The 140,217-nt window shown below is 46.0% G+C and overlaps 13 protein-coding genes, 1 long non-coding RNA gene, 1 other non-coding gene and 1 pseudogene across 23 annotated transcripts; 11 read left to right on the top strand and 5 right to left on the bottom strand.

Annotated features, from left to right (window-relative positions):
• Nucleotides 1-33,493: 33,493 nt before the first annotated feature.
• Nucleotides 33,494-39,724, top strand: LOC120697057 (DNA replication licensing factor MCM6). The gene is made up of 18 exons (XM_039980184.1): nucleotides 33,494-33,714; nucleotides 33,825-33,977; nucleotides 34,435-34,575; nucleotides 34,851-35,013; nucleotides 35,098-35,291; nucleotides 35,383-35,575; nucleotides 35,669-35,746; nucleotides 35,900-36,129; nucleotides 36,504-36,618; nucleotides 36,980-37,054; nucleotides 37,138-37,278; nucleotides 37,413-37,616; nucleotides 37,694-37,855; nucleotides 38,059-38,114; nucleotides 38,204-38,328; nucleotides 38,421-38,543; nucleotides 39,006-39,136; nucleotides 39,237-39,724. Exons 1-18 carry the CDS (start codon nucleotides 33,638-33,640, stop codon nucleotides 39,369-39,371), a joined length of 2,496 nt encoding a protein of 831 aa, XP_039836118.1. The 5' UTR covers nucleotides 33,494-33,637; the 3' UTR covers nucleotides 39,372-39,724.
• Nucleotides 39,725-40,070: 346 nt separating this feature from the next.
• LOC120697058 lies at nucleotides 40,071-49,249 on the top strand (annotated as a pseudogene).
• Nucleotides 42,160-47,168, top strand: LOC120697059. 8 transcript variants are annotated; one of them, XR_005684353.1, is made up of 7 exons: nucleotides 42,165-42,987; nucleotides 43,115-43,207; nucleotides 43,301-44,524; nucleotides 45,211-45,307; nucleotides 45,674-45,775; nucleotides 46,749-46,815; nucleotides 46,915-47,168. It is a non-coding gene; the product is annotated as an uncharacterized LOC120697059 (long non-coding RNA). The 8 variants fall into 8 exon arrangements; XR_005684354.1 differs by having other exon boundaries at nucleotides 42,160-42,987; nucleotides 43,301-43,404; nucleotides 44,419-44,524; nucleotides 45,674-47,160; XR_005684355.1 differs by having other exon boundaries at nucleotides 42,162-42,987; nucleotides 43,301-43,404; nucleotides 44,419-44,490; nucleotides 45,674-47,160.
• Nucleotides 49,250-50,430: 1,181 nt separating the features above from the next.
• LOC120697055 (serine/threonine-protein kinase RHS3-like) lies at nucleotides 50,431-52,340 on the top strand. The gene has a single exon (XM_039980181.1). It carries the CDS (start codon nucleotides 50,441-50,443, stop codon nucleotides 52,154-52,156), a length of 1,716 nt encoding a protein of 571 aa, XP_039836115.1. The 5' UTR covers nucleotides 50,431-50,440; the 3' UTR covers nucleotides 52,157-52,340.
• Nucleotides 52,336-56,957, bottom strand: LOC120697056 (mitotic spindle checkpoint protein MAD1-like). The gene is made up of 9 exons (XM_039980182.1): nucleotides 56,696-56,957; nucleotides 55,465-55,694; nucleotides 55,119-55,215; nucleotides 54,784-54,879; nucleotides 54,504-54,695; nucleotides 53,545-53,686; nucleotides 53,352-53,471; nucleotides 52,944-53,119; nucleotides 52,336-52,842 (listed from the first exon to the last, which is right to left on the bottom strand). Exons 1-9 carry the CDS (start codon nucleotides 56,831-56,833, stop codon nucleotides 52,561-52,563), a joined length of 1,473 nt encoding a protein of 490 aa, XP_039836116.1. The 5' UTR covers nucleotides 56,834-56,957; the 3' UTR covers nucleotides 52,336-52,560.
• Nucleotides 56,958-59,433: 2,476 nt separating this feature from the next.
• LOC120700387 lies at nucleotides 59,434-61,239 on the top strand. The gene is made up of 2 exons (XM_039984598.1): nucleotides 59,434-59,638; nucleotides 59,705-61,239. The coding sequence occupies exons 1-2, from the start codon at nucleotides 59,434-59,436 to the stop codon at nucleotides 61,237-61,239; spliced, it is 1,740 nt and encodes a 579-aa protein (XP_039840532.1).
• A 1,517-nt stretch (nucleotides 61,240-62,756) lies between these two features.
• Nucleotides 62,757-65,891, top strand: LOC120697054 (putative receptor protein kinase ZmPK1). The gene has a single exon (XM_039980180.1). It carries the CDS (start codon nucleotides 63,045-63,047, stop codon nucleotides 65,472-65,474), a length of 2,430 nt encoding a protein of 809 aa, XP_039836114.1. The 5' UTR covers nucleotides 62,757-63,044; the 3' UTR covers nucleotides 65,475-65,891.
• Nucleotides 65,892-67,989: 2,098 nt separating this feature from the next.
• LOC120697052 lies at nucleotides 67,990-69,196 on the top strand. Its single transcript, XM_039980179.1, has one exon. It carries the CDS (start codon nucleotides 68,135-68,137, stop codon nucleotides 68,789-68,791), a length of 657 nt encoding a protein of 218 aa, XP_039836113.1. The 5' UTR covers nucleotides 67,990-68,134; the 3' UTR covers nucleotides 68,792-69,196.
• A 3,775-nt stretch (nucleotides 69,197-72,971) lies between these two features.
• Nucleotides 72,972-77,872, bottom strand: LOC120697051 (E3 ubiquitin-protein ligase SINAT5-like). The gene is made up of 3 exons (XM_039980178.1): nucleotides 77,388-77,872; nucleotides 73,678-74,064; nucleotides 72,972-73,549 (listed from the first exon to the last, which is right to left on the bottom strand). Exons 1-3 carry the CDS (start codon nucleotides 77,712-77,714, stop codon nucleotides 73,190-73,192), a joined length of 1,074 nt encoding a protein of 357 aa, XP_039836112.1. The 5' UTR covers nucleotides 77,715-77,872; the 3' UTR covers nucleotides 72,972-73,189.
• Nucleotides 77,873-87,144: 9,272 nt separating this feature from the next.
• On the top strand, nucleotides 87,145-89,221 carry LOC120700969 (lysine histidine transporter 2-like). The gene is made up of 5 exons (XM_039985153.1): nucleotides 87,145-87,460; nucleotides 87,581-88,464; nucleotides 88,583-88,674; nucleotides 88,773-88,841; nucleotides 88,941-89,221. The coding sequence occupies exons 1-5, from the start codon at nucleotides 87,249-87,251 to the stop codon at nucleotides 89,037-89,039; spliced, it is 1,356 nt and encodes a 451-aa protein (XP_039841087.1). The 5' UTR covers nucleotides 87,145-87,248; the 3' UTR covers nucleotides 89,040-89,221.
• A 16,578-nt stretch (nucleotides 89,222-105,799) lies between these two features.
• Nucleotides 105,800-105,871, top strand: TRNAQ-CUG. The gene has a single exon. It is a non-coding gene; the product is annotated as a tRNA-Gln (tRNA).
• Nucleotides 105,872-106,351: 480 nt separating this feature from the next.
• On the bottom strand, nucleotides 106,352-111,262 carry LOC120697050 (WPP domain-interacting tail-anchored protein 1-like). The gene is made up of 5 exons (XM_039980177.1): nucleotides 111,059-111,262; nucleotides 110,291-110,803; nucleotides 109,102-110,222; nucleotides 108,108-108,272; nucleotides 106,352-106,895 (listed from the first exon to the last, which is right to left on the bottom strand). Exons 2-5 carry the CDS (start codon nucleotides 110,784-110,786, stop codon nucleotides 106,671-106,673), a joined length of 2,007 nt encoding a protein of 668 aa, XP_039836111.1. The 5' UTR covers nucleotides 110,787-110,803; nucleotides 111,059-111,262; the 3' UTR covers nucleotides 106,352-106,670.
• A 1,088-nt stretch (nucleotides 111,263-112,350) lies between these two features.
• Nucleotides 112,351-115,953, bottom strand: LOC120697049 (transcription factor MTB1-like). 2 transcript variants are annotated; one of them, XM_039980176.1, is made up of 3 exons: nucleotides 115,732-115,953; nucleotides 114,570-114,652; nucleotides 112,351-114,497 (listed from the first exon to the last, which is right to left on the bottom strand). In XM_039980176.1, the coding sequence occupies exon 3, from the start codon at nucleotides 114,483-114,485 to the stop codon at nucleotides 112,692-112,694; it is 1,794 nt and encodes a 597-aa protein (XP_039836110.1). In that variant the 5' UTR covers nucleotides 114,486-114,497; nucleotides 114,570-114,652; nucleotides 115,732-115,953; the 3' UTR covers nucleotides 112,351-112,691. The 2 variants fall into 2 exon arrangements, with proteins under 2 accessions (XP_039836110.1, XP_039836109.1); XM_039980175.1 differs by lacking the exon at nucleotides 114,570-114,652 and having other exon boundaries at nucleotides 115,732-115,951.
• A 7,920-nt stretch (nucleotides 115,954-123,873) lies between these two features.
• LOC120697047 (F-box protein At2g40910-like) lies at nucleotides 123,874-125,616 on the bottom strand. The gene is made up of 2 exons (XM_039980173.1): nucleotides 125,490-125,616; nucleotides 123,874-125,407 (listed from the first exon to the last, which is right to left on the bottom strand). The coding sequence occupies exon 2, from the start codon at nucleotides 125,401-125,403 to the stop codon at nucleotides 124,138-124,140; it is 1,266 nt and encodes a 421-aa protein (XP_039836107.1). The 5' UTR covers nucleotides 125,404-125,407; nucleotides 125,490-125,616; the 3' UTR covers nucleotides 123,874-124,137.
• A 3,494-nt stretch (nucleotides 125,617-129,110) lies between these two features.
• LOC120697046 (leucine--tRNA ligase, cytoplasmic-like) lies at nucleotides 129,111-132,678 on the top strand. The gene has a single exon (XM_039980171.1). It carries the CDS (start codon nucleotides 129,137-129,139, stop codon nucleotides 132,434-132,436), a length of 3,300 nt encoding a protein of 1,099 aa, XP_039836105.1. The 5' UTR covers nucleotides 129,111-129,136; the 3' UTR covers nucleotides 132,437-132,678.
• A 733-nt stretch (nucleotides 132,679-133,411) lies between these two features.
• Nucleotides 133,412-139,346, top strand: LOC120697048 (triose phosphate/phosphate translocator TPT, chloroplastic-like). Its single transcript, XM_039980174.1, has 12 exons — nucleotides 133,412-133,723; nucleotides 134,779-134,847; nucleotides 134,951-135,016; nucleotides 135,096-135,174; nucleotides 135,715-135,835; nucleotides 135,930-136,025; nucleotides 136,507-136,619; nucleotides 136,719-136,796; nucleotides 137,380-137,496; nucleotides 138,131-138,230; nucleotides 138,351-138,451; nucleotides 138,954-139,346. Exons 1-12 carry the CDS (start codon nucleotides 133,479-133,481, stop codon nucleotides 138,969-138,971), a joined length of 1,203 nt encoding a protein of 400 aa, XP_039836108.1. The 5' UTR covers nucleotides 133,412-133,478; the 3' UTR covers nucleotides 138,972-139,346.
• The last annotated feature ends 871 nt before the right edge of the window (nucleotides 139,347-140,217 follow it).

The raw sequence follows: 140,217 nt of genomic DNA, 5'->3' as shown, positions 1-140,217 counted from the left end.
AGTACTGAATTAGAATATTTAATTAGTTAAAGAGAGCTTGAGATATATAATTATTAGATATATCTAAGTGCCCGCGCGGGAGCATGCACGGGTTGATAGACTATATATAATCTTCAGTCACCGAGAGATGCTGCCAGATACTTGAAACATAATACGTCTATGAAGACTTTCCTAATAGCTTCTCGGCAACGAGGAAATGAGCTGTGGCCGTGGCTAGATCATTTTCTCCCAAATTCCCCATGTATCTCATTCCCCTGCAAATTATTAAAAGTCGCCTGTTGGTGTTGGGTCACCTACTCTGGCGTTTCCACTCAATGTCTTTACCACCATCCAACAAGTAGAAAGTAAAGAGTTGAGCAAAAGGAAGATCCTGGTTTTCAGATGCGAGGCCGACACCTGCGGAATCCGTTTGTCGTGGCAGTGACCTTGCTCGCCATTCTGAAGCTCAAACTAAGCTGTCCTGGTTACGGACCCGCAGCCGTGCACCAGGCTGATTGGTCATGTTCCACTCAAGAGGAACGAGTGATGCATATGTAAGTATAGCATCAAAATTGTAAATTAGGCCAATATCTTGGCCTGCCAAGTGGGTTCCTTCCCGCAGACCTATCTTGGTCTGCCGCTATCTTGCGACAAGTTGCGGCTCAGCGCTTTTGCCCCCTTGATTTGCAAGACGGATCGGTATCTAGCAGGATGGCAGAGCACCCTTCTGAATCCTATGGGCCGGACGGTCCTGGTGAATAGTGTGCTTGATAGCCAACTGATTTACGCAATGTCGTCTCTCCTGTTGCCGCAAGGCACCCTGGACGCGTTGGACAAGAGGCGCCGGGTCTTCATCTGGTCGGGTGAGGATCATGTTTCTGGTGCCCAATGCCTTGTCGCCTGGGAACTCGCATGCCAACCAAAAGAACTGGGCGGACTTGGGGTCAAGGACATTGCCGTTCAGAACAAGTGCCTGTTACTGAAACTGCTGCATCGTTTGCACAATCCTGGGGAGTCTGCTTGGGCAAGTTGGGTGCGCGGCAAGATCGACCTGGTCACTATGCATGGTGAATTGGCCGGGGCACACTGGCATGATCTTGAAGAGCTCTTGCCCATGTACCGCGCGGTCACTGCTTGCAAGGTGGGGAATGGTGAATCGACCAATTTTTGGCAAGATAGATGGCTCTCGCTGGGTCGGCTCATGGACTGCTTCCCGCTGCTTTTCTCTCACGCAACCACGCAGGGTGTCTCGGTGGCCAGTGTCGCCCGCGAAGGCATCGAGATGTTGAAAGGCTCTTGTTTGGTTTTGGTAATTGAGTGACAACTTAGGTGGACTAATAAGTGTTTATGTTGAGATACACAGGAGATTAGTCCACACAAAGACGCTAGTATGAGCAACATGTGCCATGGAGGAGAAATAGCTAAGGAATGATGCTATGCTCATATAGTGTGATCGAGGAGCTCATTGCATATGAGACATGACATGGAGTTATGTGACCAAAGTGGAGAAGATCAAGACAAGGCTTGGTTTGATGGACCGGTTGCAATGGAGAAGGGCAAATCAAGGCTTTCAAGCAAGGGACCGCGAGGCGGTGAAGCTTGGGCAAGATTTGGCGCCGATGGACCGAGGCAACGGTGAAGAGCGAGCAAGGTCAAGATTGATGGGCCAAAGAGGTCATGTGATGATATGGAGTGGATCATATCATTCAAAGAAGATCAAGCCAAGTGTTGACTCATGATGATGATCAAAAGGCTTGATGGAGTTTGGTGCTTGTGTGGCATCAACATTTGGGAAGATGAAATGGAATGCGCAAGGCAAATGTATGACTTGTACGGCATTTCATTTCACCGGTCAAAGGTTGTGTAGAGAAGTGCATGACCGGATTTAGGATAGATGGCCGTACTATCAAGAGGGGCAAACTTGTTTGCATATCGGTCATCTAGTGCCACTTGAGCGATCTAACATTGCGATGTTGCTAGGATCGAGTGGCGTGGTGAGATCAAGTGAAAATCCTTTGAAAATGATTGTGAAATGCTAACACACATGCACATGGTGTTGGCACATTTGCAAAGGAGAAATAGTTGGAGTTGATGTTGATCAACTTTGGGAAGCAAGAAAGGTTTTTCGGTTTTCTCCGGAAATTAGGTGGTCTCTTGGAGTGGAATACTACTTTGATCCATTGTGTTTTGGATCAAGTATTCAGTTGGGTTGTGTAGCCCTCTGAATTAGCTTTTCATAGAGTCCAAGATCACCTAATTTGGACATCGGAGCTAAGAGTTATGGCCGTTTTACCGAGATACATTTCTGCAGCAAATATACCTGCGGACGGTCCGCTCAAGGGGGGCGGACGGTCCGCAGTTATCTCAGATGAGCTCGAACAGAACCGTTTTTGGCTCTGTTGGTGGTCCAAAATGAACTGCGGACCGTCCGGTCCATGGGAGCGGACGGTCCGCCTTTAAAAGCTGAAACGAGCGCAGAAACTTGGTAGTTCTGTCTTGGGTGTCCAAAATGAACTGCGGACCGTCCGGTCCATGGGGGCGGACGGTCCGCCTCCGACTGAAAATTCTGGGATAGAAACACTGCGGTTTCTGTGTGTGCACACGTTTTGAACGGCGGACAGTCCGCCCCTGGGGAGCGGACAGTCCGCCGGTCACTTCCAGATTTAGTTAGAGACGTTTGCAAATCGGTTGGTTCGAAGTTTTGAACCGTGGACAGTCCGCCCCAGGGGTGCGGACAGTCCGCCCGGGGCTCTAACGGTCGACTCTGACACATAATCATTGCAGTTCTAGCCGTTGGTTTTGAATGGCGGACAGTCCGGTTTTTGTGAGGCGGACAGTCCGCGAAAACTCTGTTTTCACGGGATTTGAGTGTAACGGCTAGTTTGGGGCCTCCCTCTATAAATAGAGAGTGTGGCCGGCCATTTGAAGGTGCTGAGCACCTTGGAGATTTGGTGTCCATGTGTGAGAGTGCTTGAGAGCCCTCTACTCACTCTAACTTGATAGTAATCATCCGATCGAGTGAGAGAGCGATTCTAGTGCGATTGCTTTGAGAGATTGCATCGAGTGGCACTAGGTGATCGTGTTGCAAGCCGGTGTTATTGTTACTCTTGGAGGTTGCCACCTCCTAGACGGCTTGGTGGCAAGAGGCTCCGTTGAAGCCCGCAAGAAGATTGTGCGGTGCTCCGGAGAAGAGATTGTGAGGGGTATTGTGCTCACCCCGCGGGAGCCGCGAAGAGCAACTCTAGTTGAGCGAGACGTGAAGAGCAACAAGTGGTTCGGCCGGATCATGTGCTAGAGCTCGGTGTGAGCACTCCACGTGGGAGAGTGTGACTTGAGAGTCACCACTAGCAAGAGGATCGGCGGCAACCTTGGAGCTTGTCTCAACGGGGATTAGCTTGGTGGCAACCAAGTGAACCTCGGGATAAAAATCACCGTGTCAATCTTGTCTACTCTTCTCGGTGGTTTGCATTCTCCAAATCACAAGTCTTGTATTTACATTCATATATATTTTGTGCTTATGTAGTTGCTCTCTAGTGTAACTAGTTAGCTTGTGTAGCTTAATTAGTTGTTCTTACTTAGATTGTGTAGCTAAGTAAGTTGAGCTCTTGGATTTGGATTGAGTATCCTTGTCCTTGAGCATCTAGTGAGCTTAGGTTTGGCTTTGTGATTTTGCTCATTAGAATTGTGTAGGAGCTCCCCCGGTTTGTGAAGTACTAGTGCTTAGGCTTGTGTGACTTGGCATTAGAATTGTTAGGAGAGCTCTTATTAGCTTGGCACTCTATTTGCTTTGTGTAGGATCTTTTTGGAGGTGCCTTAGAGTTATAGTTAGAGGGGTGAAGTCTAGGCTAAGCGAATAGTTTCAATTCCGTATAAGTTTCGGTTAGCCGGCACAATTAGTTTTAAAAAAGATTATTCACCCCCCTCTAGTCCGCCATCTCGACCCTACAGATGTTCCTGACGCCGCGCATAGCTTCTGGCGCTAGAGGTGAGCTGGGTGCTATCAAGAGGCTGCTTGGCCACCTGGAGCTGACCACCGGCGATGATAAGCGCTTCTCTCCTCTCTCTCTCTCTCTCTCTCTAGGAGTGCGAGTTGAAATCAGGCCCGGTCTACCAGCTCACCATGCAGGCGACAGGGGGCCCGAAATGCCCATTTTCAGATTTTGTTTGGAAGAACAGGGCGCCCCCACGAGTCCAATTCTTCGGCTGGCTAATGGTCTTGCAATGTCTGAATTGCCGCGCCAATTTGAAGCACAAACACTTGCTGGATGTGGCCACTTGTGAGCTCTGCGGACATGGCGACGAGGACTGCGATCACCTCTTCCTGTTTTGCCCCTTTGCGGCTCAGGTTTGGAGCAAATTGGGCATGGATGTTCAGAATTGCGAGGTGCAGACAATCTGGACTGTTCCCCACCCAGCAACAATCCCGGCTTGACACTTCGACAGCTTCCTCCTCCTGGTGTGCTGGAATATCTGGAAACACCGCAATGAGGTGGTTTCCAAGAACCTTCCTCCTTCACACGAAAGACTTTGGCGTGCATGCAAAGATGAAGCTCGGGACTGGAGCTATCGATGGAGAGCAGCAGACCTACCTGTAAATGACTCCTGGTGCCTGATCTTTTCTAATATGTAACAACTCATAGATACCCCTTTTTTTCTTCAAATTGCTGAAAACCAATGTACTGACTTTGGCTTGCGACAAAGCCCCTTTAAATGCAAAATTCAGGTGGGGGATGCCGCCCGTGACCGTCAAAAAAAATTGTAAATTAGTGATGTTCGCAAAAAAAATGTGTCTAAGTTGCAGCAAGTAGTCTTTGTACAGTGCAGAAAGACATGATAGTGTTATAAAATTGTGAACTACTAGCAAGCTGCCGACTCTGAAGCTGATAACCAAACTGGCAGCGTGAAGCTGCTTCAAGCTTCGCCGAGGCAGGCTGCAGCGTTCGTCGCCGGCTTCCCTTGACATGTTCAGCGCAGATGGGCGCTCCGTCCTACCATACGAGTCCCGTGGTCGGCACAAGTGTGGAACCGGCGCACACTCTCGTGGATCTCCTGGGCGACACGGTGGCGTCAGATTATGTTCTGCACATTGATCCCGTCCGCGAGCTCGGCTCGCATTCCCCGTGCATCCCGTTCCCAGGCAAAATGTGTAAACCTGCTGCTGCTGCCATTGCAACTTTCTCATGTGCTGCCTGTGCACCTCCTCATCCATATATACTACCAGCGACTTCAATTTCTTAGAGTAGTACTAGTACTGGTTAGATGAAGAATTAAACAACTGATCCATGTGCCTAGCAGCTAACATCAGCCAATCACCAACCACCGAGATATCACAACTTTTTAAGACACCTTGCCGAATCAAGTTTCACTGCTACTAGACGGTTCACAAGGGTAACGACTGTCTGTGCACAGTTCGAGAGACGGGGCCCACATGGGAAACAAGGAAAATCCTACATCGTGTTGTCCACCGCGCCTAGTTCAGAGTGAATCGTCAGATCGTCGGCGTCCAGAAACTCTTCAAGTCTTTGTAGATACTAGAAATGGTCGCGGCATTGCCGCGTATTGCCAGTGTGTAGGCTGTATTTCTACTCAGTATTTCGCAGGGTATGTTTGTAGTTGACGCAGACTTTAGTTCGTGTATATAATATTTATTGTTTCAGATTTTCAGACTGCTCTCATCATTGCTAATCTTTTATTTTTACTGATTGCATGATTTCTGATAGGGCAATTTCAGGTGTTAGAACCATGCTTGGTATATGTAAGAGTATTCAACAGCAAGCATGATTCTCCACGGTGTCATCATTCAGAGTAGACCACAAAATCCGACTTCAAGCAGTGTGATCCAGAAATCTTAACCATATGTATGATGGAATAGATCAAATGATTGAAATAGAGAAATATTATATTTGTGATAGGATTCATTGCATGAAAAAATACTGATATCATATTCGAACATGAGACAAATCAAGCTTTGTAAAGTAATTCCAATTGTAGAAATATCTCCTAAAAGCTTGTATCTTGACAAATATGTCCAAGATATATCTTGGTGACATACGTCCAATATAAATAAGATAAATGGCATGATTTACAGATTATCAATCTGGAACATATATATGATTGACCATTGTTGTTTTTGTGACATATTGTACTTGCATCCATCACCCATCAAGTTCATTGGTGGGTTTCAATTGCTAGAAGGTAGGGTCTGAATAAGTCTCTGAACATCCACAGAAAGTCCAAACATTGCAGGTTAACAACCGGAAATTCCAAACATTTTGTCAGAGCAAAGCATTCGAGTTAGCAGCCAAGGAAGAAAAATACAATGATCTTCGTTGAGATATTGGAAATTAACTTCAACAGTGATGATGCAGCTGTTCAGATGTGATAACACTAACAGGAATAGATTTGTAAGCCGGGAAATTAAAGTACCTCCAGGGAAGTTGTTCAATAACACTTGGTAATAAACAGCGAGAGGAACCAATAAGTCAAACTATTTCACATTGAAATGGTCCATGGGAAGTTATATATATGTGCTTTTATGTATTACCTTCTCATGATCGCAAGTATCTCAACCTGAATGAATATGAAACATATAGCAATCAAAATAATACATCTAGTTACAGTACTTGGTTATTCTGGTAGAGGTCCTGGTTTCAAGTTCCACCTCACACAGCTAGTAGGCTACCATAATTATCTTCAGTGACTAAGCTGAGTAATCTTTTTTTTTGCACCTCTAGACCATATACTACTGCTGTCCTCCTAAGTTGACAGTAATGGAACCAACTTGTGGAAATTGCTCGAAATGCAAAGCAATGAGGTCTGTTACCACATCAAGAGCTCTTCTCCTATATACAGAAGAACTTGAGCTTCAGCTATCGATATGATGGCATCACCTTACACAAAATTGTACAACGGCTTGATTGCCGCCAATATATCAAATTGAACATAATCATATATCATCAATGGGAAACATGAGAAGTATGCTAACACCAGGATATGTTCGAAACACATATTAGTTTAATCTGCGTCAAAAGTTAAATTCATGTCTGATAATTTTTGCGTAGGCAAGGATACTAACTTGAATTTACCTGATTTCTATTTTCTTCTTTCATCAGTGAGATTTCCTTGTCAGCTGCACATATGGAAAATTTCATTCTTGCTTCTGCAGACAATCTAAACATGATTATTTGGTCAGTAATTGAAATAGCTGCATAGGCAAATCATTCGAGCACATGGTGTGCATGGTTCATGAATGTGTGGCATTGGTGCGCAGCAGAAGATGGAATGGGTGAAGGAGCAATTATTATATTCTGTGCTCGACTGCACACGGAGCTCCAGCTTGAACAATTCCATATCGAGGCTGTCATTGTCCCTAGGCAGTGCACCACGGACTCAACCGGCCTGGGGCGGGCGAAGCCACCAAATGGGAATCCCCTGGAGGAACACGGCGAGGCCACGACAGAGGCAGCGCCGCCAGAGGAGTCATCGAGGGAGGAGGAGGCGGCGGCGGCGGCCGCCGCATCGCCTGGGCTTGCCCTCCGCGGCCTCGCTGGCGCCCCCGCATTGTGGACACGCCTAAGCCTGGCCACGCGCGGGCCTGGTGTAGGGAAACGGGTAGGCTACGCTAGCATCACTACCGCATAAACCCAAGATACTTGCGAGTAGAAGATCATAGATCGTTACCACTAGACGCGCAGCGCAGCGGAAGAAGCCGCGCGTCGATGTAGAGGAAGTAGTCGATCACGTCCCACGAACCGAGCTCCTCGTACTTGATCCCAGCAGCCGATCAGCGCAGCAGTCGCAGCAGCGCCTCCACGGAGTCCACACGTACGGGGATGAAACGCCGGGCGTCGGTGTGCTAGCACCGCACGCACGGCAAGGGCGGCGGCCGAGAGAGAGGGAGGGGCGGCGGCTAGGGAGGTGGCGCGGCTCAGGTCCTCGCCCCCCTAGCCCCTCCCTCATATATATAGGGCGTACTAATGGGCTTCTATCTCATAGGCCCATTAGTAACCCTAATTCCTCTTGGATCAATATCCACTTGGGCCTTTAAACCGTATTGTGATGATGGGCTCTTGGGCATATCACCAACAATCTCCCACTTGCACTCGAGACAATCATACATGCAAGCTTTCCAACATTCCAAACCCCTTAAGTGTGTGACCCGTTAGGTTCATGTGTAGGTGGTCGTGATCGGAAATCATTTCCGAATCACAAGTCAATAGCGGCACCTAGCAGGGCATAGTGACTCACAAATACACATAAAGATCATATCGGCCGAACCATAGATATACTCATACACCGATCCCTTTGCCACACGATACCAGTCAAGCTCAAAGCGAGATGCGTGCCACCTTTGTGATAGCTCGACCATTCTCTCGATCTAATAGTTGATTCTATTCATAACTAACCTTTAGTCATCATGATTAACTCTTTAATCACTTTGGCATGGCCATGCACTTTCAAATCCAACTATCTCGAGGGGCCCAGAGATATCTCTCTCGTTATCTAGGAGGGGCAAATTCCATCTTGATCCGCTCACATCCCATTCCATATTTCATGACATACATGTAAGCTGCTTTTGTAACTACCCAGTCACGGAGTAGCGTTTAGCAGCCCCAAGATGCACCACTACACACAGTGAGAAACAATGGCGATCTCAGGTCTAAGGATTCAGTAGGTATAACACTCAAGAACAACTGATGGCACATACAAAATAACAATCCCAACATTGTCTTGGCGTGGGTCAATCCAACACCATGTTCACCAACATGTGTCCACATCATTAATCCGATATCTCCATATCCATGATCCGTGAAACATGATCATCAATTAATGCATGTGCTAGTCTCAACATCGTTGTTGTTCCACACAACGACATAAACTAGGGATAATTTAGAATCATATCATTTTCAACAAAGAGTTTCACGAACAAGTCACATACTTGATAATCAATGTAAAATAATCATCCATGGAACAAATAACAATTATTTATCATTACATAAACATACTCATGACACAAAATCTCCCACGCACACTAGAATCACTGATGTAAGTATCTAATACCCATAGATCTCATGTGTGCCTCATGCTTTGGTTGTGGGAGAGGCTTCGTCAACGGATCAGCAACGTTTGAATCTGTGTGCACCTTGCAAACCTTCACATCACCTCTCTCAACAAAGTTACGGATGAGGTGATACTTTCGCAGTATATGTCTGGACTTCTTAGTTGTTCTAGGCTCCTTTGCTAGTGCAACGGCACCACTATTATCACAATAGAGGTCCACTGGACTGGACGCACTAGGAACAACACCCAAGTCAGAAACAAACTTTCTGATCCAAACAGCTTCTTTTGCAGCTTCGGAAGCTGCAATATACTCGGCCTCTGTCGTCGAATCAGCCACCGTATCTTGCTTGGAACTCTTCCAGCTCACTGCCCCACCATTGAGGCAGAAAACAAAACCGGATTGCGATTTGGAGTCATCTTTGTCTGTTTGAAAACTAGCATCGGTGTAACCCTTTACAAGGAGCTCATCTTCGCCTCCAAATATTAGGAACATATCCTTAGTTCTTCTCAAGTACTTAAGGATACTCTTTACAATTGTCCAGTGAGGTTCACCGAAATCTGACTGATACCTGCTCGTAACACTTAGAGCAAAGGAAACATATGGGCGCGTGCAAAGCATAGCATACATGATCGACCCTATGGCTGAAGCATAAGGAATCGTACTCATCCTCTTTTGCTCATCAGGTGTCGTAGCACACTGACTGTTGCTTAGAGTAATGCTATGTGACATTGGCAAGAAACCTTTCTTGGAATCTTGCATATTGAACCGATTCAATATCTTATCAATGTACGTGTCTTGGCTCAATCCAATTAGCCTTTTTGATCTATCTCTATAGATCCTAATACCCAGAATATAAGCCGCCTCTCCTAAATCCTTCATCGAAAAACTCTTTTTCAATGAGGTTTTAACGGCTTCAAGCATTGGAATATCATTTCCGATCGGTAATATGTCATCCACATATAGGACCAGAAATACAAGTGCGCTCCCACTAGCCTTTTTGTAAACACAAGGCTCATCTTCATTCTTGATGAAGCCAAACCCTTTGACTACTTCATCAAAACGAATATTCCAACTCCGAGATGCTTGCTTCAATCCATAGATTGACCTCTGAAGCTTACATATTTTCCCAGCATTTTTAGGATCGACAAAACCTTCAGGCTGTGTCATATACACATCCTCACTTAGATGTCCATTAAGAAAAGCGGTTTTGACATCCATTTGCCATATCTCATAGTCATAATATGCGGCAATTGCTAGGAGAATCCGAACAGATTTTAGCATTGCGACGGGCGAAAAGGTTTCCTCATAGTCAACACCTTGAATTTGTCGGAAACCTTTCGCCACCAATCGTGCCTTATAGATGTGAACATTTCCATCCATATCTAATTTTTTCTTAAAAATCCACTTACAGTCGACAGGTCTTACACTGTCCATCTGATCGACCAAGTTCCAAACTTGATTATCATGCATGGATTTTAACTCGGATTCCATGGCTTCAAGCCATTTGTCGGAGTCGGGTCCCAGCATTGCTTCTTTGTAGGTCAAGGGCTCATCATTTTCCATCAATAATACATGGAGCTCCTCCGTAATAAGGAGGTTGAGCTTGTCAGTAGCGCGACGTGCCCTTATAGACCTTCGTGGGGCTGGTGCCTCAACTACGGGTTGTGCAACATCTTGCACATCCCGTGGATCTTCAGTGGGTGCTGAAACAGTTTCGGGTGTTTCCTGAATTTCTTCAAGTTGCACCTTGCTCCCACTAAATCCTTTTGAGAGAAACTCCTTTTCTAAGAAAACACCATTGCGAGCGACAAACACTTTGCCTTCCGCCTTATTGTAAAAATAATATCCTTTGGTTTCCCTAGGATACCCCACAAAGAAACATTTGTCTGACTTTGGAGTGAACTTATCTGACATCAAACGTTTAACATAAGCCTCACATCCCCAAACTTTGAGAAAAGATAATCCGGGACGCTTCCCAGTCCATATCTCATATGGTGTCTTCTCAACAGACTTACTTGGAACCCTATTCAGTGTGAACGCAGCAGTTTCAAGAGCATAACCCCAAAATGACAATGGAAGATCAGCTTGGCTCATCATGGACCTAACCATGTCCAACAAGGTTCGGTTTCTCCGTTCGGATACCCCATTCCATTGAGGCGTTCCGGGCGGAGTTAGCTGCGGAATAATTCCACATTGCTTCAAATGATCACCAAATTCAAGGCTCAAATATTCTCCTCCACGATCAGATCGCAGAAATTTAATTGTCTTGCCTAATTGATTTTGTACTTCATTCTGAAATTCTTTGAACTTTTCAAACGATTCAGACTTGTGCCTCATTAAGTAGATATAGCCATATCTACTAAAGTCATCAGTGAAAGTAATGAAGTACTGAAAACCACATCTGGCTATTGAGCTCATTGGTCCACATACATCGGTATGTACAAGTCCCAACAAGTCACTCGCCCTCTCACTCTGACCAGTGAAAGGCGCTTTGGTCATCTTTCCAAGCAAACAAGACTCACATGTGTCAAATGATTCAAAATCAAATGAGCTTAACAATCCATCTTTATGGAGTTGTTCAATGCGCTTCTCATTTATATGACCTAAGCGACAATGCCAAATAAAAGTGGGATTCAAATCATTTGGTCTAAGCCTCTTAGTATTAATGTTACAGACAGATTTATCCTCAAGATCAAGAACATATAATCCATTCACCAATGGACAATGAGCATAAAAAATACCATTGCAAAAGATAGAACAACGTTTGTTCTCAATTACAATCTTAAAATCAACAACTTCTTCCAAACACGAAGAAGAAATAATGTTCTTGCTCAAAGCAGGAATGCAATAACAATTATTTAATTCCAAAACTAATCCGGATGGTAGAGACAAGTGGTAGGTGCCGACCGCCAACACCGCAACCTTTGCGCCATTGCCGACCCGAACGTCCAACTCGCCTCTTGCAAATATTCTAGTCTCACTTAGACCCTGCAACGATTTGCAAGTGTGAATCATCGATCCAGTATCAAATACCCATAATTCACTAGAAGATAATGCAATATTTATTTCTATAACATTTATACCTGAAGTGGAAGTCTCACTTCCCTTCTTCTTCTTCTTTTCTTCCAAGTACTTCTTGCAGTTCCTAGACCAATGTCCCTTTTCATGACAGTGGAAGCATTCATCTTCAGAAGTAGGGCCAGATTTGGCCTTAGGTGCTGGCTTTAGCTTAGAGCCTGAGGACTCACCACCGGAACTCTTTTCCTTGCCTTTACCTTTGGGATTAGGAGGCGTCCAACGCTTCCTCTTTTTGTTCCCCTTCTGAATCATCATCACATGATTGGGATTCTTCTTAATGATCTCCTCTGCTGTTTTTAGCATCACATGCAACTCACTCAATGTTTTATCTAAGCCATTCATCTGAAAGTTCATGATAAAAGGCTCATAGCTCGCCGGGAGCGACTGGAGAATAACATGAGTAGCCAAGTCTTGGTGAAGTTCAGAACCAAGTCTATCCAAAGTCTCAATGTAACCAATCATTTTGATCACATGAGGACTGACTGGGCTACCTTCTGCCAGCTTGCACGCAAACAAGGATTTTGAGATATTGAACCTCTCAGTCCTGGCTTGGTTCTGAAACATCCCACGCAGCCCCTCGATCATGGTATGAGCATCCGCATGCTCATACTGCTTCTGCAGATCAGGGGACATGGTGGCGAGCATCAGACAGCTGACATCAAGTGAGTCATTGCAGTGCTTCTCATAAGCTCTGCGATCAGCAGCAGTTGCATTGTTAGGGAGATCATCAGGATATGGCTGCTCAAGAACATACTCCTTTTTCTCTTGCCTGAGAACAATTCTCAGGTTGCGGTACCAATCAATAAAGTTTGTTCCATTCAACTTTTCTTTCTCAAGAACAGAACGCAAATTGAAAGCGGAATTGTTACTGGCAGACATGATCTACAACATTAAAGTAAAGCAAGATTTCAGCACTAAGTTTATGTAAAGACTTTCATTAACTGATTTAACAAAAGACAACCTACTATATCAAAGTCATCTTCCCTCTAATGACATATAGTGGTTCAAGATCCATAATCACTAAAATTCTAGTGAGCTTTAGCATCACGGCTAGAAAAGTAGTGATACAGGTAAGTAACAAATTACTAATCACATCTCTATGCGACTCTTGTTTGTTGGGTGGCATCCAATGCCCCGGCCCCAACCCTATGCCTTAAAGCCCAAAACTGTTTTGATAGCTTTGCTGAGTAAACCAATACTATGCTTGTGAATGTCCGACATCCACCCTATACAAAAGTGATAGCTGAGGGTACTCTACTTTGGTAAACCTACCACACAACGATCAAAATTTATAGGTGCAGCTATTGGTAAAAGGCATAAAAAACTCAACCTTTTCTGAGGGAACCTATTCTATCATGATTAAAGCATCCACCATATGTAAAAGCATGAAAGAATAGTATGACAGGAAAATAAACATCACAAGCATATAATCATATTATATTGTGAATAGTATGGCCTCTTGCATCACAATGGGCACCATCGCCATGGCTCCAAGGTGACCTCCATTGCCATCCATCCTGTCTTGTGGTGATCATCATCGCCATCATGATTGAAGCCTCCATGAAAAGATACTAAGCTACTACATCTAATAGCTAGTGAAATAATTACATGAGGATTCAAACATCACAAGTCGACACGCAGGTCGTTATACAATAATGGTGCAACCTCAACCCGGTTGTGTTAACTTGCGACACGCAGGCCGCACAAATCATCACATACATCATCACATGACATTGAGGCCATACCATTCACATCACACCCCGCAAAAACAAGTTAGGCGTACGACGTGTTCTACCAAAGTAGCGCTTGAGAAGCCGCTACAGCGAGAAAGCAACGGCGGTCCCGCTGGCCGCTCACGGAATTACACAGATCGCATCTATGGAATCCCTATGAAAATCTCATCAGAGTGATCGCATCACCTCAAATCCGAGCCATTCATAATGCCTCAATTTTCACTAGGTCAATCACCTTGACCGTGCAAACTTTGCACTTGAGAAGACTGCATCTACACATGACATTGATCTGTTGGTTCAATCTGCTGACTATGCACACAGTTAGTCCCGATGGTGATTCCAGCCGGTAGGGACATGTCGTATGCATAACAGAGAAAGAACACAAACTAATCTTTTGTCATATGCCGCGCAATCAACTCGCTCCAGTTTTAACCCCTTATGACCAATTGATCTAATCAAACCGTGCAAAAGTAATAGATCCAATCTACTACAACAACATATCACCTATATGCAAAAGATCCAGACCAAAAACTACGCAAGATGGCTCTGGTACCACTGTAGGGAAACGGGTAGGCTACGCTAGCATCACTACCGCATAAACCCAAGATACTTGCGAGTAGAAGATCATAGATCGTTACCACTAGACGGGCAGCGCAGCGGAAGAAGTCGCGCGTCGATGTAGAGGAAGTAGTCGATCACGTCCCACGAACCGAGCTCCTCGTACTTGATCCCAGCAGCCGATCAGCGCAGCAGTCGCAGCAGCGCCTCCACGGAGTCCACACGTACGGGGATGAAACGCCGGGCGTCGGTGTGCTAGCACCGCACGCACGGCAAGGGCGGCGGCCGAGAGAGAGGGAGGGGCGGCGGCTAGGGAGGTGGCGCGGCTCAGGTCCTCGCCCCCCTAGCCCCTCCCTCATATATATAGGGCGTACTAATGGGCTTCTATCTCATAGGCCCATTAGTAACCCTAATCCCTCTTGGATCAATATCCATTTGGGCCTTTAAACCGTATTGTGATGATGGGCTCTTGGGCATATCACCAACACCTGGGGCCACCGCCTAGCTGTCCGCGCGCGCCCCATGACAGCCTCTGCGCGTTTGGGCGAGCGGACCTCCAGGAGGGAGGCGAAGGGCTGAGATCGGCGGGCAGAGCGGCAAGCGGAGGGCTCCGCCGGCTCGCGGGAGCTGCTGCACCATGGCCTCGGCAAATTTAGACTCGGGGGCGGAGCGGCAGGCGGAGGGCTCCGCCGGCTCGGGGAGCCACCGCGCCGTGGCCTTGGCCTGGCCGCGTGCGGGCCTGGGGCAAACACCTGGCTCGACGCGCGCGCCCCGGTTTCCGCCTTTGCGCACTGCAGCGCCGCGCAGAAGAGGAGCAGAGGGAGCCAGCGGTCCGCTGGGCAAACCGGGAGCGGAAGAAGGCATGCACGTGATAATGTTTCAACCTTTCTTTTGATTGACTGAAAGCAAAGAAGGCACAGGATTACCAAGCCATCGTCACTACATGTATAGATGTGCATGCAGCCCGGAGCCCGACAGCCCGCCCATGAGCCCGGTTTTTTGGCCCAGCCCAAGCCCGGCCCGACCCGACCTGTACCGTGCCCGGGCTAGCCCGGCCCGCAAGCATGGGCCGTGCTTGGGCCGCCCCCTCAGCACGCCGGGCGGCACGGCCCGGCACGCCGGATAAAGGCAGGCCCGGTAAGGGACCGTTATTTTCCAGCCCCATATAAAATGAGAAAGCAAACTGCTAACCCTAGTCACTCCTCACCGTCTCATCCCCACCCGGCCACCACCCACCTCCCCCGAGCGCCGCCGCTTGCCAGTCTCTCGCCCTCCCCAACGCCCGCCTCCCTCTCACCCTCCCTGCGCCGCCCCCATCCTTCTGCGGCGGTGACCGGTTGGCGGCTGCTCCTTCCTCTCCTGACTCCTACACCGCCGCGACGCTCCGGGCTCCCCTCCTCTGCCGCTCCCCCTCCTCTTCTCCACTCCGCTCGCCCTCTCCGCTCCCACTCCACTCGACCGAGCTGGCGAGCTCCTCTACAGATCCGTTCGTGGCGAGCGCCGGCGTGGTGGCGTCGGCTGGCGGGGCCTGCGGGCGTGACTGCCAGGCTCGGCGGGGGGGTCGACAGCGGCACAGCGCCCCCCCCTCCTGTTGCCACCAGGCTCGGCGCCTCGGCGGGCATGGATGGGCAGCAGCAGCGTTGGCCGGCGGGCGTGGCGGCGTCGGCCGGCGGAGGCGTGGCCGGCGGCGCGACAGCGTCGGCAAGCTCGATTCGGGAGTGCGGGCGGCGGACGGCCCGAGCACAGTGAAGGCACCGTGCTTTTTGGGCCGGCACGATCCGAAACAAGCCCGTGAGCTCGTGCTTGGGCCGAGAGCGTGGCACGGCGGGCAGCACGGCCCGGCCCGTTAGCCTATTCGTGCCGGGCCTAGCCCGATCCATTTGTGCCCGAGCCAGCCCGCAACAAACACATGTTCCTGATTTGCAGTTTATTGCATGTAAACCTTTGAGTTCATAAAAGTAGGTGCATATAAACTACGATTTGCGGTGATCCACAACAAACAGATGTTCCTGATTTGCAGACACGAGCTGCCAATTTCCCACGCAATGTTGGTTTGGTTAAAAAGAGGCTCTTTGAAACAACTTTGCTTCTTCGTAACCCTGCATTTTTTTTTCAAAACTGCCAGCAGGAAGTCTGCCAAGCTTGCATTACCAGAGAAGAATAAGGTTCTGTTTAGTTCCCAAAAAAAAATTCTACAGTACCTGTCACATCGAATGTTCGGACACATACATGAAGCATTAAATGCAGTTGAAAAAAGTAACTAATTACACAGTCTAACTGATTAACACGAGATGAATCTTTTAAGCCTAATTAATCCATAGTTGTGTTGCCTGAATTTGTGAAATCAGGTTTTCAGGAACTGTTTCTGTAGTAGTGGCGGCCGCTTCGTTCTACCGTTGGAGTCCTATGCTTAGCACTTAGCAGAAGCAAAAAGCCTGCAACTGGCCCCGTAGATTCAGCGTCTTTAGATCCCAAGGCGCAGCTCCCATTCCCCGTGCATCCCATTCCCAGGCAACTGGCCTTCTTGCTACGCAACTGCCGCCATCTCAACCTTCCCATCTGCTCACCCTCCTGGTCATCAAGCTTTCCAGTTGACAGGTTTATATATATACTGGATATGACAGCAACTTCAATTGATTACAGTACTGGTGGTTAGCTGAAGAAACTTACTGTAGTCACGTGCTACCAATGCAACCATCAAGGACTTCAAGTCTAGCAGCTCTATATAGTCACCGTAACCGAGCAATGCTCTAAGCAAATGACAAATAATGTTGGTGACCAATGAAAGATATATATGGTGAACATTCAGTTTTGTATATCTTCCTCACGCTGATATCTTCAGTTTTGGCCTTTCAGATCTCGGTTTTCCATGTAGCCATCACTGGTACAGCACAGCAGCAAAAATAATTGCAGTCGAATCTGAATAAATTGAAACAAAAAAATTCATTAGCTAATGAGGTTTTTGTACAAAGTCAGCAAAGGTAATGTAGTGATTGCAAGTTAATTTTGTACAGATAATTTCAGAGAAGACTTAGGCAAGATATTGATAGAACTCATGAGGAACGACTGATGCATATGCAAGTATAGCATTAAATTTGTAAATTAGTGATGTTCGCCAAAAAAAAATAATGTACCCAAGTGATTGCATGCAGTAAGTAGTCTTTGTACAGTGCAGAAAGACATGGTAGTGTTATAATTGTGAAGATTATAACTTTTGACGCCAAGCTAATATACTCCCTCCATTCAGTTTTGATTGATATATTTCCATATGGCACAATGACTAAGGGCACCAATTTCTAATGAATGTAGCATAGACTTTTTTGTTGGTCCTCCAATGTTTTAACTGGGAACTCCTCGTTACTAGTGTTATTTATTGCTACAGCTCGTGCAAATAGCAAATATATCATTTTTGAACATTTGAGTTTTTGAAATATAACTATCAAAAGTGAATAGAGGGAGTATTAATTAGGCCTGCCTGTATATTGTCTATCCAAATAGTTGGAATTGGAAACATATAATGACCTTAGAAATCGATCTTGGAATTAAAACCAGTTCAGATGCTAGTATTCCGCTGGGTACTTGGACGAAATGCTTCTCCTATGAACTACTCCAAAGTGCCAGGCAGGTGTGCAAACATGAGGTCAGGCTTCAGGCTTCAAAGGTTATGTGAGAGGATGAAAAAATGTGATGCGTGTGATCAACATTCAGATAGTTTTTGTTTGGATTAGAGTTTCTGTATTTCCTAAAGAATTCTCGTACACAAGGCCTTAAACTTTCAGGTTTGTCTCTGTCAATTACCAGCGTACAACTGACGACGAAGAGAAGATGTTTCTGATTTGCAGTGATGCCGAACGAGCCAATTTCCAACACAACGTTACAGTTCCTTGTTAAAAAAGGCTCATGGAGACAAATTTGCTTCTTCATAAACTCTTTACTTTTTCCCCCCAAAACTACCGGATGAACTTGAAAAGGTTCGCACGTGTTGTTGGCGACATGCATGTTCGGCCCTGCGACGAGACCTGCCATGGCAAACGTGTCCCATTTGCAAGGCCGCCGAAGTTGGCACCGCAGTAGTAGAGTGCGCTGACAGCTCCTGTTGGCAACTGGCGCTAGGGATGCAATTGGCACCTGCGGCCGCTCCGTTCTGCCAAGCCTACAACTCGCACATGAAGAGTGTAGATTCAGAATCATTGGATCTGAAGGCGCAGCTCCCATTCCCCGTGCATCCCATTCCCAGGCAACCGGTCTTCTTGCTATGCAACTGCCGCCATTTCAACCTTCCCATCTGCACACCCTACTGGTCATCCGGCTTCAGTTGACAGGTTTATATATATAGATATGACAGCAACTTCAATTTATTACAGTACTGGTGGTTAGCTGAAGAAACTTACTGTAGTCACGTGCTACCAATGCAGACCATCAGGGACTTCAAGTCTAGCTGCTCTATATAATCACCAGTCACCGAGCAATGCTCTAAGCAAATGACAAATGTTGATGACCAGTATTATATTGTCTATCCAAATAGTTGGAAACATGTAATGACCTTAGAAATCGATCCTGGAACTAAAACAAGTTCAGATGCTTGTATTTCGCTGGCTACTTGGACAAAATGCTTCTCCTATGAAGTACTCGCCAAAGTACCAGGCAGGTGTGCAAACATGAGGTCAGGCTTCAGGCTTCAGAGGTCATGTGTAAAGAGGTTCAGAAGAGGTTCCTCAGATACTCAGAGTTGAGGATATGAGACTGTGAGAGCAGGAAAAAATGTGATGCGTGTGATCAACATTCAGATAGTTCTTGTTTGGATTAGAGATTCTGTATTTCCTAAAGAATTCTCAAACACAAATACCATGCCGAAACTTTCTGGTTTGTCTGTGTCAAATTACCAGAGTACAACTGACGAAGAGAAGATAGCGAATGTATCTTATCAGTCATCACAGCATCAGATGTTTCTGATTTGCAGTGATGCAGAACGGGCCAATTTCTAACACAGATCCTTGTTAAAAAAAGGCACATCAAATTTGCTTCTTCATAAACTCAACAGGGTTTTAAACTACCGCAGGAAGTCGATCTGCCAAGCATCCTCTAAAAAAATCAAGTATGCCAAAATTGTATTAATAGAGATGCATAAATTCTTCAATTGTGTTGTCTCAAACTGTGAGAGCAGCCAGTTTTCAGGAATTGCAAGTTGTTGTGTACCGGGGCTCATTTTTCATTTGTAACTCAATCAGTTGCACCAATCTCTGAGACCAGGTTAACACCAACTGTTCTATCCAAGACTCTGCTTACTCTCACGTTGATGCCCAAGCCCAACTTGTATTTCCTGAAAAAGCTCCCACCATGGGCCCATGGCATGCACAAGTCCTTGGACTTGCAAATTGCAGTGGCAATGGGCTCACGCTTCCCCTGCACTGGCCGACCGGCGTCAGCGAGCACACCGGCCCCAATCCATGGGGCTCACACTGGATCTCGACCACGCGCACACGCCGTGCCATGCACCGCGTGCTCCTCGTCCTACCTCGGTCGTCCATGGTCGGTCACCGCGGCGCATGCAGTTGCAGCTGGCCTACTGCGCGGCGACACTAGCTGCCCCCGGCGCGACCGCGAGCCCCGCGCCGCTCCGCCATCGATGCTCAAGCCGTCGCATCCTAGCCTCCTCGTGGCCTCGTGGGCCGCCTCTGAGGGCCCTGCGTGCCTGCCCCGTAGGGAGATGAGAAAATGAGATGCTGCCCCAAGGCCGACGCGCGTCGAGAACACGCGGCGCCAAGAGACCTTGATGGCGCATTGTAGCTGGTGCAGCTCGAAGAACGGCGAGGCATTTTGAAGCTCAAACTGAGTGATCCTGATGACAGCACCTAACGCAATTGCGATAGACTGCTTTCTCTTGTTTCATCCTTGAATCGGTTGCTAGTATTTCGCTGGGTACCTGGATGAAATCCCTGTCCTATATGGACTACTGGTCTGCTGCCGGTACAAGGCGCTAGTGCGCAAACATGATCAGGGCCCTGTTTGGTTCCCAGCACAACTTGTGCTAGTAAACTTTGACTGTTAATTACTAGTATTAAATAAAGTCAGTTTGCAAAATTAACTCCACAACTCATGCGCTAGGAACTCTGAAGAATCTAATGAGGTTTTTGACCGCGTGTTTAGAGGATGGTACTGTAGCATCAATGTAATCAATCATCAAATAATTAACATCATTAGATTCGCCGCGAAAAGTTACGCTCATTCCTAAAAAAATTTTACAAATAAACTTCATTTAGTATTCCATGTGTGCGAGATTTTTTTTCGAAGAACGTGTGTACTAGGAAGTAGGATGATCCAAACAAGGCCCAAGTCGGGCTTCAGGCTCCAGAGACTTGGAGGTTCTTTTTCAAACGGAGACTCTCAATTAGTTGCAGCAATCTCAATCTCCGTGACCAACCAACAGCAACTATGTTATCTGAAACTACATTTTACTACCACTATGACGCCCAACTTTGTACTTCCAGAGAAAGCTACAGCCACGGCGTGCACCGGATAGTGTGCTGTCTCGCACCCGACCAAGCCTGAAGTCCCACCTCCCGCGAGCCACAACTGACACCCACTGTTCACTCCGGTTGATATCCTGGCCAAGTGGCCATTGGCCGACGTAGTGGCGTTAGATTCAGCAACATTCAATCCAGAGGCTCAACTATCATTCCCCGTGCATCCCGTTCCCAGGCAAAATGTCATCTTGCCATGCAGCTACCGCCATTTCACCTTCCTTTCGGCTTTCCATTTGACAGGTTTATATATATATATATATATATATATATATATATATATATATATATATATATATATATATATATATATATATATATATATATATATACACACACACACACTAGCCAACGACTTCAATTTCTTCCAGTACTGGTGGTTAAATGAAGAAACTTACTATGGTAACGCACTACCAACGCAAACTATCTAGGAATTCAAGTCTATTAATCGCGACTATTAATAGTTAGCGGTATTCATAAATTATCGGATTCTTTTGTAAATATTCGGATCGTGACTATTAATCGCTGTCCAAACCCAAATTAAAGGGTATTTATAAATTGTAGAGGGCGATTTTTAAATATGGTGTTCGACAACATTGCTGCCCTCGGTGAGGTCGCCATGCATCCCCTGTTCGTCCTCAGTCGAATTCACGCTTCAAGCCGTCGCATCCCGATCGACCCCCTCGTGCGCCGTCGCTGTGGGCCCTGCGTGCCTGCCCCGTCGAAAGATGAGAAAATGAGATGCTGCCCATGGCCGACGCGGTGCCTAGAGACCTTGATTGATGGCGCATTGTAGCTGGTGCAGCTCGAAGAAAGGCGGGGCGACGCTCGGGGAACGTGTTGTCACGCGGTGACCTTTGCTCTCCGTTCTGGTGAAGCCCGAACTGAGCGATCTTGATGACAAATCCCTACTGCAACTGGTGCGGCAGACTGGTTTCTCAGGTTTCATCCTTGGATGAGTTGCTACTAATTCGCTTGTACTTGGAAAAACACTTGTATAGTACTACTAATCTATCAACCATATCTAATAATTATCTATCTCACACTCTCTTTAACCAATTAAATATTCTAATTCAGTACTGCAAAGATACATATTTATCATTATATAATTATAATGAATGTGATAGGTTTAGTTACTAACAATTTTCTCACTTTGCATCACACCTCTATATATGTTTGATATGTGTTTAATTGAACACTTTGTTTGAGCTATGTGAACAACATGAAAATTTGTATTCTTATCTCTTCTCTTGTACATGATATATGGTGACAAACACCTTATGGTTAGTAATATACGTTTATATAAATAATAACATAAATAATGTATTAATAATGATAGGAATAATAATTTAGAATTTTATATTGATGTGTTTTAATATTTTATTATAATAACATAATTTTGTTTCAGTTTTGGGGTTGATTTTAACTTTTATTATCTTATCATTGGATAATATATATGAAAATTTAGGGGTTATTTGATATTATTTTATAATGGCATAAGTGGATAATTTACATAAAGATTAGTGGGTTACTTTAAATTATTTTTTATAATGGCAGAGGTGGTTAATTTAGATACATATTTAGGGGGTTATTTTAATCTATTTTCATAATGGAAAAGGTGGGTAATTTATTAAAAAAGATAACAGATCCAATGGCTATTATGATTAGAGTTGCCGAATTGATGGCCGGATGTTTCTGATTTTTATGAGAATTTGTAGAATTTCTCTATTTCTTTAGACTATCCACCTAGGATCCTAGGTGGCTTCATCTGGAGGCTTCAAAAGAAGCCTCCAATTATAATAGTAAGATGCCTTAACTTTCAAGTACAAGAGTACAATGGACTTGGAGAAGATAGCAAATGGTATCCCATCAGTCATCACACATAGCAACAGATGTTCTTAATTTGCAGACTCCAGCCAATTTCCCACACAATGTTACAGATCCTGGTTTGGAAACAACTGCGCTTCTTCATAAACTCTGCATCTCTTTTCCGAAACTGCAGGTACTGCCAAGCTTGTATTAACAGAGAAGGGCAAACTCTGCAAATGTGTGGTTTGAATCTGTAACAGCAGGCAGCTTTTAGGAACTTTTCAGTTGCTATGTGCTTATTCTGGGGCACATTTTTTAGGTGTCTCGATTAGTTGCAGCAATCTCCACTTGTGATACCAGCCTAATAGCGTTATCTGGAACAGCATTTTCCAACGACGTTGACGCCCAACTTTGCAACTCCAGAGCACACGGTTTGCACAAGGACAAGCAATGGCAACGGACGCGCGCATCGCACCCGACCAAGCCTGAAGCCCCTCCTCCCGCACGTCGTAACTGAGAAACGAGAGTACTCTATCCTGCCTGTGATGAGTGAATTGTCAACCGTGCGGTGTGACCGTGCGCTTGGTCTTTGGATTGCAGGTACACGGGCGTCGAGTGTCGACGGTGAGTTGCCGTGGAGGAGCTCGGGCCGGGCGACAGCTGTGGCGTCCACTCCTGGGTCGAGGACACAAGCGGCGAGGGAAGGCGGGTTTCTTGGTTTGCGCCACAAAACCAAGGAGGCGGACGGCAGTTGAAGACGCCAAGTCGTGGAGGCACGGGCATCGGTCTCGGGACTGACGGAGGCGACGGGCATCGACGGCGTCTAGGGCCTCGCTGCGGGCAAGGAGGTGACGGGCGTCGGGCGGCGTCTAAGTCCGTCAGAAGGCCGAGGTGGGAACGGAGTCTAGGGCCACGGCGTGGAGGCGGGAATCTTCCCGCGCGAGGAGTTTTGGCGGTTTTCTCAAAACCGGCCACCTACCCGGGTTTCGCGGACCCTCCAAAACTACGGACCGGAACTTCGTCGACGTGGCGGCATCGCAGCAAAGACTTCGAGTCGAAGAAAGAAACTCCGTCGTCGATCGAGGCTGTACAGCGGGCTGCTGCAGACCCGACCGGTCTGACCGGTCCGGCCGCAGCAGCTGGGTATAAATACCACCACCAGCCCGTGGCTGGGGGAGACTCGGGAGTCTTTTTGTATTCTCTTCGTTTTTCCATCTCCCTCCCCTGCTCTAGGTTAGGGCCAAGGACTCCAATGCAAAAGAGGGTTAGATTATAGCTGATCTCTCCAATCTAGTGGGTGGATGATGGTGTGGTAGGCTCTAGCCTTTGTATAGGTGAATTCCTCCGTGATTTACGAATGAAATTGTTTTGAGATTCACCCATGTGTGCTGAGCTTTTCATCCTCCCCTTCCCTTTGCGTTTTGGACTTGATTTCTCCTCTTTTGAGGTGTTCCGTGTTTGGAGGAGTCAAGTTCTTCGATTCGTGGTTTGATGGACTCGTTGTGACGATTCTAATCTATATAGCCTAGTGCCAAACCCGCAGGAATCGAGAGTTCTCACGAATTGGGATTTTTGGGTTCTTGAGAAAACCCCAATTCTCTTTGATCTTCCCTTAATTTCTCACGATCTGTTAATCTTTTGGGAAAGATCTTTTGGGGATATGTTCACGGGGTAGATACGAAGTTATCCTCTAAGTTTTGTTGGATTTGGACTTTGTTTACTCGAGATTTGCGTTTGAAGCTTTGTTTGCAATCTGTCTGGGTGCAACCGGTCTGACCGGTCTCTGAAACCGGTCTGACCGGTCAGGTTTTTTATCTCCAGCCCGACCGGTTTGACCGGTTGGAGAGAGCGGTCTGACCGGCCCGAGTCTGACAGGTCTGCAGATTTTCTCGTTCGCTTCAGTATTTTCTCTCGCACGTTGTAGGGGTGTTTTGTGTTGGTTTAGCTCTTCCATAGCTATTCCAAACTTCACCTAGAACTCTTGTGGGCTCGTGGTGATTTTGGGATATAGACCGACGGATCAATTTCGAGAGAAATTTTGATCGGCTTTCATTCACCCCCCTCTGGTCGCCAGTTTCGGTCCCTCAGTAACCGACACCCACCGTTCACTGTGGTGGATCTGGTGGCCATTGGCCAACGTAGTAGAGCTAGATCCAGCATTGTTTGCTCTCAAGGCTCAACTATCATTCCCCGTGCATCCCGTTCCCAGGCAAAGTGTTATCTTTGCCATGCAGCTACCGCCATTTCACCTTCCTTTCGGCTTTCCATTTGACAGGTTTATATATATACATACAACTTGGTAGCCAACGACTTCAATTTTTTATAGTACAGGTAGTTAAGTGAAAAAACTTACTATAGTATCCCGCTACCAATGCAAAGCATCTAGGACTTCAAGTCTAGCAGCCAGTACACTACAATCACCAACCACTGAGAGATCATACTGTAGTAAGCTACCAATGCAAGGCGTGGTAGCTACTTGTACTTGCTAGAAGCAAAAGGCCATGACACATGGTTCATAAAAGTAGGCGAATGAACCTTTGAGTTTATTGCATATAAACCTTTGAGTTCATAAAAGTAGGTGCATATAAACTATGATTTGCAGTGATCCACAACAAACAGATGTTCCTGATTTGCAGACACGAGCTGCCAATTTCCCACGCAATGTTGGTTTGGTTAAAAAGAGGCTCTTTGAAACAACTTTGCTTCTTCGTAACCCTGCATTTTTTTTTTCAAAACTGCCAGCAGGAAGTCTGCCAAGCTTGCATTAACAGAGAAGAATAAGGTCCTGTTTAGTTCCCAAAAAAATTTCTACAGTACCTGTCACATCGAATATTCGGACACATACATAGAGCATTAAATACAGTTGAAAAAAGTAACTAATTACACAGTCTAACTGATTAGCACGAGATGAATCTTTTAAGCCTAATTAATCTATAATTAGACATTGTTTATCAAATAACAATGAAATATACTACAGTAACAAAACTCTGCCGTTGTGTTGCCTGAATCTGTGAAATCAGGTTTTCAGGAATTGTTCAGTTGCTTTGTTGTGCTTGTACAGATGTACTGGAGGTCATTTTTCAGATGTCTCTCGATCAGATGCAGCAATCTCAATCTGTGATGCCAGTTCAACTCGTAATTCCTAAAAAGGCTACCACCGCGCTGCTTGTTCGAGGACTTCGCAATGGCATTGGACTCATGGCTTCCCTTCACTGGCCGGCGTCAGCGCGCGCACTGGCTATAATCCATGCGGCTCGCCCTGGAGGCCTGGACCTCGGCCACGCGCCCTCACCACACCGGCGCCATGCGCTGCCCTGCCTCCTACCTCGCTCGCCGCGCGCACCCTTCCTCCTGAGACCTGAGTCCTGGTCACTCGCCACAACCGGCAGCCACTGTTTGTTCATCTACTCTAGCTCAGTAGCTCACAACCGTCCGGCGTCGGCGAGGCACCCAGGGCCGAGTAAAAGCTTGCATGAACGCGAACGCTCCATTATATTACCAATTGAGTAAGTAGCTCTCGTCATCCTAGCACGCGGCTTCGCCGCCGCCGTTCGGCTTAACGTCAGCAGGATTATGAACAGGAGCAAAAGTAAACAGAGAGCTTGCGAAACCAAACCATAGCAGAATGTGTACACTGCAAAGAAATTCATCTCTCTTTTTTTGGTTTTTAGTGCCCGTGTCTGTTCTTGATGGGCAAATCAATCTTGGGTGTTTTGGCGTCATGCGTGCTCTATACTACGATGCTGATGGGCACTTGCTCTGAAGAATTCATGGAACGGAGGCATCAAAGCCTGAAACACATATATACATACATACAGGCATATCTCACACTCTGACTTGAAGTCAGGTGTGCATTTTTTGCTGTCTGTGTCAAATTACTCCACATACTGTCAGATACTGGTTATAAAAAGGCTCTTGGAAACAACTTAGCTTCTTCATAAACTGCAGATATAGAGCCGCAGAAAATGTCCATACGTGTGCATATGAACAAGCTGAATTCACCACGAAACATCAAACCAGAAAGCTAGAAAACAAGGTACACACATGTGCCTTCTTAAAATATTAGTATATTCATTCAAGTGTTCTTGTAGCAAAATGTTCCAAAGCTTTCACTCAATAATAGGTATGAAAGTGGTCACTAGACCAATAAGTTCAAGCATAAACAGGAGGAAACTCACAACATTAACTTTTTTTATGATGTGAGTATGGTTTGAAATTGTTGACAAATGTATGCATCGTTTGTCGAAAAATTCAATAAATAGATAAATTTAAAATACATATGCCATATCTTATTTTTGTTGCATTAATAGTGACAATGCAATGGTTTTTTCTTCATAATGATTACTGAAATTGTTGACAAATGTATGCATCGTTTGTTGAAAAATTCAATAAATAGATAAATTTAAAATACATATGCCATATCTTATTTTTGTTGCATTAATAGTGACAATGCAATGGTTTCTTCTTCATAATGATTACTGAATGGTGAATGCAATAGCTTTTTTTTGAGACAGTGAATGCAATAGCTTGAGCAACTCTAAAATGAGTACAGGGTTTAAGCAGCTCAAACACGACATGGACAACGGCCCATTGGATCGCAGCCCATTTCCATTTTCTCCCGTACCCCCCCACCTCTACAGGCGCGCCCTAGCCCACCACACACCTGCCCCACCACACCAGCGGGTTCGGCCCAAGAACATCGCTTCCTAGACGCTTGTTCCCACTTTGGATGTGACAACAGGAAAAAAAATGATTCAAGTCATCAACATTTAGAAAGTCCTACTTTGGATTAGAGGTCCATGCCTTAACTTTCAGGTACCAGAGTACAATGTACAACTGACTTAGAGAAGATAGCACATGGTATCGCATCAGTCATAGCAACTGATTTGCAGGGATCCAGACTCGAGCCAATTTACCACACAATATTACAGATCCTGGTTAAAGAAAAGGTTCTTGCAAACAACTTTGCTTCTTCATAAACTCTGCATTTCTTTTCCGAAACTGCAGGCACTACCAAACTCTTCAACTGTGTGGTTTGAATCTGTAACTGCCTGTAACAGCAGGCAGTTTTTCAGGTGTCTCTCAATTAGCTGCAGCAACCTCTACTTGTGAGACCAGCCTAATACCGTAATTTGGAACTAAATTTTACTACCACGATGACGCCCAACTTTGTAACTCCAGAGCAAGAGAACACTTTAGCGTGCACAAGGACAAGCAATGGCAACGGACGCGCGCGACATCGCACCCGACCAAGCCTGAAGCCCCTCCTCCCGCTCGCCGTAACCGACACCCACCGTTCACTCTGGTGGATCTGCTGGCCATTGGATGATGTAGTGGCGCTAGATTCAGCAGAATTTTATTTGAAAGCTCGACTATCATTCCCCGTGCATCCCATTCCCAAGCAAAATGTCATCTTGCCATGCAGCAACCGCCATTTCACCTTCTTTCGGCTTTCCATTTGACAGGTTTATATGTACACTAGGTAGCCAGCGACTTCAATTTCTTACAGTACCGGTGGTTAAATGAAGAAACTTAATATAGTATCGGCACACTACCAACGCAAACTATTTAGGAATTCAAGTCTGCCAGTTACAGTCACCAACACTGAAAGATCATATAGTAACGCTACCGATGCAAGGCGTGGTAGCTACTCGTACTTGCTACTAGAGGCCAAAGGGACATGACACATGGTTCATAAAAAGTAGGCGAATGCAAGGCTCGCAGGAACGGCAAGCTCAAATGCTCGATTACCAATTCACTCTGTTCGCTGGGCTGTTGGATCCTCGACGGACGGTTGATATTAACCAAGGGAGGCCCTGTACTGTACACGGGCTGTTGGAATGAGGCCGAGCGCCTCGCCGCCCTGACGTCGTCCCGCTCCCGCGACGCTGCTTTGCCACTGTCTCCGCCGCCGTCCGACGAGTTCGATCCCGGCCGCACTAGATTAAGTTCAGTGCTTAGCTCCCGTCATCGTGCCCCTCTGCTTCGCCGCCAAGGGCCGACTAGAGCTTGCATGAACGCGCACGCTCCATTACCGATGAAGTAGCTCTCGTCATCCTAGCAAGCGCGGCTTCGCCGCCGCCGTTCGGCTTAACGTCAGCAGGGTTATGAACAGGAGCAAAAGGAAACTGAACTTGCGAAACCAAACCATAGCGGAATGTGCACACATACTCACATTGTACACCACAAAGAACTTTTTTTGTTTTTAGTGCTCCGTGTCCTTGATGGGCAAATCAATCTTGGGTGTTTTGGCATCATGCGTGCTCTATACTGCGATGCTGATGGTGGGCACTTCCTCTGAAGTCTGAAGAAGTCATGGAACGGAGGCATCAAAGCCTGAACACATACATGCAGACATATCTCACACTCTGACTTGAACCCAAATGTGCATTTTTTTTTGCTGTCGGTGTCAAATTACTCCACATTGTGTCAGATCCTGGATTCCTGGTTATCAAAAGGCTCTTGGAAATAACTTTGCTTCTTCATAAACTCAGCATAATGGCGATTTGCTCAAAAAAAAACTCGGCATAATGGTGATCAAGCAGCAGAAAATGTCCATACGTGTGCATATGAACTTTATTTGGTACCATTCACACATGCAACAAGCTGAATTCACCACGAAAATCAAATCAGGAAGTTAGAAAACAAGGCATACACATACGCCTTCTTAAAATATTAGTATTCAAGTGTTCTTGTAGCAAAATGTTCCAAAGCTTTTACTCAATAGCAGGTAGGGACGGTGGATATGTATATATGTGTGTGTGTACGAAACTCTAATAACATGTACGAAACTCCGGTCACTATAGACCAATAAGTTCAAGCATATACAGGAGGAACACATTAATTTTTTAAGATGTGAATATGGGTTGAAATTGCTGAAAAATGCGTGCATGATTTGCTGAAAAATGCGTGCATGATTTGTCAAAAAATTCAAAAAATAAATATATCTAAAATGCGTGCAATGGTTTTTCCTTCATAATGAATGCAATAGGTTTTTTTTTAGCAAATGAATGCAATAGGTTGAGCAGCTCTAAAATGACTTCAGGGTTTATAAGGCTTTAAGCAGCTCAAACACAATGTGGCTAACGGCCGACTGGGTCCCAGGCTCGCGCGTCTTTTTTATTTTTGTATTTTTCAAAAAAAAATTTACAAAAATATATTTTTTGTTTTAGTTTTTACAGATCTATACCCCTACCGCCCGGCAGGGGGGCGGCAGGGGGCCTACCGCCCGGCAGGGGTAGGGACCTATATGTAAATAAAAATATTTTTTTTTGCGCAGAGGTCCTTGGCGGGATCCTGCCGCCCCCCTGCCGGGCGGCAGGCCCCTTGCCGCCCCACCAGTTGGCGGCAGGGGGCCTGCCGCCCGGCAGGGGGGCGGCAGGCTCCCACCCCAAATATAAAACTCCGCTCCTTCCCTCTGCGCCCTCATTTTCTTCCCACGAGATCCAGAGAGGGGAGAGGGAGAGAGGAGGGGTGAGGGAGGTAATTCCACCGGCGAAACCCTGCCGGATTTTGGATCCAAACCGCAGGTAACCAATATTTCTCAACTATTATAGACTTGTTTCTAAAAAAATTATGAATCAGAATAGATTTAGTTTTTGGATAGTGAAATATAGAATAGTAAACTTAGAATGACAATACTTTATTATTATTGCAGCATAAGGCAATGGTTGCCTCCAATTCTGTTGGATTTTCATGGACCGAAGAAAAATCTAGTATATTTATTGAGATCATGACACGTCTTATAATCAGTAAGAAGTTGGATCCATTAGCGGATGGTACGATAGAGATGGTGTTGTCCAAATTAGTTGAGTTTAAAGATTTGATATTGTTTCGAGGTATTACAATGCAAGATTTAAAGGAACACATGCTAGAACGTCGGAAGATATATATGGGGGTATGTGAACTAGCGAATCATCCTTATGTTATTGGATTCTTACAAACTACTTGTAAGATATGGATGCGGCCAGAGGTGTATGAGATACACATTAAGGTAACTCTTATTTAGTTCTAATCACGTCCGTTATTTGTAATCCATATTTACAAAATAGTAAAATTTTTGTGTAATTATATGCTAGGATTACCCCGAGGACACGGAGTTGATTAACAAATCGATACCAAATTTACGTAAATTGGTATGTATGTTCGGTGGAATTATGCAGCAAACTAGACAAAGGAGGTGGAAAAGATCTTCATGTGATAGTTCTCGGCCTCCGCAAGAACAGATGACCGGAGTTTCGTCAAGTCATGCTGCATCACCTCGAGCACCTAGTTGTGTTAACTGGGATGACGATATGGATGACTTCATGCCCCCCAAATCATGGCCTCGAACACCTGATGTTCCTCCCCCTGTACATGAACCTAGAACCAGAAAAGAGAGAAAAGGAAAGTCGAGAGGTTCGTCAAGTAATGCTGCACCACCTACAGCACCACCATATGTCAATTGGGATGATGATTTAGATGATTTCATGACATGATCTGTAACATATGATGGACATCAGTTTTAGATTGTGATGTAAATTGTGACGGGACGACTGTACCTTTAATTGCAATACTTATATGTTTGCTATGTTTAATTGTAATGATTATATTTATGATACAATACCACATAAGATACAATGAACGAAATATAAATAGAACGTTAAACAAAATACCACATAACATATTACATTGAAGGTTTCATTCGTTACAACCAAATTCGAGACAAATACATAATATATTTAGTTTCGTACACACAAATACATTGCAAGCTGTTACGAGCACAACTAGATGCGGCGAATTCTTGTAGGTGGAGCCAATCCATCTGTCGGATTCCCAGAAGGTCCAGCCTCGGCAGCAACAGTGGGTACTGAAAGCTGTGGGCACTTCTTGTAAGTGTGACCGTCCGCTCCACACAAGTTGCAACGTTTTTTCTTCTTTCTAGCCTCGGACTCGTCCATTCCGTTCCGGATCCGACGTGTCTACCATCGGCCTATGCCCCGCTTCGTAGCTGCATCAGGGATGAGAATTGGATGGGGATTTTTTTGAGTGAATGGGCCTAGAATGCCGATGCCGTATATCTCATGACACCAAGTCTGTGCTGCGGCTTCTTTTGTGAAATATTGAGAAACATAGGACGCAGCATCTAACCCAGATACAAGTATGTGGTGTAACAATTAAACATTCCCAGTGTGTCTTGAACTTTCCCTTGTATGCATGCACTCGCCATGTACAGTCTCTATCTGCACACCTCACCTCGTATTCTTTGCTGCTAGATTTCAGTACTCTGAATTCCTTCCTTAGAGATACAGCCCAGAGCTTCACAACATCCTTCACATCCTCAATGGTACGATACTTTGCCCCTTGTATGACCTCATTCACTCTGTATTCAAACTCCGGACATCTAATATCTTGTACCACTGGATTACCAAAACCCTCTTTACGCCATTCACCTAGCACTTGGAAGCGCTCATCGTCCTCATCGTCCGATGAGTCCCCACATTGCTCTATTATTTGTGCATCCTTGTCCTCTTTCTCCATGACCTCCACAATTCCAGGTATCCGCTCGCCTTCATCTGCTAAACCTTGTGGTTCTGGTTCTGGTTCTGGAGCTTGCATGTTCTCTTCTTCTTTATCTTCTTCCATCTATTCATTGCAGTCAGACGTTGTGTGTGTTGACCCTTCACCTAAATCACCGGTTTTCTGGTGAATCTGAATTACCATTGCGAGAGGCCACCCACTTTCAAGAGATGTGTGCATGTAATGTTGTTATTCTTCCGTACTACTTATATGCGTCAACTCCCAGAAATCCCCATTAGTTTCCCAGGAAGTCAAGGTATGAACCGTAAGCAAATGGGTCTTTGGATTCACATTGAACATCCTGTGAAGACATTTCTGTATGGACTCAAAACTCCTCTCTAGGGGTTTATCTAGACTGCACTGTCTTCTTTCCAATGCTGATAGATTTACTTCATAGGAATCATGAGTAATTCTATAGAAGTCACCGTAATGAACTTGAAATGCCACTTTGCTCGACATATCTGGCCATGCAAAGACTTCATTTTAATTAATTTAATATCTACAAATATACTATGGCTTCAATTATAACCACTAATCCGAACCCTAAGTGCTTACAATAATAATAAAATACTAATCATAAAATTAAATATACAAAAAAACTGGAATGACAAAGTTGAGAAATATTGGTTACCTGTGGTTTGGATCCAAAATCCGGCAGGGCTTCGCCGATGGAATTACCTCCCTCACCCCTCCAATCTCCTTCTCCCCTCTCTGGATCTCGTGGGCAGAAAATAAGGACGCAGAGGAAAGTGGCGGAGTTTTATATTTGGGGTAAGAGTCTGCCGCCCCCCCTGCCGCCCGGCAAGAGGGCGGCAAGATTTTTTATTTACATATAGAGGCCTACCGCCCCCTGCCGCCCCCCCTGCTAGGCGGTAGGGTATAGAACTGTAGAATCTAAAACCAAAAATATATTTCTGTATTTTTTTAAAAAAATACAAAAATAAAAAAGACGCCCAGCTTGCAGCCCATTCCCCTAGCCCACCACACGCCTGCCCCACCACACCAGCGGGTTAGGCCCAGGAACATCGCTTCCTAGACGCTTGTCAGATCACGGGGCCCACAAGGCAGAGACTGCAACAACCGTCTTCGGTCCACGGACCCGGTGCGCGCGACCCACCCGCTCCGAGCTCCCTTTTGGCGCGAGATTTGGCGCCAAGCCGCCGCCTCCTTCCCGCCAAGACCACCCCCACCCGCCCGGCGGCCTACCCCTTCTTCCGGTTCTTCCTCAGACCCAAAACCCTCACCAGCGCGCCCCCACGCCGCTACGCGAGAGCCAATCGCCCGACCGGAAGTCCCAGTCCAGATCCGGAAGCTTACGGAAGGCAGCGCTACCGTCGGCGATGGAGGCGTTCGGCGGGTTCTTCGTGGACGAGAAGGCCGCGCGGGTGGAGAACATCTTCCTCGAGTTCCTCAAGCGGTAAGTCGACCGCCGCCGCCGCCGCCGCCTGCGGCGCAGCCATTTCTAGGGCTTCTTCTCTTAGGGGGGTCCATCCTGCCCGTCTGACTGACGCGTTGGGGAATCTGCAGGTTCAAGGAGTCGGATGACGCGCCGGAGCAGTTCTACGAGATGGAGATGGAGGCGATGCGGTCGCGGGAGTCCACCACCATGTACGTCGATTTCGCGCACGTCATGCGCTTCAACGACATCCTCCAGAAGGCCATCGCTGAGGAGTACCTCAGGTGGGATTGGAGTTTCTTTTCGATTTTGGTGAGGTCTGTTAGATTTGGGATCTGGGAAAGAAAAAAGCGTCAACTTTGGTTCGCTTACTCGAATTTGGGAGTGAAATTGGTCCTGATTTATGTTTGAATGGATCCCAAGCTGGAGGGGATGGGAGGGATTAGATGAGCCTTCTGGGATTTCTCAGTTAGATTAAAGTCAGGACAGGTTTGGGATGCCCCTCAAAAAGATTAAAGTCAGGACTGTCAACATATTTTGATTGGGATTTTGGAGGAAGAGGTACTAAATTGTTGTCAGCTTTCAGTAACATTCTGTGTATCTAATATTGAATTGTTTTAGTTTCTGAGTATCATCCATTACACCAATTTGTTAAAATTGTGCTAAAGTCTAGTACACACTAATCTGTGCTGTCTGTAGCCTGTCAAAACTTTGCTCTAATGGCCTCATCTATTGTATCAGGTTTGAACCATACTTAAGGAATGCGTGCAAGAGGTTTGTGTTGGAGCACCGGGCCAGTGAGAATCGGGCGCCAATCATCTCAGATGATAGTCCCAACAAGGATATTAATATTGCCTTCTACAACATCCCAATGTTGAAAAGGTAGTGCCTGCTGCCCCACGAGATGTTTTATCCACGAAGCAAGTTCTTTCTTTTTGAAATGGAAACAAAAACATGCTATTGTCTTGTGGTTCAGTATGGTTAATGCATTATTGACATGTATTTGTTCACTAAAATATTTATAAGTGCCACTGTTATACTTTACAAAAGTGAATTAAAGGGAAAGTTCACGGTTATAGTTATACTCTCATAGACTACACATGTGCTAAATTGTAAGATAGTAGGCCAAAGCTTGATTGAAATTACTGCCATTGCAGGCTGAGAGAGCTTGGGACAGCTGAAATTGGTAAGCTTACATCAGTAATGGGTGTTGTGACACGGACGAGTGAGGTGCGGCCTGAACTATTGCAAGGAACCTTCAAGTGCCTCGACTGTGGGAATATTGTGAAGAATGTGGAGCAACAGTTCAAGTACACTGAGGTTGTACCTCTGAACACCATATCCCCCTTTGTGCTTTCTCTAATGCAATGTGTCTAATGATGAGTTCTTGTACCTTCTTTACAGCCGATAATATGCGTCAATGCAACATGCCAGAACCGATCCAAATGGGCCCTTCTCCGCCAGGAGAGCAAATTCACAGATTGGCAGAGGGTGAGAATGCAGGAGACTTCAAAAGAGATACCTGCTGGTTCACTTCCTCGCTCCCTGGATGTCATCTTGCGGCATGAGATTGTTGAGAAGGCTAGAGCTGGGGACACGTAAGGAATCTTTGTTCTATTGAGCTACTTTATTGCTGCACCTTGGAATGAGTTAGTTTAATTGATATTTTTCTGTTTATTACATTTTCAGGGTTATATTTACTGGAACTGTTGTTGCGGTTCCAGATGTAATGGCACTAACTTCACCTGGTGAAAGAGCAGAATGTCGCCGGGAAGCTCCTCAGCGAAAAAATGGAGGTGTTCAGGAAGGTGTAAAGGGCCTGAAGTCCCTTGGAGTTAGGGATCTCTCTTATCGCCTTGCTTTTGTGGCAAATTCAGTGCAGGTATGAACTCTTCTGAGCAAAGAGCTCCATCTGATAATTGTAATTTTTCACTTTTTTTGTCATTACATTATATTTTATTGTAAATGTTATTAGGTGGCAGATGGCAGGAGAGAAGTGGACATCAGGGACCGGGACACAGATGGTGATGACAGTGAAAGACCGAAATTCACAGTAAGTTAAATTTGCAATCTAAAAACTACTGTTCTCTTCCGTAGAGGAAATAGAAGGGTTGTCCTTCCTGAAAACAAAAATCACAGAAATACTCCTAACTTCAATGCAAGCTTTTATCCGTGTCTTGTGATTGAAACCATCTCTCTTTGACAGGAAGAAGAGGAAGATGAGGTTGTTAGGATGAGGAACACTCCTGACTTCTTTAATAAGATAGTTGATAGCATATGTCCTACTGTCTTTGGTCATCAAGAAATTAAGAGGGCAGTCCTCCTTATGCTTTTGGGTGGTGTTCACAAGATAACACATGAAGGGATCAACCTTAGAGGTGACATCAATGTCTGTATTGTTGGTGACCCAAGCTGTGCGAAGTCTCAGTTCCTGAAGTAAGTATTGCTATCATGTGCTGTTCTTGCCATTTCTTTAATGATATTTTCTGAGGCTATGATGAACTTTTTTATACAAACTTAGTGCTTAACACATTTTTCATAAATGATAAGCATGGATTTATGGTGACAAGGAGTGGCAAAGCATGTTCCTTTTAAACGCACTAATGGATTTGTGCTAATGACTATATGTTCGTTTTTTAGTCCTTAAAAGAAGTCCCAGTAAATGATAATATGTAATATTCATGTTGTAATCTTAAAGTATTCTATGTTCCGGTTGTTTTCATTTTTTATTGAACTAGACCTATCTGATTATTTAGTGAGTTCATTCCTTCAATCATAAAATTAAAGTGTGGTTTTCAATCCAATGCCAGATATACCGCTGGTATTGTTCCAAGATCTGTTTACACATCAGGGAAGTCATCATCTGCTGCTGGTCTGACAGCAACTGTTGCTAAAGAACCAGAAACTGGTGAATTTTGTATTGAGGTACTACCAAATTTAAGCAATTATTCAATTTTTCCTCATTACAAATATTGTTAAATGTACAAAGGATGTTGAGAAGTTTGCATATGCTGGTTTGCCTAATTCTAGTAAGGATGGTAATAAGAACTAATAACCACAGTGGAAACCATTGAAAGTTGAATGCATCCTTATAAGCCTTTGGTGGCAGCAGTTCCACTAAAGTATTAGCTTCTATTAAAACATCTAAGCAATGAGCTTTATGTAATAAATGCTTAATTGAGCACCTTTTCTCATAGGAGCTGCAATGTGTATTTTATATTATTGTTTATGTCTCTTCCTGATTCTGATATGTATTATTTAATGCTTCCCCTGTTATTTCTTGCAGGCAGGTGCCCTGATGTTAGCTGATAATGGCATTTGCTGCATAGATGAATTTGATAAGATGGACATTAAGGATCAGGTAGGTTTACCAATACCTGCTATGTTTCTCTTTCTTTTCCTTGCTGAAGCTTAAGCAGTCCCTGTTCCATACATTCATTTCAGGTTGCTATACATGAAGCAATGGAACAGCAAACCATTAGCATAACAAAGGCAGGAATACAGGCCACCTTGAATGCACGAACTTCAATTTTAGCTGCAGCAAATCCGACAGGAGGGCGTTATGACAAGTCGAAACCACTTAAGGTACATTAAGAGTACAAGTTATCTTTCATCTCGTGCTCTTTCAAACTTTTTACGTGCATATCTGAGCATTATGATGTGAAAACTATAGAAGTTATTAAAATCTAATTCTTTTCATTTGTTGCAATATCTTACAGTACAATGTGGCGTTGCCCCCAGCTATTCTTTCGAGATTTGATCTGGTGTACATCATGATTGATGAACCTGATGAAAACACAGACTACCACATTGCTCATCACATTGTAAGAGTCCATCAGAAACGTGAAGAAGCACTGACCCCTGCATTTAGCACTGCAGAACTGAAGCGATATATTGCGTTTGCGAAGTCTTTGAAACCTCAGGTTTGCCTCGTTACTGCTCTTGGAAAATGGACTTTAACTTCTTGTCAGCTTACGGTTATCTCTTTATTTCATTGCAGCTGAGTTCAGAAGCAAAGAAGGTTTTGGTGGAGTCATATGTTACCCTTCGTAGAGGTGACAGTACTCCTGGAACCAGGGTTGCTTACAGGATGACAGTAAGGCAATTGGAAGCATTGATTAGGCTATCAGAAGCTATTGCTCGAAGCCACTTAGAAAGAACTGTAAGTATAATAATTCACTTGCAATTTCTGGGTCATGTTTTCTTTACCACTGCTCTATTTGCTCTGATGGAATAAACTGTAATCATTTGCACTATCATTGACGGTGTGATCAACTTATATTTGGTCAACATGCTCCTTACAGTGTGTTTTGTCCATTTCCATGATTGTGGTGAATAACTTAATTTGGTATTGAAATATTTTAGGTTCTCCCAGCTCATGTCCGACTGGCAGTTAAATTGCTTAAGACGTCCATCATCAGGTGAGTTTGTTGAGTTATTGGCCTTCTTTTATGAAATTGGTATGTGGATAGTGATGTTGCTGGTGCTGAAGCTTATTGATTTTGTGTAGCGTTGAATCAAGTGAAGTTGATCTCTCTGAGTTCCAAGATGCTGAAGACGGAACAAATGTACCTTCTGATAATGAGGCTGGACAGCCAGCTAAAGCAGATGCTACTCCTCAACAAGAGGGCGCAGGTGGGTTCCAAATTTTAAAAAACTTGAGATGAATGTCTTCTGTATTAGTTCGCTTCTAACCATTTTGTTATTTCTCTATATTAAAATTATAGAAAATGACCAAGCAGCAGATAATGGTAAGAAGAAATTGGTAATAACTGAAGAATACTTCCAGAGAGTTACTCAAGCGTTGGTTATGAGACTACGGCAGCATGAAGAGTCCGTCATGAAAGATGGTGCGTCGATTTGGATTACTTGTCATATACATCTTTATTATGACTCAGCCCTGCTCATGTATCTTTATTCTAGCAACATCCTGCCCAAAATTTATCCTTAGTTGCTTAAGATAACAAGTATGACAAACTAATGACCCAGAAACAGAGATGCATCTTCCCTTTTTATTCTGGGATTGCACCCAGTGGAAAAGCAGTTTGAACAAACTAAGTCTCTGGTGGACTCTAGGTAAATTAAACAAATGTTTTGCAACTTGCACACGATAATAATAATAATAATATATTGAGTACCATCCTTTTCTTAGGGACTATAATGATTCGATGACATGAATGTTATTTACAAGTACTGAACACAACCTTCCACATTTTCTCAACTCTTGCTTGTATCAGCATGTTTCTTTGTGCTGCGGGATTCAAGGTATCTGCCATGTTTTGATGTTTGCTTATTCAACCATCGTGATGCAGGAGATGGTCTTGCTGGCATGAAGCAAGGGGATCTTATCATTTGGTATGTTGAGCAGCAGAATGCCAAAGGCGCGTACAGTTCCACTGCAGAGGTGAAGGAAGAAGTGAAATGCATCAAAGCCATTATAGAGGTGAGTCCGGCTGCACTGGAGCAAAACAACACCAAAGCAGCATGAGCATGGCTTTACTGTCTTAGCATGTTGCTGAACCTTTTGATATGTGCATATGCAGAGGCTTATACAGCGGGAAGGCCACCTTATAGTCATAGACGAAGGCACAGCGGCTGCCGCCGAGGACGGTGCTGGTGCGCGAAGAACATCCGAGAGCAGAATATTGGCAGTTAACCCGAATTACGTTATTGATTAGCAGCAGCCTGAAACCATGCCGCTAACACGGGTCACTTGATGTGGTTAACCAATAGTAATGAGCTCCCCGTGCCATGATGCTCTGGCACTGTTGTACCATCTCTGACTGGCTCTTTGCAACGGAGCGCATGTTCTCCGAAACTGCATAATTAGTTTCTTGTTTCTAGGTTTGTTTAGTGAGGTGTGATAACTAGTGTACCTCTGTAATTTTTGACCCGGTGGCCATTGTGGAGACAAAGAGAAGCAGCTTGTAAATCATTGGTTATACTGAAACCACTAATTTGGTTTTCCATGTACGCCCTTTCTGGATTAAGTTAAATTGGAACCGAGTGCTGCTCTGCTTATGAGCATTGATTTCTTCTCAACATATGCCACAGCTGTGCTGATTAGCCAACAACAGTGTCAAAGGAATCCGTCTATTTTGCAAGTATTTTTGCATGTGTTTTATGTTTTGAGTAGGCATATTTGTTGAAATTTAATGAAACATTTTTTTGGCGAAAATTTAATGAAACATAATGCGTAAAGTGGACACTGTTCGCAGTTTATGCTGATCGATTTTACGGGCGTAAACACATGGCGGCCAGCCGTGTTTGTTTAAACTTTAAACAGCTCATTACACAGCTGCTCAGTCGGGCAGCGGCTGGGGATTAAAAAAAAAGGATCCCTAAAAAAAGTATTTGGGCTACGGAAGTGGGACCCACGTGCCAGTGCCGCCGCAACCGCAACCCCGTCTTCCAGTACCGAACCGCGCGGCTGCAGAACTTCCGCGCCGACTCCGCCCGCCGCCGCGATGTCGTGCTGGGCCGCGGGCCGCCGCTCGTCGGCGGAGAACGCCGGCTCGGGGGGCGCCAGTAAGACGGTGGCGGCGCGGGCCGGGAAGCGCCTCGCCCTCGGGGACCTCACCAACGTCTTCCGCGGCCGCGGGTGGTCGTCTGGCTCCGCGCCCGAGGCGGTACGGCTCCTCCTTGCGCGCTGCAAACGATCGGGGCGGCGCGTCCCCCCTAATCGATTTTCGTTCCGGGAGCGGAGCGGGCGGAGCTCGGGTTGTCGATGGTTTGAGTAGAGGGGGTGGCGCGTAGGAATTTACCGCTGGTTCTGGTGCACGCCGCATTTGAAATTGAGCATTTGGGCTAGTTGGTTCGAGCAATTTGGTTCGGCATTTCTAGGGTTTCTGCCATTTTGCTCTGCCCCTCTTCTCGACCGAAACGATACGACTGTCTGATTACTGGTTATCTAATGGCTCGTGTTAATTGCGCGCTTGATCGATCAATTAAACAACATTCGCTGAGAGAGATTGATTTTCCTTTTTTTTTCGCTGGTTCCGTTCCACTGGTCTTATGCAATATCGGGATTTTCTGGTGTCGTCCGAGGTATTTTGCTGCTTCTGGAATTCAGTCGCAATGTGCACTGTTAGGTTTTCTGAAGTTTTTGGCAGGTTGGGGGTTTTACATCGCCGGCATGTTTTTTCATTGTCACGTGCTCAGTTCCCAATCTTCCATTGGTAATGTGTTCCTTTAGGAAAGTTTATGTGCTTATCAGCTTATGTAATATCTGTTTCACCATTTTCATTGTTTCAAGTGAACCTGTTCAACACACGTTTATGTTTCCTCTTACTAGTTTCTACTGCAGAAATCGAGTTCAACCAAACCAGTTGATGTGAAGAATAAGGGATCCTTTGCAAGCCTGCGCAATGTGAACACGGGTCAAGGTTCTATCAGGAAACAGACCTCTGACCAATTTGATTGGACGGTATCACACCATGAGAGTGTCCCTCAGAAGGAGAATGCCTCTTTCCCTTTTGTGCCTAACGTTGTACCAACAGGTAGCAACTCACCTGGCCTTATGGATGATTCAGTCTCCATGGAGGACGCTATGTCAACATGCAACTCAATAGAAAGCTCCAATCCTGAGTTCCTTGATGACGAGGACTCCTCACTGGCAGCTTCTTTGCATTGTCGGGCCGATGATAAGCTTCATATCTCAGATAGTAAGGAAGTTGCAGGTTTGTTCACTTGTAAAAATTGAGGTTGTTCTGGATTGCTTTTTGTGCATTGCGTCAACATTTTAAACTTACATAGTTTGGTTATTGCTTCAGCATTCAACTGGAGGAAACATAGTCCCATCTCTATGAAATCTGAAAATATCTCTGACCTCGACAACAACTATGAGGATCCACAACATTGTGCAACTCTTGCCTATGAAATTTATGAGAACTTGAGAGAGGCTGAGGTGATGGATTCTTGCTGATGCTCTTACTTATGATGTATATGTGTATGCTGAGCCAAGTAACAACTGGACCATGAACATCAAGTAAATCCTGAAAATTGAATAGACACTGTTTTGTGCTCAAGTTGTTAAATTAGTTGGAATGAATGCATGAAAAGAATTCAAGTGGTAGCATTTTTCATGTTCATTGGTTCTGAACGAAAAGCATACAATTCTTAGTGTTCTAGAAAGTGTGAGGAGGTTCTAGGTGGTTAACTGTTAATTTACTCACATCTCTATAAATTTCTGGATTGCCTAATCATTATAGTTTGTGTAACTCCACATTCCATTTAGCAGTTCCTTGACGTAAAAGCTGTGTTGCAGAACATTACAGTGTCTGTACATAATATCACACATTGATGAAGCCTGTGTTTGGTTGCTCCTAGCTGCCCATTGCCCCATTTACTTGCTCCCCACATTTATTCTGTTGTGTTGTGATTTTTTATTTCTTGCAGACTAGGAACATGCCTTCAACAAATTTTGTGGAAACCACTCAGACAGATTTCTATAGATGAAAGTTCGTTCCCACGGCGCAAGGGAAGGCCGTCCACGTCGGTAAAAACGACTTCTACCGTCAGATGGTAAATCAACCACCTGTATTCATCCCACTTGCGATGTTACTGTAGCAGTAAATATCTCCACTTCGAGAGCTTTCTTCGACAGCCTCGTTTTGCTCAGATCCGGCCGCCTCAGTCTCCACCCCACGCGGCCACGCCCGTCGCCTGCTCTGATCCGCCTCCGTTCCGGCCGCCCCCACTCCGCCGCTGTCGCTATCTGCTCTGCGCCCCGTCTCCTCGCTCGCGGCCGGCCAAGCGGCGACCCGCGGCCGTCGCTCCCCTCACGCGGCCATAACAGCGTCGTTGCCACCCGCCCGCGGTCGGTCCGGCAAGGCGGCGCATGCGACCGTCCCGGCGCCAACGCTCTTCGCCCAAGGCCGGTCCGATCCTCCGGCGCCAACGCGGCCTGCCCTGCACTCCATCTCCTCACACACGGCCGGCAAGGCGAGGGCCGTCGCTCCCCGCCTGGGGGCTGACGGGCACCCTCCTCACGCTGGGCGCCAGCATGCCCCCAAGAGCCCTGTCCGCCATGGCCTCTGTCGCGCGGCTCTCCCTGCCGTGCCGCCTCCCTGCACCCCTGCCCCCCCCCGGCCGCTGCGCTTCGCCGCTCACCCTACGCCGCCGCCGCAGCGCCGATGCGCCCCTATGCCCTCCACAGCCGGTGGAGGTCTCACGCCGCCGAGGGCGAGGCGCAGGACCAGGTCTAGCAGCTGCAGAACGATGCTCCCATATTGCAGCATCATCGAGCGCAAGCAGAAGAAGACCATCGACGAGATGGAGCAGGAGTTCCTCCAGGTGCGCCCCAAACCCGCCTCGACCCCTCATTTTTCCCCCTTTTACTTATACCTGGTGGTGAATTAAATTGAATTGAATCGATGTATTTGCTGCTCGTGGCGTTTTGGTGTTCTACTACGACAAGAAGGCCATCATGTCCAACGAGGAGTTGGATAACCTCAAAGAGGAGCTCATGTGGGAAGGCAGCAGCGTTGTCATGCTAAGTAATAACCGCGTTCATGTAAGCCCATCCTAATTTTGTCCGTGTCTGACGCGTGGTAATGATTTGGTCAGGCTAATTTTACTAATCAATATTCCTTTGTTTTTTGGTTAGGCCCGGATGAGCAAAGGCTTTTGCAAGCCACCATGGCAAATATCGCTGGCAACCCCATCATGACGGATACTGCTGAATACGATGCCCTCAAGTTCAGATTAATAGTTAGATCTAGCTGCCCTATTAATCTTTTATTTTAGTAGTACAGTCAAAGTGAGATGTTATTTGAAACACTTTTAATACTATTTTGTCACCACCCGCCAAATCTTTTTGCAAGAACTCGGGCTGTAATAGATTCTAGATGATCTTTGATTTAAGTAAGACTGAGGCTGGCTTGAGCCCTAAACCTCTAAAAAAATGTTTCTGAAAGTGTCAAAATGGTTCACTGTAATTCTTAGCTCGTACCAACCAATATTACTGCTTGACTAAGGATAGTTGGTCTCCATTTCTCAAGTTTATGACTAGAATAGCTACAAAGCAATAGGCAAAAATATTCGATGGAAGAAACTCAATGGAATCCTGAAAACCCCATGTTTGCATGTTTTGAAACATTCTAAATAAAAATATGGTCATGATTTTTCGAAGAGCTAGAGAAGTTGGCTCAGTTGAAGGTATTGGCTGCACTGGCACTCTGAAGTTCTTTTTTTTAAAAAAAAACTTGAACACATATGCATTCCTTATGTTTTTCTTAGTATGTACAACTAAAAAAAAAAGTAATTCTACTATCTTCTAATTCTAGTCAGAGCTAGCTAATTGTAATCAGAGCAGTCCTACAAGGATCCTACTAGCCCCAATATGCACTTCTAGCTAATTATTTCCAGTAAGAGCAATTTTACTGTGATCCTATTAAGGCATGATGAAGTTTTCCTAATTCCTCGATGGAGCCGAGCAGAGGCAGAGCAGCTGAGCAGCGCAGTCGATTTGTTTGGCGTCATCCAATGTTTTATTTTCCTCTTTTTTACTGGTTTCCCATAGTATTCATTCGCAAGGATTTTCCTAACTGAGATTCACATTTGTCTCTTCGTTTTACAGGTTCTACATTTAATTTTGTTTCATCCATTTTCATTTTCATTTTCTGCTTACTTGGGTTACCTGTAGTTCGAATCAAACTATAAGGAAGTGCTACTCACATTAATTTGCCCCTTTTAGTTTTCTTGACTTCTTGATCGACCTTGCAGATCTAAGGAAGTGCTGATAATGGATATGTGCTTGCCAAGCTACTGACAGTTTTGAAGCATCTAAGCAAACAGGTCTCCTACCTGGTCCATTGGATTCTTACTACTGGTAGCCTGTCTGATAAACTGTTGTTGAATATCTCCAAGCTCATGAAGTATTGAACTGAAACTTCAAAATGAAAAATAGTATTCGTATGTCCAAAAATAATCGAATAATCTGTTGCTATGTCCACCTTATATCAGTTATGTAATATACTCACATATACATGTTCCGTTTCCACTTTGTCTTAATGGAACTTTTTTCTATGTCTTATGTTCAACTTAAGTTAAAAGGATTCAGAACCTTAATCAGAGTCTGGGTAACCTTCAATTATCAATGCATGTGGCATTGTGTGGAGTTACTTCGTACAACCATTTTTCTATACAAATTTTGTTATAGGCAAAATGATAGACCTTTTTAAGTCAGGGAACATGACATGGACCTTGACTGGTGAGGTAGCAACTGAAATATCACTGAATGAAAACCACTTTTTAGCAATCCTATTGAAATTTACACACCTGAGTGGATTGTGACCAATTTGAAAATTGTATGACAGAAAAATTCCTTTTGATAAATGCATCTACATGTTGTTGATTGTTGTTCTACCATAGGCTCTAATAGGCTGAAGCAAATTTCATATACGAAAGAAAGGCCCCAGCTCTTACATACACAGTAGTTCCTTATCCAAAGTAGTTCCAAAAGTCTAAAAACAGTAACTCTAGAATGTGGACTCATTATTTCCCATTTTGGTGCAGGTTCACAGCAGATTCTTCATTGATATGGACTATTGGATTATAACTAACAAATGGAATACTGTGAAGTTTGTGCACTTCATCCTTCACATCGCAGATGGTAAAGTAGATAAGTTTCCCCGTCCCATCTTTTCATTACTTTGGAAGCAATAACAGACTATTATTTTTCGTTATATGCTATTTAATTTAGTTTAGAACACAGTTACGCTGGAACAACTTTGAACTGTTTATGAATCACCTTTTAAAAAAAAATTTGCTAACGGTAGTCAAAGCATATACGAGCACGTATACATGCTGTTAATTAGCACTCTCTTGGGCATGTATGGCCTTCTTTATATTTGCAGAACTTGACATCTGTGTACATTGACATCTGTGTACACCTTCGGTTTCTTCATAGCATATTTCTGCTCTACTTTTGTATTAAAGCTGCCTTCAAATCTTTTTAATACTATGTTTGACAATGCAGAATGCTTCCAAGGATTTTTTTTCAGCTAAGGACCTGGACAAGAATGTGGCTCCTCACTTCCAGAAAGCTGACAAATTTTATGATGCCCTTGCCAGACAGCTGGTCAGTCAAGGACGTGCGTTAGATGTTTCCACATATGCTCTTGATCAGATTTGTATGATACATTGTTTAGGAATTTATGCTTGCTCGGTTTTCATACCTTCATTAGTTTTTTATTTGTCATGCAAACAAAGCAAGTAAGGTCACGACACCATCCATCAGGAGCTGGTGATAGCAGGGTTGGTAAGCCGCAAATAAACATCAGCCAAGAACAATTAGCCAAAATAATATTTGCAAATTAGTAGACGTACATGTACAGTTTTCCCCTGCTTAGTCTCCTAATTTTGCCATAGATCCCTATGTTTCTAGGATTATGTTCATGAAGTTACTTTTCGTACAGCCAGTAGCTTATGTTCAGAACTTGAAACATATTTGAGACTACATGCTTGCAAGGGTGCTAGATTTAGACACAGGCACATATACAAATGCTGATTTTGTTTGCGTCTTCAAATGCAGCACATAATAACCAGATTTGTTTAGAGGCAGTAGTTATTTCCATTTGCATTAATTCAAAATAATGTTGCTTCTTCCAACACCCTATTTTTAGTTAGACCCTGCTACTTTTCAATATTAATCCACTGCAACTCTCTGTTACCAAAAGTAACTAGAATATTTTCTCATTGTTACTGTTCAATTCATCCAAAACCTATTGCTAATTTATCGTTTACATGTTGCTGATGATTTTGATAAGAACCACATGTCCACAAATATGGAGGGACAAAATCATCAAACTTAAGTTTGACCGCCACCCAGCCCCTTATCACCCATTGTATATTGAATTGCTAAACCTATACTGCCCTGTGCCAAAAAAAAAACCTATTAATTCTCATCTCTATTACTGTGTTCAACACCTCACAGTTCCATGTTGGAGAAACTTCTGAAGATCGTATTGGAAGTGATAGATCAAAATACTCTGCATCATACATACTTTTATAGGTCGCAGATACTTCAATGCTTTCTTTTCTTGCCATCACAGAGCAAAAGTATCTTGAGGGCATGGTTAATCCTCCTAGAATTGATACGTAATATGTTTACCTCTGCTGGTACGTCATGAAACACTATTTGGATCCGACGTCTCCAAATCCTACCATGTACATTTTTCAAAAAAATACACTAACAACATCCTTTTACATGCTTTCCAGCTGCATAAATATCAAGCTATTTCAGGAACCAAATATGGCACCCATTACAGCCATGTCCTGAGAATATATCAACCCTAGCTGATGACTTGTGCATCTGTGAAGCGCTTATTATTTTGCCAAGAATCAGGTATTACTAAGCAATCTAGCTGCGTGCTGCATGAAACCAACTTAGCGTCCAACAGTGTCCAAGCTCTTACCAATGAACACTACTTTATGATGTAACAGCTAATGTATTTACGTCTCTTATTAACTGCGCCTTTAGAGTGCCTGTTCCAATGACATGCGTGTTGTATCACCCCTTATTACGGTTATGAGATCATCACCGTCTTTTACTCAACTCCGATGTTTACGTAACGTCTTGCACTCTTCTTACTGAGAATTTTAAGCACTTGCGCCTTACTGGTGATCATTGTTCCTACGCCTCCACTTTTTTCCAGGTGATTTACTGCCCTCTCTAAGCCCACACCAGAGAATCAGTTCTCTATACAGAGACCAAAATCCCGATTAATCTCGCCAACCAGTCAAAATTGATGCAGATGTGTTGACACAATATGTGAATACACATGATCCACGAGCGCGCGCGATAGCGCGCGTCATGCACTAGTATGAGCACAACCATGAGGGCAGTGTTAATAGATTGGCTTGTAGAAGTAAGCATTTCCACTTAACAAGGAAAACATATTTCTCAGTTAAATGAACAAATAATTACCCTGTTGTTTTTTGTTACATTCTTGCATTTTATCAATTCAGGTCACAGAAGAATATCGTCTTGTTCCTGAAACCTTATACCTCACTGTCAATTGCATTGACCGTTATCTTTCTGTCAAAGAGATCAATCGGAACAGACTACAATTGCTTGGTGTTGCCTGCTTATAGCTGCGTAAGATACAAATAGTTTATTTTAGCCTATTTCTATTTTATATTTTTATTCTATGCTCTGTTTCTGACACTATGCTGCTAATATGGTGAAATTTCAGGAAGTATGAAGAAATTTGCCCACCCCAAGTAGAAGAGCTCTGCTATATTACTGACGTCTCATACACTAAGGAAGAGGTCCACGGCTCAGTTCATTCCTTTCTTTTTTCTTATTTTTTTCTTAGTTTCATCTTCTAACACATAGTTAAACAGGTTTTGCAAATGGAAGCTTCTGTCCTGAATTACTTGAAGTTTGAGATGACGGTACCTACACCAAAATGTTTTCTAAGGTAGTATCCTTTGTTTGTAATACTTACCAGGCCTGTACTCACTGATACTAAATCTTTTGTTCTTTTTTACTAAAGGAGATTTGTATGTACTGCTCAAGTGTTTGACGAGGTACTTCTATTTCTTCATTGTTTTGCAGTTCCTGCCAATTCTATGTGCTGACTCAACGGTTGAAACCTTTTTCTTTCTGCAGGACTCAACTCTGCATCTTGAGTTCTTAGCCAACTACATCTGTGAGCTGTCACTTCTTGAGTATAGTTTGCTTTGCTATCTACCTTCATTGGTAGCTGCCTCTTCTGTTTTTTTGGCAAGGTTTATCCTTAAACCAACAAAGAACCCTTGGGTATGTGCTGCCAACCTTCTACATCTTATCTTTTACGAATCTTCAGTGGAAAACTGAATGTTTGCGTTAGCTAACATTTGCATCCATGTTTAATCGAAAGCAGAATTCCTCGCTTTCTTACTACACGCGGTACACACCATCTGAGTTGCGTGTTTGTGTAAGGGTACTACACCGGCTCTTCCGTTTTGGCCCTGGAAGAGATCTTCCTGCAATCAGAGGAAAGTACAGTCAACATAAAGTGAGTGTTTCCATCTTAAGGTGGTTACTGATTAGAATTATTTACTCTATTTAATTTCCTACTCTGATGCTAAATGCTCTACCCTCTTTCTGCTCTCAGTACAAATTTGTAGGAAAAAAGTACTGCCCACCATCAATCCCCACTGACTTCTTCCAGAATGCGACCAGTTAGAAGATGATCTCTACTTCTAGTTATTCACTGAAACCTTTATGTGGCTCTTTGTGCGAGTTCGTTCTGTACAGATTGCTGTGCATGCAAGGCATGCGCGTGGCCTTGTGTTTAGCTGATTGATAGGTGTACATAACTGTAGGTGGAACAGGTGCAGCTATGTTCAGTTTCATGTGGCAATGTTGTGGTTTCTTCTGACATCGTCTAGTACTCAAATGATGTGCTCTTCTTTTCCCACTTTGTAGAGTTGTATCCATATTGTACGTTTGCCAAACTTGTATCATATGGTTCTGGACCTTGCTCATAGCAAAGATAGATAGTTTAGCTAAAGATAAAGTGGTACTCGTTGCTATCTTTGGTTATTATGTGGATTGTTTTTCCAACGTTCTGGCCTGGAAGCTCACAAATGTATCATCCAGTTTAGCACAGTAGAGTTCGAATCAATTTTTCATCATGTAAATACTGTAAAAAGAAACCAATCAGCATACGTTCACAAATTATTTAGTTCTGCTTTAATATTTTTTCCTTTTTACTGTTAATTATGTTGATGAAATCTTCATGGTCTTTGAGAGCAAGAATGGAGGAAAAAACATAGTAAAAGAAAATAAATATAAAATGAACCTAGTGGTTCGTAAACTTATCTGCTGGTGTATGTCTCTAAACTCTTAAAAATCCCTGAACTGTTTCAATTTTCAGGGTCTAAATTTTCTAATCAACACATACATACATTCATGGATTTGCACAAGGTTTAGCAACCTAGATCGCTGGTGCATTTTACTCTAGACATGAGTACCTGGAGGTGGTATCTACCAGAATTATGATGTGCTTCGACTCTGCATCTTTCATCTCCCCTTTCTTATGGAAAGAAAGAGAGACCGACCGTGGTGACCACGTGAGAATTACATTGCACCTCTTGCTAAATTTAGCAATGGTTTCTTCATCGTCTAGCTGCCCTCCATCCCACGGATTCCTCTCGCAGCCCCACGAATCCAAGCCCATGTTTGCAAAGCATTTTCCACTCTTTACCTCCCACCAAAGCGATCCTCCCGTTTTGGTGCAGGCCAACTGCTGCAGACTGCATTTTCCTTGGATCATGTCAAAACGCAAAGGTTTCGTTCAGAGAAATGTCAAGGCGCCTGGGACCTTCTTTCGATTTCTTTGATCAGCCCCCGCTTTGTGATCTTTAATTTCCAGGAGTGTCATATGAAGCATTATCTGATTCGTTTGCCGCCAGAAGCATTCGTCAAGATTGGGTTTAATTTGTCAGGTTCGTGTTCCTTGCTCGACTGGTCACCATTTTGTTGCAAATATTCAATTCATGTGTGTTGGATCCTTGTTTTTTTTGTCTGTTTGGAGTTGGGTTGATCAGTGGGTCCTTAGTTTCTGAAAGATCAAGCAAAAATTTTGTTGGGATTCATTCTCATCTGCTAACTGCTATGACATGATTTCCTTCCTACCTGCGTATGAAAGATTCAGCTAAAGGATGAACAGAAGAAGAAGGATTTGTGTCGCGTAAGGCTGTTGATACATACTCTGCCTGCCGTGTGTGTAGTTTCAGATAGATCGAGCACGGCATGGACTTCAGCCCTCAGAAGAAGGGAGCTGAACACGATCACAGCAGCTTCGAACACGACGACGTCTATGATGAGTTCGGAGCTGAATCCACCACGTCGAGGCCGTATCCACACGACAGCAAACCAAAGCCCAAGAACAAGGCAGATCATCAGTTAGATCACAAGGCGAGCCACCTGTCCGGCGCGGCGAATCCAATCCACGGCGGCGCACCCCACGCGACGGCGCCGGTGCCGCCGCACAGCTCGGAACCGGCAGCAGGTAACGCGATCGCTGCGGCGACGGGCAACAATGCTGCTGCTGAAGCCGCCGGCAATGGCGTCGGCGGCAGCTCGGACGGCGGCGGCGGCGGCCCGCGGAGCAACAGCATGGAGAGCAGCAGCACCGCGTCGGCGCACGTCCGGCGGCACACCGGCGGCGACAGCCGGTGGGACGCCATCCAGCTGGCCACGGCGTCCCTGGAGGCGCCGCTGAACCTGTGCCACTTCCGGCTGCTCAAGCGGCTGGGCTACGGCGACATCGGCAGCGTGTACCTGGTGGAGCTCCGCGGCACGCAGGCCTTCTTCGCCATGAAGGTGATGGACAAGGCGTCCATCATCAGCCGCAACAAGATGGCCCGCGCGCAGACGGAGCGCGAGATCCTCGGCCTGCTCGACCACCCCTTCCTCCCCACGCTCTACACTCACTTCGAGACCGACAAGTTCTACTGCCTCGTCATGGAGTACTGCAGCGGCGGCAACCTCCACTCGCTCCGCCAGAAGCAGCCCGGCAAGCACTTCTCCGAGCCCGCCGCCAGGTTCTACGTCGCCGAGGTGCTGCTCGCCATGGAGTACCTGCACATGCTGGGGATCGTGTACAGGGACCTCAAGCCGGAGAACGTGCTGGTCCGGGACGACGGCCACATCATGCTCTCCGACTTCGACCTCTCGCTGCGCTGCAGCGTGTGCCCGACGCTGGTCAAGTCGTCGTCGGTGCACTCCACGGGGAGCGGCGGCGGCGGCAGCGGGAGCGGAGGCGGCGGCAGGGGCGGGGCGGACGCCGCGGACGGCGAGGTCCTCACCGCCAACCAGGGGTGCATCCAGCCGTCGTCCTTCTTCCCGCGCATCCTGCCGCGGCGCAGCCGGAAGCCGTCCCGGAGCGAGCTGGGGCTCGGCGGGCCGCCGGCGGTGGAGTTCAACGCGGAGCCGACGGACGCGCGGTCCATGTCCTTCGTCGGCACGCACGAGTACCTGGCGCCGGAGATCATCCGCGGCGAGGGCCACGGCAGCGCCGTCGACTGGTGGACGCTCGGCATCTTCCTCTACGAGCTGCTGCACGGCTGCACGCCCTTCAAGGGCGCCGGCAACCGCGCCACGCTCTGCAACGTCATCGAGCAGCCGCTCCGGTTCCCCTCCGACGCTGCCGGCGGCGGGCCGCCCACCAGCTCCGTCGCCAAGGACCTCATCCGCGGCCTGCTCGTCAAGGAGCCCCAAAAGCGGATCGCCTTCACCAGGGGCGCCACTGAGATCAAGCAGCACCCCTTCTTCGACGGCGTCAACTGGGCGCTCGTGAGGAGCATGACACCGCCGTCGGTGCCGGAGCCGGTGGACTTCCGGCAGTACGGAGCCAGCAAGGAGAAGAAGCCGGCCGAGGCGGCGGCGTCGGCCGAGACAGCGCCGCCCGGTCACACCGCAAAGTCGAACTCCAGCGACTCTTACACGGATTTTGAGTACTTCTAGCCTAGGACGTACTGATGGTCGACATGCATATTCTGATGACTTATGTACAAGGTTAGATTATCTTGATTGATCGAGGGATCTTTTAACAAAATGCTTTGATCATGTATTGATCTTGTAATACAATACTTTCATGTACCATTTGACTGCAAATTAAATTAAGTCATATCATGACGGTATAATGGTAGTGAATGCTGACAAAGTGCAATTGAGTACCACATGTCTTGCTGCATGATATATGCACCCACCATTAAAATTACGTTTAGAGGAACAAGTGCCTCAGGTAAACACTGCCAGATGAGATAGGATACTGCTGCTTTGGTACTTCATGCTGATCTAGTTACACTGGTTAAGTCCTAGCAATGTTAACTGCACTAAATGGACGGCCAAAAACACTTGGCTTGCACTTATCTCGCACACACCAAGTGGCGTACCGCATGGAACACATGGATGGACAGCTTAAGAACACCATCAGAAATCCTGAAGTGAAAGGCACATATGTCACCAACTTTAATATCCTTAGCTGCAACCACGTTTTCCCAGCCCATTGTGAGACTCGCACGGCCATCTGCATTAAGCTGCACTCTAACAGTACCACGATCTTGCCCATCTACTTCAAAATGAGCAAAGCCCACCCCTTTATTCAGGCAAGAAAGCAATGGCCTAGAGATGTACTTTGCAGAGAGCCGCTGCCACAAAAAAAATGCATACAGTTAGCAATAAATCATAGTTCTCATATAATAGGAAGCAAATAATCAGAGAAGTCAAAATAAGAATGATTAGAGCTAACCATCCTTCCCTTTCTCTTCACGTTTGATTTATTCATTTGGTATACATAAAATGGGATCTCTGGTGGGGCATAACCACAGAGCTCTCTCAGGTGTTTCTTCATTCCAGAAGAGAGCATTAGTTTATTTCCACGGAAAAAACATTCATCATTCCCCGTACAATCCCATAATTCAGACCCTGCCACACACAAAGATGGTCATATACAATACTTATGCAATTCATGCACCATAGAATCAACAAAAATGTCTGATATCGTGTTAGGCAATGCATCAAAAATGCATCTAACTTAGCATCAAATATTCAATTTATTGTTTTTATTACTCAAGAACCTTCTAAAATTATTCTCATGTAAGATGTAAATACCAATGTCAAAATCTTTCCTATACTTGCTCAAGACATGAAAACATACCTGGTTCTCCACTGCCAGAGTCATTTGGTATGAGAGAAGATTTCACATCATCATCGCACCACAGGCATGTATCCTCCTCATCACGTATTTCAATGCAAATAGGTTGTTTCTTTGCACCACCTGTTATTACAGGAAATTTGAACATCCAAAAGGTGTGTGGATTATGATTAGTACAAATAATAGGACTACTCACCAGCTTGTCCTTTTAATTCTTTAACTGCCCACAACCTATCTTCTTTTTCGCTTAGCTTGGTCTTCGCTTCACTATCCACTGAAAGAGTATCTATTGCACATGGTACTTTTGTGCTTGAGGCAGAGTCTTCCCCATGATCTAACTGCCAAATATGGAAAGAATTGTCAAACTACTAGAAGGACAGAATTCAAAAAAGAATACTAAATATTAAATTAGCATTCTTCAAGGCATAGTCATTGATACTAGCATACTCAATTAATTTTATTGTTGATAGCAAGATGTTATGTCTATTTATCTGATGACATGAAACCAGATATCACAACTCATTTCACATATCAACGTAATGGCATATTCAGTGTAAAACTATTCATCAAGTTATTCATATGAAGCTCAACTTCTGTACTAAGTATAACATTTCATAACCATTATGCTTCAACATATAGGCAGGACAGTGAGAGCAGAAGCCCCCATATGTCAGGAGAAGGCATGTGACATGGTTGGGCTTGAATGATCTACACTGAAAGTCGATAAATCTACAATAATATAGCACTATAGCAGGCACGGACAAGAATGTGCTCTACATGTGCATAGGGTGAAAGACAAACAACTCATTTTTAATTGGCCGCTTGCCTACTAACTAAACTGCGCTCATTGGTACCTCTACTCTGTTTCTCCTTTGTTTTCTCAAACATGCAGGAGAACTACATGCACAAAAACCTTATCTTTCTCCTTTTCATGTACATAACCTTCTCTATATATTCTTCAGAAATCCACACTACTTATCTCATATTAAGAAAAGAGGTGGACATAGAGGTTTTGGACGACATGTCCATGTATAGATAAATCCAATTTTGAGAACTATGGATAGCATGTGTTAGGCTGCCTTACTTCTGAAACTGCAACGGATAAGAGGTGCCACATATAGGAACAATTCAAAATGTTCTAACAGATGTCCTTACCTTCGACTGCAGTAGGGCCACCTGTGAACGTAGCTGATCTATCTCTTGCTCTAAAGACTTCACTTTGCTTCTTTCGATGCTTAACCTTTCATTGAAAATACGAACATCTTGCTGACGACTAATCATTTCGTCCATAGTTCTCTCCAGTGTTACAAATATTTTGTCCATTCCATTTAAACCAGACAACATATCCTGCAGTATTGCATCATTAGAAATTTTCTTCAAAGAGGAGATAGGAACAAAAGCCACCAACATAACAAATGTATTCAAATTGACCAACCTTCAACGATGTATCATCAGCATTTCTTGTTTCTTGTTTATTCAGCATAGATTGGTCCTTTATCGGTTTATCTCTTTCTTCACTAACTGCAGCAAGCTGCCAGAAAGAAACAAACAAAAGGCATCAAAGCAATGTATTCTTAGCTCAAGAAAGATGGATTCCAACATACCTATGAATTCTACAAAGGATGAGTTAGTATCACATGAGTTCATCTTGAGACAACTTAGGCAGGAGAAGACAATAAGTGCTATTGGAGATAAGTGGACTATTGGCTCAACATTGCATCTTGAATAAAAACTGAAAACAGATGTACATCAGGTGATGCGTGATGATACCGGATGTTCAAGCCAGCTGACCTCCCCAGTTCCACTTTCAGCACTATCCTTAGCAACGGTAGCTTCACCAATTTCATTCAAATTTGTTAATGCTTGCCTGCCAACAATTTAGATGACTACATGAATTTTAACTGAATCAAAGACAACTGGAGAATTGAATTTGACTAAATTATCAATCTTCTGCGCAAGTTCTCGGCAAAAGAAGCCAACAATTTTTCACTTCATACTAGTGTTGCGTCTATAATCATATTACAATGTAATAATTCTATTTTTAGTGTTAAAATTGTTTGTAACAAAGAAATATCAACAAAAAAATAGGATCAGAACAAGGATAACACATACGCACTTTTGATGTACATCACCATAAGGAGACATGTCAGGTTTGTCACTGAACAGCAGTTTACATGATCCTAATTCAAGCTCTAGCTTATCTGCTTTAGCTTCAAGTTTCTTCAGCTTTGGTAGTTCCATCTCTGCCCTTTCCCTGTGCCCCTGCTTCTCCAATAGCTTTTCTTTTAACCACTCAGCATTTGTGGAGCAAAGTTTTAACTTTGTAGCTTCATCCACTTCCTTTTCCTATAGATATGTATAATCATATGGGTAAAAGGTGTTAATGGTTTTGGAAAATTGGAGTAGACAGACTACAGAGTACAGGCAGTAAATGGAAGTAGTCAGAGAACCAGTCTCATTGACAATATGATAAATAAAATGGATTGAAATGTAAAAACTAAAAAGGCTCATTGGCTCATGGAGTTTGGCACTTGCCCATTAATTTTTGTTAAGATAACTATGAAAGTGTGTTTCTGCTCTGGTTGTCATTCCCGTTTGATGTTTGGAAGCTTTTCTTATTATCACCAAACAAGTATTTATGTTTGTTGCTTGGTTCGTAGATTTTGCCACTGGATTAGCTGTCTGCGCACCTGTATGACTGTATTCCTTGTATAAGCAATGACTGAATCACCACTTTGTGTTGAAGTGAAAACTAACTCCAAATTAAAAGTAGCTGGTGTTCATTGAATACAGAGAGCACTAGGTACCTCACCTGGGAATCAGAACGCAGGGTGGCAAGAAAGGATCTGGTCTATTCCAGCAGCTTTTAGGAAGCTAGCACTAGCAGCACCTAATCGAAAGTCGATTTTGCCACCCAAAATGTGGATTTAATTTTAATCTGAACCTGCTCAATGGATTCAGTCACGGATTCGCATCGGCAATGGGCAAGTGACTCCATTGAGGTGGCGCTGAACAGCCCCCGCCACTGCGGCCAACTGCTGTCAGACCTTAGCGAAGAGAACAGAGGGGGGATTTACTGCATGGGCTGGAGAAGTCAAAATGGGGAACCAGGGAATGAGCTCCCGTTGCGGTAACTGTGGAACATTGCACAGTTCCAACCTAATCAGCATCTGTGAGCAGCGCAAGAACTGAACAGATGCCACATCGAGCTCCCATGCCAAGTTGATGGGCCAGAAACATCTCAACGGAAGCAGCGCGCACCAAGCCAGCGAGAAATCTCTCCCTCTCTCAGTACAAACGAACCAACTCCACGGAACCCAATAGATCCCTCAAAGCAAGAGCCATACCGTGAGTACCCCTCCTAGCCTGCGCCCGCCGGCGACGACGTTGGTGAGGTCCCCGAGCGCGGCGCGCCTCTCGGCCTGCGCCGCCGCCGCCGCCGCCACCTTGGCGCCGCCGCCTTCCGCACCGGGGTTCTCCGCCATGGCCAACCGCCGAGGAGACGGGTGGCCCTCCTCGGAGGACTAGGGTATCCACCCGGAGGTGCCCAGGGGCGGAGGAGGAGAGGAGGGGAACGGAGCAGGCGGCGGTTGGGACTTGGGACTTGGGAGACGAGGAGCCGAGTGGAGGAGGCCGGAGATTTGAATTCGGGGGGCCTCCAAGTGAAGCGCGCTGCGAAACGGGACCGGATTGCAAAGGGGCCTCGAGCCTGAATTTTTTTATTTTAATCTTTTTTAATTTAATATTTTAATAATAATCTATGCAGATTTAAATTTTCAAAAATTAGTCTTTTTAGTCGCGCCAAGTTCCGTGGTGTGACTCGCTGAAAAGTCGCGCTATATGTTTTGGTGCGACCAAACTGTCACACTGGAACTCCCGCGGCCAGGCAGCTGACGTGGCAAGACTGAGTCGCGCCACATGAATTCGTGGCGCCACTCAGCCTTGCCACGTCAACTGTCTGGCCGCGGCAGCTTGGTCGCGCTAAAGCATTTGGCGCGACTCTTCAGTGAGCCACGCTACGTAATTTGGTACGATTAAAAAGACTGGTTTTTAAAAATTTAGATCTACATAAGTTATTATTAAAATATTAAATTAAAAAAATAAAAATAAAAAAAATTGCTCGAGCCTCGAGGGCACGCCAAGCACGCGCACACGGCCTCATGCCACGTGCCGTCGGAAGGACCTGGGGCCCATTTGCAGTGACAGCAGCCGGGCTCAACGCCAAGGCCCAACGGATGCAGGCGAGGCGAGCCAGGGCCCAGGAGGCTACCGAGCGTGGGTCCCCCCTCTCGATCACTGATCGGTGGTCCCGGTCCAAGCATGGTCCCACACGCCAGCGTGCGTGCCTGCCCCGCGCTCTTTTGGCTCACCTGATAGAAAATTTCTGGCTCTATCACTGACCTCTATCAAACATTTTTTTTGGGAACAAATTGGAGAAGCACTGCAGTGTTAAGATAGAGAAGCAAGAGTTCCAAAGTTGTTACATAAAAGATCGAGCATCTAAACTCAGAAAAATTTGAACTTAAGATAACAATGCATGGTAAACTTAAGTGTACCCTAAACTTAAAGGAGCTCCGGCACACCGCAGGCCAATCTTCTTAGGTCCTGTTTGGGGCCGCGACCTAAAAAATCGCGTGGCGTATAAGCGCAACGCGGCTCCAAGTCCGCTTCTGTGATTTTGCAGCGCCTAGTTCATTTCTCGCGTTTTGCTATTGCGGGCGGTCGGCCGACGCGCGTCCGACGCGAGTAGTTTGGCGAGATTAATTTGCTTTTCCTGCTTATAAGCTAAGTATACTCGGTCCCAAACAGGGCCTTAGCATGATCTGCCTTGATTTCTTTTTCCACTTACACAGCATCCATTTCTCAAACATAGTATCATGTTTCGATCCATGGACATAACCACAATGTTGCACGGGGGATGACTGAAGAATACCAATTTTGCCATCGTGCTTCTCACTATGTTTGCACGTGCCAATTGAAAATATTGAGAGTTTAGGGAACTAGAGAATATGCTGTGTAAGAACTATCGTTTGAAATATTTTTCTCAACTTCCTTCAAAGCAACTAAACGACAGTTGTATGTATGCATTTTGATGTATTTGGGGCAACCAGGATTCTGCATGTAGTCAACCTTATCCTAGAAGGCTAGAAGCACTTCGAACAAGAATACTAAAGATACTCATAATTTGACTAGTTATTTATTAAAACATGATAAATTTTGCTTCCTGATTAGGAGTTTTCATGATTGGTAGTTTTAGATGCCATGTTTGCAATAATAACTTTTCAAATTACAAAAAGAGAACATAGAGAAAAAACTTGACCTGCGGGGGGTAAGACCGCCCCCACGGCATTGTTTGAGAGGTAGAATGACCTTCTCACAGCAGGCCAAGAAAACCCCCGAACACCTGCCCCACCCATACACGGGGTCCGTCGCCTTGTGAGTTAGGCCGGGCTCCACAGTGCTTTGGACATGAAGCAGGCGAGAGGTTTTTTTTATCCGCAGGCGGAAATTCGTCCCGACCAGAGATCGAACCCACAACTTGCGGGGTGCCGCCGGACTGCCGTGACCAACTAGTCCGACATCCTTTGGCAAAAAAAAAAAAAGAGAACATAGAGAAATGCCCATCTATGTTATCCGTACATGTGGCCGGACAGATCAGGGCGTTTTCGCCTGGCCTGATAAGTTGGAGCAGAGGTGTGTCAGAGATAGAGAGCAGAGGACATGGGGTGACGATGAACAGAGCTACTAGCGATTATTCCGGGAGGACGACGGAAAAGGAAGGCCCCGAGGTGACCCTGTTGCTCTCGGTACGGTTAGGCCCCGGAAAGGGAAAGTCCCGTGCCGACCCGACCCCCCACCCCCACCCACCGGCCACCGCGAGCAGCCCTGTCCGCATCCGCACCCAACACGACTCCAACGACTCCCCGGCCGAATCCTTCCCGTCTCCCCCTTCCTCCGATCCCCGGACCTCCCGTATATATTGCATGTCCGTTGCGACCCCCCGGAGCACGGCTAACTCGCATCCCTTCCTCCCTCCCTCCCCTTGATCGACACGGACAAGAACCGTACGAGCTCGAGGCAAGACATGGCCGGCGGCGGCGGCGACAACACGCCGGAGGCCACGGCGTTCAAGAACGTCCCGCGGCGGCCGAGGAGCGCCTCGCCGGGGTCCGCGCCGGGTCCGCGCAAGGAGGAGCTCGGGGCCAGCGACGGTCCTGCCCGCGGAGGCTCCAGCGCGCCGGCGGCGGAGCGGCGCCGGCTGCTGCTTCGCCCCGAGGACGCCAAGAATGGTGGCGGCGGCGGCGCCCTCGCCCGCCGCGGCTTGTTCGGCGGCGGCGCGGCACCAGCGCCGTCAGGGAAAGAAGAGGCAGCTGCTGCGTCGGCGTCGGCGAGCAGCAGTAGGGAACGAGGAGCGGACTGGGCCAAGAAGGAGCGGATCCGCAAGGGAAAGATGCCGGCGCCGGAGGAGAGCCCGCCTCGGCGGATCGCCTACGAGGACGCGTCGGCCTCACCCCGGCCTGCCGGCAAGCTCATGGGCGACGCTATCCGGTCCCACGGGGGCTCCGCCGCCGCGGCCCGCCGCTCCAAGATGACGCCGCGGCGCGGGTCGAAAACCAAGAAACGCAAGGACCGCGGCGGCGGCCCCCCGTTCTGGTACGGCATGGGGAGGGACGGCCAGTCCACCTCCACGGCCGGCTCCGACCTCGACTACTCGTTCGACAAGATGGGCGCCGTCGTCAGCGACGAGCTCCGCGCCGCCCTCCGGAGCCTCGGCGTCGGCGCTGCTGCGCCCCAGCCCCTGCGCGTCTACGGCAGGATGATGTCCGGGTGCGACAGGAACACCCACCAGTCGCGCCTGCAGATGTCGTCCAAGAGCTGGCGCGCCGAGGACGGCGACTACCCGCTCTGCGCGTTCCTGACGGAGAAGGAGAAGGAGGCGGTGGAGGTCGGCAAGGGGCTGGCGGTTACGGCCTACGACCGCCGCGGCGCGCCGCACGACATCAGGATCGGTTACCTGGGGAGCAACCGGAGCTACCGGCTCACCAAGAACTGGGGCCACTTCCTGCGGGACAACGACCTCGTCGTCAAGCGCGCCGGCAAGGCCGCCGCCAGGGCGCCCAACGACGTCATGCTCGACCTGTGGCTGTTCCGCACGCCGGAAGGGAAGGTCGGGATGGTCATCATGCACTATCGCAAGGGCGACGCCGCGCACGCCGACGCCGCCTTCGAGGAGGAGGAGCGGAGGTCCAGGCCCCGGCTCGCGGACAATGCCTCCACGCCGGAGGCCACTTCGTCGCCGGAGCCGGACGGGGGCGCGGGGGGCGACGACGCTGCTATGGAGGACGTTGCTGGTGGTGCGGACGTGAAGGGGCAGGACGGCGCCGGCGCTCAGGGCGACGCGGCGGGCGCACCGTCCCCGTCGGACCCTGACGGTGGCGGTGGTGGCGCAAAGGCGGGCGAGGCGGAACAGGCCGAGGTGGCGGCCGCGCCTTTGTCGCCGGACGCTGATGGCACGAAGACGGAGGAGAAGGAGGCCGGCGGCGCACCGAAGGAGGCGGCCGCACACTCATCGTCGGAGGGCGTGATGGAGAAGAAGGGGGCTGGCGCGGCGCCGGGCGATGCTGATGGTACGAAGGCGGAGGAGAAAGAGGCCAGCTGTGCGGCGCCGACAGAGGCGGCCGCGCAATCGTCATCGTCGGACACCGCCAGCGGTGCGGCAAATGCGGAGGGCAAGGAGGCCGCGCCGCTGCCGGCGGCGGGCTCCGGCGGCGCCAAGAATGGTGACGGCCCTGCACCGCCCGTGGCAGCGGCCCCGTTTTGGTTCGGGTTTGGGCTCACTCAGCACGAGGTTTTAGCTGCACACGCGCTGGTGCTGTTATCTCTTGGTTAAAGGAGCTTAATTAAGGCTATGTGACTTTCTACTCTTGTACATGTCTAAAACATTTTGTACTCGATTTCTATGACGGCAAAGCGAAACTATTATAGTAGTGCAATAAACCCAATAGTGTCTGGGTTGATGCTTCTGGTTTAATTGGATTTTTAGAGCTTGATTTGATTTGGTTAGCAATTTTTGTAGGAGAATTTTCAGTTGCAATTGGAGCAGTCATTTGTGCTCACTGGCTGCAAATGTTCAGGTGATTGTGGGGGGTATTTGAGGGTTCAATCAGGACCGACATGGTCCCCAAGTATTGATTAGCTGGATTCCTGTAACGAGGAAGATAAATCAACAATAGTACCTGGAATATTTTACTGACAGTTTAGATAGCAGTGTAGCCATTTATATGAATTATTTTCTATCAATTCAAATTTAGTATGTAATGTGCAAGTGAAGTAATGGGCGCTCATGAGTTGCAAGAGGACATTTCAGTATCTTGCTGTTTATATCCGTAGAAGATTTTGTTTTTTGAACGAATGGTCATGGAGCTGGGGTGGGCCGCCGGGTTTGCTCGGTGGCGTTGGAATTGGATGAGAATGAGAAAGAGGTGTCTAGGCCCGAATGTCTTATTGGGCCGTGGGAGGCCAATAACAGCTGCTCCATGATTACTTCTGCTGAATCTACGGAAAGAAAAAAGGACGTCTCGGCTGTGCACATTCGAACTAGCCGAACTTCGTAACAACCGATGACGAGTGACCTTGTCTCTACCATCAAGAGTATACTGTCATGTGGTGCGGAAATGCTACCAGACATGTCGATGCGTCACCCCACTAAACATTCTTTAAAAGAATAGATTTCAGAATATCTGACGCAATTGGTCAATAACAAGTACTAGTACGTGTACAAAAACTTTCAGAATTGGTCTTCATCAACAGCTATTTCCATCTGAACCAGTAGTTTACAGAGAGAAAGACTCTGATTCGATGTTATTCTTAAGAAAAAAGAAAGAATAACACAAACTTTTCACTACTTCAAGATCCATAGGCTACTGCAGTTTCTTCCAGAACAAGACAAAATTAGCACAAAATTGATGGGACACTGACACCCTGCCCCCATATATTCTGGCAATCCAGGAACCCACTAGCCGTTTGCTGAAACATCAACGAATACCCATGTCAACATCAAGTATGCCTCCTGCCTTCTATACGTAGTAACCGTGTTGTAGACACAGAAAAATCCAGTGCTGTTGTATCAAGACCCGGTCATTCTTTCCAAATCCACAGAATTATTAGTCAACTGTCTCAATAACTGCATCCTGCAATTTGTTCTCTCTGGTTAGTTACACACCAAAAATGTCGACATCACTGCCTGAAAGCCATCATGCTGACCTTATCCTCAGTTTGTCACTCCCCAAGTAAGCGACGCCAACCACGGTCAATTCATCTGAATGTTCAAGTGCAGAGCAGCCATCGTGAAGCGCCATGTCCTAGCTGTAAAGTAATAGGGGGACCCACCTTCACCTTGGTATCTGCTTTAAGCCTGGTACCTTGTTTTGATTGTGAACTATTAAAGAAACGTCGTTCTCCATATGGACTTTTCTTGAGCTATGATGGCAGCAAAGGTTGACTAGAACTACCTGTTAGAGATTGCTGTAACATCATCATTAGTGTGCAGAAGGAAAACTGAAACAATTTGAACCCCATAGCACTCTGAATTTGACCAGGTATGGTATTTTTCTTTCAGGATTGAGACAAAAATTAGGTATAGCTCGAGATATAAAGTAGCTGTGCATTCATCGTCCAAAAGCCAACTCTGCAACAATGGCTCCTCCTCTTGCAACTCTCCTTGCCACTGCTTCTATCCTCTCTTTCTTTGCTCTCTTCCCAAAAGCTGCATCCCGTGACACTCTATCACCGGGTTCATCTCTCAGGGTTGAATCCTACCAAACCAACATCTTGCAATCATCAGATGGCACTTTCTCCTCTGGCTTCTATGAAGTCTATACCAACGCCTTCACATTTTCAATATGGTACTCAAAGGCAGCCAACAGGACCATTGTCTGGAGCGCAAACCCTGACCGCCCTGTACATGCCAGGAGGTCGGCTATAACCTTGCAGAAGGATGGCAACATGGTCCTTAGAGATTATGATGGCACAGTCATGTGGCAAGCTGATGGCAACTTCACAAATGTTCAACATGCTAAACTTTTGAACACTGGGAATCTCATCATCAAGGGCTCAAGAGGTAACACTGTCTGGCAAAGTTTTGATTCCCCAACAGACACTTTCCTACCAACACAACACATCACTGATACCACAAAGCTAGTCCCTACAACTCAATCGCATAGTCCTGGTAACTATATCTTCCGATTCAGTGACCTTTCAGTACTCTCGCTTATATATCATGTGCCTGAAGTTTCGGATATATACTGGCCAGACCCTGATCAAACTGTCTACCAGGATGGCCGAAACCAGTATAATAGTACAAGGTTAGGAATTCTCAGTGAAAGTGGGATGCTTTCATCGAGCGATTTTGCAGATGGCCAACCACTTGTAGCCTCTGATGCAGGGTCAAGCATTAAGAGAAGGTTAACTCTTGATCCTGATGGTAATCTCCGTCTGTACAGCCTGAATGACTCAGATGGGTCATGGTCAGTTTCAATGGTAACAATGTCCCAACCTTGCAATATTCATGGTTTATGTGGTCCTAGTGGAATCTGCCATTACTCACCTAAACCTACATGTTCATGCCCACCAGGCTATATGATGAGAAACCCAGGTAACTGGACTGAAGGTTGTATGGCTAGCGTTAACATAACATGTGATCATTATGACATAAAATCTGTGAAGTTTGTGAAACTCCCAAACACGGATTTTTGGGGGTCAGATCAGAAACATCTTCTGTCAGTTTCTTTTCATACTTGTAGGAATATTTGCCTCAGTGACTGCACCTGTAAAGCCTTTCAATATCAGGAAGGTACAGGAACATGCTATCCAAAAGCTTATCTTTTCAGTGGAAGAACTTACCCAACACAGGATGTAAGAACTATATATCTCAAGCTTCCAATAAGGGTGAGTGTTTCAGATGTTGTTATTCCCCATTCCGCTGTGTTTGGTTCTGTGCTACATCATCTGGACTGTGATCAGATGAACAAAAGCATCAGAGAACCGTTTCCAGATGTACACAAGACCGGTGGAGGAGGATCAAAGTGGTTTTACTTCTATGGGTTCATAGCTGCATTTTTTGTCGTTGAAGTTTCCTTTATTTCGTTTGCATGGTTCTTTGTTTTGAGAAGAGAGCTTAGGCCATCAGAATTATGGGCAGCTGAGGAAGGTTACAAAGTAATGACTAGTAATTTTCGAAGGTATAGTTACAGAGAACTTGTTAAGGCAACGGGAAAATTTAAAGTTGAGCTAGGAAAGGGAGGCTCAGGGACTGTATACAAAGGTGCCCTTGAAGATGATAGGCAAGTGGCTGTGAAGAAGCTGGAAAATGTAAAGCAAGGCAAGGAAGAGTTTCAAGCTGAGCTAAGTGTGATTGGGAGGATCAATCACATGAATCTTGTGAGGATGTGGGGCTTTTGTTCAGAAGGATCTCATAGGTTGTTGGTTTCTGAATATGTTGAGAATGGATCACTGGCTAACATTTTGTTCAATGACAAAAACACCATCTTGTTGGACTGGAAGGGGCGGTTTAATATCACGTTAGGTGTTGCAAAAGGGTTAGCCTACCTTCACCATGAGTGCTTAGAGTGGGTCATCCATTGTGATGTGAAACCTGAGAACATACTGTTAGATGAAAATTTGGAGCCTAAGATCACTGACTTTGGGTTGGCAAAGTTACTAAACAGAGGTGAGTCAAACCAGAACGTTTCCCATGTAAGAGGAACATTAGGTTACATTGCTCCTGAATGGGTATCCGGTCTCCCCATCACAGCAAAAGTTGATGTATACAGCTACGGAGTTGTGCTCCTTGAGCTTTTATCAGGCACCAGAGTTTCAGAGTTGGTTGAAGGTTCAGAGGAGGTTCATAATATGCTTAGGAAGCTTGTCAAGATGCTTTATGAAAAACTGGAAGGGGAGGAAACATCGTGGATTGATGAGCTTGTGGATTCGAAATTGGGCCGGCCATTCAACTATGTGCAAGCAAGAACACTAATCAAATTGGCAGTGTCCTGCTTGGAGGAAGACAGAAGCAAGAGACCAACCATGGAATATATAGTCAAGACCCTCATGGAAGCTGATGATTGATTGTGTATTTCTTGCTTGGTCGGAGATAGAAGCAATAGACCAACTCCATACGAGCTGATCAGGCTGATAATAAGTTGTGTATAGACAATGTTTCCGGCTTTTACACTAAAATAAATTACCTGTACAGAGTATTTTTGGTTTGTCAGTTGAAGATGTAATATGTATTAGAGGTCAGTGATCAACATGGAACCAGGGGCAAAACTAGTACCGCCATGGATGTAGCCATGTAGGTGTGTTTTCTTATCTGAATAGCTGCTATTCACTCTCACAATTGTGAAAAGTGTCGTGTTCCTCAAACTAGTTTGAAGTTGCATTTCTCCTTTGGTGAATGCTGATGAGTAGTAGTCTGTTACCAGCACAGACTTGTACCAGTAATTTCAGTTTCCTTTAAGACAGATACTACTAGTGTCTCAGTTCGATGACTTTGCTGTTACAGGTGTTGGTCCTAAAACGCTGATCTGCTCCTGACAAATGTTAGAAATCGAATACAGTATGCTGATCTGCCAGCATATTGGGTCCATTGTCCTGTCCTTGTAAACATGGAAGAAGGTAAATGTTCTTACCATAGATGGAGACAAGGAGGAAAACTGGTTGCCGCCGCCTCCTCCTGCTGCTGCTGCGGCGGCGGCGGCGGCGGCGGCATGTAGTTGGTGCTCGACGAAAGTGCATCCGGCGTCCGTCAGGCTGACACGGTACCTTTGCTTCGCTCGCCATCCCCAGCCGCGTCCTCTGCGGCTGCGCCTGAGGAGCCCCGTTGCCCCCGCATCACCCATTCGCACTCCACTGCCCCGCCGCCATCCCTAGTCGGGGCTTCTTCACCTCTCCACTCCCCAGATCCGGGCGGCCGCTTGCCAGTTGCCAATGCCACGGCCGCAGCCACCGTGGGTGACACGACGGCGTCCGGCGATGAGGGGGTCGGAGTCGGAGGGCGCGCGGAGGGTGGACCGTGGAGACCCCACCGACCAGAGTGTGCACTTGTGGGTCCATCCTGTCAGTGTGGCTTGTTTGCTTGGTGCTTTGCCGCCTGGCCCAGGCAGCGAGCCCAGGCGTCCGATTTTGGTGGCTGCCTGCCAGGCTGCATCCAAACAAGCCCGCAGAAACCCCAGCGGCCCAGCCCAATATAACAAACTGCTCCGCGGCTGGTCGTCCTCCGTGTAAACTCCTCACCACCGACCACGGAGCGGCGCTCCCGTTGCTTTCGAGCCCCCCGTGCCGGTTTTTTTTTTACATTTTTACCACTGTAACGTCACTCGCTCGTTTAGCACTCTTAAAAGAGCTCCTACATATTTAGCACTACTGTAGCTGCAGCTCTTACACTTTTACCACTTTAGCTGATGTGGCACACCACGACGATCTGACACGATGGCGCTGAGTCAGCAAACTCATGGGAAATGTCCTCGCTGCCCCCTGATCTCCTCATCTCTTCTCTCTCCGACAACTGGGTCCCGCAGCTCCTTTCACTACCAGGTAGGCCCCATTCGTTAGCTTCATCTTCCACCTCTGGAAGGGACACACGAGCTGCGCCCTGGTGCGCACGGACGCCAACATCCCTGGCCGAAGCGCGTGAGCTCGTCGGCCCCGCCGTGCCAAGCATCCCGTGCGTTGCGCCAGACGTCTTCTCCGACACGCCAGCCCCGGGGCCCCTGCTCCTCGCCGCAGCCGCCGTCTCGGCCACCATGATGGGGCGCGGGGGCGCGATGCGGACGCCGGCCAGCGCCGCGACGGCGAGCAGCTGCGTGGCGGACAGCACGAGCGCGGCAGAGGCAAAAACGAGGGGCATCAGACTCGAACTCGAGATCCGCCTCCTCGGCCATCTCTTTGGGAAGCAGCCGCCGTTGGATCTCGTCGCGGCTGTGGGCATGGTGGTGGTGGTGCTCGTGGTTTGCGCCGCCGCCGCAGCTGCGCTCGGTCCCGTGGCCGTGGTCGTGCGGAGGCTCGCCGTGGTTGTGGAAAGGGCAGGAGGAGTTTGAGGGGCCGGCGGCGGGGGGCGGGCCGATAGGAGCAGCAGGAGGGCGCGCGAGGCTGCGGCGGCGCATTGCAGGGGCTCGCAGAGGTGCTCGAGGAGGCCCGCGGTCGGGATCCGTAGGCGCCGGGACGGCCTCGCCGGCGAGCTCGCGGGGGTGCCGCACATGAGGGGCGGCGCCAGCGAGGAGCTCAAAGCCGGCGGCGAGGAGAGAGCAGGCCCTTGTGGCTAGGCGCCGCGGGGAGCAGAGCCATCGTCATGTTCGTGGGAAGGGTGTCGGGGTGGTAGACGAAGCTGACGAGTGGGGGCCACCTGTCAGTGAGAAAAGCTGTGGGACCCAGCTGTCAGAGAGGGACAAGAGAGGAGGAGATCAGGGGCAGCGAGGACATTTCGCATGAGCTTGCTGACTCAGCGCCACCGTGTTAGGTTGTCATGGCGTGCCACGCCAGCCAAAATGGTAAAAATATAAGAGCTGCAGCTACAGGAGGGCTAAATATTAGGAGTTCTTTTAAAGTGCTAAATGAGCGAGCGACCGTAAAAAAAAAACCGTGCCGCCGTGTGCGTGCGTCCAGCCTCCGACACCCCTCCTGCAGTCCTGCTCTGCTCGTCGCCTACTCGCCTCCCCTCCTCGGCTCCACCTACACCCACCACCACCACCAAGAACCCCCGCAAGATTCGCTCGCCCGGGCGGGCCGCCATGGTCACATCGGCGGCGCCGGAGCTGCCGCCGCGGTACTACGCGGCGGCGCGCTCCGGCCACCGCTCCTCCTCCTCCCCCGCGGCGTCCTGCGCCGTGGCCCTCCTCTTCCTCCTCCTGGCCGCCGGCGGCGCCGCGGCCGCGCTGTTCCTGCTCTACCGCCCCCGCGCACCGGCCATCGCCGTCACCGCCGTGCAGCTGCCCGCCTTCGCCGCCGCCAATGGCACCGTCGCCTTCACCTTCCAGCAGCTCGCCTCCGTGCGCAACCCCAACCGCGCCCCGCTCGCGCACTACGACAGCTCCCTCCGCGTCGCCTGCGCCGGCGCCGAGCTCGCCTCCATGTACATCCCCGCCGGCCGGATCGACGGCGGCCGCACGCAGTACATGGCCACCAGCTTCAACGTCCCCGCCTTCGCCGTCCCGGGCCCCGCCGCCGCGCAGCCGGCCACCATCTCCGTCCCCGCCTCCGGGCCGTCCCCGCACGTCACGGCCGCGCTGGTGGAGCAGCAGCCGCCGGTGATGGAGGTGGACTCGCTGCTGGTGGTCAAGGGCAAGGTAACCGTGCTCAAGGTCTTCACCCACCACGTCGAGGCCGCCAAGGTCTGCCGCATCGGCGTCTCGCCCGCCGACGGCCGCGTGCTCGGATTCCGGTGCTGACACTACTGCTCGGCGGCCAGCCAAGATCTGACAGACAATCTCATCAGCCTGTTTCGTTGGTAGTACTCTTTGTCTCAGTATCAAATTAGCTTCTTTGGATTCGGTCCAGTCAGTGAAATTGTAGCATAAGCTCGGCCGATTTGTAAATTAGATTAATCCCTTTGGTTCTGAAGATCTGTAGTTCTTTTTTCAGTTTACCATGGTTACTAGATTTGTGTTGTATGCTTGATGTTGTAGATTATCACTGATAGATTGTTAGGTGCTCAGAGTCCAGACCAAACAAAGAGTTTGTTCTTGAGATGGATGTTCCAATTAGACCAATTCACAATTGATCCCTTGTGTCAAGAAAACAAGGTCAGGCAATATTAGTAGTGTTATGAATTTCATCGTGCATCCTTTTTTATTGGATCTGGATTCTTTCTAAATCTGAGGAACCTTGTTCATCCTAGAAATGATTCCAGCTAGAAAACTCTGCAAGTGCAAATGAAATGTCACTGTGAATGTTCGCATCTTGCAAGTTGAAACACACTGAAAAATGCAGTTCTGATGCCCTTAACTTGCAAGTTGAGATGCCTCTTGCAAACTGCAGTTTAGATGTCCTTGCAAAATGCGAGTTGTTGATGCTATCTTGGTGGCGATTGAAGGGGGCATATTCTGCAGCTCACCAACTCAAGTTGCTGTTGTACGACGCATAATTGGTGGACATGCCAGTGGATGATCCATCGCGGTAGCTGTTGTAATCTCCGGAGTTTGGTGAGCATGGTGATTAGATTATGATGATGGTTAGCGGATCAGGACGGCACTGGTTTACTTCTCACTGGCTGACGTGAACTGTGAAGCATGCATGTGCTGCCGACGTTTCTGGTTTCTCCCGGCTGTGGTTGTTTTGTTTGTAACCTGCTCGACGTTCTCAAAATGGAAAATTAAAAATTCCAGTTAAAAAAAAACTGCCTGACACTGACACACTGACCACATGAACCTACCATGTTCTCACGGCAGACCTCCCATGCTGTATAGCAGCCAGATTATACTTTCTGCATACATCTAAAATAAAGCTATTATACCAGTATCAAAAGAACCTAGGATTCAACTCTGCTCAGAACCGAAGCAATATACATGAATCTTCAGTCACATTCAACCACTGTCGTGAATCGATGACATTTCCAGGAAAATTCTCGTCGATGGGTAACGTTTTCAGCGACTGTAACAATGACTGTCTTTATCGCGAAGACCATATCGCGAAGACCATGAAATAAGAACCTGACATCACATCAGTCAAAATTCAAAGGCTGCGATGTTAGATTGATCAGTGATCACACAAGCGCACATGCCGCTTGGTGTTTCTAGTGCCAAATTATTCGCTGGGGTCCGTGGGCCTATTTGAACCCCACCACGTGACACGAAGCAAGAGTTGGCCCACGCCATTTGTCATCTCATTATTTTTACCGAGACATCTTGTAAGTACGGTATATGTTAAGTTCACATCTTGTAAGTGACATGCATGTAAAGATTACGACAGGTTCATCTGAAAAGAAAAAAAAACAGAGTTACCACGGCTAGAAATAATTGCATTAGGCGAAAGGGCATGTAGTGTAGTGGTTACAAAAACCTCGTTAGCACATGAGGTTTTGGATTCGACTCTCCATGGGAGCAAATATTTTTAGATTTAACGGTATTGTGCATTCAATGGTTACGTGTGAGTGTCAAAGTTATACTGTGTGATCTTAAAAAAATTGCATTAGGCCAAAATCATGGCAACTTGCTTGTGCCAATTACTGGCGTGTTCTAGAGTTGTTGCCACGTTTTTCATTTCCTGGTAGTAATTGTTTATGTTACCACATAGTTAGCGCGCGCGCACTCTATTATTGTGGACATAGGATCATTATTACCGAGATATATTTACCAACAAAATTATATACATAATTTTTTTTGTCATTTTATAGCCAACCCAGGAGTCAAACCTTAGACCTGAATGCAATACCTTTTTTGCAACACGCCAAAGCTACTAGTATATTTGTGCAAAGAGTGTAAATAATACTATTCTCTCTCTAATGTGTGAAACAAATAAGGTTATTAATATGTAAATACTATCATGAAAATATGTCATAAAGTTATGAAACAAACAAGCCTCTGTATAGAAGATGATGGGCAATAATAGTCCTATGCCCGTCTGCATCCTGTGACATCCAACTGGTCATATGCAGTGTCGGTACCTCTGGACTAGGGTACCCTCTCTTACTGTGTCAATACTCGCATAATTATCCGTAGCTACGCCCTAAGGAGCTGAGCAGTCGGACCCATGGGATCCGACTCCATCCCACCGGACCAACGGTCCCGGACCCGCTTCCCGCTTGGGGACGGGTCCGGTGTCACTATGTGTCCCAGAGGTGTTACTGTGTCTAGGCGAGAGCCTCGTAGTTATCCTTGACTACGCGCTGACGACCTGAGCAGCCGGACCCCCGCGGTCCGGAGCCTTTCTCACCCGGTCAGCGGCCCCAGACCTATTCCTTGCTAGGGAAGGGTCCGGTGACGCCGCGTGTCCCGGAGAAGGGAGCGCTCAGCCAAAACAGCCGGGGCCCCGGACCTCCCACGGGGTCCTGGACCCCATATACTATCTGGACCCCTCAGCGGGGAGGGAACAGACACCCCGCCTGGGGCAGGTCCGGAGCTGCCACGTGTCCGCAGGCGCAGGCACGTGCGCGGCTGCGAAGCTTCCTCGGGAAGACTCGCCCACCTACCGCATTCAATACGGGAGACGTAAGTGCGCTCTGCCACAGCAGAGCCCGAGACGACTTTTGCCAGACTGCATTATTGATCACGCGTTACCAAGGCACACAGTGCAGCCGCATGCGCCGCCCATGCCATGCATGTCAGTCTGATACGCCAGTTGGACACGACGGCTCGCCTTCGCCTATCATGACGCCTACGCAGTAGACCCAACAGTCTACGCCGCAACCTACACTGTCTCAACGGGCGCCTCACCGATGAGACAAGTAAAGACCCCCTCGGTCAGAGAGTCTACAGTACGATGAAGCGTATCCGGGGAGAGATTCTCAACTACTGTAGCACCATTAATGTCTTTTTCGTGGTATACTATACATCCTCGTTGGGCCCACCTGTCGGGGTCCAACGCCTGTGTACGCATCTCCCTTGCGCTATAAAAAGAAGACGCTCATTAGAGAAGGACTAGGGTCAAAAAGGGACTTGGAGGCAGAGGATAGACTCATCCACAGACACAAGAGTAATACACCTCTCAGTGGACGTAGGGTATTACGCTTCGGCGGTCCGAACCACTCTAAATCCCCGAGTGTTCTTGTGTTTTTACTTCATGAGTAAATCTGACGAATCGCTTGCGCTTCCTCGAGTAACCACCCTCTGGGATTAGGTGGGTGCACTACACCACCCGCTTGTGGCCCTACTTCTGGAACCACGACATGCAGGATTGATTCCCTGATGGGAAAACAGTGTGCATGTTTCATGTCTGCCACCCACTCCTGCCACTGACAAACGAAGCTGCACCTACTCTACTCCCATACGTACAAGTATCTGTCTGTCTGTCGCCAAATGCAAGGGCTGTCCAATGTAGTACACTGCACCAGAATATCTCACACGCAGGAAGTGCTGTGTTTGACATGAAGTGCAGCGAGGCAGTGAGGTACAGAAGTAGCAGCAGCATACAGAACCCTGACCCAATTTGATGCATTGAGCTGCCTCCTTTTACTTTCCTGCTGGCTGCTGGGTGACATCGGCACATCGCAGACATTTTACATGTAGAATTGCCTTTGAAACTCTTGAATAATATCAGACACCTTCCATTCTGTAAATACATTTTAGTGGAAGAAATAGTGGTCAAAGCTTTGCTTTCTAGTTCGTAGACTGTATAGTCCTCCAAAGCATAGAGCATTTGTGATAAAAAAGGGAGCATACTTCCCGCTATATTTGATTGCGAGCGAAAGAGTTGCCATAACCATTCTAGGAATTTAATCTTGTTAAGAGTTGTCATCGATATGGCAAGATACTGTGAAATTTGTTCAGGCAAAGATTGGCGTAACTGTGCCTTCAGTTTTCTTCGCATTCATATACGTAATCTATCAAATGAACGTGATCATGGAGCTCTTAGTGCAAAACTCTGCTCAATACCTTCCTATGAAAATTCAAGAAATGAAACTCAGACGAGAAGAACGCAAGACAGACATTTATGGGCCAACTTGTATGATTTCTTGGATTTGTTATACACAATTACTTTACAAGAACATTTTACATCCTAAAATTTCGCTTACGGTACAACATTGCAACAGCCACATACTATAATGAAAACACAACAACATGGCAATTTTGAAATAACAAGCCAGCCAAGTAGCACAATCTTTTCTCTCTCTTTTCAATCGTTTCCTTTGCTCAGCTGCAAAGGTTCGGAATGCAGGCTCCGTCCGGGTTGGTTTGCTCTTTCCAGATCCGGCCAGTCACCCTCAGCTTCAGCTCTTTCCTATCACCGCCCGAGAAGAACAGTGCCATGTTCCTCTGGATGATGAGGCCGTCATGGCTGTCCCGAACCTTGCGGTGGCTATCACGGATACTCCTTGGAGTGCCTTCCCATACCATTTTCCTACCGTTACCACCAACCTCTAGGCTGTATGTATAGTTCCTTGCTTCATTCTCATCCCCCATAAATCGGAGGAAAGCCATATAAACTGGAGCCATTCCGAGCTGGAAAGCTTCAAAGTGCAGGCAGAAGTACTGCCCAAAACAATGGAATACCTAACCAAAAAAGAAACATTGAACAAGTCATATCAATTTAGAATACACATCTACACCTTAGTCCTTAATCAAAGAACAGAAACAAAATAAAAAACAGAGATGGAATAAATCAGTAGTTTAATACTTACTGTTAGCATCCATGTGGCATTTTCAACCTCTCGTGGGTTGGATTTGACGTATCTATGGTTGAATGTGCAGCCACTGTGCATGTCGACTTTGTGATCATCCCTCAAATGTGCAACAAGGAATGGAATATCACCAGATACAGCACATTCAGAGCCAGCATAAGGGCAATTATACGGCCTGAAGCTGCACTGTGCTTCATGCTTTATCTTGCTGTAGTACGGGAAGATCTCGGGGCAACCTAAAGAGCAGTACTTACAGGGAAGCTCTAGTGACTCCGCTACTTTTTCCAGTGCCAAGCATCTGATATCACCAAGCTCTTGTCTGCATGTAGGGCACCGGTTATGCACCCTGGCCTTGCACGTCGAACACAAAGTATGTCCATTTTGGCACTGTAAAAAAATCAAATACATGTCAAATATCAAATTACTATACTGAATGGGTGCATTTGATGAATGATATCTTTTAGCGACACAAAATAGAGCTGTTCTATTTCTGTATTATTTATGCATCTAGCTTCAGAAAATAACTGGAATGACTCTTCTGAACAAGTGCTTCCAGATTTCAGAGGATAACCAACATTCACCATAGAACAAGTGTGGATAGTCCTAACACAAACAGCACAGGTTAGAACACTGCTTGAAAAGGTGCCTACAGAGCACTTAATTGCCAACTAGTACACCCATGCAGCAATTAAGGACTAAGCAGTAGGTGACACCTCCCTGCTTGCCTACCTCATTGGAAATCACCCTGCAAAAGATAATCCAAACTTATCTGAGTAGGCAACTCTCTAACTAAACATTCAACTACTAAAATATACTATCTAAAATTGCATCTGCACAGCCTGCCAGCAGGCTTATATAAGTCCATCCAAGTGAAGATGATATAGTCAGACAACTACCCCTACATCTTAACGAAGGCATAGTATTTACCTAGGCTGACAACTGGCATAGCCAGAAAACTATTCCTGACAAAGACATAGTAATTCTAACAACTGACATAGCATGCCAAACTATACAGAGTTTATTTTCAGGCTCCTTGAAACTAGAACATACCTAGGCTGCCACTATATGCAAAACATAATACAAGTAAATGTATGTTGACAGATACAAAAGAAATGCTTTATGTTTCTCAACTATAAGTATCAATTCAATAGACTACATTTTGTGTGGGTCACTGAATCATGTTTTAAACAACTACGGTCAAGGAAATGCTCATGCAGTCATGCCACATTAGAGTAGAGGAGATTAGATGGACACATTCATTCCTATTCACTTCATCAAGGTTTTTTGTTTGGCCGAAATGGAGGCAACCCCACTGTTTCCTTACCATAAGAAAACCTGAAAGTACAAACTTCACCTAATTCTCATTCCACAAATTTCTATTTTCTTGTTCTGAATCACGAGTGTCAAAAATAGACTACTGAACCAAAATATAGTTTACTTTGTCAATAGACTTGAACACTTGCCCATACTGCAGGTCTTCAAATCAAATGTCCAAAAAGAATGTCAACCTAATGTTCAGACATATGTATACATCCCCAAACATGTCAGCTCATGTCCAAACAGAGCTCATATGTATGAATTATCGATTAGGTAATAAATCTAATTGCCTAACCCAAAAGTAAACAACACAGGGTTATGTATGCTCAGCCACACATACAGCAACAGTTATGCAGGCCCATTCATGACAACCACATGACAACACAGGGTTATGGAGGAATTACCTATCCCTTGTCTGAATTTACATTCTAGTGCTACGCATACTAAATAATGACTATGATCAGATGCAAGGAAGTTGTAGAGGTTGAAACATAAACTTATGTGCTGATGTCATATAAATTAAATTTAGCAAAATAATAGAGGGGAAATTGTATACTATATGGTTGACACCTATAACCTATTGTATCCTACTGCTTGTTTGACGTGTTTTTTCATGGTGGACCCTAGAAAGTTACGCTGCTATGTTGGATACAGGGGCTGGCGGGCTGCAGATTTTCATGTGTTTACTCAAAGTTGACATAGAGAGTACAGACTGAATAGGTCTAAATGGAAACAAGTAGGACTTAGCTGCCTTCAGCAAATCTTTTCAGTAGTCTCACATAAGAAGATGAATCCAGTGCACAACTTATGGACGATGAAACGAATGTCTCTGAAAACGTAGACTTGAAAGCAACTTCTCTCCCTCCCATTTAGCTCAGCTGTAATTTCTTCGTCACTAAACTCAATGGTGGAAAAAGCTAGAAAGAAAGGAAAAGTAGCTACAAATTTACAACAGCCAGTTCCGCAATAATAATAGCAGATCAGCTAACCAATCAATATGAACAAATAAAATTAAGGCTCAGCACATTAACGAGTGAGCCTTGTTAACAGAGCTCAAAGGTAAGGTCATCCCAGACCATATCAAGCATGATAAATGGATTATCATGACATTTGGGTTCTCGGAGAGGAGTGTACTGATGTTCTCTTCCAGTTCATTTTCCACTCCATCAAAATGTTCTCAACAATTCAGAAGGTCATAATCGAGATTATTTGTGTTGAGCAGTAGTATCACAATTCCATGGTAGGCTAGAAAAAACGACAGCATCTCAGTACATTTTCAATTACTAACAATAACAAGCAACGGCGGAGCCAAGGGGGGGCTACTGGTGCAAAAAATTGTTATTCCCCCCTCTTCTTTACAGTAAATATAATTAGACAAGCAGTTCTACAGCAAGCCTAATGTCCAGTAGCTCAAGTTGCACTTTCAATTAAAGTCCACCAGATTGCTTAAGAGGCAACAACTACATGCAAGCAAGAAGTAACGTTCTAAGAGCCTGTTTGGCATAGCTTCCTCACCGGCTTCACCACTGTCAAAGTGCCATTTTCAAAATGGTTTCATTACGGGGGTCATGAATAAGCTGTAAAACGGCTTTACCTACGTGATTGAAGCAAAAAACTGTAGCTTATGCGGCTACCGTGATCCCAAGCGAATGAAGCCGTTTTAGCAAACGTTTTTTTAAAATAGCTTCAGCTTAACTTCATAAAAAAACTGCAGCCAGAGCTATTTCAATAGGAGCCATCGCGAAGGGCAATTCTAGGCATGCTGTGTGCAGAGGAAGGGACACCACCACGCGCCGGCGTCGTCGCCATAGCGGCCATGGCTATCGGCTCGCCTTCCCTTGGTCTTCCAGCCCCCTTAGAATTTTTGCTGGCTCCGCCACTGATAACAGGGCAGGAAGAGACCGAGAAGCAGCAAATAAGCATCTCGACATTTTGTTTCCCACCATTCTAAAGTATTTGCAGCTAGGGAAAACAACAAATGCAATGTTTGTATCCTCGAAAAGTCCAAATAGACCCGTTCGGCAAGGAGATAATCCGTGTAACAAAACGAGTCCAACCTAGATCCAAAGTGTCACACACGGTTCCTTTTTCAAATCTAACGAAAGTGACCAAATCGTCTGACAAGGAAGTGTCGGGAAGCCACAATTCGCAGATGGTTTTACAATTGACTAATCCAAACGCGCCTAATTACGCCTCTTAATGGCAATTAATTCGCAGCTAAATGACCCGGTCTTTCAGGGAGAAAAAATCCCCAATTCGACGCACGGCGAATCCAGCAAGAATGGGCCAAATTGATTCGACGCGTCCGTCGAGATCTCGGCTTCCCCCACCGAGATCCCCAAATCCGCACGCAGCCCCATCTGAATCCGAAGAAGCCGGAGCGAGGCACCCACCTGATGGATGGGCGGGAACATGGAGTTGGTGCAGACAGGGCACTCCAGCAGCTCGTGCACGCTGGTCGCCGGCGGGCCCCCGCCCGCTCCTGCCGCGGCCGCTGCCCCCGCCGCAGCCGCGGCAGCAGCAGCAGCCGCCGCCGCCGCCGCGCCGGCCCCGGCATTCACCTTGGGGAACGCGCGGCCGGCCCCGGCGGAGGGCAGGTGGGCGGGGTGGAGCGGGAGGCCGAGGTGGGCGTGGTGGCCGTGGTGCGGGTGGGTGTCGACGTCGTCCACGTCCATGGCGGCGTCCGGGAGGGAGAGACACTCCACGCTGTCCATGTCCATGGCCGCGCCGCGCCCTGCGGGTGCCGTGCGCGCACCGGCGCTGGGATTCCGGGGGGGCGCCGCGCTGCGGCTGAGGTGGGGTTGGATTCGTTTTGGGGGTTGCGCTGGGTTGGGTTGGCTGGGGACGACGACGACGCGGTGCGGTGCGGTGGCCGCGGGGGGGGGGGGGGGGGGGGGGGGGGGCTCTCGCCTCTCGTCACGCCGTTTGTTTGGCTTTGGCCTGGACACCGAGGAGAGCGACGACGCCGTCTTCTCCTGGGACGGAAAAGGGAATGGGAATGGTTCTAGAAAACCCGGGAATGGGAATGAGGAGATAGGAATGGGGCGCAGCGAATGCGATGTATAGGAATGTAATTCCTATTTCAAAAATGTAATAAAATAAATTAGAATGTTTAGGAAAATTTTGATAAAATAAACTAGAATGTTTAGGAGAAATGAACCAGAACCACGTGCGACCATGGTTAATTAGTTGATTCAGAAATGCCATCGATACTTGCCACCCTTAGTGTTGTTATTAGAGAGTATCGTGAGTACGGTGATCAAATCGTTCATCATCATTTTTTATCTTACTAGTTCACAACTTTCTCACCATCCTAGAGTTTCTCTCCCCTCCAAACTTTCTAGGAGGCAAGGCCTCAAGGGTAAACACAATCCATTAAAATTTAAAAGTCAAGAGACTCGATACTTATGTTTTTCAGTCATGGTTCTTTGGTTGTATGTTATACCTTTTATTTCGGAAACGTATGGAGAGTGTATGTTGATGTACTAACTACTTTGTGGGCTACCATCTCGCCTCCCTACTTCCCTTCTTCTCTGGCATGTAATGATACCGTGATTCCTTCCGTTGGATCTAAAATGGAAATGGGACTAAGACACTTCGATAAACAGTCTTTCAACTTCTTTGGTTTGTAGGAGTTAAACGTGTTATGTGTGATTAGTTATCAAGGTTATATGTGTTTATATATTGGCAATCACAATACAAACCATACCATTGTTAGATCTCCTATTAGCGATTATTCAAATGCAAAGGTGTTGATGTTCACAGAGAACCTATCAGCAAAGGCAAGGGTCTCTTCTAATTAAATTTTAAATATAACGATTTTGATACGATAGTAACCTGTTAACAATGACAACACCACTTGTTTAGTAAAATTTCTAGTATAACATATGAAGCTAATGAGAAGAAACAACATGAAAAAAGTAGGTTATGGTGCAATGAATTCGATCTAGTTAGTAATATATAGTCATTTACTTCTGCTTATTTCTAAATTAAATTTCTAGTGAGAGGATTGTTTCAATTTCACTTGCAGTGACAAGATCATAGTTCAACCAGCTTCTTGCACATTAAAATAATTTTAAACATGTTTGCTATTTTGCTCCTTCATTGAAGGAAGAAGATTTCATCCATGACCAAATAAATGTTAGTAAAATAAAATAACAACTAGACATAAGAAAGACAAAACGAGGAATCATAATACTTGTGTACTCAATTTGATGACTAAATCACAACAAAACAACTAAGTGTACCTCCAACATGATTTTTTTTTTATAGAACTAGGGTAAGATAAAAAACTTGTGGCTTGATACAAATAACTAAGTGTACCTCCAATAAAAACTTCTCGTAAAATCTCTCTCCCCCCCTCTCCCTCCCTCCCTCCCTTACACGCGCATGTTCGCATCATTTCGTGCCCCTCCTCACTGCCACCTTCAACAATTACAACATATGCAACATCCCCCTCCCCCCCCCCCCCCCCCAAAAAAAAAAGCTCATAACTTGTATTATCTTGCATTTGGCGTGGTTGCAGAGTTATTCTCAAGAACTATATAGCTTGTCCTCTATGTAAAGATATTAATTATACATAGAACGGCAATTTAATAGTCTCTAGAGGCTTGATAATACAAAGACAAAATATATCATATTGGTAGCGGGAAATAACTAGCATAGTTGTTATATGATACACACTTTATTTGGTTCATATGAAACATAAACGCATGTACATACACTCACACGCAACACGCACACACCCATGCGCTTATTTAGCTTATTGCTGGAGGTGGAGAGCCATGATTTTCTTCCCTTAATTTCTTTTCTTCCCTCAATTGTCCTTAATTTCAAGAGTAGTTTTCACTTGTGCTGCCAGATCCTTGACTCCGTCCTCATCACTTGTTTCCTTCACGACACCCAAGATGCTATTATTGTTTACCTTTTTAGCAGTGCCAACGACATAAGGTGTATCCTCTTTTGGTGACCTTTTCTGGCTTCCGATTATGGTGTCATCCACCATGATATTCTCTTCGAACTTTAGAATGGCAGCATCCTCTGGAATTACAGAAGGTTGTCTTCTATGGCCTGAGCCAGACATAATCTTGCTACACTCGCAAACCTTCAAAGTCTTTTTTTTAGAAAAAAAAAGAGAGAAGAACCTAATGTCTGACTACCTTATAATTTTGTGAGGAGGGATCACATATTATTGTCTATTTATAGGGACATAGCTATGCCATAAATGGAGGCGTAAACACAATGTTCCAAATAAAAAGTTAGTGGAAGAGGATGACACATATTTGATGTGTCATCCAGTCATCAATACGTGTACCATTGCTTGCTTCATTTGGATAAGTAAACCAAATGAAATACGAAAGGCATGCGCGTATTTGACATATGCAATAAGTGTGTTGCGCGTACACTTTAAGACATGAATTTATGTGATAAAGGATGTTTACAAGGGGAAGCAAAGGTGAAGAATCCAACGAAGGGATAAATATATGACGTGCCAATACCTTTATACTTAAAGCGATCTTGATCCATAAATAAAAGCATCAACACATCTACAAGAAAATGTTAGTGATAGCGTATCATTGGTGATGTGCAAGTTACCAATGTTGGGTTCTTTTGGATAGACATAGATGCGCGGTAATATGCCGAGTGTTCCTTCATTTGGCATTAGAAATAAGTTCATCAGACACGTGAAGATACAAATTTACGAGATAAAGGTTGTTTGCAAAGGACACAAAGGTGAATGATGCAACAAAGAAATAAATATGTGGCATGCCATCTAGTGCACTCACCTCTTTTGTTTAATTGATTAGTGAGTAAAAAATAAATGTGTAGGAGTAGTTACGAAACAACCCGGTCCATTGCCTCGGCGCAAGTAGGCATTTTTGTGGAGCTAGAGCAATTGCGGATGGGCTCATGGATAAGAAGATTATATTCATGACAAGGGAGTAAATGTAAATGATTTGTTATTGATTGGGGGACAAGCAAAGAAAGCAAGGCTCCCAAATATCAGTAACCAACAATGAATTTTCTTAGGCCTCCTCCATCGGTTGCAGTCACCACGGTCGACTTATGGCTGGGACAGTAGCAGCAGCACCTCGGGTCGCGTGCGTGTGAGGGGGTGAGGGTTCTCGACTAGCGAGAACTGAAGCGCTAGCAAGAGGCATTCTGTATTTTTCATCGATTAAAAAACTGATTTAGCCGTCACCGGCCGTTGGAGGACGCCTTAGAAAGACTCGTAATTTTGTATTGGATCTTGAGGGAAGCAACCTATTCCCAATAATTCTTCACCCCAAAAGTTCGGAGACAAATAAATGCCATAGTCAATGAACAAAGCTACCGGAAGACCACCGCTCCAACACAAGACGGTTCCACACTCCACATCCATAGAGGACCGCACCAGATCTTCAGAATTCAGAACACAGGGGCCGATGCCAAATCATCACGAAGGCTCTATTTTCACGGTGATGCCATGGCGCGGCCTGCTGGCCCGGTGCTCCCTCCGTCGCTGCAGCACACACGCGGAACGGCGGTGATAGCGCCATGTCAGGCATCCTAGCCTCCAGAGAGTTCAAGAATCGGGAGAGGCGGAGAGCTCTCATTGGCCGGCCTTTTCGTCCTCATCAAACATGTTTTTTTTTCTCACGCCCATCAGCTTCCTCGAGCGCGCCGCGCTCGTCTACCCCGACCGCCCCGCCGCCGCCGCCGTATTCGCGCAGAACATTCCTGTGATCTGCGCGCTCAACTCCCGCCTCGACGCCGTGCCGGCGTCCGCACTCCGGCACCTTTGTTGCCCACGCGGTGCCTGCACTGCAAAGGAGGCGATCATGGCGCGCGGCGGCGGCACAGATGCTTATTACGGCAGCGACATCCTCGCCGCCGCGCCCGACATGGAGGAGACTTTGTTCGTTACAGGGTTACAGCCCGTGGTGTCCACCACCGTTATTGCCGCGCGTGCGACGCCTGTTTCTTCAACCTGCCTCCGCGTCTTCAGCACCCAGCAGAGGCCGGTCACCGCGCGCACGGCGAGGACTCCGGGAGGATCGGAACTTCGGAAGTGCAGGGGCTGAGGCTGCAACTGCAACCCTCTCTGGCGGGGCACGGGACCGAGTGGCACAGAGGCTCCGACCGCCGGCGTCCTTGCGGAGCTTTGTGCGCGCGCCATGTCTTCCACATGCCGTCCCGCCGCCGCCACCATGCCCAGCGCAGCGCCGATCCCTTCGTCGCCCACCTCGCCTCCAGGCTAGATATCACACCGGCGGTGGTCAGAAGCAAGATGGCGAGGCTCCCAAGTGCCTGTGAGGAAGAGGGTAGAAGCTAGGGACGGACTGACCGCTGCGCCGCCGGCGCGACATGGACGGGCAGGACACCCCAAGGGCGGACGGTATGTGAAATACCGTCCGGGGTCCGGATGCCTACTAGCCGTCGGATCCGTCCTATGCGGTTCAGATTGGAAGCATCTAAATCCTCTAGAGCGTCCGTCTTCCTCACCAGTCGCGCGCCGCGCGCGGCAGCCGCGCGCGGCAGCCGGTGGCCGCCTCAGGGGAGAAAGAGCGCCTTGCTCGCTTCGCCGGCGACGGAACGGCGGCGGCCAGTGGTGGCTCGAGCGCGATTGCATGCGTTCGTGGAAGTGCTCTGTATCTGCTCTGGTTTCAGGCGAGGCTTGTCGTGGTGCCGCGCTCAGTCACTGGGCGGCGGTGGACGCGCCGCCAGGACTGGCGCGGCGGCGTTCGAAAGCTGCTGGCGCTGGAATTGGCACGGCAGAAAAGGCCGCAATCACCGGACTCGGCGCGGTGCCAGCGAAGAGCATGTCCGGAACGCGCCGCGGCGGCGGTTCTCCTGCTCCTGCGAGGCGTCTGCTGGTCGTCCTTGTCAGGGTCGGAGCTCCAAAGGCACGCTGCTGTAGCAAGCATGTCGACATGTCCGGAGAGCAAGCGAGCTCGGCAGCTTATCAGAAATCTGCTGCAGGTTAATTCTCAATCTCAGGAGATCGATTTTGAACGAGGGAGAAACTAGAGAGACGTCAGCCAACTCAACTCATCATGTATTGACTCCGACTCCTGCTGTATTTGTACAGGTCCAGGGGGTGATCGATCGATTCGTGCTGTAACTAACTGCTGATGAGGCATCTCTAGTCAGCCGGATCACGCCTGAATAGCGGCACGCAGGCCGTTACAACGTACAGGTTGACCACGTATTTTGCTTACAGATTTGGTCATGCGTTATTGTGCAGTATCATGGTGAAGTTTTTTTCTTTTTTGAACCAAAGTATCATGGTGAAGATGAACCGGCCAAAACTCAATGTTGGGACCCCAAACTTACGATGTATCAATGCTTGCAAATTCTGTTGTCTCACAGAGCTGCTAATCAACAAAGCAATGTGCTTGGTAAAATGCAAGGCACTCTGACTCTGACCAGCGAAACAGAAATGACAGAGATGCATGTACGGTTTGTATCTTCAGAGACTGCGCAAATGTTAGTCAGATTTGAATAAACGAAACTTGAGGTCGGTTTCGCAATAGCAAGACAAGAGTCACTGGAATCATGGTTACCGTCATCTCTGCCACGATGATCTAGCTAGCTAGGTTTCCAGTCTGAAGTTCTGAACTCATTGTTCGTTCGTTCGTTCGTTCAAGAATTTAGCACTGCTACGATGCGTAGCAAAGCTCAATCATAGCAAGACTATAGCCATATTGAATTGTTCAGTCGCTGAACTGACGATTGGATTGGGCGATTTGCCTCTGATGGTCTCTGTCCAGCAATCCACTTCAGAGTTACATGTGTTTCTCTTCTTCGCAGGCTGCGTCCAACCAACGCGATTCGGCGGGGGTGACGATTGACGAAACAGCAGCGCAGCGAGGGCCGAGGGAGCGCCCCAGCTCCACGGGAGGGCCAAGGACGGAGAAGAAAGACGAACAGGGTACGGCGGGGCGCGGGACCGAGTGGCACAGAGGCTCCGACCGCCGGCGTCCTTGCGGAGCTCGCCATGTCTTCCACATGCCGTCCCACCACGCCCAGTTCCCTCCGTCGCCCGCTTCGCCCCCGGGCTAGACCGGCGGTGGTCATAAGCAAGATGGCGAGCGGCTCCAGGTGCCTTTGAGCAAGAGGGTACAAGCTAGGGACGGACTCGGTGCTGCGCCGCCGGCGCGACATGGACGGGCAGGACGACGCCAAGGGCGGACGGTATCTGAAATACCGTCCGGGGTGGACGGTGTTTCAAATACCGTCCACCCCTGGGTGCCTACAGACCGTCGGATCCGTCCTGTGCGGTTCAGATTGAAAGCATCTAAATCCTCTAGAGCGTCCGTCTTCCCCACCAGTCGTGCTGAGCAGCCGGTGGCCGCGGACCAGCGGTGGTCCGGTGGCTCACGAGAAGCAGCTACTTGCTCACTTCGCCGGCGGCGGAGGACACCGGTGGCTGGAGCGCTATCGGACGTGACCGCGGAAGTGCTGCGTCTGCTCTGGCTTCCGGCGAGGTTTGTGCTGGTGCCGCGAGCAATGGACGCGCCGCCTGGGCTGGTGGCGATCAGAAGCTCCTAGCGATAGAATTGGCGCGGCAGGCAATGCCGCAATCACTGAACTCCTCGCGGCACCGGAGACGAGCATTCCCGGAACGCGTTCCGGCGGCAGCGGCGCTTCTGCGAGGTGTCTAGCTAGTCGTCCTTGTCAGAGTCGGAACTCCGAAGAGATGGAGCCATGGAGGGTGTGACCGACGGCACGCTTCTGCAGAAAGCTTGATGCGAAGGCAGCCTGTCGGAGATCATGCGGCCACGGCGCACGGCGTGTAGCGGACATGGAGGGTGAGGCCGGGAATAGGAATCAGGATTCAGACAAACCGCATCGTCTAGAGGGTGCAGCTTGCGGAGGCGACCGGTGCAGCGTGTGTTCCTCTTCTTCGCAGGATGCGTCCAACCAACCCGATGCGGCGGGGGTGACGATTGACGAAGCAGCGCAGCTAGCGAGGGCCGAGGGAGCGCCCTAGCTCCAAGGACGGAGAAGAAGACGAAGCGGCAGGCACGGTCCCACTAGTCAGCAAGAGCAGCTGTGGGCGGTGATGTTGGCTCCGGTTGGGCCTCGGCCTGTTGGGCTTGATCGGGCGGCAATCTAGCAGAGCATGAGATTTACGGAAAAACTATACATCTTCCAGAAGATTTTTTCCTATATACCATCCGGTGTTTGAGATCCGTGCAATGTTTATCTAACGATCAGGATTACTCTAAGTACATAGTAGTGGACCCCCTCCCCCTGCGCTGCGCACAGCACGTGGTGGTAGGGGTGGTAAAGGGCCCAACATTTTGAACTAGAAAATTTAAGGACCAGACTCTAAAAGGATCGGGCTCTAATCTTATATAATTTTGAACTAAAAAATTTAAAGGCCTTGTTGGGCTGTGAAGATGCTACTAGGGTCATGACCCATTACCACCCCTACGTGGTGGACACCAATCGCTTGAGGAGCGGGGAAGTCGGATGGAGATAGAAGCAAATTCAAAACTTTAAATGACCTTTTCTCATAAATGATGTACTCAATTTAAAATCCGTTTGCACAGTTGTATTGATTAGAATTAATGCAACAAAATGCGATCCAATATGTTATTTTCAATTTGTCTTATTAATGTTTCAACATTTTAATATACCAGTCAAACATTTTTTACATATTATTTCAACATTTGCAATGTGCTATTTAAACATATTTTTAGTAAATGTTGATTATTTTTTCCGCATTGTTGAGTTCAGTTTTCTAAATTGTTGAACCAATTTGGTAAAAATGTTGAATACTATATTATATGAGTTCTCGTAGAGAAATACAAGGAATATAAAAATAATAGCACTGAGTAGCTCACGAGGACAGACGCCTGCAATGATGGGCGCTTAGCTTTGTGCCTTGGTATGACCATGTCCTTGCTATTGAAGTGGGCCGGCTGTATGCTACAGATACACGTATATGGGCTCTGTGATGGGCCGTGCGATACATGGCTTATTGATCTTCCGGAAGCTGTATAGGGTCCCTCTGAGATTTAGGCCTAAAAAAAAAACTTAGAATGTCTGAGTTAGTGCTAAAGTGGACGGATGGGAAGATCCAGCAAGCTGTGCAGTACATGACGTGACATAATAATTTGGTTGAAGTGTGAAGAGAATTTCTACTTTTATGGTTAAGAAACCGTAACAGACAAGCCGTTCAATATGAGCTCTTATATTTGCAGTGGTGTCTCTTGTATTGAGAGGGCCACTCACTGCGCAATGCTCTGATCAAGTGCAAAAGCAAAGAGAATCTCGGTAAAGGAATCGAGAGAAGTCCAAAATCAGTCCGTTTGTCAACCAACCCAAAAGAGCCTAATCTGCGCATTTTCGAGAGTTTGACAGTCCTGTAGAACGCCTTAAAATCTATCAGTTGGAGACCAAAATTCCAGGGCAGCAAGCAGGTTTGTGCATCTCGTTCCCCTTTCCATAGAAAAGCTCTCCTCAGCTTGTCAAGATGTCAACTGCTTCTATGGACCGTTTTTTTGCCCATTTTATACAGGTCGTAAAGTTTGCTGGAATAGCTGACATAACTGTATCCACATTTTACACATGTCATAAAGTTTGCAGGCATTTCAGCATTTTTAAGCACCATCTTAGATAATGTAATTTAAGGGTGTGTAATATAATAAGTTTACTTTTTACTTCTTTGTTTCTTTGTCTCAGCTGATGTACGCCGCCTGATGAGAAAGTTGCTAATCCGCATGTGCACTATCTGGGACAACAGAAATTGTCCGCTGTGGTCGTCCCAACCCACCTCTTTCGCCGCGCGAACGTCTAATAATCTTGGATGGAAAAAAGTATTTTAGCCAAAGGAAACAATTACCATTGCGTGAATTTCACACAACCATTTACCAGCTCATTTTTTGCTGTGCATTTTAGCATCTTATTATAAGAGGTGTAAGTTACCATGATAATTACTACAGTAGTGGGCTGGCCAGAATCTGCTGACATTAATTTCTCTTATTTTTGTGTTTGAGGGATGACTTTCTGGAATTGAGCTCGCGGAATCTCCGGAATCTTTGACGAGACCGAGCGGCCTGACGAGACTGACCTCGCGCCGGATCCACCACCCCACCCCATAAAACCGCGCGGCGCCCACCTGCGTTCCACACTAGATCAGTCAAGAGCCGCGACGCGTTCTTCGCACCGACCGATCGAGCAGCGGCACGCGCCGAGCCCAGCACGGCGATCGTCACCGTCGACGCCTCCTCCCGGCGAAGAAGAAGAAGGCGGAAGCGGGGATGGGGACGCCGTCGCCGCCGGACGTGATGGGTCAGCACGCGGAGACGGCCAGGGAGAGGAGGCAGGAGGAGAAGCTCAGGAACCTCGACGACTGGCTGCCCATCACGTCGTCGCGCACGGTCAAGTGGTACTACTCGGCCTTCCACAACGTCACGGCCATGGTCGGCGCCGGCGTGCTCGGCCTCCCGTTCGCCATGTCGCAGCTCGGATGGTATGTAGGCGACGAACCCTGTACCTGATGGCGATGGCGCCTTTAACTTTTAATTTCTTCTTCGATCTGCTGTTCATCGCCATGTCCGATGAGAATGACGTTGGTTGATGATCGATGCAGGGGTCTCGGCACGGTGGTGATCGTGATGTCGTTCGTGATCACCCTCTACACCCTGTGGCAGATGGTGGAGATGCACGAGATGGTCCCCGGCAAGCGGTTCGACCGGTACCACGAGCTCGGGCAGCACGCGTTCGGGCAGCGGCTGGGGCTCTGGATCATCGTGCCGCAGCAGCTCATCGTCGAGGTCGGCACCGACATCGTCTACATGGTCACCGGCGGGCAGTGCCTGCGCAAGTTCCACGACCTCGTCTGCCATGGCCGCTGCCGGGACATCCGCCTCACCTTCTGGATCATCATCTTCGGCTCCGTCCACTTCCCGCTCTCCCAGTTCCCCAACTTCAACTCCATCTCCGCCGTCTCCGCCGCCGCCGCCGTCATGTCGCTCACCTACTCCATGATCGCCTTCTTCGCGTCGGCGGCGAAGGGCGCCCACGCCGCAGACTACGGGCTCCGCGCGTCCACCGCGACGGGGCGCGCGTTCGGCGTGCTCAACGCGCTGGGCGCCGTGGCGTTCGCGTACGCCGGCCACAACGTGGTGCTGGAGATCCAGGCCACCATCCCGTCCACGCCGGAGACGCCGTCCAAGCGGCCCATGTGGCGCGGCGTCGTGGTGGCCTACGCCATCGTCGCGCTCTGCTACTTCTGCGTCGCCTTCGGCGGGTACTACGCCTTCGGCAACTCGGTGGAGCCCAACGTGCTCATCTCCCTCGAGAGGCCGCGCTGGCTCATCGCCGCCGCCAACCTCATGGTCGTCGTCCACGTCGTCGGCAGCTACCAGGTCTACGCCATGCCGGTGTTCGACATGATCGAGACCTTGCTCGTCAAGAAGCACAAGTTCACCCCGGGGATGCGCCTGCGACTGATCGCCCGCTCCGCCTATGTCGGTCAGTCATCCTTCTTGATTAATTATGCATTCTCGAACGAACACCACCTGGCACCTGATCGATCGATTTCACTGAAGAATTTCTATCATAACACCACTTGACTTGATTATATATGCAGCGGCGACGATGTTCGTCGGCATGATCTTCCCCTTCTTCGACGGCCTTCTCGGCTTCTTCGGCGGCTTCGGATTTGCTCCCACCACATACTACGTAGGACCGACCCCGAGCTTCATTTCATTCACTGATTTTCCACTGAATGCATGGTTGGTTTACTGATCGATCTGGTTTCATGATGGATGAATGCGCGGATACCTTGCATCATCTGGCTCATGCTGCGCAAGCCCAAGAAGTACGGCCTCTCATGGACCATCAACATTGTAAGTTTTAATTGTGCCAGTGGTGCTGTGAAATTCGAGTCACAGATCTGCCCATGTTCTTACTGTTCTGATTCGCTGTGTTCTTGTTTGACTTACCAGATCTGCATCGTGATAGGAGTGGTGCTGACGCTCATCTCCCCCATCGGAGGCCTGCGGCAGATCATCCTTGACGCCAAGAGCTTCAAGCTCTACTCTTAAACATCCAGGATGATCTCTAAAGAGATGAGATGGGAAAAAGGCTGTTCTTTACGAGGGCAGGCTGTTTTTTCCCTTCTCGTTTTCTTTTTCTTCTATCAGTATATCGCTATTGTGGCACCATCTATGTATCTGAAACAGAGTTATTATTATATCCAAATTATCATCATGAAAATATTCTATTTTGTCGACGCTCGATTACGTTGTGGATTTGTCTCTTTTTCAACTTAAGTAATTAACCTCTTTCATAGGACCACGTTAAGCTGCAACGCATGGTGCTCAAGCCAAAGCATGTGACTGGCTCCTTTTCTGACGTTTCTTGTTTCTATCACTTTCCATCATTTCTTTGCCATTCATGCGCCCAAACTAACATCTTATATCAACTGAGATTACAAGAAACAAAGCTGTCTGTAACAATCCGATTTTCAAATTCAAATCAAAATTACGAATTCACCAAAGATTAAGGAAGTTTAGCCAAATTGGAGCTTACATGTAGACCCCACATGTCATGCTCTCACCTCCCTTCTACCTGTTCCTCCCGGTGACGCACGGTTCGCAGTAATGGCGCCGACGCCTCCCGAAGCCGTTGCGTGGCCGTCGAGGAACGTCGCCGCGTGCCCGGCCGTCGGTGGCGTCGCCAAGTCGACCACGCCCCTCTCCCGAGCTCGCCACCTGCCTCACTTCTCTCTGCGCCTCGCCTCGCTCTCCTTCTCCTTCCTCTGCTCACCATGGATGGCGTCTGAGCAGTTCGTGCTCGTCGGCCAAATCCGCGAGCTCCGCTCTGCGGATTTCAAATCCACCGCAACCAAAGCTCGACAACCTTCCTAGCTTCCTCCTCGACCCCTCCTTCGCGAGCCTCATCGACCAAATCGCCGGGAACCGAAGCTTTTCCGGCCGCCAGCCATTAAAGCCGCCCGAGCTCCACTCCGCCGTCGAACTCCTACCTCCGGTCCCCGTTCTCTTCGCCCAGCAGCTCAAATCGACCTTAGGTGAGCCACTGGTGCTCATGCTCTCCACGTTCCTTCGCGTTCGCGATGTTTCCACGCTCGTTCTTGACCATGCCGCCGCCGGCCGAACTGTGCCACCGCCGCCGTACGCCGCAGGCTCCGCTAGCGCCGCCCTTCCGCCCCGTTTGCGCCCGCACCGAGGTCGCCCAGCCGCGCTGGTGCTTCCCCTGCGCCACCCCGCCGCCGCCTGGCCCGCCGCCGCCGGCCCGAGCCGCGCCGCCGCCGCCTCTGCGTAGCGCCGCCGCTAGGGTCCGCCGGCGCCGACCGCCACGCCGCTTGGCTGCACGCGCGTGGGTCCCACGGCGCTGCTGCTGGTGCGCCGCCGCGCGGGGACGCCGCCGGCCGCCGCCGCCGGGGGCCCCTGGCCTGCGCTTGGCGCGCCGCCGCATGCCGCGCCGTGCGTGGCCGAGCAGGGGAAGAAGCCCCTCCCACTGACCAGTGGGGCCCGCTGGTCAGTGGGGTAAGGGGGGGATCTCTTTTATTTTTGTGTTAATTTCGGCTGTAGCTTGTAAATTCCATATAAATTCAAGGAAAAATTAGAAAAATATGAAATAAATTTTGTTGGATTTGTTAGAGTAAGATCTATGGAGGAAAAATATCCACAGTGGCAAAATGACCTTTTTACCCCTGCAAGAATTTAGATTGTGTTTAGTCATGCTTAATTAGTTTCTATAGATTTGTTAATCTAAAAATTATGAAATTTTTGCAGTAACTTACTTTAAACATGAGTGATCCACCATAAAATTTTCATACTCATAGGACCTAGTTTAGTACATGAATATAAAATGTAACCAAACTTAATTATGTGTATAGGAGTAATAATATTTTTACATATAGATTTTTATACAAAGTATAAGAGGCAAATAATAATGTCTTTGCTAGTCATATTTTATTTTATGGTAAATCCTTCTCTAATTGATAATTTGGCTTCTAATTGTTACTAACACTTAGGGTTAAAGTTAATTATCACCATACATGCGTCATTCTATGTAAATTGTTAATTTGTTTAATGTTTATCTTCTAGTGGCAAAGTCATGTTAGCATTTACTCATTGTCTCATATGCATGACATTTACTCATTATCTCATATGCATACATATAGAATCCGCGACCGAGGAAGTCGTGTACGAGGTGATCGCAGAGCCGCAGGAACAGACGGAGCCAGCCCCGCAGGCGTTTCGTGACGACCCGGCCCAAGGCCCAGTGGACCCTAGCTCTGAGCAGCAGCCCGCAGGCAAGCCCCGGTGCATGTCCTAGTATTTTAAAATTATGACATCCATATATGTTGCTATTACTTATGCATTACGTTTTAGGAGTTGATTTAAAACCTAGTTGCATGATCCATAGTTCCTTGAGTTGTACTAGTATGTATAGGGCGATAGAAACGCTATGCTTAATAAGTATCGATAGAAGTCGAGTGACTGCTTCTCACTCGCGAGATATAGGATGTTTAGAAGACGAGTAATTTCCAGTTACTCGCGAGGTATAAGTTATATGTATAGTTATGTTACAGTATCTGAGTTATTGAAAGTGATATGGAATTGTGAGACCGGGCGGGGAGTGATGATGTTTAGGTATGGCAGCAGGACAGGGTTCCTGGTTGTCTTAGCCCCGCCTGTGTCGATCAAGGACCGGTCGTTGTGGCAGTGCTGATCGGGGATTGAACTGTACTAACCGCATGCCGGGAGTAGGAGGTAGTCGAAACCGGTAAGCCTAGTACTGCCTTGTTTCGAAAGTACAGGACTCCAACTCACCTCCTGGGGTAGTCGAGTAGTCGCGGAGAAATGGGGTTGCATATGTTTATTTTTGGTGGTCTCACGTTGAGCTCGGCTGACCATATGATGGTGGGGCGGTCCTGTAGTTCGAGACGGGGAGGGGAATGGTTGGTTTGTATTGTCCGACGGGGCAAATACGTGCCGTGTTGGTTAGGTCCACCTTGCAAGGTTAAATCGGATCGATCCGCCGTACGTCGCATCTCGGATATGAGCACCTTGATCACGGCACCACATCGTAGTGATGCTATATGGATGTTAAGTGATGATTAGTAGAGTCTACCAGGAATTATTACTCCATGTTGTTATGATTGCTTAGCAGGTGCAAATAATAGTTAATGATTTATGGATATAGAATTTGGAGCTAAAAGAGGGAAAATAAGGACTCATTTCTGAAGCTTTTTCTGCAAAAGTAACCAACAGCCAAAAGCTTTGCATGTCTAGTTATGTGGGCTAAGTTATACCCACTGGTCGGGTAAGCCTTGCGGAGTATTAGTATACTCAGGGTTGTGGCTCAAACTATTTCAGGTCAAGATGAGATAGACTTCTGCCCTTGTTGTGCTAAGTTCATCCAGCTGGGCGCGGATGGTTGGGAGGTGGCCGGACCAGATGCTTAGTCAATGCTAGTTTCCAAATCACACACCCGTGGGCTGAGTGTGTGATTCGATACGGCACTTCGTGTATTATAGACGTCAGGTTTCTATATTGGACTTGTTTTAAAATAAAGTTGCTCTTGTATATTACATATGTAATTAAACCAGGTCTGTAGAACTTAGTGTACTCTACTCAGTATTGTAATCGTATTTATATGTACTCGTCATATTTGTACTGCCTGTGCTCACCTTCGCGTGGGACTACTGGTGTTTGTTTCGATCGGAATGTCGGTTTCGAAAGGACTGTCAAGTTAAACCGTTAAGCCAAATGTGCCTGATGTGTTCAAATGATGGCCATTTAGCTTAATTTGAGTTTTAATTTGACGGTTCTGTCACAGCTGGTATCAGAGCCGAAATACACCAGGGGTGGTATGGATGTGACTATTTTCTAGATTTTTAAAAGTGAAAACTAATTTCTGGGGTATGAGGAAAATCGTTTCAGTCACGCTTTACGATTAAATCCGTACTAAGCCCTATATAGTACTTGGTTATTTATAAATTGGTGGCAATATTTATATTCACTGACTTCCAGCACATTTCTTTCTGTTAAACCTTAATTTCTTGCACAACCCTTACTTAATATTGTAACGACGCACCTACGCTGAGGTAAGCAAGGTGAGCAATTCTTGGTAGTCTTTAGAATAGCCCACGTGTTTCATACGTGCGCGGGTCCCGTATGATGAGCATACGAGGAGGTGATAAGGCTCCATTCAAATGAGCCTGTCGCTATCTGCCGCCTGATATGGAGCGCGGACTTCCCACCGTGTGATTGCAATCACGGCCATCTCGTAAGGCAATGTTACGAGATGTAAATCTGTCATGCGATTGGTTATGACCGTGTACCTTGGGACACGTTTACCCTTGGGTGTCCCGTAAGGCGATTTGTACGGGAAGTGAATACGTTGCCTCGGTAACGTATGCAGCGCTGTCCATGCAGCGTGGAACGCATGGGCGCCATCTCTATAGTGGATGGTGATGTATGTGTGAATATGTGGGCAACTGCATATGCGTTACCCATGTGGCGTAGGACACATGGGGGCCGTTCGTGTGTGCTGGCAAGAAGGGTCCAGTCGTGGATATATGCATATATCTGTATATCATGTGATTTCTGCAGGTACACTAACAAACGAACGCGTAAGTTAAGGCGTGTAGAAATCGATTATATAATTGAGAGCGTATGTTGCCACCAAAAGACCACGTATAATGCCCTATTATTGTCGGCAATTTTTGTTGGAAGGGTGACGTAGGACGATCATGCATAATATCATTCATTGCATTATAAGAGTGGGTTAACGAGTTATACAAAAGTGGTAGAGTATTTTGATAGCCACTCGCTTGCAAAAGTGGTGAATTTTTGGACGTATAGTACCGCAAAGATTGGTGATTTTGAGAGTCAGATGGAGCCTATGTTGTATTCACTAGTTGGTGCAAAAATGGTTGTACCTCTCTCATGCATGATCCAGTTGTTCTTGTTACAATTGTGGGGCATAAAAGTGGTGATACAAATATTGAGTTATTTAATCGCTGTTCTAGATTCAGTATTTTTCATGAATTGAATATTAGTTGCTATCATGATTATTTAATTTAATCAGATATTGGAACTAATCGATTCATGATTAATTGCAGAATGCCGAACACCGATAATGACTCCTCTGCGCCCAATGGTGCTAATGCGCTGCCACCGCCTCCCAATTTGGTTGAGGCAATCGCGGCCATGTTGACTGGGCGCGATGAACAGACGGAACTGCTCCGTCAGCTCGTTCATCAGGGTGCTGCACCGCGGCATGGAAATCATAATCATCACCAGCCGCCTGTCCCTGGGTATCAGGAGTTCTTGGGTACTCAGCCACCGCTTTTCCATAAGGCGGATGAGCCACTGGAAGCTGACAGTTGGCTCCGGACCATTGAGTCCAAGTTCACTGTATACCAGTATAATGACAATGACAAGGCATCATTTGCAGCTCAACAACTCAGAGGTCCTGCACGTACGTGGTGGGATAATCACGTAGCTATGTTCCCTGCTGGCACTCGGTTTTCTTGGGATGAGTTCAAGGAAGCTTTCAGAGCACATCATATCCCTGCAGGGGTGATTCGCAGGAAGCTCAATGAGTTCTTGGCTCTGAAACAAGGCAATAATAATGTGACACAATATGCTCAAGCTTTTAACACCTTGTCTCAATATGCTGGGTATCATGTGGAAACAGATGAAAAGAAACAAGCGTGCTTCAGGCAGGGGCTTAGCAGCAAGCTCCAGGAACGCTTGATTATGTTCAAATTCAACACCTTTAGTGAGCTGGTCAATGGGGCTATCACTCAAGAGGACGCCCGTATAGCTCACCAGGCAGAGAAAAAGAGGAAGGCACCAATGGGGGGATCTTCTAGTCAGGCTAATCAGAGGTTTCGTCTGATTCAGGCCGGACCCCCTCGTGCACCTTATCAGCATCGGCCGGTGTACCGACCAATACAATATCAGACCACATATCGGCCTCCGCAACAGCAGTCAAGTTATAGGCCAACACAGTACCAGTCGGGATATAGACCACCTCAGTACCCACAACCTCAAGAGGTAGCCAGATCTCCGGTGCCTCAGCAAAATATGCAGAAGACGTGGGTGCAGCCACAGGCTGTACGCCCTAATCTTCCTCCCTGTTTCAACTGTGGTCAAGTTGGTCATTTTGCACGCGAATGCCCTATGCCACCTAAACAAGTTCAGGGTTCTAATCAGCACAATCAGAAGCCGAAAGTGGCTCATTTCAAGCCAGGACGCATGCACAATACCACACTAGAGGATGTTTCTGAGGGAGCTCAAGTGATGGCGGGTACGTTTTCAGTTCATAATCACCCTGTTACCATATTATTTGATTCGGGTGCATCACACACATTTATTAGTAAAGAGTGTGCTATGAAACTTGGGTTGGAGATAGAAAGCATGGCAATATCACACAATATTCAATCACCTGGGGGGCAAATAATTACCAATCAAGTTGCCAGACGAGTGCCTCTACAGCTGCAAGGAAAATATTTTACCACGTCTCTTATAGTTCTCCCAACCCAAAAAGTTGATATTATATTGGGTATGAACTGGATGGGAGATCACGGGGTTCTTTTAGACACTACTTCACAATATGTGCATATTGATTCCCCTCTGTATGGTTCTATGACTTTGAATCTGGTGGACCATATACCTTCGACATCCACAGTGAATCAGGTTGAGGCCAAAAGTCTGGCTGAAATACCAGTGGTGTGTGAATACCCGGATGTTTTTCCGGATGACTTACCAGGCATGCCCCCTGACCGTAAGATAGAGTTTGCCATTGAATTGCAACCGGGAACGGCACCAATTGCTAGAAGACCTTATCGTATGCCACCCAATGAGTTAGCAGAACTAAAGAAGCAATTGCAGGAGTTGCTTGATAAGGGTTATATCCGTCCTAGCACTTCACCTTGGGGCTGTCCAGCGCTCTTTGTTAAGAAGAAAGATCAAAGCCTCAGGTTGTGCGTGGACTATCGGCCTTTGAATGCTGTCACTATCAAAGACAAATATCCACTCCCCCGAATTGATATTTTGTTTGATCAGTTAGTCGGGGCCAAGGTATTCTCCAAAATTGATCTTCGATCGGGCTATCATCAAATTAAAATTAGGCTCGAAGATATCCCAAAGACGGCTTTCTCCACACGATATGGGCTTTATGAATATCTCGTTATGTCATTTGGATTGACGAATGCCCCGGCTCATTTCATGTATCTCATGAACTCGGTGTTTATGCCTGAGTTGGATAAGTTTGTCGTGGTTTTCATCGACGACATTCTTATATATTCCAAAAATGAAGAAGAACATGCTGAGCATCTTCGCATTGTTCTCCAGCGTCTTCGGGAACACAAGTTGTATGCCAAATTCACCAAGTGTGAGTTTTGGCTAAAGGAGGTTCCATTCCTGGGTCATGTTATATCAGAAGATGGAATCTCTGTTGACCCTAGTAAAATCCAAGATGTTTTGAATTGGGAAGCACCTACATCTGTTCCAGAAATTCGGAGTTTTCTTGGGCTAGCAGGATATTACCGGCGGTTTGTTCCGGATTTTTCAAAAATTGCTAAGCCCATGACTGAGTTGCTCAAGAAAGGGGTGAAATTTAATTGGAATGATAAATGTGATCAGGCTTTTCTGACCCTGAGGAAACTTTTGACATCTGCTCCTGTTTTAGCCCAACCTGATATTACTCGACCCTTTGATGTATATTGTGATGCATCAGGTATGAGTTTAGGTTGTGTCCTCATGCAAGACCGTCGAGTAATTGCTTATGCTTCCAGAGCACTCCGGCGACATGAGGAAAATTATGCCACTCATGATTTAGAACTAGCAGCAGTGGTTCATGCTTTGAAGATCTGGCGTCATTATCTTCTGGGCAATCCTGTTCACATATATACAGATCATAAAAGTCTCAAGTATATCTTCACCCAGAATGAACTAAATCTACGCCAAAGGCGATGGTTGGAATTGATTAAGGATTATGATTTGGAGATTCACTATCACCCGGGTAAGGCCAATGTGGTAGCAGATGCTTTAAGCCGCAAGGCTCAGTGCAACTGCCTGTCTATTGTGCCTTTCAATGAGACCCTTTGTTATGAACTGGAAAAATTAAACTTGGGGATCATCACACACGGCAGTCTTGATAATTTGGTCCTTTCATCTACTCTTCGAGATCGGATTATTTCTGCCCAACAACATAATGTCGGGATGGAAAAGATTCGCCAAAGACTTGCGGAAAATGACCCGGGGGTGAATTGTTTTCATTTAGATGAGGCTGGAATTCTATGGTTCAAGGATCGTTTGGTGGTACCTAAAGATTTAGAGCTCCGAAAATAAATCTTTGATGAAGCTCATCTCTCTAGGTATTCTATCCACCCGGGCAGTAATAAAATGTATCAAGATTTGAAGCAGCGATTTTGGTGGACAAGAATGAAACGGGAAATTGCCAAATATGTGTCTGAGTGTGACATTTGTAAAAGAGTTAAAGCGAGCCACTTGAGATCAGCTGGTCTTCTTCAACCGCTGACTATTCCATCAGGAAAATGGGAAGATATTAGTATGGATTTCATTGTTGGACTTCCCAAGACTTCTAAAGGATATGATTCTATTTGGGTTATTGTGGACCGTCTGACTAAGTCAGCTCATTTCCTTCCCGTGAAAACCATCTGTAGGGCACAACATTATGCTGAGCTGTATCTCAGTCGTATCCTGAGTTTGCATGGAGTACCCAAGACTATCATTTCTGACCGTGGTACCCAATTCGTTGCACGTTTTTGGGAACACTTCCATGCAGCCCTTGGTACTCAACTCATTCGCAGTTCGGCTTATCATCCTCAGACCGATGGTCAGACGGAAAGAATAAATCAGATTCTCGAAGATATGCTTAGAGCCTGTGCACTCACCTATAGTCATAAATGGGATGAGTGTCTACCTTTAGCTGAATTCTCCTATAACAACAGCTATCAGGAAAGCATCAAAATGGCTCCTTTTGAGGCATTATATGGACGAAGGTGTAGAACTCCATTGAATTGGTCAGAAGCCGGTGAAAGAAATGTATTCGGCCCTGATATGGTCGGTGAGGCAGAAGAACAAGTCCGGGTTATACAGGAGAACTTGAAAATAGCCCAATCCCGACAGAAAAGCTATGCGGACAAGAAACGTCAACCGGTCTCGTTCCAAGTGGGAGATCATGTCTATTTACGGGTATCTCCAATGAGAGGAGTCCAACGGTTTGGTGTGAAGGGAAAGCTCGCCCCTCGCTATGTTGGGCCTTTTCCTATCATTGAGCGATGTGGGCCGGTAGCATATCGTCTGGAACTTCCTGCCCAATTATCCGCAGTTCATAATATATTTCATGTCTCCCAGCTCAGGAAATGCCTCCGTGTTCCAAACAAGATAATGGACGTAGAGAAATTACAAGTGGAGCCCGATCTTGTCTATCCAGAGCATCCGGTGAAAATTGTTGATCACAAGACTCGGGTCACTCGAAATCAAACTAGCAATTTCTATAAGGTACAGTGGAGTAATCACTCAGAGCGAGAAGCTACTTGGGAAACGGAGGAATTTGTTCAATCCAAATGTCCTGAGTTGCTTCAATTATACCAAGGTATATGATTTTCCGACTTCCTTTCAATTCGCCACTTTTCTCCTAAATCTCGGGACGAGATTTCTTTTAGGGGGAAGGATTGTAACAATCCGATTTTCAAATTCAAATCAAAATTACGAATTCACCAAAGATTAAGGAAGTTTAGCCAAATTGGAGCTTACATGTAGACCCCACATGTCATGCTCTCACCTCCCTTCTACCTGTTCCTCCCGGTGACACACGGTTCGCAGTAATGGCGCCGACGCCTCCCGAAGCCGTTGCGTGGCCGTCGAGGAACGTCGCCGCGTGCCCGGCCGTCGGTGGCGTCGCCAAGTCGACCACGCCCCTCTCCCGAGCTCGCCACCTGCCTCACTTCTCTCTGCGCCTCGCCTCGCTCTCCTTCTCCTTCCTCTGCTCACCATGGATGGCGTCTGAGCAGTTCGTGCTCGTCGGCCAAATCCGCGAGCTCCGCTCTGCGGATTTCAAATCCACCGCAACCAAAGCTCGACAACCTTCCTAGCTTCCTCCTCGACCCCTCCTTCGCGAGCCTCATCGACCAAATCGCCGGGAACCGAAGCTTTTCCGGCCGCCAGCCATTAAAGCCGCCCGAGCTCCACTCCGCCGTCGAACTCCTACCTCCGGTCCCCGTTCTCTTCGCCCAGCAGCTCAAATCGACCTTAGGTGAGCCACTGGTGCTCATGCTCTCCACGTTCCTTCGCGTTCGCGATGTTTCCACGCTCGTTCTTGACCATGCCGCCGCCGGCCGAACTGTGCCACCGCCGCCGTACGCCGCAGGCTCCGCTAGCGCCGCCCTTCCGCCCCGTTTGCGCCCGCACCGAGGTCGCCCAGCCGCGCTGGTGCTTCCCCCGCGCCACCCCGCCGCCGCCTGGCCCGCCGCCGCCGGCCCGAGCCGCGCCGCCGCCGCCTCTGCGTAGCGCCGCCGCTAGGGTCCGCCGGCGCCGACCGCCACGCCGCTTGGCTGCACGCGCGTGGGTCCCACGGCGCTGCTGCTGGTGCGCCGCCGCGCGGGGACGCCGCCGGCCGCCGCCGCCGGGGGCCCCTGGCCTGCGCTTGGCGCGCCGCCGCATGCCGCGCCGTGCGTGGCCGAGCAGGGGAAGAAGCCCCTCCCACTGACCAGTGGGGCCCGCTGGTCAGTGGGGTAAGGGGGGGGATCTCTTTTATTTTTGTGTTAATTTCGGCTGTAGCTTGTAAATTCCATATAAATTCAAGGAAAAATTAGAAAAATATGAAATAAATTTTGTTGGATTTGTTAGAGTAAGATCTATGGAGGAAAAATATCCACAGTGGCAAAATGACCTTTTTACCCCTGCAAGAATTTAGATTGTGTTTAGTCATGCTTAATTAGTTTCTATAGATTTGTTAATCTAAAAATTATGAAATTTTTGCAGTAACTTACTTTAAACATGAGTGATCCACCATAAAATTTTCATACTCATAGGACCTAGTTTAGTACATGAATATAAAATGTAACCAAACTTAATTATGTGTATAGGAGTAATAATATTTTTACATATAGATTTTTATACAAAGTATAAGAGGCAAATAATAATGTCTTTGCTAGTCATATTTTATTTTATGGTAAATCCTTCTCTAATTGATAATTTGGCTTCTAATTGTTACTAACACTTAGGGTTAAAGTTAATTATCACCATACATGCGTCATTCTATGTAAATTGTTAATTTGTTTAATGTTTATCTTCTAGTGGCAAAGTCATGTTAGCATTTACTCATTGTCTCATATGCATGACATTTACTCATTATCTCATATGCATACATATAGAATCCGCGACCGAGGAAGTCGTGTACGAGGTGATCGCAGAGCCGCAGGAACAGACGGAGCCAGCCCCGCAGGCGTTTCGTGACGACCCGGCCCAAGGCCCAGTGGACCCTAGCTCTGAGCAGCAGCCCGCAGGCAAGCCCCGGTGCATGTCCTAGTATTTTAAAATTATGACATCCATATATGTTGCTATTACTTATGCATTACGTTTTAGGAGTTGATTTAAAACCTAGTTGCATGATCCATAGTTCCTTGAGTTGTACTAGTATGTATAGGGCGATAGAAACGCTATGCTTAATAAGTATCGATAGAAGTCGAGTGACTGCTTCTCACTCGCGAGATATAGGATGTTTAGAAGACGAGTAATTTCCAGTTACTCGCGAGGTATAAGTTATATGTATAGTTATGTTACAGTATCTGAGTTATTGAAAGTGATATGGAATTGTGAGACCGGGCGGGGAGTGATGATGTTTAGGTATGGCAGCAGGACAGGGTTCCTGGTTGTCTTAGCCCCGCCTGTGTCGATCAAGGACCGGTCGTTGTGGCAGTGCTGATCGGGGATTGAACTGTACTAACCGCATGCCGGGAGTAGGAGGTAGTCGAAACCGGTAAGCCTAGTACTGCCTTGTTTCGAAAGTACAGGACTCCAACTCACCTCCTGGGGTAGTCGAGTAGTCGCGGAGAAATGGGGTTGCATATGTTTATTTTTGGTGGTCTCACGTTGAGCTCGGCTGACCATATGATGGTGGGGCGGTCCTGTAGTTCGAGACGGGGAGGGGAATGGTTGGTTTGTATTGTCCGACGGGGCAAATACGTGCCGTGTTGGTTAGGTCCACCTTGCAAGGTTAAATCGGATCGATCCGCCGTACGTCGCATCTCGGATATGAGCACCTTGATCACGGCACCACATCGTAGTGATGCTATATGGATGTTAAGTGATGATTAGTAGAGTCTACCAGGAATTATTACTCCATGTTGTTATGATTGCTTAGCAGGTGCAAATAATAGTTAATGATTTATGGATATAGAATTTGGAGCTAAAAGAGGGAAAATAAGGACTCATTTCTGAAGCTTTTTCTGCAAAAGTAACCAACAGCCAAAAGCTTTGCATGTCTAGTTATGTGGGCTAAGTTATACCCACTGGTCGGGTAAGCCTTGCGGAGTATTAGTATACTCAGGGTTGTGGCTCAAACTATTTCAGGTCAAGATGAGATAGACTTCTGCCCTTGTTGTGCTAAGTTCATCCAGCTGGGCGCGGATGGTTGGGAGGTGGCCGGACCAGATGCTTAGTCAATGCTAGTTTCCAAATCACACACCCGTGGGCTGAGTGTGTGATTCGATACGGCACTTCGTGTATTATAGACGTCAGGTTTCTATATTGGACTTGTTTTAAAATAAAGTTGCTCTTGTATATTACATATGTAATTAAACCAGGTCTGTAGAACTTAGTGTACTCTACTCAGTATTGTAATCGTATTTATATGTACTCGTCATATTTGTACTGCCTGTGCTCACCTTCGCGTGGGACTACTGGTGTTTGTTTCGATCGGAATGTCGGTTTCGAAAGGACTGTCAAGTTAAACCGTTAAGCCAAATGTGCCTGATGTGTTCAAATGATGGCCATTTAGCTTAATTTGAGTTTTAATTTGGCGGTTCTGTCACACTGTCCTCACCGATACAGTATCTGCGTGGCTGCATGATATTGCCTTATCTTTACATGCATAGGGGTTAGGCACGGTAATTAGCGCCACGTTATCACTAACTTTGGATCACTGAACTGGTTTTTCCTCCTCTATCTGTTCAGTCGAACTGATCTGAACCTAAATCTATCTAGGGGCGAGTCTCAGTATCAGTCACCTAATACATGTCTTGTACATCCATTTCTAGTCAGGCTGTCATCTCAATAAAGTTCAGGCTCGTGGCGGGCGATTTCAACCTCACAAGGAATGCTGACGAGAATAGCAACGGCACCTTGCACCAGAACCTTGCCGAGCTGTTCAATGACACCATCCATGCCTTGGCACTGATCGAAATCCCTCTTCTTGATCGCTTATTTATGTGGTCAAACCACCGTGCTAAGCCCACTCTTGTGCGGCTTGATCGCGTTTTCTTTAATAATTCGATGAGCCTAGCCTTTCCCAACTCCTCCCTCTGCTCACTGCCAAAACCAACCTCCGATCATACCCCGCTCCTTCTGAATATTTCTACCACTATCCCAAAATCCAACGTTTTTCGCTTTGAAAATGCCTGGCTGAAACACCGTGACTTCCTCCCCACTGTGCTTCGGTCGGATGGTTTGTCCCAGGACGCGGCCGGCAGTTTAGCCCGATCGTTGAAAGCAGTCCGGTGCGCAGCAAAGGTATGGGCACGGGGTAAGCGCGCTCCTCCAGCTCTCATTCAAAATTGCAAGTTTGTGATCTACCTTTTTGACGTGCTCGAGGAAGAACGTTCTCTGTCTGCAGGGGAACGCACGCTGCGCCTCCAATGCCAAGACCGCCTGGCGCTTACATTGCGTGAGCGAGCTGCCTACTGGAAACAACGGGGCAAGCAACGTGCAGTCTGCGAAGGGGACGCAAATACACAGTTTTTCCACGCTCATGCAAGCCACCGCCTGCGCCAGAACCAGATCCGGGCTCTTGAGATCGACGGTGTGATGGTGTCCGCCCACGATGCCAAGACGAGTGTTCTAACAAACCATCTTAGGCAGCTTCTGGGTGTGGAGCAACAAGCAGTCTGGTCCTTCGATCTTGACCCGCTGTACGCAACTAAAGCTCATGTCAGTGCAGAGCCGCTGGTGGCGGAGTTTTCTGAGGTTGAAGCTCGAGCAGCAATCCGTGCAATGAACAAGAGCAGCTCACCCGGTCCGGATGGTTTTGGGCCAGGTTTCTACTGTGCAGCTTGGGCGATGGTTTCCACCTCAGTGATGGCCCTAGCGCATGCTTTCCATGGCGAAACAGCAGAGCTTGAGCGCCTCAACCGCTCATATGTGGTGATGCTCCCAAAACACAACGCAGCGGTGAAACTAGGTGATTACCGCCCAATCTGCCTCCAGAACTGCCCGTTGAAAATCATAGCTAAAATGCTCACCTCCCGCCTGCAAAATGAGATACCAAAGATCATTGATATGGATCAGACAGGGTTCATCAGAGGTCGCTCCATCTCAGAAAATTTCATATACGCCATGGAACTGGTGCAATGTTGCAACAAACGGAAGCTCGCGACACTTGTTCTAAAACTGGATTTTGCCAAGGCCTTCGACTCAGTAAATTGGGGCAGCTTACACAAGATCATGGCGGTAAGAGGTTTCCCCCCGCTCTGGTGTCGCTGGATTGCCAGTTTCCTCACCACATCCAAGTCCGCGGTACTGGTCAATGGCACGCCTGGTCCCTGGTTCAGTTGCAAACGTGGGGTGCGGCAGGGTGATCCCCTCTCTCCGTACCTGTTCTTGATTATGGCTGACGTTCTCCAGCAGATGGTGAAGAGTTGCTCAGAGATCAAACACCCCGCTGATGACAACTTACCGTGTCCCGTCCTGCAATACGCGGACGACACACTGATTGTCCTTCGAGCGGACACCGGTAGTGCGCGGAAGCTGAAAGAAATCCTTGACTCCTTCTCGGCAGCAACAGGGCTCAAGATCAATTACAACAAGAGCACCATTGTGCCTATGCACACCTCTGCTCGTCATGTGACAAGGCTGACCAACATACTGGAGTGCCAAGAAGGTTCCTTCCCTCAAACCTATCTTGGGCTGCCGCTTTCTTGTGACAAGCTGCGACTCAGTGCATTCACTCCGCTGATTTGCAAGTCTGATCGTTACCTGGCGGGATGGCAATGCACTCTCCTGAACCCAATGGGGCGTACAGTACTGGTAAACAGTGTCCTGGACAGCCAACTTATCTACGCCATGTCCTCCCTGCTACTACCCCAGGGTACACTGGATGCCCTGGACAAAAGACGTCGTGCATTCCTCTGGGCGGGGGACGACCACGTTTCTGGTGCGCAATGCCTGGTTGCTTGGGAGCTGGCGTGTCAGCCAAAGGAATTGGGTGGTCTTGGTATCAAAGATCTTGCAGCCCAGAACAAGTGTCTGCTACTGAAACTTCTCCACCGCCTGCACAACCCCGGGGGATCGGCGTGGGCATGCTGGGTGCGCAGCAAAATCGATATGATATCGATGCATGGGGACATAGCCGGAGCGCACTGGCGCGACCTTGAGGAGCTGCTGCCTATGTACCGTGCAGTAACCGTGAGCAAAGTGGAGAACGGGGAGACAACCAGCTTCTGGCAGGATAAATGGCTGTCTCAGGGCCGACTCATGAACAAATTCCCGCTCCTATACAGCCATGCTACCACAACGGAGGCCTCGGTGGCTGAGGTGCACCGCAATGGGATCGAGCCTTTCCTGGCATCACGATTTTCTGCCGGTGCCAGGGAAGAACTGGCTGCAGTCAAGGCGATCCTCGAACACCTTGAGCTGACTGACGCCGACGACCAGCATTTCTCGCCGCTTTCAGAGATGAAGACCCAACTGAAAACAGGGCCTATCTACCGGCTAACCATGCTTGCGCCCGGAGCACCAGAATGCACTTTTGCAGATTTTGTGTGGAGGAACAAGGCACCACCACGGGTACAGTTCTTTGGATGGCTACTGGTGCTGCAACGCCTCAACTGCCGTGCTAACCTGAAGCACAAGCACATACTGGAAGAAGCTTCATGCGAGCTATGCAAGAGTGGAGATGAGGACTGCGATCATCTCTTCCTGACATGTTCCTTTGCAGCTCAGGCTTGGAGCAAACTAGGCGTGGATACTCAAGGGTGCGCCGTGCAGGAAGTCTGGAAGGTGCCGCGCCCAGCAACAATCCCGGCCAAGCACTACGACAGCTTTCTTCTGCTAGTATGCTGGAACCTGTGGAAGCACCGCAACGAGGTGGTGTTCAGCAGCCTCCCCCCTTCGCATGAGAGACTCTGGTGTGCCTGCAAAACTGATGCTCGAGAATGGAGCTATAGGTGGAAGTCAGCAGACTACGCAGTGAACGAAGCCTGGTGTTTTCTCTTTTTGAATATGTAATCCTTTTCCAGTTTTTTGGCCCCCTGTTTTTCCCTAAATTTGCTGAAGACAAAGTGTAAAACTTTTGTCTTGCAAAAAGCCCGTTAATCAAAATTCAGGTGGGGGATGCTCCCCCCCGTGACCATCAAAAAAAAAAAAGTTCAGGCTGACCAATGGTCCGCTGCAGTTCCCGTCAAAAAATTCCTAGTCAGGTGGCGCAAGGGGCAGGGGGTGAGAAATCCAGGGTTATCCTTCAGGATCCTCTCCTAATTAACACTCTTATTTGCTGCTGCTGCTGCTGCTAATTCAGGGTGGGGAGGGGTGAATTCGGTTTCTATATATAATAAATAACTTGATGAGATTACCAAATTGGTTCCATGGTCTAGCGGTTAGGACATTGGACTCTGAATCCAGTAACCCGAGTTCAAATCTCGGTGGAACCTCATTTTTTGCTCCTTTTTGTTCTTTATTTTTTCGAGTCATACGGATTGCGAAATGCCATCATAAGGTTTTAATTCAAATGAGAGTCGCCATCAGCTTTGATAACGGACCACCTGTTTTGCGGTTTTGCCAATTTAACCCCTTGTTGCTAGTTCGGGAGTTTTTTTTTTCTCCAACAAGGTCTGTTTGCAGAAGAATCAACTATTCAAGGTCTGCCGCGTGTTGTAGGACATGTATTCCTATGCCTTTTCTGGCTCATGGCTAGTAGAACAGAGTTCAATTCCCTAGCCTGTGAGCTTTATTTCCATGATCACATTTGCCAACAGCATTTATCTTGTCTGAGAAGATGGGGACTTGCGGTCAGCGAGCATATCCAGGGCAAAAAAATTGTACAGACTCACCACTCACGCCTAAACTGAAATTAGAAGGAAAAGATTTTGCACATACCCACGACTAAGCTGAAATTAGAAGATGCAGCACGATGAAAATGTGTTGTACAACGGAATAATATAGTTCCCACGGAAGATCCAGTGTTTACATTCCGGTAGTACCAGGCTACCTGCAGTAATTACTCCAGTAGGAGAATGACTAATACATTCTCTGTTAGGCAGGGAGTAAATTCCAAGGCAGTAAGTTACAAAACAAACCTCGTCACTAACATTTTTTTCCCTCCACAGCAGCAAAAATGAAAGGCACCAGCACAACTCTACATATACAACAAACAAAATTGCACATTCAACGGATACAAGGAGCTAATTATTTATTTCGCACTACAGGTTCTGTCAGCACAAAACCAGATGATCATGCTGTGCTGCCATCCTCGTGGAGCAAGAATACAACAGCAGCAGCCAACAAGACTAGAAATGACACAAAAATATATTTCCAGTTCAGTAGTGATGGCTCTATGGTTCGCACTGTCTCATGAGTATCATCCAAAGAGGAGTCATCCTCCGAAGTGGAGACATCCGCTGCTGAAGTGTGCGCCTTAACTTCATCCTTGCAGAGAAGATCTGCTGGTTTCTCCGCCTAGATACAACATGGAAACCAGTTATATTCTTGACATGTGCAAAGAGTTCAGACAACTCTCTAGTCCAACCAAATGCAAAACGCTACTCCCTCCATCCACTTTTATAAGGCGCACACGCATATCAACATTCAAACTATTTTTTTTAATTTTTAAATGTAAACTTTATTTTAATTGGATTGGTAATAAAATAGACTTTACCATGAATATAAGTTTAAAACCATAACTGATATAATATATGATAAATGAATGGTCAAAGTGTTGACCCCACCGTTTTTCATTAAGAGGAAGCGACTTCGGCTTCTCCCTGCCACGGAAAAACCCCCGAACCCTGGCCCATGCCCGAGAGGGCCAAGCCTTGCGGCGAGCACAGCGAGGGGATTTTTTTACCTACGAGCGGAAATTCGTCCTAGCTGGGATTCGAACTCACGACCTTGTGGGAGCGACGCTACCGGGCTGGACTAGCCAACTCGGCCGCCCAACCTTTTGCAAGACCGTGCCATGTTATACTATAGCTTATAAAAATGGATGGAGTACAATGCAAGAAGTGGCATAAGGGATCCAAAATGCACATGTGTTAGCAAGTCAAAGCTACATTTACACACACAATGCACGTGACTCTTTCCTAAGACAAATGCTTTACATTCAGAAAATCAGATGTAATAATGCATGTATAACATGGTGCAAGGTACTAATGGTAGGAAGAATACAAACACAACTCATTTCAAATACATCTGATTTCTTCTAAAGGACAAACGGCAAACAACTAATCACTCTGGAAGCAATGGCATATGTCTCAAAAGGAAAAAAAGAAAGTGTTTTTGAAACTACTACAATTATATGCATATTGGAACAGATATAAGACAGATAAAGAAAAGCTTGCAAATCTCCATGTTTGGTTTACCAGAGTAAATGTTAAAGAACATTTGCAGTAAATATAGATTTAAACCAATATTTCAGCAGTTAGGAGTATAAAGAAATTTAACTGTCTGCATTCTGTAAATAACAGTGCGACTTCACCTAGAACAAGTACTAAGGAAGCATAACCTAGATAGCCAAATCCCAACTCTGCTTCAGCTGTTCTCGAACTCAAGCCAATCCCAAATCATACCAAAGCAATAATAACTTGCCAATCCAATGAATTTTAGTTACAACAGTTTTATCTTCATTTGTGCTCTACTTGGAACAAGATATGAGACATAACAAGAAGTCACCTCAGTTTGTGATGACGAAGAATCTGGAAATATTTCCTCAGCTTTTTCAGTGGACTGAAGTTCAGTTTGTTTGGCAGTAGCCTTTTTACTCACTTGTGTGCCAACATTAACATGCTCTTTGTACTTCTGGGCCAATATCTTGTTCTTTTTTGCTAACGTAGCAATCTGCAACCATTAGGAAAGGAGAAAACAGCATATTAACCCAACTATACTATAAGACTTTCATAATCATGCAAAAAAGTTGCAAAACACATAACTGAGATCACAAAACCTGTTTCAAATAGATATGACTAAGAAACATAGTATTTAGTATCATAACAAACTATATCATATAGAGAACTGGCAAGCTATTGCTAAAAAGATAACTTGACAAATTAACCACTTGAACAAAACTTGTTGGTTGTTGCTTAAGATTTAAGATACTAGGTAGAACATAATTCCCACAGTATTTTAGCTGAAGCATCTGGTGACTTTTCCACAAACTGGGCATATAATATGTTCTTTGTCGGAAATGTGAAGTTCAAGCCCTGGAAGCGCATATGGAAGTCATGGGTTGCCATCCACAAAGTTGGCATCTGGTGACTTTTCCAAATTTTCAACCCCATGTAGGTATCGTATCTGCTAATAAAGAGAATCAAACGCTCCTAAAGATACATACAGATCTGTCCAAATATGGGATAGCCTGCATTCGACAAATATGGGATAGCCTACCAGATGCAGTTCTAAACAAAATTCTTGCCTTGCTAGTGACCATATGGTTTCTGCATCCACCCTACTGACTTCTAAATTTGGAATCCATAAGACAAATCCATATAGCGTCCAGCACACAGAACTCATATGTTTCAATACAAGAATTCTTCTGAATCAAGTACGCATAGTATGGATTCGAAACTACATTACTACAATGTATAGATGCGTATAGCCGTATACAGAAACAACAATAAATATGATACTTGTACTTTTTTGTTCTGGAAATGTGTGTGTGCATATATACCTGAAGATGAAGCCGTTCTCTTTCCAGTGCCAGTTTTCTGACCAAATCAGTAATGATTTTAGTTCTGATACCAATGTCCTTGGCAGTAGACACCTTTGCACGGTTAGCTTCACGTAGCAAGTTCTCTAGACTTTCTACTCGACCTCTTAGAAATGCTAGCTCTTCACTAAGTTCTAAATTTGTGTCTGTCAAAAGTGTGCACTTTGATTCAGCACTCCCAGATCTAGTTTCAGCTTTTGAAACTTTGCCCTTCAGATCTTCAATCATATGTTCCATATCAGACATCATTGATTTCAGCATACCCTGCTGTTCAACAATGGCATCAACTGCTGCCTTTGCATGCTGTAATTGTGTATTTGACTCTTTAAGTCTCTTCTCCAAAACATTTACTTTATCTGACTTTTCGCTTTTAAGAGCACTTAGCTCCCCATTAAGCTCTATATTAGCTTGAGTTAGCTGCATACACCTTATTTCAGCATTCTGTGCTCTACGTTCAGCTCGAGAGACATCATCTTTGAGATTGTTAATTGTATTTTCCATTGTGCCCAGCTCAGAGTGCAATGCATTTTGCTCCTCCTTGCTTGTATCTGCTGATTCCATAGCAGATTGCAGTTGGGAATTCGATTCGCTCAACTGTTTTTCTAATTCCTGGATCCTATCCTGCAGCGATATTGAATCAGCTCCAGCTTTATTGCTCTCTTGTTCCATCTTACCAGGGCTATTTTCCAGAAAAGATAGTTTTGTCAAACTTTGTTCTAATTTTGACTTTACATCATCTTCCCTACGTTTTTGTGCACTCAAATGGAACTCCATGGTATTAAGCCTATTCGCAAGTTCCTTTGATGTTCCAAAAAGTAGCTCAGAAGCATTTTCTGCTTCGAACATTCTACCTGAAACTGTTTCAGCTGATTCCTCCAGGAAATATATTTCCTTTTCCTGATGATGGAGCTTCAGCTTGAGATCTTCTATGACAGATTTTGAATCAGAAAGCTTCTTTTCAAGATCTAGCTCACTTGCTATGGATTGTTCTAACATATGCAAAACATTTCTGTGTTGATCTTCTGTCTCCATACCAGTTTGATATGACATATGGCCATTTTCACATCCAACACCTTCAACCCCTGTAGACATGCAGTTCGATAAGGACAAATTTGATTCATGTATAAACAATCGAGAAGTGAGTATTTACCTTCCGTCTCATGGAAAAACTGTATGGCTTTCTCAAACTTTGCAGACTCATTCCTAATATCTGCAATTAGCTCTTGCATCTGCTTCAAGGTCATCGTAGCAGCATCCAGTTTAGCTTTGACCTTGCCTCCAGACTCTTCCTCAAAAACCCTATGCTCTATACTTTTGATATCAGCTTGAAGAGAACTAATCAAGTTGGTTAACTCCTTGACTTCTGCATCAAGAATACCATACAAGATATCCAATTCAAAAGCATTCTCTGCAGTCTCGGAAGAAACGGATTCGTCTTCGAATGTAGCAGGCTCAGAGTCGGTAGCTCGCCGAGCTATTTCCATGACCAGCATCTCCAAGTTTAGTAATTTCTCAGAGGCAAATGCAAGATCAAGCTCGACTCTAGTGAGGATTTCTACATTGCTTCCTCCAGTGTTCATTGCGTCTCCATATGGCAGGGCGCCTCCTTTGAAATCGCTATCATCTCTGTTGATCACAGTATCCATAATTCTCGCCGTGCCTCCTGCACACGGAGACACAGGAAATGATAATTTTTTTGAAAGAAAAAATGATAAATTTAAAAACATCGATAAAGAAGAAAAAAAGCATAGCCCTAATTCAGGGGCTGGCCAAGTATAGGACGTGGGTGTACATACTACCCCTTAATTTTTGCCTAAACCCAAAGTTAGTGGGTAAGATACATGTATGTGCTAGCGATTGGGTCAGGTCCGAATTGGGATGCTGGGTTCCGCAAAGCAGGAAGGGAAGGGCGGCGTACCTAGTGGATGATCTTCACCGGCGAAGCGCAGATGAAGACCACGCCCAGTCGTCGCCGCGCACCAAGCGCTGCTGCTGCCGGGAGGGACCGGGACGTGAGATCGGATCGAGAGACAGATGATATTTGGGGAAAAGGAGAGTAGGAGAGGCAGTACTTTCCCTAGGCAGCTAGCCCGTCCAGGCAATAAGGAGTAGCTCGCGGAGGCTTAACATTTTTCTTTCTTTTTTCCTCCCAGGTAGCCAGGCTCAACATTTGGATAGCCTCTACTGCTGAGGGTGTTAACGTGGCAACCCGTAATAGTATTTTTCTCTTATACTAAATCATCACAAGCTACCAGCTAGCCAGTAGTATTTTTTTCTCACAGCAAATCAGCACTATCCACTAGGCACAGCCAACCGAACAGAGTGAGGTCAAACAAAAAACATTAAGCAATAAATACTTCTACAAAAATAGACATTATTTCCTCCATTCTAGAACATAGCTACATCTAGAATTGTTTATTCAAACTATGACAACAATATCTAAAAATAATTAATTTTAAATAAAATATTACATGTTATGATAGTTGATTTTATGATGAATCAACTTATATTATCAATCTTTATAATTTTTTTAGATATTGTGGAGCTGCATTTTTTAGCAAGATTCCCTTGACGTGCATGTTACAATTTTTTCTCTCCCCTTCACTCCGGCTCGATCTCCTCTCGCTCCATGTCGTTGCTATTGGCACCACCAACTAGACTTCGTGAGAACGAGGTGATGATGATCTAGAGCACGTCAGAGATGTTTTCGCGGGGTCCATTTCTAGAATCGAGTGCATCAAGCTTGATTTCATCCAAAATCGAGGCGAAAGCTGCCGCACCGGTCATCAGGTAGATCTCGCCAACAAAATGAACTAGTGGGTTCGTGGGTCACTTACGATTGCAGTGTGATATGCGGTCGCAAGCGCAGCCTCACCACCGGTGGCATGTTCTGAATAGTCAAGGTTCAGAGCCTTTTCTCGACAGTATGGAAGAGAAAAACTTCTCAATAATCCCTGGGGATGTCATGCGCACTACATGATGGCAAGGACTAGTGAGCCCCCGGTTCAAAAAAGGACTAGTGAGCCCTACGGCCATAGTATCAGAAGCCTGCCCGTGCCTGATGAGGAACGATTCATGGATAGAGTGGTTTCAAGTACACGACAACATCACAACATGATACGTCGAAACATTAGCGTTTCATTGGATAGCGTTGACATCAACAGGCTCGATCTGAACATTATATTTTTCTTTGCAAGAATAAACAATATATATTCATATGACCAAGTTGTAGAATTGAACGATACATGTCAGTAGTGCCACAGTGCCTTCTCTTTGAAAAGTAAGAGCATCCTTCCCCATGTCAATAGCAGTAGCACTCTGATAGTCTGATCAGTCTCCCATAAGACAAACAACTGATGAATCACAGGAACAAACAATTACACATTTTACAATGGTGAGTTGTACTTACAAAATTTTCTTTCTATGTAAGGATCTGAGCTCTATATGTTGATATACCACCTATACCATCAGATACCAATACGTGTCACAGTAGTTGCCAGTTCACAGCCAGCAAAAATGATCTGTCTAACGTATCAAGTTGTCATTTAATACTAAAAGGATCTACTTGCATTAGAAATAGAGGCCAGCAATTTGTTTCGTATATTCTGTTCAGAGCTAGGGGGCTTGATAACAAAGGAATGCACAACTGTACCATCGTTTGCTGTGACCTTTGATTCACGTATTTTGACTTCTGCCTCTTCAAATGCTTGGAGGACCTTCTTTATTGGATGGTTATCTACTGGCGACACTACTCGAACAAGAATCTCACCATGCACCACCTGTATATCTACTTCGGGCTCGGGCCTGGTTGTTTGCTCATTGGCGTCTACCTTACCAAGCTCCGAGAGCTTCTCACGCTCTGCTTCCATCTTCTCTAGCTTCTTCTTGAGATCAGTTATATGTGTTACAGCATCTTCCAGAATGGATGCTTTATCCATTTTTGTGATGTTGGGCACAATGGCTCTCAGAGCACAGAACCGCTTGTTGAGCTTTTCCCTCCTCTGGCGCTCAGCCTCAACATGGCTAAGTGGTTGCTCCTCCCTCCCATTCGTTGGTTTCCTTTCCCTTTTCCTTGGCTGCCGGTCCTCCCTTTCCTCCTTAAAAAGGCCGTCAATATCACCATTTCCCCCATCCAACATTGCTTTTTGTGAAATCAAAACACCAAACTTGGAACTGGACCCTACACGAAAATCTATTTGCATTGGTCCCCGGGGCTGAAGTGGTGGTTGGGTCAAGATCTGCTGTGGCTCCTGAAGCTGACATGAGCTTACTCCGGTGCCAGGAACAGATCCATCGCCGCTCTGGGCAGTCTCACTTGTCACAACTAAGATGCCATTGCCAAACTTCTGCTGTTGAGAATTTAGGCCTCGAGCTTGACTCCATGTGAAATTCTGTAGACCTTTCCGGAGATTGGGTAGCAACATGCTGTCACCACTGCAGCTCTTCTGTTCATCCCTTGAGCCTCCATCCACCTTTGATGGGTCAGCTGCTTTGATGGCTGAAGGTTGGCAAATACTCAAATTCTTCCCAAAAATCTTTGTTGAACCTGGCGATATTTGAACAGAAATATTATCCTCATGCTTCTCACTTGCTGTGCTGGTACTGTGTGTCCCAAGAAACAAGGACCTTATAGTTTGCAGAGCTTCAGCACTTTCCGATACGTTCTGGATTGAGCCTACCTCAAGTACACCAGCTTTGAACGGCACTAGCACAATAGTCTTAAATCCTGCTGCATCTGCAAGGAATCCCCGGTAACAATAATTTGCTGGGGATACTTTGAGGTCATTGTTTGGAATCCAAAGGGGTCTCCCTGCAGCAAACACTTTACCAGGACCACCAACATGACGTGGAAATGAAAAATACATAGATGCTAGAAAGAATATCTCTGTGTCAGTCACCTGGTCAATTCCAGGGGCATAATCCTCCTCATCAGCCCCAGCAAATGCTGTGTGCAACCTCTGCAGCACCTGCTTCCGAACCCTCTTTCTAGTCACTGAAGATGCATCACCAGCACCAACAGAAGTAGCAAAGCCGATCTCGCCGTCATGGGGTTCACGGCAAGATCCATCACCCCAGCCAAGAACAACACCACCAGACTTTGTGTGTGCAAGCTGCCAGAAGATGGCATAGTTCCAACGAAGGCTCTGGCCATCGGCCTCAACCAGGTTATGAAGTTTACTTTGCAGATCTGCCAAGACAGATGCTGCTACAAGACCTTCAGATATGGCACCACCACATTTTGTCAGATACGTGAAAGCATCCAAGCCCAGAACGGAAGCACAGATGGCTTTGTCTTCCTCATTCCAGAACCCTCCAATGCTTACCTCCTTAATCTCTGTCTCCATCAGTGCATTTGCCTGCTCAAAAGCACTAAGAGTCAGGTAAAATGAACAATAAAATCATAACAATTCCTGCATTGGTTGGCTAACCTAACAATTTGAAAACAAAAGTAGTGTTGCTGAAAGAATGCACTTCCTTTTCCTTTCCACAAGGAATGCATTTTATCAACGACCTACAACACAAATGATAGAGTGGTACAACTTCAATTTGTAGATAATATATGTAGACCAGACACATTGGGAGTAGAAAAGGATTCTACTTTTGTTTTGAAGCACTCTTAGTTCAGTTTGATAGAACAAGGGTCTCCAAAACCCAATGACATAGGTTCAAAACAGAGAAAAACAACTTAAAGAAAGAATTGGAACTCAAAGCTTAAAGAAAGCCTGCACACAAACTTAACCTGAATGACAGGTGGAACTTCCCTCATTCCTCTTGGACTGCTTTAGGTCCAATTGGAATTGGTCCAATTAAAGGTTGAACAAGCAATATGCTCACTCCATCATGTATATTCACTTACTCAGGATTAAACATGCATAAATAGAACTCTGCTTATTTCTGAATTAATAGAAGTTATGACCACGGTAAATGTTTCAGTATCTCACATCATGGTTACAGCAGTGATCAAGTGATTTAATCACTGCCGCACACAAGAATCCATTTGAATTTATGTATGGGACCAGATTAGAATGGATTCGATAGTTCAATTCTGGTGCTCATTTCATAAAGAAAGACTAGACATTTAACCATGTACATTCCAAGTAGATTACGAATATGCTGATTTTTTTTAAAAAAATACAGATAGATATATCAAACTTTGCGAAACTACATGTCTAACTGGCCTTATATAAAAAAATACAGTTTTTAGCGAGCAAACTACGAGAAACTACATGTTCTCCTATGGTCCGACATGCCCGGTTCTCAGCACAGGAATTCTTTGACAAAACCCTTGGATCTTACTTTTTGTTATAGTTTGGTCAATTTATCCCTAGCTATGGAAAAAAATGACACTAGTAGGCGCCTAAACTAAGAAGCGAAATTACTAGCTACAAATGTGAAAAATCCAACAAGGAATTCCAGACTAGTCGCGCATGCTCGGGCCCAGAGGGGCCGATAATTCTGCAGAAAAACGAAGCCAGCGGCTAAATACATGTTTATACTGGTACTAAATGGGCCAGATCCGAATACAAAGATCTTACATTCTGTGGTGCTCGGTTTCGCACAGCAGTAGCGCAAGGGAAGGGGCGGGAGTACCTGGTGGATGCTCGTCGTCGGCGAAGGGCTCGGTGAAGACCTGGCGATGGGCGGCGCCGCTCGGCGAGTCGTCGTCGCCAGGAAAGAAAGGCCACGAGATGGAAAGGGCAGGGGAGGTCAACGGGAGAGCGAGAAAGAGTCGAGGAGCCGATCGGGGCGACGATGATGACTAGCTTGGTTGTTTCGGGAAGATGGCGACTCCCTCCACTGGATCTACACCTTCTCTTGGAATATATATATATTATTTTTTTTGACAGTCCTCGTCTTGGATTGCTGGCATCCTCTCATCATTTTTTTTTTTACAAAATCCTCTCATCGTTAGTGGCCCACCATGGGCAAGCTCTACTCATTACAGGCGCGGATTCACGTAGGAGTATATCAGACATCCGGTTTTTATGGTGAAATTGGTTTCCATGCAGCGACTTGAATTTCACATTTTACTTCGATTTTTGCTATTTTCTATTTGAGTGATGATAGATTGCAGATCTGCATTGCTTAGACTATCCCTAAGCAGAGGGGTTTTTTCCCGACCGGTTGGATGAAACCACCGCTGTCCGGTTCCGATAAACCGGATTGGTTTGACCGGTTACGGAAAAAACCGGTCAAATTCAAATTTCAAATAAAAAACGACGGTTCAACCAGTTTCCACCGGTTAGCCGCCCGATTAGGTCCTTAAACTGCTCCAGTTTGAGTGGTAACCGGGGCGTTGAAAAAAAAACTAACGGTTTTAAAGTGGTTCCCCGTTGTGAAATAAATAAAAATTTTGGCATGAGCTATGCACATATTAATATAAAAGATCACACCAAAGCAACAATTTATAATCATACATACAAATAAAATATTTGGTAATAAGCGTGCATACAAATACCATAGTCATAATCATGCATACAAATACAGTAGTCACTGATAGTCTGATACACATCAATAATCGTATGTACCTCCTGTCTGTTCCACCCCCTTCGGTACTCTGCTTCCGCTATCGATAGGTCCATGGCACGCTGTAGCTGAGCCTCCTCATTTTCTTCTTCACCGGGATTGTTTACCTCCGTTGCAGCCTTCTGCCGTCTCAACCTCTCTCGAGCCCGGTCAGCAGTTGTCTTCTTAGCCCTCTCAATGTCACGCTAAAAGTACTCCGCACATTTGGTAGCACATTCCTGCAATGGATCACCTCCGCCCCGCGCCCAGCCAAATGTTGTTTCAATCTAGTCGCACCACCTCCTTCTTTCTGCGTATAACAATAGTTGCATCGCCATCCGGGATAAAAATTTTCACCATATTCCTATACAACATCTTTATCTCTGCCTGACATTGTCTAACTGCATAAATGGACAACAAAAATATATCAATCACATAAATAAAATCTTCATAAATCAAATATGCACCCAAATCAAACATACCTAAGTGGCTAAGTCATATACACACCTAAATAAAATCTACATAAATCATATATGCACCTTAATATTCAAATCTACCTAAATCCTAAATACACCTAAATCAAATCTGCCTAAATCCTAAGTCATAGTGTAAAAAATCATCTAATACACCTAAGTCATACACCTAAATCTTACCTAAATTCTAATTACACCTAAATCATACACCTAAATTTTACCTAAATTGTAATATCTCGAAAATTCAACCAAATAAGTTACTCGCTAAAAATAATTTTCAAAATTTTTTCATCGCTGAGCTCGAATCTTTTCCGGTGATTCATCGCCCTGACACCAAACCCAATCTCCGTCCCGACACCGAAATCAATCATCGTGTAAACTTTTCATGTTCTTCTCGTTTCTCGTGCGTGTCGCTTCTCGTCGACGCCACGCCCGGCTCGCGACCGGCGCCGCGAATCCCGCCGGCGTCTCCTTTTCTTTTTCTCTTTTTTCCTCCTTTTCCCCTTTCTTTTTCTTTTCCTCCTTTTTCTTTTTCCCTTCTCCTTTCTTCCTTCTTCTCTTTCCTTCTTCCTGCTCACCCACAGGCCCCCTGTGCCCACGCGCTGCACGCGCGTCCCTGTGCCCCCACGCGCCACGCACCGGGATGCCCGCCGCGCGGCTCGGCCCCTGCCCGACCCGTCGCGTCGTTCTGTGCCGGCCTCCCCGCTCGCACCGCCGCTCCGCGACGCCGAGCTCCATTAATGGCGCCTGAGATGCTCGCCGGCCGCTGGCCACCGTGCCCTGCCCCCTCCACCGCCTTTCCGCGCCTATAAAATTCTCTCCAACCTGCCGTCCTCGCAATCCCGAGCTCGCCGAGCCATCCTGCTCGCCTTCTTCCTCACTCCTCTGTTTTCCACCGAGAACAGAGCCACCCCATCGATCTCCTCGCCCAGTCCATCTTGGTTCGATTCCCTTCGAGGTGAGCACCTCCTGACCTTCCTCTACCTGCCCCAACTCGCGCCAGCCCCTCTCCCTGCTCAAGCAGAGCTCCCCACGATCTTCCAGAGCCGCCACCATGGCCATCCATGGCCGGACTCCTTCCACACCTTGACCCATGCCCGAAGTCCCCAAAACTGAACCCTCTTATCCTCCTCTCTCTACCCATGCCCTCGGATTTGGGACCGGTGGACCGTAGCTTGATGCCGGCGAAGCTCAGGCGAGCTGCCACCGTGAGTGCCGGCGGCGCCGCCTGTAGTCATCGTCGCCCTCCCTGTATCCCTTCCCGTGAGCTGATAAAGGCCTACGGGCGTTGCTGTCCCGTGTACCCCCAGCCCAAGAAAAACCAGCAGCCCAACAAACCACCACGTGCAGCTCCCTCCATTTATATTAATCTATTTTCGAAATTAATTAAACACCCAATCTTATAAGTCCAATATCTTACCCATCCAAGCTCCAAATCATTTGATTCTTTTTCCTATATTTTTATAAAATCATATACTATCCATTTATCCTATTTTCGTCTCTCCTTGAATCCCGGTTTAACCCTTAAATACCTCTTCGACCTATCATTTCATGCTCCAAAAATCCCTCAATCACCCCAAAACTTTACCACGCCATTTCTAATATATTTTTGACCGTGCCATTAGAAAATCTCCCGAAAATATTATTCTTATCCCCATATCTTAGCCTTCTCCGATTCGAGCTCAACGATAAAAACATGTATTTCTTTTTATTTATTGTGTGTTTGTTTGTGTGCGCCGTAGAAACCGGTGTGAACGAGGGAGAACCTGTCGAGGAGTTTGCCGAGCAGTACCGTGAGCCAGAGCCAGAAGACCCGTACCGCGAGCAGGAGCTCCCGGAAGGCTTCGAAGACGGCAAGTTCAATCTCATCCTTTGATTGCATATTTAACCCAGTTTTATAAACACAACCTATTGGCCTGTTTTACAAAACTGCATGTGCTTTGACTGCTGAAAACATGGTTGGATAGCCACCACTTGATTTGTTATAACCATTCCTTGACCACCTAGATTAATGTGTAAATATGATTTATTCTATTTGGATGTTAATCACTGCTAGAACGCCGCTTAAGACCCTGAGCTTATTTTATTACAATTAAAATATGGTACACTATGTCTGACAAAAAGGAAAATGCTTGAGTTTATGAAAGAGAGAAAAATGAGATATTTAAAAAAACTAAAGAAAAGGATGTTAAGATGGGATGGATGAATGGCATTTCCTGGGTGGATTGTCATGCGTTGGAGGCTCGTACCGTTGTGGTAGAGTAAGAAGGTTGGGAGATATCCATCCTGTCACAATTAAGGACCGAATTGATGTGTCATCTTGTCTAACTCAACTATCGTGCAAACCACTCGACCGTTGTATGTGGCAACGGCTTAGCATAAACCCCACTAGTTAGTCTGATAGCCATCAGGAGAGCTGAGAGCAACGGGTGACCAAGGAGAAGGGATAAGGTCGTCGTGACTTATGCCCCGGTTAAACCTCAGTATTAGGTCAATGGCCCCTTGGTGGAGTCTGTATTGACTAGTCAGGTCTAACTAAGGTGGGTAATGGCTTTGTTGGGATCTGCACCGACACTAAGGTGATCGTGCTGTGGTACCCCACTTGTGAGTAAAGTTGCACACCTCTGCAGAGTTTAAAACCTATTCGAATAGCCGTGCCCACGGTATTGAGCGAGTTACGATTTGGTCACACAACTAGACTTTTGGGAGGGATGATTTCACGGTGTGCGTTGTTTTGGGGAAGGTGTCCAGCAGTTGTGCCGAGCGCTACCGCGGATGGGGAGTCCGGTAGCATTAAAACTTGGATCCTTTGTGTAGGATCAACCCCACTCAATATACGGTCAAGTAAAGAATTGATTCGAGAAAATCCTTTTTAAAAATAAATCCTTGCATGTGTAAAATCTAGCCTTACTGCAAATAAACCTCAACCTTATCCTTGATTTATCCTATGCATATCTGTGATACCCCCTCTGTGGATGGGGTTGGACTTGTTGAGTACTTTTGTACTCACCCGATATATATTTGTGGTTTTTCTTCAGAAGAAGATCCGGACTTCGTTGTTGAAGACGTTGAGTAGAGGTTGCGTCCGCACCCAACCTTGCCTGTGGTGTTGGTCCTATGCAAGATGCTTCTGCTAGCGCATTACTCTGAGCCCGAGTTGAAAACCGTCTGGGTCGTGATTTGGTGTATCACCGTAGTTGTTTTATTACTTATTATCGTTTGTATCGAGTGTTCGCCTCCTCGGAGGTTTGTACGGTGACTGAACCATCTATTGAATAAATGTGTTATCAGCCTCCTGGGACTGATATTTGTATCACATTTAGTCTCTACTTATATAGGGACGCTTCATAAATCCTAAAACAAATCATCTAATATTCTAAATCAAATCATAGGGTAAAAAAAATCGAGTTCATACCTTCTGGCGGCTAACCGCCGCTCCGGGCCGGTAAACCGGCTGGGCGCGCAGTTTACCGGTGCGAGTCGGTAGATCCGCTGCCGGGCTGGCTTACCGGAGCTACCGCCCGGCTAGCCACGGGCTCCAGGCGGCTGGCCGGCGGTGAGCGCCGGTCGCGGCGTGGGGGCGGCGGAGGGGCCGCGGCGTGACTTCTGGGGGGGGGTGACGTTCCGGAGGGTTCTGGGGTCTTCATAAGGCCACCGGCGCATTCGGGCCCTTAATGGGCCGGCCCATTTTTTTCCTTTTTTATTTAACTTCAAATGCCCGTAAAGTATACTAAATGAATGAATATTTGAAAAAATTTGACACCATTAGATTCGTCGCAACTTGAAGTATTTTTAGGAATTTTTTGGGATTTTTTATTTTTTAAATTCAAATTTGAAGTTTTGAATTTGGGCGGTTTGAAACCGGCCGGTACCGGAACCGGTCTGGACCGGTTACACCGGTAACCGTGGTTTCCGGACCGGTTCCGATTGGGAGAAAAAACCTTGTCCCTAAGACCCTAACCGATATTCTTGCAAGGCATTCTAGATGCCGTTGCTAGCAGCGGTGTTACTATGGTTTTCAAAACCCGGTGCAGTGAGAGTGTTTGCGTACTTTTTTTTGTAAAATCCCTTAAACTCCGAACAAGGCTATAAAAAAATATTGGGTTTAATTTTATTTTTCTTTCAGTACCGTTTTGTTTTAAATTATCCTTTTATTATGTCTACTATTTTTCTTAACAAATATTATATATCAGATACGCTTGCCTGACTTTGTCTAACATTAAGTAGTGAATTTCTTTCCACAAATGTATGACAAGAGCTTTAAGCAAGAATATAACACTCTCTCCGTTTTTATTTACATATCGTATTAGGTTTGTCCTAAATCAAATTTGACAAATTTTGATTAAGTCTATAGAAAAATATAGCAATAACTATACTACATAACATATGTACCATCAATATATATTTATGGTGGGTTCAATGAGACAAATTTAGTATTGTAAATATTATTATTTTTTTCTATAAATTTGGTCTAAGTTGGTTAAATTTAACTTAAGACAAATCTAATACGATATATAAATAAAGACAAAGGGAGTGGATCATAAACTTGTTTAGCGTGTTGTCTCGAGTTATAATTGGCGCTATTGTGTTTATTGCATATCAAGCATCATATTTGCGTGCCATACTGCCATATACACCAAGTTTGAGTTGATTAGGATGATTTGGCGGTATATGGCCAGGGTCGAGCACCGACGAAACCGCGTGGAGGAAAAGTGACGGGAAAGAATGAAACAACGGTTCGCCAGCAGAAGCTCGGGAAGTTGCGGGAGAGGAGCTTTCGATCCCTAGTGTAAAATTAGCTTTTTCAGCATTTGCTTCTCGGAGTAGTAGGTCCTGTTTGGGGGGAGCTTTTGGCTTTTGGAGCTTCGTGGAGAAGCAAAAGCTTCCAAAAGCTCCCCAAACACGGCCAAAATTTACAGGACCCATCTGTATATCCGAAGTACAGATACAACGGCAAGCAAATGTACTACTATGAATGTAAGCAACATTACTTGTCAGATCATGCACAATTTGTGAACATATATGAATAAATTATGATTTTTTTTGGCATTTTGAGATTCTGTTGAAAAAAACCTGCAAGTTCACAAAGTACAATGTTGAAGATGAAGTTAACTTGTAAAATTTTAAACCTAGGCCTCGTTTAGTTGCGGGGTGTAAATTTTTTGAAATGGAATCTTTCACATTTTAAGTACTAAATATATACTAATTACAAAATTAATTACAGAACTCGTCTGTAAACTACGAGACGAATTTAATGAGACTAATTAATTTGTCACTAGCGCACGGTTACTGTAGCAATTTAGTATATAATCATGGCCTGATTAGGCTCATTAGATTCGTCTCGTAATTTACAAGCAAACTATGTAATTAGTTTTTTTTGTTTCGTCTAGATTTAAAATTCCATGCATGTAAGATTCTCGTTCGATGTAATAGATTTGAAATTTTGAATTTTGCAACTAAACAAAGCCTAAGTAGTGGTGAAAGTGCCGCCTCTAAATATTGTAGTCAATTTTCACAAAGCTGTTATCACAGACACAGACACAGGAGAACAGGACCTGCAGGTAAGATCTTGCCAGTCCAAACTATCCAATTAAAAAGGTTCTACCCATTCCTTAGCAGGGAGGGAGGGAGGGGGTGCAAGGTACTAGGTATACAAAGCATGCAATAAACATTAGGTAGGCACGCTTTCGATGTTATAACACAATTTAAATTTGAATTTTGCAATATCATGTATTGCTGTCAACATCAAGGACAAGGAAGCTATATCATTTCAGCACAAAAAAACATATATAGGAGCGAGCAAACAAATATTCACAGTTCATGAACACCTAGTGTCATGGAAAAAAAGAACAAGTCCAATTTACCCCTGTGAGCTTGTCAAAGAAGTCTAAAATACCCCCACGAGCTACAAAACCAGACATCTTGCCCCCTCAACTCCTAAAATCGGGCAAATCACCCCATGTCTCGCTAATGTCAGCATGTGGGTTCCACATATTAGTCTCTCTCCCTCCCTCTCTCGTCTTTCCTCTCTCCTCCTCTCTCCTCTCTCTGATCTCCTCTCCAACGATGCCGGCTCCAGCGCTCCTCCCGCTTGAACTCCCCCGCCGTCGCCTAGCTCCTGCTGGTGCCGCCTCCAGCTCCCTCGCCGCCTTCTCAGGCTCCCGCTGGCGCCGCCGCCCTCAGGCTCCTCCTGCCGGCGCGCGCCACCTCCACCTCTGCACCATCGTCCGGCGCGGCCACCCCTGCCCCAGCCGAAGCGGCCTCCTCCCGGCTCACCACCGCCTCTTCCTGAGCTGTCGCCGCCGCTGATGCGCCTCAATCTGCCGAAGCCTGTTCAGGGCGTGCGACAGAAGGAACCAACGACGGTGGGACAGGGGCGTTCTTTGGTCGAGAGGAACTGGCGGCGACGAGATAAGGGTGTGCGGTGGCAAGAAGGAACCGGCGACGGTGGCAGTGAGCTCGAGCGGCGAGGAGGACCCGGCGGTGTGGTAGAGAGGACGAGCAGCGGGTAGGAACCGGAGGTGGTGGAGGAGAACTCGCCCTGGTAGGGACCGGCGACGGCGGTGGAGAGGAAAGAGAAGAGAGGGGCCGTGAAAACCATCCAGTGGGTGATTTGCCCGATTTTAGAAGTTGAGTGGAGCAAGATGTCTAGTTTTGTAGTTTGAGGGGGTATATTAGACTCCTTGACAAGTTCAAGAGGTAAATTGGACTTGTTCCAAAAAAAAAACAATGTGCATGCAACAAATATGATTCTGGGAACACAAAGTGCAAGATTTGAAACTTTTAACTTGAACTCCAAACATCACGTATTGCGCAACTTAGGCAATTGCATACATATGTAGTGCTAACTTACACGCATGCCGCAAGTGGGCAAAATGCACGAGAAGGAAATACAGTGAAGTACCATCAGATACCTACTTCTATAGATATAATTATGTTAATAGCTGCTCCCGTGCAACACACTTGAAACATCAAATTTGACCAGTGCTCACAAAGTCGCAAGGCACAATTTCAGTGCTTAGTGCTTACCAGCAACAGCCGTTGACTCAGCAAAATAGGGAACATATGGGAAAATATGCTGAGGCCCCACCCTTAGAATCCGGAGAGTACACACTTCCTTGCTATCCATGTTATATGATTTTAGTTGCAGGTCCCAGTACTGAAGGAAGAAGATCAAATTGCAATCCGGGTGAATGGCAACCACATTGTAGTCTTGATCTCGGCAACTCATTCTTCCAAACAGCTGCAAAAAGGTCACCCTGTGCTTCAGAACCCAATCTTCTGTATTGTACTCCTGAAGAACCCAAATGCACAGTTCAGTCATCTTGCTAGTGCTGTCCGCACGTCGACTCACGTAATGCAGGCGTCCTTTGGATTGACCAATAAAAGCAGCATCACCGCTCTTCTCCGGCCCGGCAATGGTCCTACACCTCTTCCCTTCCCCATCAACTGCAACTATCTTCTCCTGGTGCGCGTCAAAGTTGGTGACGCTGAAATGCAGCATGCCACTGACAAAGGCGCTTCCTGCGAAGAATGATACAGCCTCATCCGAACTCCACTCACTTGGATTCTTACACCATAGCCCAGTTTCAGATGAGTAGGTGTGCACCTCCTCCACGGATACACAATCGTCTGACCACAACTCGACCAACTGAAAGTGTGCGGACACAGCAGGGTCGAAGATCAAATAGGTGAACCTGCAGTTAGATGATTCACCGTCGGAGTCTGAGTCCTCGCTCTCATCCGAATCCCATAGGGAGAAAGGTTTCCAGCCGGAGCTGGGCACGGTCACCCATTGCTCGGTGGCGGGGTTGCACACGATATAGCCCAGCGAATCGTAGCTGTCCGAATCCCTTCTGTGCCCAAAGAGGAGGAGCCCGTTGCAAGAACGCATGAGACAGATGGTATCAACTCCGAGCTGCTCCAGCAGGAAGGAGTAGGAAGCGAGAGGCACGAATCTACCCAACGTGTTGATGAAGCGCCCGTGGACGATGTGATCCGGTCTCACGCTGCCGACGCCGTATCCCTTGCCACCGCCATCGTCGCAGTCGCCACCGTGTATCTCGTTGTCGTCGTCGTCGTCGTAGGCGTAGAAGAAGCCCTCCAGGGTTTGGGGGAGCCTGGTGCAGCGGAGGCGGTCGGCGATGAGGTCGCGCCAGGCCTTGGAGACGCACTTGAACCGGCATAGGGATTTTGCGGCGACGCGAGAGAGGATCTCCACGAGGGCGTCGTCGGGCAGGGAGGGCGCCGCCGCCACGCTCCTCTTGCGGACGGGGTCGACCATACCGCTGCGAATGGACAAGAGAAGCAGTAGGTGAGGGGATGAGCGCGAGAGAGGAGTGCAGCACTCACCGAGCTGGGGAAGCTCACCGCCCGCCGCCGCCGCCGCCCGCCGGGGACGATGGGGATCGCCGGTCGCCCGTGGAGAAGTGGCGGCGGGGGTGCCCGAGAGATCTGAAGGGAGAATGGGATAGTGTTTGTGTGGGCTGGGCTGCATTGCAGCAACAGGCGAGAAAAGAGCGTCTTTTTTTATATTTTTCAAAAATATTTTTTACATAAATATATTTTTGATTTCACAATTTACATTTTTATACCCCTACCGCCCGGCGGGGGGCGGCAGGGGACCCGCCAGCAAGGACTTATATGTAAATAAAAAAAGTTTTTTTTGCGCGGAGGCCCTTGGCGGGAGCCTGCCGCCCGGCATGGGGGCGGCAGGCTCCCCCTCACCGCAAAATTGCAGCAGTGGGCCATTAGATGTGGTTTTAGATATTTTGGATACAAATAAAAACCATTAGTAAAGTACATGAATATGAAAAGTATAAGTTAGCAATTCATACACATACGCAAATGAGAACGAAATAGGTGATGCATAAGAACGAAATAAGTATAACATGACGATACGAAGAAGGACCCATATCAAAAAGCTGGTGGTGCGATCCTGTAAACCATTCAAATTATTTAAAATATTCATAGAAATAAGAAGCGCATGATAAATTCGGGCTACGGATTAAGTATTTACCTTGCGTTCCTTCTGCTGTCACCGTAGGGTAATACGAAGAAGGTCCCGCATCATATAACTGTTGTGATCCTATATGTAAATACAAAAAGAATTAGACTCTGAATTAGACTACGGCAGATATTATAGTCCATATCTTAATTTTAATTATAGGATATAACTTGGTGTTATAGTCCATACCACAAATTATTTAAGTCCATACCACAAATTATTAAGATATGGACTATAATATTAAATAATACCACAAATATATTTCTGTAAAAAATATTTTTGAAAAATATAAAAATAAAAAAGACGCCGAGAAAAGAATAACCCTGTTAGTTTCGGGGCTAAATTTCGTGTACTAAACCAAACCATTCCATGTTTATTTTCGATTTCTATTATTTACTTTTCTTCAAATCTTTTGCTTTTTTATTTCACTTTTTTTTCTTGCCTTGTACAATCTTCGCACAACCCATATGCACTTGGTACATGATTTTGCATGATTAACAAAATTTTAGGCAGGAGCCTCCTCTCCCGACTTCCTCAACAAAAATTCCTTTTAAAGTCAAGTCACCATTGTCGCCATTGTTTACTCCCTTTATTACTTGAAATTCCCGACCAACAATAGGCATTCTGATCGTACTTGTGCTCGGAGAAAATTACTGTAGCCGAGTAGCTCTCAATAACCTCCAGCTGCTTGATCAACATTATCTTAACATTGTTCCAGGACAAATTGCTAGCTGTGACTCCTGTGTGTCTAGAAAAAGCACTTCACCGTAGGATATCATATTCAACTAGTAACACTTTGCTCGTTTGCAAGCCGCATCTGCATACCCGAGGTACAAAATACAAATACAACGAGAACCAAATGTAACTGCGAATGTAAGCAACATCAATTTTACTAAGACTGAAGGAATAGAATTGAAGTCAGCCTGTAAAAGTTAATGCTAGTTTTCTTCTGAAAACTGAACAAGTGGGTTAACGTTAAGCCCGCTGGTATCATATGGTAACCAAGATTTGTTTAAAAAAAAAAAGGTAACCAAGACAAACTAAGATGAGCGTCATTCTGCATACTGCAATCATGTTTCTATGTTCGATTCTGGGAAATTTTGTCCGCCATTTCCCCCTAAGCATTAATATTTAACATTACAGAAAATATAAAAATGCTATGAGTTAGGAATTTCACATGTAGTGTTTGATGGAAAGAACTTGCTTTTTGTTAGCTTCTGATGATTTTGTTTCGATGAGACAATGACTATGCTCATGATTAGAATTTAAGGAGGTTTTGAGCATCTCCAAGAATTCCCTAAATCCCTTCCTAATTCTTGGTTTTTTAACAAGATGAGAAAAAAGCCACTCTCCCACCACTCCTAATCCATCCTCCTAATCTTTAGAACTTGGGAAAAGTTACCCTGTTTGTTTCGGGGGGTTCGGGGCGGGGGGGGGGGGGGCGCTAAAATTTAGCCCCTGTCAAATCAAAGAGAATCTTGCTATTTAATAATATTAAATAAAATATGTTTATAATATTTTTTGACAGATGAATGTTAATTCGCGAGACAAATCTAATGAGCTTAATTAATTCATGATTTGCTACAATAACCATCATCTACCTTATTAGATTCGTCTCGCAGTTTAGTCCTAGAGTTCTGCAATTATTTTTTATAATTAGACTTTATTTAATATTTCAAAATAGTAAGATTCTTTTAAATATGACATGGACTAAATTTTAGTTCTAGATATGACATGGACTAAAGTTTAGTTCTAGATCGAAACAGCCCCCACCAATTTCTTTTGATGTACTGTTGCGAATATTTCATCCTACTCTAGTGGGGCTAGGAAAACAGACGGGTCTCCTTTGCAGAGGGGCTCGCGTCACTGCCATGTGGGCCTAATTGCAACCCGGTCTGCAGAGGCAGGCTAGGAGTCAATTTTGAGTCCGAGTCAAACCACACTTGAACAAGTAGGGGCCAGGAAACCGGAGGAGGCGCAGGGGTCAAGAAACCCCCGAGGACTCCGAGCAATTGACGGATTCCTCGGCAACTTACATTAAGCCGGAGGACGGGCAATGCCGCCGGGTCGCAGCAATTCTTCCGTCAGACTCAGACCCATACTTGCTGGGTTGCGTCGGAGCCGCAAGAAACCCTCTGCTTTCGCCGGCGCCTGAGCTGCTCCACTCCCCCTTCTTCCTCCTCGCCGGACGCCGGTCGCCGGTCGCCGCACGGCGCATCGGCCAGCCGGTATGCATGACTAATCTGTGAGTTCGGCCTGCTTGGTTTATTACATTTATTAATGGTGTATTGGAGGGGGGGGGGGGGGGGGGGGGAGGGGGTGCATCGCTAATTCGATTGTATTCTTTATTGACTATTTTTAGTAAATAATGTTGCCAGCATTTTGGTTTGGTTTTCACTGAACGTGTTCTTGGGGAGGTAACTAAACTAAACTAGGGAGAAGATTGCTTAATTGCAATTTAAAGGACAAATTTGTCTTTCTGGATGGAAATCTAGTGAAAAAATTAGTATGAAGGTTTGCTTCAATACTCCTTCGTACAAAGTTTGTGAATCATAAAAGAGAAGTAATTTCTAATGATCTAGAGCTAATATGTGATTATGAGATATGAGTCCAAATATTGAGCCACTGCACTTTCAGATTTCAACAAAACATGTCTCCATGTTTATATCCATGTGCATGACTGTTTCCCCCTTCTCTTGGCTATTTGCTTCAACTGCAGTATCTAATGGTTTAATTGCTCTGTTCCATGCATGTCCTGTTTATCTGGAAATATTATACTTATTGCAATCTACAAATGATCTACATCTGAGGCCAAATGTTTTCTGCTGTTTCTTCGCAATGCAATTATATTTAGACCACTACACCATAATTTCGAAAGAATTTGCACAAATGCAGTTTCGTTTGTTATACTTTTCTTATATAGATTTAAAGTAGAAAATTTATTTCATACATGGGCATGCCTTTTCTTTTGTGTGTATCTAACACTTCCCCTTGTTGTTTTATTAGGAAAATGTCATCAAGTCATGACGAGGCAAAAAGTTTTGCTCGGAGGGACTTTTTGCTTAAGATCCAAAGAGATGTTCAAAAACTTTGGGAAGAGAACAAGGTGTTTGAGGCTAACTCTGGTGATAAGCCACCGAGCCCTGGTGAGAAGTTCTTTGGGAACTTCACATATCCCTACATGAATGGCTTGCTACATCTAGGCCATGCCTTCACCCTTTCTAAGCTTGAGTTTGGTGCTGCATACAATAGACTTTGTGGCTCAAATGTCCTCCTACCCTTTGCTTTTCACTGCACTGGAATGCCCATTAAGGCCTCAGCTGATAAGCTTGCTAGAGAGATGCAGCAATATGGAAATCCTCCAGTGTTTCCAGTGGACAGGGACTCAAAAACTGACAAGGAAAATGACAGCAATAATAGCTGCAGTACTGCCACTAGTGCTCCAAATAACTACAAGAGCAAGAGATCTAAGGCAGTGGCAAAATCTGGCTCACATAAGTCCCAGTGGGAGATCATGAGGAGCTTTGATCTTTCTGATGAAGAGATTGCCAAGTTTCAAGATCCTGACCATTGGTTGAGCTACTTTCCACCGTTGGCTATGAAGGATCTCAAGGCTTTTGGGCTGAGTTGTGACTGGAGGCGTTCATTCATAACTACTGACATGAATCCATTCTATGATGCTTTTGTCCGATGGCAGATGAGGAAGTTAAGGAATACAGGCAAGATTGTTAAAGGGAAGCAGTACATGATCTACTCTCCATTGGATGGCCAACCTTGTGGTGATCATGACCGTGCATCAGGTGAAGAGGTTGGACCTCAGGAATATGTGTTGATTAAAATGGAGGTGATCCCTCCATTTCCACCCAAGTTGAAGGTCCTGGAAGGTAGAAATGTGTATTTGGCAGCAGCTACCCTCAGGCCTGAGACATTGTATGGTCAAACAAATTGTTGGATGCAGCCTGATGAGAAGTATGGCACTTTTGAGGTCAATGACATTGACATTTTCATTTTGACAGCAAGGTCCGCACGTAATCTTGCTCACCAGGTGCTGTCAAGAGTTCCAGAAAAGCCAACTTGCTTGGCTGAGCTTTGTGGCAGGGATCTGATCGGCTTGCAAGTGAAGTCTCCTCTTGCCTTCAATGAGATCGTATATGTGCTTCCAATGCAGAATATCTTGACACATAAAGGCACCGGCATTGTTATTAGTGTTCCAAGTGATTCACCTGATGACTTTATTGCCTTTCAAGAGTTGGTAACAAGTCCAAGCATGAGGGTTATGTATGGAGTAAAAGATGAGTGGATTTTGCCTTTTAAGGTGATACCAGTAATCAATGTTCCAGGATATGGAAATGAAACTGCTAAGAAGGTTTGCTTTGATCTGAAAATTGATAGCCTTAACCAGAAAGATAAACTTGCTGAAGCAAAAGAGATAGCATACCTGAAAGGATTCCACGATGGAATAATGATTGTAGGTGAGTTTAAGGGAAGAAAGGTTCAAGAAGTTAAGCCGCTAATAAAGGATATGCTATTGAAGACAGGTGGGGCTATTTTGTACTATGAACCTGAGGGAAAGGTCATCTCAAGGTCTGGGGATGAATGTGTTGTTGCTCTAACAGATCAGTGGCTCATAACATATGGTGAGGCTGAATGGAAGCAAAAGGCTATAGCGTGCTTGGAGGAAATGAATACTTTCTCGACTGAAGCTCATAATGGCTTCAAGCACACATTGAACTGGTTGATGCCACGAGCCTGTTCCCGTTCGTTTGGATTAGGTACTCGCATTCCATGGGATGAGGAATTCCTTGTAGATTCTCTTTCTGATTCAACTCTATACATGGTCTACTACACAATTGCACATCTACTGCAAGATGGTAACATTTATGGATCCAACTCTTCTTTGAGGGCTGATCAAATGACCGATGAAGTCTGGGATTATGTTTTTTGTAACGGTCCAACACCAGAAACTGATATTCCTCCTACAGTTTTGAGAAAAATGAAGCAAGAGTTTGAGTACTGGTATCCCTTTGATCTTCGTATATCTGGTAAGGACCTAATGCAGAACCATTTAGCATTCTGCATCTACAACCACACGGCGCTTCTTCCAAAACATCATTGGCCTGGTGGTTTCCGTTGCAATGGACACCTAATGCTTAATTCTGAGAAGATGTCCAAGTCCACTGGGAATTTCAGAACCCTTTCACAAGCTATTGAAGAATTCTCATCTGATGCCACTCGGTTTGCCCTCGCTGATGCTGGTGACAGTCTGGATGATGCTAACTTTGCCTTTGAGACTGCAAAATCTGCTATAATGAAGTTAACAAAAGAAATATCATGGATGAAAGAAGTTCTTTCTGGTGAGGCATCCCTGCGAGTTGGGCCACCAACTACTTATGCTGACCGAGCCTTTGCTAATGCTATGAACTATGCCATCAAAGGCACTGAGAATAGTTACAGAGCTTTCATGTTCAAAGATGCTCTGAAAACTGGTTTCTATGATCTACAGGCAGCAAGAGATGAGTACAGGATTTCATGTGGAGCAGGAGTTATGAACTACGAGTTGCTCTTGCGTTTTATGGATGTACAGACCAGGCTTATAACTCCCATTTGTCCACACTATGCTGAGCATGTGTGGCAAAATATACTGAAGAAAGAAGGATTTGTGGTGAAAGCTGGCTGGCCAGTTGCTGATACCCCGGATCCTACTCTTAGGGCCGCAAATAAATATTTGTTGGACTCCATGGTTCTGATGAGGAAGTTACTCCACAAGCAGGGATCCGATCTCAAAAAGGCCAAGAAGGGAGCTGTAGTCCCTGCAAAACTGGAGGAAAACAAATTGTCAGTTGGTCTAATATATGTCAATGAGAACTATGATGGCTGGAAAGAGCAGTGTTTGAGAGTGCTACAGACTCAATTTGAGCCTAAATCATGTTCCTTTGCTCCTGACGAACAGATTATTGAAACTCTGAAGAATTATTCTATAGGACAGGATATGGACCTGAAGCAAATTCAAAAGCTGTGCATGCCCTTCATTAAGTTCAAGAAAGATGAAGCACAAAAGGTTGGTCTGCATGCTTTGGAGTTGAAGCTTCCTTTCAGTGAACTGGAGGTTCTTGAACTGAATTCAGAGCCGATCAAAAGGCAGTTAGGCCTGGAGCATGTAGAGATTTTGTTGGCATCTGATGAATCTTCTGCAAACAAAGATGGCCCACATATTTCCTTGATCAGGCAGAATCCACCTTCTCCAGGACATCCTACTGCAATATTCTTGAGTAAATCGGAGTTTCAAGGCCTAACCAGCAGATACAATTAGTCACTTTGGTTTTGTACTGACAGGGGAATGCTCAGGTTGCTCCACTATTTATCCCACATGGTTGCTCGAAAAAATTATTTATCCTACATTACATATCATAGCTATTAGCATGTTACTGTACCTCTCAGAAATATTATGCATGTAATACTTGGCTTACAGTTAACAGACTCTATGAGACTGGTGTACAGAAAATTTAAAATGGCCTCACCAATTACTCCTTTGCTATGCCAGTTCCTTTTCTAGTTTTTTGACTTATTAAATTATCATATTTATTTATTGTTCTGCTGTGGAATGAAACTATACTAACGTTACATTGTATTGATCCCGACTAATTTACCCTGTGGAAGCATTAGCAGCAGTAGAAAGTTCCTTGAACAAATATGTACTTTCTATCTCATAACAAGCTCCTGACTGGCGGAAAACTTGTCTGATCATCTCTGATGTGACTGCCGGGCAGCAAGTAGTAGGAGGGAGCTATGAGAATGTTGCGTGGTGATGAATTAGCAACACAAGAACCTGGACATGGTGGTAATAAATTGGACAGTGTGTAGTGGCAGATTGTAGCTATAATTTCTCAGAATTATAGGCACTTGCACATTCAACATCGTAATACCTCCTATGTACTGTTGTTGAGTCAAAAGTGCCGTATTTTCGTTTTCCAGCTTGCATTAAGAATGTGCCAAAAAAAGGGAGCATGTGATAGTTCAGGAAGGCAAGAAAAGTTCCAGTACTAGAATGGTCAGAAATACGTAAATCTGAGCGGTATTTAAGAACAAAACGACAATTTCAAAATTTGTTCTTCTTCTGAAAAAATAATGAAATGATGACCGGAGCACGTCCCTCCTTTGTCCAGTCCAGCAGTTGTCGTACGCGCATCTGGCCCAACTCGGAAAGCGACGATCTGTAAGCCGGGCTTCTTCATGGGCCCCCACTCTCGCGCTCCGTATATCTACCAACCCCCCGCGCGATCGCATCGGCACCGAACCCTCCCCTCCGCCGTCTCCGCTTCGCTCCGCCGCGCCGCACTCCCCAGCAAGCCAAAATGGCGGCGCTCGGAACGCTCCCCGGCGCCGCTGCCGCCGCCGCTTCCGTGCCCCAGAGCCAGCGCCGCCGCGGCGCGCCTTCGCTCGCGGTTGCTTACATCCCTGAGGGCTCTCGCCTCGTCTGCGGGAGGCAGCTCCGTCCGGCTCCGGTGCTCGCCTCTCCCCCCGCCACCCTCTCTGCTCCAGCGAGGCGGCGGTTCCTCCGCGCGGCGCCGGCCGCCGTCTCGGGTTCCGCTTCCGCTGGGTGAGTGGACGACTCGCCTGACAGCTGCCCGCGCGGCGCCGTACGTTGCATTTGTCCAACCAGCAAAATGTGGGGGGGTTTGCTGCTGAGTTTTGGTTGATTTGTGCTGGTGGAAGCTTCCGGAAGTTGAGTGTTAGCTTCCGACCACTTTGCGCCTTGCTGCCTTCCCCAGCTGAGCGGAGCTGTAGTATCTGGACAGTGCAGATCCCTACGTTATTATGTGGTAGCCCGCTTGAAATCCCTGAATCCAGCTTGTGGGCGTGTGTTCAAGGCAGCATAGGTTGTGCTAATACGGAGGTTTTGTTTAACAAAACCGTAGAGTGCAGTTCGCTTGAAATGGCTGCATGTACTATTTGTTTCAGTGGTGGAGGGAGCTACGATGAGGGCAAGGCTGTGCCATTGCACCTCCAGACTTTTGTGTAATTACAAGGAGGCCTTTTGAGTATTCAAAGCAGGTCCCAAAATTTGGACTATCACATGATGGTTTATTTCTATGCTAATGTGCAGGTTCCGTAAATAGAAACCCTTACAAAGTGTCAACTACATCCTCATGTGCTAACCATAGAAATACTGATAGCGTGGAAATTTCCTAATGATACATTTTTCACCGAGGAAAATATGTAACGTGGAGCAACTCCAAGAGACTCTATATCTTTCCTCATTGTTAGGGATAGAGATTTTGATGGAAAAATACCCTCCAACAGCTTCTCTAATTGGTTATCCAAATGTGGCCATCCTCTATTCCACATTTCTCGCTAGCCAAAGATAGATAACGAAAATGGCTTTCTAGAGTGAAAATATATAGAAAGTGACTTTTATGCGGAAGGCTCTCCAAATGATAATTTAGAGAGTGAAATTTAGAAAGACTCTTGGAGATGCTCATATAGTGGGGATGAACTTTGAGCCAAGATTAAGTTCCCATATAAAATGTTCCTTACTTTTGTTCTGAAGTTTCAACCTTTGTTCATACCTGGAGCTCCCTGCAGTGTGGTTAAGAAAAATAATGTTGTTGACCTCTTCTTGTTTTTGTTAGTAATAGTAATTTTCTATTACAGAGAAGCAAAGCCCCAGGGATTTGCAGAGAGATACCCAACTCTTGTCACAGGTTTCTTCTTCTTCTTGTGGTATGTTAACTTACCTGTACTGCCAATCTTGCTGCTTGAAGCATCATGAAACCCTTACTTTCAGTAGTAGTTTTAATTGCCATTTTGTGGTCTAACTTTGCAGGTATTTCCTGAATGTAATATTTAACATCCTCAATAAGAAGATCTTTGATTACTTCCCCTATCCATAGTACGTATAAGTGCGCATTATCTTTCTTGCTGGTACTAGTTGCCATAATAATGCATAAAACTTATACCTATTGTTGTAGCTTTGTGTCGGCGAGCCATCTTTTTGTTGGAGTGCTGTACTGCCTTATTGGCTGGGGCTTCGGTTTCCCAAAGCGTGCGGTATGTCCCCACCTCCCTGCCTTTTTTCATTGTTTTTTGATAAGATAACAACCTCTCTAGTCTCTAACTCCACTGGTCAGGATTTTCACTGACATTTATGAGCTTGGTGTACATGTAAATGAAACTGCTTTTTTCTTAAAAAACAGTTAATGTTGGATCATATTAGGTGCGTATGTGATCCTTCTGACTTGATGTTTATATTGAATTACTGAATCCTAGACAGGTCAACTGTCTCAAACATATGACACAGTGAACTATCAGACACATTATATTGGATCAGTGACCCTGATCTTATGCATGATGTCCTTGAATCTGATGGTGTGCATGTCAGTAATTAAGTAGCTCTTATGTGAATGTCTTATGGGCTTATGGCTAAACAACTTAAGCTAAATTATACAGAGTGTATATTATCAAGTGTTTTCAAAATGTTGTGTATCTATTAACAAGCAGTTGTTTCATATCCATATCTATATTTTTTTAATGTCAGTGACATCGTTTCTGGGTGAAACTGATAAATGAATGTAAACTGTACTTCTACAGCCGATGAACTCAACGGTTCTGAAGCAGCTTATTCCAGTTGCGGTTTGCCATGCAATTGGTCATGTAACTAGCACTGTGTCCTTTGCTGCTGTAGCTGTATCATTTGCCCACACTATTAAAGGTTCTTCTATGATATCCTGATTTTATTACTATCACCCTCTATACCTCCTGTTTTTTGTTCTAATATATTTCCAGTTTTAAAAATTGGAACACAGCTCTGGAGCCATTCTTCAATGCGTCTGCTTCTCAGTTCATCCTTGGACAACCAGTTCCACTGACGCTCTGGCTGTCTCTTGTTCCAGTCGTTGTTGGTAAGTCTCATCCCAGCTTATTTCACTTCCTGTGCTAGCTGTATAAATTTGCACTTGGAACATATTGCAACTCAATGCTACAGTATTCAAGACAAGGTTCCACTTGGCATTTTTTTGGTAGCTCGCTGGTTCAAGGGACTGTGATGTAGAGTTGATGTGCCACTGCTCTGTTAAGTTCTTTTTAATGGGTGGAGGAGGTCAGCTCATAGTTCTCAAGACAGCTGCTGGAGCGTCATTTATTTTGATGGAGTTGTATAAAGTTAAGAAGCTTCTAGTGTTGTCAGCATTGTAGGCAATGCTCTGTCTTGACACAATTAGGGACACACCATAAATGATAGGATCATACCTAAAGACTCGTGATTCCAGTAGTTATAAGATCTGGATTAGAAGATCACTATTTCGAACTGATCCTTTATATTAAGATCTCATAACTCCTGTGCCTTTGTACTTATTTTCTGTAATTCTGTTTCAAAATGATCAGGTGTCTCGGTAGCATCCCTCACCGAACTCTCATTCAATTGGACTGGCTTCATTAATGCCATGATCTCAAATATTTCCTTCACCTACCGGAGCATCTACTCTAAGAAGGCTATGGTTTATCTCGGGCCTAACATTTTGCACTCATTTGTCCCTCTACATGCTTAGCAGCTCCTATTCACTAACTTCTTTCCTTATTGTTCTGTTTTTTCACAGACTGACATGGATAGCACAAACTTGTATGCGTACATATCAATAATTGCTCTTATCGTCTGCATTCCTCCTGCACTTATTGTAAGTCTAGATTTAGCTATCAACATTAGATTTTAGATAATATATTTCTGCAGTTAGTCTCTTTACTTATATTTTTTCTACAAATACTTGTTCTTTCTTGGAATGCCTATTTTTCGGTTATTAAACTCGCACTTAGTCACAATCACAGCATGAGACCTTCAATTAATTTTAACAATGTTGTAATAGCACACTTAATCAAGAAAACACAACAAGAGAAAACACAAGATGAGAAAGAACATTTAAGAAAATGATGAGGGATCAAGAACAAATTCGGTGAGTAGTCCTTTTTTGAACAATTGGTATTCTCACCATCCAAATTATTTGTAGTATCATGGTTGCACCTTAGAGATGAATGTTCACTCCATTAGTATGGTTTGCAGCACCTGCTACTAATGAAACAAATTAATTTTGTTATGTGTTTGCACATTCCTACATGATGTCTGTCTATTGTTAGTAGGCGTCCAGGCATTCATTGTTTGTGAGATTCTTGGATACAATCCTACAGTTCATTAACTACATTTAAAATCTCTCGTGCAAGAGTAATGAACATTTCATGTTTGCTTCTCACATTCACAAATTGCAGATTGAAGGACCTCAATTAGTGCAGCATGGATTTAAAGATGCAATTGCCAAAGTTGGATTAACAAAGTTGATCTCTAACTTTTTCGTGGTGGGCTTGTTCTATCACCTTTATAACCAGGTATATAACTTCGTTTCACATGAATTGTATTTCTTATAGTATTAAAAGATTATAAAAAATGTAGAAGTATGAAAATATTAATATCAGCATTGCGAGCACATTTTGAAAGTGTGTTGGTTGTGACGGTGTTTTGTCCTACACCTGGGGGAATTTCTATGCACTGAACTGTGCATGCATGTTTGTGCTGCAGACAGTTGTACTCCTATGGTTTCTAATATACGTGTCTCAACTCATACTTTAATTTTGTTTTATTGGAGATCCCTTGCAACGCATGAGCACATGGCTAATGGTCATAAGATATCTGTTAATAATATTGGCCAAGTAGAGTTGGACAGTGTTGCTCAAGGCTAATAGTTTGGGTTAATAGACTTAATTCGATATCTGAAATCCAAATGAATATGCTTCCATGTAATGTCTGGTGCCAAAAGAAAACGTAACAACTATAGATTAATTGTTTTGGGGAAGAAGCAAGGGTGAAAGTGCAAGCCAATCTGTATGCATGCATGGCCTATCCTGCTGGGGTGGGATTTTAAGACTTCATGGAAGCAGACTGTGCATATTTGTGACGATAATTTGTCATCCTTTCATTCATATATCCTATGCTGACTAGAAAAAAACGGACCTGCTCATCCAGGTTGCTACAAACACATTGGAGCGGGTGGCCCCCCTCTCACACGCCATCGGCAATGTGTTGAAGCGTGTCTTCGTCATTGGCTTTTCTATCATTGTTTTCGGTACTTAAATGAATTCTAATTTTTCTTCATGATTGATAGTTCAATACCTACATCCTCAATGTTCTTGCCATTGTGCAACTAGTGTTTCACATAACACTTGGTGAGTCTAATGTTGAGCAGGAAACAAGATCACCACACAAACTGGAATTGGCACTTCCATTGCTATTGCTGGTGTTGCCCTCTACTCATTCATGAAGGCTAAGATTGAAGAAGAGAAAAGGGTATGCTTTTTATAATTTATTTAATACTAGATGTTCCATTGAGTAGCACATTTGAAAATTTTATCAAAAATAGACATCTCTTGTCTCTTATGGGTTATTTTGATGTTAAACCTATCTAGGGCCTAACAACCTAAAATCCTTTTTGGCTAAGGGTTGATAGAACGTGTATAACAATAATTCTATGCCAAAACCTGTGTGTGTTTTGAGAATTTGAAACCTATTGAGGTTTTTATTTGGAAAACCAGTTCCTCGAGTCTTCATTTGCATCAGTTGTCTTAAAAACCCTAATAAAATTTACTTTTTGCAACACAGGAAAAGCTCAGTATTTGTGTACAGTGTAGCCCAAATGTTAGTGTTCACTAGATCCTAATCAAGTTATGACAGAGCAAACCCATATCGAACTGCTTGTTTATGCCTTTTGAGCTATTATTATGCATCTTGGATGTTGCATATGCTACTGCAAGTTAATCATGCTTTATACTATTGTTGTGATTGAATGCAGCAAATAAAGAGTGCATAAGGTGTTGGCTGATGTGAATGTGGTTGGTACACTGTTTGATGGACCTGTATTCTCTGGGTGAATGAACAGAACTTGCAAGACAGATAAGATCTTGCGATCGTCCAGCACATTTGATTGTTACTTCCAGTTTGGTGTTGAGGTACACAGAGGCTGGTTGTGGTTAGCCTTTTCATTTTGCAAATTCGAATAATGCTCAGACATGGGATTTTCATTTCTGTTTACCCATGCTCAGTTTTCCCTATTGTATCCCTAATAATTAGTACATCCAGTTTTTTTCCAAAGGAAAATTCAGTACTACTGACAGACAATTACCAGTGTAAGCAAGATTCAGATTCAGTGAGAATAAATAATAACGTTGCCATTCATGTTCTGATATAACTTGGTTCAATTAAGGTATCTTTTTTCTGATTAGTTGCAATGAGTCAAATTTCGGTGAAACGAAGTTACTAGGCAGCACATGGCATATATCAGGTTGCGATGAGTCAATATAGGATTGTGAAATAATGGTTGGACATATAGGCATGAGCTTTAGTTATTGCACGAGGTCATATGTGTAGTTATACGACCCAAGATGAGATTTACATCTGTAAATATTTGCTGGTGTCATGCGTTTTCCCCCCACAAGTCTGGTTCATTCTCTTGCAAGGTTTTGGCTTACAGGACCTTGCACCACAGGCTGTGGAGCTGTCATTTGAAGAATGGTGGGAAAACATAAACACGAGGGTTTCAGGTTAAGTAAAGAAGGGCTTAAATTCCATTGCCATCTTAGGAGCTTGGACCTTGTGGAACCGTCGGAATCGTTGTCTTTGATGGAGCCTTTCCTAGTTTATCCACCATCGTTTCACTCATAAATGAGGAGTTGCTGCATTGGTCCTTTGCTGGGGCTCGAGGAATTTCTTTCCTCCTTGCTCAGGCGCCTGCAACCACTTAAGTGTGTGTTCTTACTTCTTAGTATCCGGTCTAGTTTCAGTTTAAAAGTAAAAGTAAGTAAGTTAGCTTTCTAGCTGGTAAAAGGGTGGGTTACAGGGCCCTGATATCTGTAACACCTTGGGGTTCTCTACCCTTTCTTCTTCTTAATATATTGAAATATATTGATGCGCAGATCTCCTGCCCTTTCGAAAGAAAACATCTGTAAATATAAAATTAATTTCGTGAAGAAATATACTAGTGAGAATTATATTGTCCCTGTTTACTTTTATCATGATGAAGGTGTTCCTTGTAGAGTTGTAGTGATAGTTATTAAAAC

Source organism: Panicum virgatum, chromosome 3K (assembly GCF_016808335.1).
Source record: "Panicum virgatum strain AP13 chromosome 3K, P.virgatum_v5, whole genome shotgun sequence".
Lineage (NCBI taxonomy): Eukaryota > Viridiplantae > Streptophyta > Magnoliopsida > Poales > Poaceae > Panicum > Panicum virgatum.
This window is presented reverse-complemented; position numbering and strand designations above follow the sequence as displayed.

Coding starts and splice junctions, on each gene's coding strand:
- LOC120697052 (XM_039980179.1), top strand. CDS start 68,135: ATGGTCACATCGGCGGCGCCGGAGCTGCCGCCGCGGTACTACGCGGCG.
- LOC120700969 (XM_039985153.1), top strand. CDS start 87,249: ATGGGGACGCCGTCGCCGCCGGACGTGATGGGTCAGCACGCGGAGACG. Junction 88,465..88,582: donor CGCCCGCTCCGCCTATGTCG/GTCAGTCATCCT, acceptor TTATATATGCAG/CGGCGACGATGTTCGTCGGC. Junction 88,842..88,940: donor TCTCATGGACCATCAACATT/GTAAGTTTTAAT, acceptor TTGACTTACCAG/ATCTGCATCGTGATAGGAGT.
- LOC120697055 (XM_039980181.1), top strand. CDS start 50,441: ATGGACTTCAGCCCTCAGAAGAAGGGAGCTGAACACGATCACAGCAGC.
- LOC120697046 (XM_039980171.1), top strand. CDS start 129,137: ATGTCATCAAGTCATGACGAGGCAAAAAGTTTTGCTCGGAGGGACTTT.
- LOC120697051 (XM_039980178.1), bottom strand. CDS start 77,714: ATGGACATGGACAGCGTGGAGTGTCTCTCCCTCCCGGACGCCGCCATG. Junction 74,065..77,387: donor TGTTCCCGCCCATCCATCAG/GTGGGTGCCTCG, acceptor ATTTTTTTACAG/TGCCAAAATGGACATACTTT. Junction 73,550..73,677: donor ATGCCACATGGATGCTAACA/GTAAGTATTAAA, acceptor TTTTTTGGTTAG/GTATTCCATTGTTTTGGGCA.
- LOC120697050 (XM_039980177.1), bottom strand. CDS start 110,786: ATGGATACTGTGATCAACAGAGATGATAGCGATTTCAAAGGAGGCGCC. Junction 110,223..110,290: donor GTTTTTCCATGAGACGGAAG/GTAAATACTCAC, acceptor GCATGTCTACAG/GGGTTGAAGGTGTTGGATGT. Junction 106,896..108,107: donor CTTCGTCATCACAAACTGAG/GTGACTTCTTGT, acceptor TGTTGTATCTAG/GCGGAGAAACCAGCAGATCT.
- LOC120697057 (XM_039980184.1), top strand. CDS start 33,638: ATGGAGGCGTTCGGCGGGTTCTTCGTGGACGAGAAGGCCGCGCGGGTG. Junction 35,576..35,668: donor TTGTGGCAAATTCAGTGCAG/GTATGAACTCTT, acceptor AAATGTTATTAG/GTGGCAGATGGCAGGAGAGA. Junction 35,747..35,899: donor GTGAAAGACCGAAATTCACA/GTAAGTTAAATT, acceptor TCTCTTTGACAG/GAAGAAGAGGAAGATGAGGT.
- LOC120700387 (XM_039984598.1), top strand. CDS start 59,434: ATGGCCGGCGGCGGCGGCGACAACACGCCGGAGGCCACGGCGTTCAAG. Junction 59,639..59,704: donor CCCCGAGGACGCCAAGAATG/GTGGCGGCGGCG, acceptor CAGCGCCGTCAG/GGAAAGAAGAGGCAGCTGCT.
- LOC120697047 (XM_039980173.1), bottom strand. CDS start 125,403: ATGGTCGACCCCGTCCGCAAGAGGAGCGTGGCGGCGGCGCCCTCCCTG.
- LOC120697048 (XM_039980174.1), top strand. CDS start 133,479: ATGGCGGCGCTCGGAACGCTCCCCGGCGCCGCTGCCGCCGCCGCTTCC. Junction 135,836..135,929: donor ATTTGCCCACACTATTAAAG/GTTCTTCTATGA, acceptor ATTGGAACACAG/CTCTGGAGCCATTCTTCAAT. Junction 136,026..136,506: donor TCTTGTTCCAGTCGTTGTTG/GTAAGTCTCATC, acceptor CAAAATGATCAG/GTGTCTCGGTAGCATCCCTC.
- LOC120697056 (XM_039980182.1), bottom strand. CDS start 56,833: ATGGCGGAGAACCCCGGTGCGGAAGGCGGCGGCGCCAAGGTGGCGGCG. Junction 54,696..54,783: donor CTGATGATACATCGTTGAAG/GTTGGTCAATTT, acceptor GCAATACTGCAG/GATATGTTGTCTGGTTTAAA. Junction 53,472..53,544: donor AGAATTAAAAGGACAAGCTG/GTGAGTAGTCCT, acceptor CTGTAATAACAG/GTGGTGCAAAGAAACAACCT.
- LOC120697054 (XM_039980180.1), top strand. CDS start 63,045: ATGGCTCCTCCTCTTGCAACTCTCCTTGCCACTGCTTCTATCCTCTCT.
- LOC120697049 (XM_039980176.1), bottom strand. CDS start 114,485: ATGGAGACAGAGATTAAGGAGGTAAGCATTGGAGGGTTCTGGAATGAG.